The sequence below is a fragment of the Uloborus diversus genome, chromosome 3, assembly GCF_026930045.1.
Source record: "Uloborus diversus isolate 005 chromosome 3, Udiv.v.3.1, whole genome shotgun sequence".
NCBI lineage: Eukaryota > Metazoa > Arthropoda > Arachnida > Araneae > Uloboridae > Uloborus > Uloborus diversus.
In genome coordinates, this window is record NC_072733.1 from 96,278,024 (window position 1) to 96,422,202 (window position 144,179).

General features: G+C 32.5%; 1 protein-coding gene across 1 annotated transcript; it reads left to right on the forward strand.

Moving 5' to 3' along the window:
• The first annotated feature begins 49,768 nt into the window (after nt 1-49,768).
• On the forward strand, nt 49,769-105,033 carry LOC129218861 (paired box protein Pax-1-like). Its single transcript, XM_054853182.1, has 2 exons — nt 49,769-49,866; nt 104,177-105,033. Exons 1-2 carry the CDS (start codon nt 49,854-49,856, stop codon nt 105,031-105,033), a joined length of 870 nt encoding a protein of 289 aa, XP_054709157.1. The 5' UTR covers nt 49,769-49,853.
• Nucleotides 105,034-144,179: the final 39,146 nt, after the last annotated feature.

Here is a 144,179-nt window from a genome sequence, read left to right on the forward strand (position 1 = left end):
AAGGATGTACTGTAAATGGAAATAACTTGTAAACATGTAAGGTTAATATGTTTAAGATTTGGGTTTTTTTTTTTTTTTCAAAAAGTTAATAGAAAAAGTTTTGATATCAAGCACATTAGGTATATGTTTTTCTATTAAATGTTTTTCAGATGTAAACTATATACCAGAGGTGGTGAACGGGCGTCCTATATAAAAAAAAAAATAGCTCTTGTAATAATTCATATTTAACTATACCGGTTGCGATAATTTAAAATGTGTTGCATATAAAATTATCAAGGTAATATTCAAATATGACATTCTGTTCGTTTCGAGCTATTGTAAGTTGCCGGCTTAAAGTCAATATACTAAGTAGTAGTAATATTTAATTAATTTCACGTGAAAAAGTGGCGCGAGTTTCATTGTTGAAACACGCGGATTACTCGATCATTTGCTATTATTTATAGGAGGATTATTGCGACATGTTGTTGGCTTATCAACATATGCGGTCACCTTGATCACTGCCTAATTTAAATTTATATTTTTAAAATAAAAATTTTTAAATATTTTTTTATGGGAAAGGGGTGGGGGGGGGGGGCGCAGAAACGAGGTCTTGCCCCTGCTCAAAAATGACCTAGTTACGTCTCTGAGCCAGTGAGAAAACTAATTAAAGAGTTTCCGTTAAACCATATATCAAGACTTGTTTTGTAAATGAAACGACTTCAGAAACTTCTAAAACAAATAGCTACGTAATAAAAAACTAATCAGCATTTTTCGTTGCACATTTTTTTTTTTTTTTTTTTTTTTTGACGAAAAGATGCTCATGCAATCAAGAAATGCTTATTGTTTACTTTGTAATCGGAAGTGGCGTTACACTGTTTTTTCAAAATCCTTTGATAAACTTACGTATGTCTTTGTATACTACGCTATCTCGTCGAGAACGGCTGGGAGTAAGATGTTGAGTCAAGGGGCAAACATTTTGAGATTTTTGAAGGATTCTATTTAGCTCGATCTCATCTTCCTAGACTTTAACTAACTAAGATATTAATTAAAAAATACACTAAGAATTTTTTGGTAAATTCGTTAATGAAAGCATATTTTTATTTTAAAATTTTCATATGAATCGAAAGAGTGGATTTTTCTAAGTAAGATAAAAGCTGATCGTATCTTTTGAGTAAAAGAACTTGAGTAATAACTTTTTGTCGCGGAATCTGATGCCCTATAGCTAGAACAAATTTAGTTTCTTGACCCTCATCAACTGCCATTTCTTCATCACAGACGCGATTAATATTACTCAATTATTTTAATTTTGTTAGGTGGCATTCCGCATAGGCGTTAGTAAATAAATTTAACAATTGATTTAAATCCTATTCTGAGGGTTTTCCGGAAGCTCAGGATTGTATGATGTATACTTAACTGACTTCATATAGAATATGTTTTTCGTTTTCATCTTGTTTGCTTCAACATTTTTTTTTCTGAAATATTGCAAGATTTTTTACCAGTATGTTTTTATTTATTGTTACAAGTGGACAAATTTTTTACTGATGTATAGTTTATATATAATAGATTATTTATTTATTTATTTATTTATTATTATTATATTACTACTATGATATAACGTTTAAAGTGTTCCGATGCGTTAGAGTTCCTTTCGTACTATATTTTGTGTGAATAAAAAATATTAAAGACGGTGTCTTAAAAACAAGCAATAATCAAATATACTGCCGTGCTAAGCGCAAAAGTCATATCTGCAGCAGAGATCAAAAAGAAAAGCAGCCGTTTAAAGTTGTGTGTCTCCATTTATTTGATTCAGATGCAACTTTTTTAAAACTTTTAAAAAATACTTTCCATTAACAAATGACCACACAACGTTGCACTTAGGTGAAATATGGGACAAAGAATCACCTGGTGACCAACACTCAATTTTAGTAAAAAGTACAGATACGACTTTTGTGCTTTGCACAGCAGTATAGAGCATAGGCATTTGAAAGAAAAGATAAAACAGAAGGAAACTACGAAAAAAAAACAATGTTTCTAAATTTGACAACAGTTCTTCATAGCGAAAACTTAACTTGTCCCAAACAAATTATTGCTTACATTATTTTAATTTTTTTATGTTTTTATTTTTAAGAACAAAATCAGTTGCTCTTCATACCCCCCCCCCCCCCCTCTATTTCGAATCTGTTCTCTTTTTTTTCCCTTCACCCAGCGTTTGTATTATAGAGGGCCAATCAAACATTAAATGTTTTTTGTTGTTGAAATTTCCGCGAAATTTATTTCATTGTATAGTGAAACTATATTCATGGGCTTCAATTTGATGCATCATAAATTTAGCCTAGCTAAAATTTACATTTCACTTTCTGGTTGATTTTTCCCTAGAATAACTCTGCTACAAATAAGAGGGCAATGACCGCAAAGCTCAAAAGTTTCAAGTCTGTATTGAAAAACATTAGATTAAAAACGAGTAGGTGTACTAATTATAATAACAATGAGAAATTCTGACTTAGCGCTGCGGAAGGCGGCTGCAACATATGACTATCCTCCTCCCTGGATTAAGCACTGTTCGAACCAATCCGAAGGCAAACCGAGGAAGAAGTGAATTCGAAATTCGTTATTCGTATGCTATCGAACAATGCAAGGGAAATCAAATAATTTTTTTTAAATAATGATTTTCCCAAGATAATACATTAGACCTGTACAAAAATATTTCACGAGTATGCTTCAACTGAAATTTTAAATTTCTGTAATTTGGTTTAAAAAAAACTTTTTTTTACCTCAATGCGAAAAGGTGATCCAGTAAGGGAATTTTCGTGATCTCCTTCTCTTATTGCAAGGTGCTTTGTAATAGCACATGTTTACAGTATAACTTAAATTTATAATGAATCGACATTTTCAAACCTTTTTTGCATTCATTTATTGTAATTTATACCACTTTATTGTTACTTTTTAGTACATGTTTGCTTTGTTTAAGTATGCTGTATGATTGTATAAAAAATAATTTTGAGTAATTTAACTGTATTAATTGATATTTAATTCGATTCGTCGTTTCAACATCCTTATGATATTCATCAACCCTTAGTAAAAGCATAGCTTCGGTCGACCAGTCCCGCGACAGCTATTTTTATTATTATTGTTGTTGTTATGTGTTACTATTTTTTTATCAAATTTCTTCATTTTTTTATTTTTTTTACAGGAAAATTGTTTACAAATGATGCATTGGTATTTATTTATTGCAGGAACAGCTAAGTTTAAGATCAAGCTATTTGTTTATCCAAAGAATCCTCTGAAACTTTTATTGTATACTCTATACGTTTGCTATTGCAAACAACATCCTCCAAGTCTTTGATTACTCTCATCGTTTTCCTTCTCATATGAGGGTCGTACTATTTCAGGACTTTGGATACCTCGAGACTCTCAAAGTACATCATTCAGAGCAGAAGTAGAGCGATTTCATGCTCATATTTGCAAAACCTTGTCCAAGTTCCTTCAACCAGAGCCGATGCGGTATCCTTCTCAACAGGCAACGGCCCATATAAGCCTTTAGAATGACACATTGAGAAGTATCTCACAGAAGCGCGCTACAAGCAACGGGATTTCCGTATTCTTAGTCCACGTGTGTCGGTCCATGTCATCTTCGGCACCGATTCTCCCAAACAGACAATAAATTGTGGATGGTATCTGTGTGGTCCCTTGATGTGTCGCCTGCCTGCGTGACGGTCATGCTAGGCCGGGCGAAGCACCGACTTATGTGGGGGGTCTGTTCGCCACAAGCTCCTCTTTAACCTCTGCCGTGATGGAGCGGAAGGGTTAGTCGGAAGGATAGGTCACTGGAGAAAGATCGAATTGAATGTATGCGGCGGAACCACCGCTTTTTGAAAGAAAAACACGCTAAAAAAAGTTCTCAGCGAAGAAATTCTCCATTTTAAACTGAGACTGTTTATTTTTTTATGTAAAAAAAAGGCATTGAAAGAGAACTACGACTTTTTTTCCTTACACTCTTCCACAATACGCGAAGGCGTCAAGACGAATGTCATTATTAAATTTTAAAATCAAAACTTGATTTAAGTCACTAAATTATGTTCGGTGTTTTACAATAAAAAACATTGAACTATTTTTTCTTTCAATTTATTTCATTCATATTATTTTTAAAACAATACTACTTTCATTCTATTTATTTTTTCTACCATTATTTTCATTTCTTTATTCATTTGTGAGAAGAGAAATTCCTTCAATTTGAAATTAAAAATCATCATTTTCAAATACATACAGAGCAAGTTTTGCAAAACGACTCCACAATTGTTAGATTAATTTGTTTCCTTCAGTTTATCAGAAAATGCACTCCTTCCAAATAATGAACAATATTTAAAAACAAATTTAAAAATTTAAAAATAGACAAGAGGTGTTATCTTATAACCAACAGCTCTTTTTTTTTTTTTTTTTTGGTATGCTTCTTTAAAAAATATTTTTGCCAACAAGTGCCATTTCTTAATTGTGCAGGATGAGAAAATGATATCTCTGAAAACCACTTTTAGTTTAATTATCCTACTGGCTCCTTCATGAGGTCAGAAGTAAATTTATGCATAGCAAAATTCAATTTTTTTTTAAATTAGTGAAATATTTTTGTTAATATTCAACAATAAAATATAAACCATAAGCTTTATTATTTAAATTTCTTAATAGTAAGCAGCACTAGCGCAGCCGGAAATAACTTCTGGAGAGGTTTATTTGATCAAAAATACCTTCTGGAGGGAGTTTTTTGATCAGAAATACCTTCTAAAAGTTTTTTTTTTTTTTTTTTTTTTGTAATAAAAACAGACCTTTCATACACTAACACTGTTAAAACTATAGGTTGTATTTGGTACCTTTCAGGGGTGAAACGCTTGTTCACCAGCGGCATCCAAGATTCCTCCAAGTAATTAATGTTGACATCTACTACAGCATGATCCGTACCGAAAATGAAGATGGTAGGTATTTATGAATCATTTGCCGGAACAAACAGAAGTATTAAGTAACATTAGAATCATGGGAAAATAAAAGCGTTTCATAAAAGTTTAAAATTTTAATCGAGAGTAACGTATCAATACTTATTATAAGATTTGACATTTGAGTATCCTTATGCATACAAAATAATCTAAAAGCCCTTCTTTTCAATGTCAAGTTTTTCGTCAGATTAAAAATAAAAACAAGAGTAGATACTACATTCGCTTCATGAATTACGCCAAAAAAAGATATTTTGAGCAAAACACGATGTGAAAGTCATGAGTCAAACACTGAAAGAGATTTATTTTCAAACCGTCCCCCCCCCCCTCTCCGCTTTTGCTTCTCTGTTCGTTTTCTCTACGTAGTTACTTCATTGAGAAGAAATAGACATTTGGTATATCTGCTCACTTCGATGCGTTTTTGTTCCGGAATTATCTAATCAATTAGCAGCTGATTTAAACGTTTTTACGTTTTTATTTTTAATGTTGTTGTTCAAGATAGTACTGATAGATAGTTTTAGGTAACGGTTTTTCAGAATATAATTAGCAAGCCATTAAATAAGATAAATAAATACCTTTGCGCTGAACAGTAAAGTAAGACAAACAACGTTAAAAAAAGCACAAATTTGCCAATTACAGCAATATTGGCAAATTTGTGCTTTTTTTTAACGTTGTTTGTCTTACTTTAAAGCCATTAAATGTTTACTAAGATAAACGGAATAATAAGCAGTTGTTAACATACTTTAAAAACTTTTAAATATGTTCGAAAGCCCAATAGCTATAATATGATCAAATGCCTTTACTTACACGAGATTTCGAAGATTAATCCACGAAATTTTCAGTTTTCTACTTCATTCAATGTGAAAGTAATTTTCGTTGCAACGTCCTTCGTTTGCCATTGAAATTGAAGTTGTTATTGGACGATATGTAAGAGCGCATGCGCAAGCAAGTCTCCCTCCTATTGAATGGTCTTTTAGCACTTTTGTTAACGTCGTTCACCCACTGAGGAACCAAAAGCACCTAAACGACACTTCTTAGCCTCCGTTGCACCCTGAGGCACCTTTTTTTCACCCTAGGGTGAAATTCTCTACCTCTGAGGCACTCCTGGTTTTAACAGTGAATGTATAAACTACTGCATTAGAATTTACAATTATGTTAAAACCAATGCCTCTAGGAGGTGTTTCCACCCCCCCCCCTTCGCTGCGCCACTGGTAAGCAGTATATTTATTAATTCTTTTGCACATAACATGTAAAAACTGAACACTCTCTCAGAAATTCTTGTACGTTGCGTAGGGTTTTTTGACATTAATGGAAAGATAACAAAGTGATCAGGAATATTTGTAAAAATTAATTAATTTATGCAGAAGAATGATGTTGTGTGCTAATAAATAAAATAAATAAATAAATAAATAAATAAATAATAATTTAAAATCATGCATGATTTTTTGGCTGAAAACAAAAATAACTTTTTCTTTTTACTTTCGTAAAATGCGCTTCACACATTAGTTTGTTTTTTGCTTCGTGAAACACAAAGCTACAACCTAAAAAAAAAAAAAAATCCTAAACCTAAAGTAAAACTTCTCAGATTCCATTACACCTGGATATATGTCTTTTGGGACAACCAGTAACTCTAAAAGTTTCATTACATCAGCAAAAATATGCACCATCTATTTCCTGTGAACCTGTTTCTCCATTGGCGATCCCCCAAACGAAAATGCGATACAGCTAGGTGAGTAAAACTCTGTTGCTCAAACAAATCACTTTTTGTCATAGTGTCTCTCATAAGTCATAACGCCTACACATGCAGACGGTGCCTATCAGAATATAATGTTGCACTTGTTGAGGATGATCCTTTGGCACGTTGCTCAGTAACTGTCAACACACATCGCATTATCTTGCTTTTCGAGATTTATAATTAGACGTGATTCAAAACACCACAGCTTCTCGCCTTTCTTCAGATTTTCGAAAAAAAAAAAAAAAAAAAAAAAAACAAAAACGAATATTAAACAAAATTGACACATTGAGATACAAATTATCGTATTGGTCATGCCCTACAAAGCTACAGTTACAGAAGCTAATCTTTAAACCTTTGTCTTCGCTTTGCCTTCGCCTAGTTACAGTTTTGTTAAATTGAAATGCTAAATTTAAATAAACATGATAAATAGATAAATTTTTTAAAAATATTTTCCGAATCAACTAATAGCTGACTTAAAGCAAATTACTTAAATCATAAGTTCATCCCAAAGAGATTGAATTTTAAAAAGTATACGTTTTGTAAGCAACAATAATTTCTCAATTCATGAATAGTTAATGATATACTATTACTAATAACTTTTTTTTTTTCATTTTCAGCATTTTAATCATTTAACAATAACTTTCTACCCCGACTTTGTTTTTTTTTAATACTAGGTACGCACGAATGCAAGCAATATTACCTAACAGAACATCTGAAATTAACATGAGCAACATTATTCTATTATATATTCTATTTTTTTAGTTTAGCCTATTACAGTATGTACTGTTGTGAAAGATCGTTTTCAACAACGAAACATTTTTAAAACTTTAAAGAACAGTGCAAATGAAATGCGTTCAAATGTATGCTCTATCTCTCTATCTCTCTTTGTTTGTGAAACATACATAAAAATAAATTGGCGAAGACATCTTAAGTATTTTTTTTTAAACTGAAAAAAATATACATATATTGTAAAAAACAAGTACATAAATAATTTTTTGTTTTGATTTGGATGCGCATTTTACCTTTGTTTTTCCCCAATTGTGATCATATTTTTCAATCACTGAATTTTTTAAATAAATTTGTCAATGAAGTTCAATTCCACTGATACGTTAATTTTGAATGCTTATGTTGTCTTAATATCTCCTAAACAATCTTTATCCTTGAAATTTTAATGAATTCATACACACACATCCACAAAAAAAAAAAAAAAAAAAAAATCTTGAACAGTTTTAAGCAGAAGAAATAAGACAAATAGATCAAGGTTTTTTTTTTCTCTTCTTTTTTTTTCTTTTGGGTATTTCCATCCAATAGTAATTGTAAGAAATTATTACTTTCATGTCAGCGAGGATATGCACCCCCTAAAATAATTTCTTGTTACCCCCACTGCTTTCAGTTACCATTGAATAGTTTAAAAAAGGAAACGACCATCTTAAATAAATTATAAAGTATTCGGTTATTTGCTAAAAGAATAACGCATAGAATAATTACGATGGCCTTAAACATAACTAACAGGTTCAAGATACTATGTCACTTTCGGTCATATCAGTAACATTAAACGAGCCTTTCTTGTGTCACACAATCCACAACATGAGAGGTATTTTTCTCCTATATTTCAGACCTTCAAGAATAGCTTTCGGGATTATTGACACTTAAAGACCAGACTCGAGATTACACTGCCGTTGATAGTATAAAAAAAATCACGCGCTACTAACTAAGATTGCTTCAATAGTGAAAGATGAGTACAAAATCTTGTTAGATTCCGAAAAAACTTTTTTTTTTTTTTAATTCTAAAAGTACCACGAGGTGGTTAATTTTCACTGTATAAATCACCAAGAAGTTATTTTTGTGCAAATGTATTTAAGAGAATTTGATCTTGTTATGAATTTTTTATTGAAATTGTTAACAAAATTGTAGCACAAAGTATTAATCACCGTCATTTATTTTAAAGAACTTTGTTGGGGAAACGAAGATCGAATATTCAGAACTAATTTTCAACAATGCGCGCGTGTAATGGTATTTAAAACGTAATTTTCTTAAACCATTTGCTACTTACTTGAAAGAGAAATTGAGTTATTTCCAGATAACAAAGGCATAAAATATTCAAAATGAAATGAAGATGAATAATTGTAAAGGATACACTTAAGTGGATGTTGCGGTACAAGGTGAAAAAACAGATTTACGCTTTCGAAAAAAGTTATAAATCTTTGTTTTGACTAATGATAGAGCAAGGGAGCCTACTCAGTTCATTACAACATCAAAACGAAGTGAATGTCAAAACTTGCAAGTAATTTTTTAAAATAGTTATTTAAAAAATTAACTTATCCTTTCCAGAGAGATTCGAAAATGTAAAAGAAAGTCTGGTGTTATAGTTTCTATCAGAGCAAAATTACAGATGCTTGTATTACACCATCTGTTTGGAATTGAAATATCAGCTTTTGAAATACAGTTGCTAGACTCGGCACAGGAGATGTATGAAAAGCAAAACTCTTGCTTCTTACTGCTGAAATTGAGTACTTAGAAAGGAAAAATGGCATTTTGTTTTCATGATGCATTCCAACATCTATACAGCTTTCGAAAAAATCAAATTTATCTTCAGAAAATCTAATTAATGAGAACGTGGGTTCCTGTTAAATAAATTAGTTTTAAACAAAAGCAAGTCACGCACCTACTACACACGTTTCTTATGAAATAAAATGCATTGATCTCAGACATTAAAACACTTATTACTTCGATCAAACTCTATATTCAGTTAATCGTAATTACTTATCGCTGACTCAACCACGGATTTAAGGGAAAGACTGTATGGGCGATTTTCCTCCCCCCAATTGATGAGCAAAAATTTCGAGAAACGAAACCGTATAAAATAAGTCAAACATGATTTTGCTTTCAAAAAGTAAATATCGTTTTTAAGTTATATTTCAGAAAATTCAGCAGAAGGTTCGAGTTTTCCCTGTAAAGTTTAGAAAAAAGAGTAACTATGGAAACATTTTTTAAAAAGTTTTATGCCTAATTTTTATTGATAGGTTTGTGCCCTAAACAATGTAAAAACCAAAGGAGCCTAACGGGTGGAGTTTTCCACCCTAGGGTGGCAGAACGGTGCCTCAGAGTGCAATGGAGGCTACTTTACGATGCCTTTTGGCTCCTCACTGGGTGAACGACGCTAATAAAGGTGCCAATAGCTCACACAATAGCAAAACCTTTTTCTCGGTAAGGGTGACTCGATTGCGCATGCGCTCCGAGATGCGTTCAACCACTTCAATGGTGGATGAAGAAGAAGTTGCGACGAAGATGTTGGTATTATATTTTCACATTCAAAAAAGAACGAAATTGGATTAAAATTCAACATTTATTGGATAAATCTTCAAAAGTTCGCGTAACTACAGTCGTTTAGTTATGGTGCAGATTTTAAGGCTCTTGAAGTGTCTAAAAGTGTTTCAAAGTATGTTGCTACTGCTTACTGTTCAGTTTACCGTTATAAACTTCGTAGTGTCTAGCTATTTCTCTGATGCATAAACGTTACCTAAAAATATCTGTCAATATTTTCTTGAATACTGGATAAACACTATTTAATAATCAAAACGTTTAAATTAACTGATAGTTGAAAAACTAATTCAACTAGCAATAAGGAAGTTTTAGAAATTATTTTTTAAACTCTAAAATCCCATTTTTTAAGAAAATAATATGGTGTTGCTTGCTTGTATTGTCAGGGATTTAGTGGATTTCCCCCTCCCTCTTTTTGTTAACCAATTAAGGTGCACAAATTATTAGGAAAGTTGTAAAAAGAAGGTGTTTTCATGCAAAAATTTAGCAAATAAATTGAGAAAATCGATTTCCTTGAAATTAAAACCATAGTAGCATCAAAATTTACTTGTGAAAATTTACGATGAAAAAACTAAAACAACGCAAATGAGATAGACAAGTAATAACGACCTTCCTTCAACCATTCTCAAATAGAAGCAAGACAAAAAAAAAAAAAAAAAAAAAAAACATCATTTAATAACATAAAAAAGGTTACTAATTTATGATGCTTTGACTACATAAAAAAGGGAATCAGAAAGAAATGAAAACGCTTTTAAAACGTTGGAAAACAAAAGAAATTAAAAAAAAAAAAAAAAAAAGCCTAACAATTCTGCGAGAAAATGGAAGTTCACGTAGCACACGCAAACGAATCAAGGACCAAACAAAAAAAAAAAATCACTTGCATACAGTGGCGAAGCCAAAAAGAAAAAGATCGAAGAGAGATATTAAATTTCAAGGAAAGATATAAGGAGGGTCAAATAGTTTCAATTCTTTCCTGTGGTTGAAAAAAGGATGACAAATTTAGCACATATGCGTCTGGTGCAATTTCATTTAAAATGTAATATTTTTTGTCACAATTTATATTTGCCTTCACTTAAAGTTTCTTCGTACCACAAAAAAAAAAAGTTTTTAAAAATTGTATGGATTTCATGTAGAAACTCTACTTAGAATTTTTTTTTTTTTTGCAGTGTGGGGGGAGGGGAGGATTACACAATAAATTAGCGCCCCGGGGGACAACTGGGCTAGGTACGCCACTGTAAAAAGTAATATTATCATACACTGTTAGAAATTTCATCTTAAAATTACGGTGAAATAACCGGCAGCAGTGTGTCCGTCTGATTAACCGTAAAGTTTACGGTTAGGGTTGATACTTCACATTTACGGGTTCAAAACCATTTTCAACTAAAATGGTTAAAAAACCGTAAACATGTAATTTTACGGTTTCTAACCGTATACAGCTAGTACGGTGAAAAACCGTAAATACCACAATTTACGGTTTTGTAACCATATTCCAAAAATACGGAGAAAAACCGTAAATACAACATTTTACGGGTTTGTAACCATATTCCACTAGTACGTCAAAAAAACCGTAAAGATACCACAACGTAACATTTTACGCTTTTGTTACCATATAGGACTAATTAGTTGATGTACCGTAACTATGCCACTTTACGGTATTGTAACCATATACGATTAGTACGTGGAAAAACTCTTAATGAAACACTTTTTGTAACCATTTAAAATGTGCATAGGCACCTACTAGTATTCACAGTAATTTAACCCATTTGGTCAGGTTTTATAGTATGTTAATTAAATGAATGGATCTCTTTAGTCTATTAATTATAAATACAGGTGAGAAATTAAATCAAGAGAGAGAGTTTCCTTTTAGAATTTAGGCTTACCATTTCAACTGTAACAGTTACGGAATATTAAAAATAAAGGCATTAATTAAGAGAATATTTTAATTGACTTCAATTTTTTAAAAATCAATAAGTAAAAACCCAATAGATACACTACACAATACTTACATGTTGTTGCACAATGTACAAGATTGATTATCATTATTTTTTAATGTATAATTAGAGCTGTGGTTATCCACTATAATATTAAAATCTGTTCGCGTCTGTCTGTCTGAAGATCTATCTTCTCCAGAACCGCTGCGAATCAAGAGTCAAACGAGATACCGATCAATTTGAAATTTTCCAAAGAAAACAATAGGACAAATCTCGTAATTGTGCGACTTTAATTAGCGGAGATATTAATTAAAACGTTAATTAACATAACGTTATTCAGGAATTTTTATTTCTTTCCTGTTGCCATTTTGCATATGAGTGAGCAAGTAAAATTCTAATAATTCTTTTAAAAGAGATTTTTTGGCTGCTGTCCAAATCTTAAAACAACGTTTCCATCTAGAATTTTTATTTTAAATTAGTTTAAAATTGGTTGCACTATTCGGACATTGCCTTTATTTTATTGTCTGTTTTTTTTTTTTTTTTTTTTTTTTTTTTTTTTTTTTTTTTAATTTTTGCATTCAACGTTCTTAACTTTTTCAGGATAGGAAAGTTGTTACTTTAGCTGTGTTTATTGATTGTAGTGTAAGTTTATCATTCACCGGCCTCATATTTTGGTACATTTAGGAGGTGTGACTAATTATGTTTATTTTGTTGGACCTTTTCCCGTCACATGGGTGAGTTTTCGAATTGTAATAACTCTCTTTTTCCTTCCTGTTTCTATTTTTGAAATACGGTTTGTATCGTTAAAAGAACATGTTAAATTAAGATTGCTTGGATTTCTTTAAGTGAAACATAGTTGAACAGAAAAAACTGTTTTTAAGGATTTTAACTAAAGCTAATTTGGAATCTGATGACTTTAAATTAATGCTTATTGGTATTTATTTAGTCTTGGTGATTTAGTTTCACGTAATCAACCACAAAGTGTGTGTCATTTTTAGTAAAAAGCTGATTGTAATTGTACATAAATATTTCAGATATAGTCTAACAGATGTAATTCATTTTAACGTGAGCACAGATTATAGTTGATAATGCATATATTTTAATCTTTCGTGCTAATTGAAAATGCTCATAATTTGTATCATTGATAACTATGATTAACGTTAAAGAGATTTTTGCCAAAAATAAGCTCTACTGGTGTTTTGCAAACCTTGCATTACGCTTATATATTTACTCCTTAGCGCTTTAGAAACTAATGTCAGAGTAATACAAAAACATCAATTGGACATCTCTTTAATTTTTTAAGTAGCCCGTGCAACGCCGGGCACGCAGCTAGTATTCAATAAAAAGTGATTGAAATATGCACTAAAACTATGAAAATATGCAGCAAAAATGAAAAAACATGCAATATTTTAAAAAATGCTCAGAAAACTTGTTACTTCTGAACCAAAACGATTGGATCTTTCAGTTTTTATAAGGAGATGCATATTTAACCAATCATTCACACAAAAAATGATAAGCAATAGTTCTTCAAGGTCGGCTTCTATGAGACATGGCGAAACAAAAATTACTTCTTAAAATTTTTTTCAAAGATAAAAAAAGACCTAAAATCAAGTAAAAAACCCAGCAATAAACATTTATGCATTCAAGTGCACTAACATGGAAAAAAAAGCAAGAATCTGCAATTGCATATGCATTTGAATGTACTACTATGGGAACATATACCTGCAGAAATGATTTTTTGAGCTATGTGAAAAAATAAGTTTTGGATTCCATACCAGCATTAGGGAAATGCTGAAATTTTACATTTTACTCGAGCTTTATTTTTCGAGTTCCAAACAAATAAGCAAGCTTGTACAAAAAAAAAAAAAAAAAAAAAAAAAAAACTTAAGTACAGTAGATCACAATAATGCAAAATTTGCTGGTACCTCCAAATGACAATTTAATCCAAGCTCTCTATTATTGAAAATATTTTAAACACAGAAAAAATAAGAAACCTTACGTGGAGATCTTGTTTATTTTAGAATTTGAGCAATACAAAATAATTTGCAAATACATATATACAGCATAACAAATGTATTACAAATCGCAACATGTACAAATAATAAAAATCATCTTTTATGTCTTGGACCTAGGCATTGGATTTATTTCCACAAAGCACCTGAAACATAGATTAAAATTAGCCATGTAAAACACAAGCCTAATATTATGGTATTCTGAAACTGCAAAATCAGTTTCTGTTAACATTAAATTAATTGCAACAGCAAAATCACTTTTCATCTTTTCCAATATTTACCTCAATACACAATAGAACATACTGGTTCCTTAGGAAGAACGTAGCAAATTAAATATGCTTTCTTAAGGCATAACTTACAAGTTAAAATACATCTGCAGCATTATTAAAAAATTCAGTTGCATTTAAATATCGGACATATATCGTGATATATATCGGCGAACCCTCGTAGTAGCACATTAAAGCTAATCAAATAAAGTACATTCATTATATGTACAGTTTAACTCTCTTAATATGAAATCACGGCAAAAACGAACGTTTTGTTCGTTAAGTTTGGTTCGCTATCTAATTACAATGAAAATTTCACGCATAATGCGTAATTGCAAGTCTCGGCTAAGACGAACAAAAATTCCTGACCTCTTACTAAAAACGTTTGTGGTTGAATACTGTAGTATCCTTTTCAAGAAATTATTCATCACTTCGTTGGGTAGTAGAAGTCCCATCGTGTATCAAGAAGAAAATATAGATTATTTTGCATAGAAAAATACAGTCCGTACATTTGTTGACCCGCGGAAATTGCAATTTATACGGAGATAAAATTGTTCGTCTTCCATTGCAGATTACAACCTATTCCGTGATTTTCGATATCATCTTCCTTTTTCAATATTTTCCAAATATATTCAGAAATAAATATCTTGTTTCTTATAAATGAGTGTGCTAAATGTACAATTCGTGCAGCAATATTTTTTAAATGTAGAGCAGCATTTCTTCGTTTTTTTTTTCCCCCACAGAATCACTCATTCACAGTAGTTACGAATAACTGCTAATACAAACGAATTCATAGCTTTTTGATACTTCGTATTAACCGAGTTCAACTCTATATACAAAAAAAAAAGTTTGCTATGCAATTTTTTTCTGAGAAAAATAATAAAGCCTCAGACTTTATTTTTCGGCTTGCTTGCAAAAAATAATTTTAAAAATTGAATAATATACTAAATAGAATAAATAAAAATTAATAAAATTTCCTCTTAACTATTCATCAAAAAAAAAATCCTATACACAGATCTTTTATTCTGCTAAAAAAACAAAGCCCTCACTTTGTGAAATTTAAATACTAACCTTCCGACAACCTTTTTTGTCCTTTGTTTGAAGAGTATACAACTGTAACTGACACCATTAATTCCTCTTTTAAGTCCACAAGGATATTCTATAAAATGCCCAATGACTTCAAATGACAAAGCAAGAAAAATCTCGAAAAATTTATGAAGTAATTTCATTTCAGATCCTTAACTTTGTTACCAAGACTTTTTTAAGCCATTGAAAAACGCTCTCTCTCACTCCCCCCCCCCCAACCCCGACATTTTTGAAAACAACATTTAAACAATGATCCAACTTTTTCCCAATGGTTTTAAAACTTGGATTTTGAATTTTTAAAACTGATTTTACATATTCAAGTTTTTGGCATTATTTGCAACAATATATAAAAGTAACATTAATCACTATAGAAAAAAAAAATTGCTACTTGGAAAGAATATTATTAGATTTATGTTATTAGATTTATATAATATTCTAAAGAGTTAGCCTATTCAATTGAAGAATTATTTTTAGTTTTACCTTGAATGATTTTTTTTTTTCAAATGTAAAAAATAACTGTTAAACTTTTTAATGCAAAAAAAAAAAAAAATTGCAAACTCCTGGTTAGAGTTAAATTTGCTTTGTCACAGATATAATTCAAATTACGGATGCACCGAAGATTCAGTTTGGTCGATTGTACTTTAATATTCAGCAACGGAATATTGAAAAAATTTAATATTTGACAAATGGAGACCAAAAATATATTTTTTGAAACAATGAATGAAAATTATAATATGCAAATTCTTATTAATAGTAGTATTATCACACTGAAAGTAAATTTAATGCAAGAGAAAATACTTAGCTGAAGTTGTATTGCTTTTTCAATTTTTCTTAAATCTTATCACACACCTCATTCACCATACCAAGGACGTGCCCAGAAATTTTGGGGCCCGTTTCAAATATTTTTTACTGGCCCTCCTCCATATTTTTTACTCTTATGTCCCCTACACATATTTCATCTCTCATTTTAAAAATCTCAGGCACCCTTCATGCTCAGGCTAACAGGTGTTTTTCTCTCCCCTCCCCCCTGTGCATGCCCCTGAAACTTACTCCATTATTAAATCTATAAAATACACCGATAGCTCAGTCATTCCATTCGAGGACTGCAGTTGCGTGCTGATGAGCACTCTTCAGCCCGGAATAGGAAGTGACTGAGATGGAGGTGAAAAACCTCTTAAGGAAGCCAAGAGTATCAAACACTTCTTCTATATGAGCTACCAATTTGTTTGGCACTCTTGGCTCCCTTAAGTTGTTTTCCACCTTCAGCGCAGTCTCTTCCTAATCCGGGCTCATGAGTGCTAATAAGCACGAAACTACAGCCCTCGAATGGAATGACTGAGCTGGTGGTGTATTTTTAAGGATTTCTGCCTTAGCTCTGGCTCTAGGGCAGTAATTTACTGAAAATTACTAAATAATTTAAAAACAAAACAATAACCAGAAAAATAACTCATAATATTAAGTGTTCATAAAAATATTAAAATAACATTTTACTATATTCAGTTGATACTCAGTATACTGCCTATTCGGCAGATAAACCAGATATTTGATTCGGCTAATTATTTCAGTATTCTACCATCAAATAGCAAACAAATGTAAATATCTGACAATTGGTAAACAAACACATCTTTCTCTATGGAATGAAGGAAAGTTACAGCAGTTGAAAACCATAGCCTAACTACTATTATCAAATTCAAAGTAATTTTTCTGTAATAGAAAAGCCTCAGATGTTAAATTAAAATTTTGCTGCTTTTTAATTTCGCTTAAATTTTACGGCACATTACATCAACCCTACTATCAAACTCATTTAAATATGAAACAGTAACCAGAAAAAAAAAACTTCATAATATTAAGTGTTTAAAAATATATAATTTCAAAAATTAATCAAATAGGTGATTAATAATATACTACAACAAAACACTTGGATATTTTCAATATTTTAATTCAAAGATTAATAATAGTAAATTTTTAGGCATTCTACAAGATTGTCAAACAGATATCCAGAAAGAGACTAATTGGAAACAAAAAGTAAATCAAAAATGAAACTACTTAGTACCTCTTAAAGTTTGCAAATGCATCATTGATGAGTTTTTCGCAATGCCATCAATTGTCCACAAATTCTTAGGATCTTACAACGGATGTCTATTAGGTCAAAAGAAAAACATTAGTAAGTCACATAAGGATTAAAAACATATTTTAATTATTTATATCATAAGCATATTTTTCATAATTTTAAAATGTTTCATCTGTTTGTTATACAAATCCATAAGAAAAATTGGATATCAAAACCGATTTTTAATAATTCATTTATGTTTTAGTTACCTTTTTAGCTGTTCATACGTAGCTCTCATGGCATTGCTCGGAGTCAGAATGAGAGTTTGAAAATTATAGGACATTAATTATAAGTATTTAGTTTTTTACACTTACTTTCTCATAAATTACAGGGGAATGGGGGCCCATCAACCAAACTGACAAGGCGCCCCCCTTTAACTCTTGGCGGCCCTGCCTGCAGACAAGCCAAATATCCTGTTCGGCCAAATACTTAAAAACAACAGAGCCTCGTAATTTGAACATGCTTAAAAGCAATTACTGCTAAAATGAAATACATTTGACGTAATTGCTCTTCTGTTTGCTGTTGATTGTTATTTGGATCAGTGATGTTCCTACCAATTTTTCTGAGGATATACTCCCAGTAATCCATTACACACAAAATGAGTAAGCAATTACATAAATAATATGTCATAATATGAAAATTTTTGAAGCTTGAGATTGGGAAGTATTTATAAAATGGACGAAGTTATTTATAAAACGAACGAACTCTTTTATGCGAGTTTTTTAATGTGGTCCCTATCCACCACAAAAAGAGGTTAGGATGTATTTATCAATTTATACTCATTTTAAAAGGGTAAATATTTTTCAGTGTTATTAACTCATAACTGCGTTGGTTTTTGCAATGGGAACGACAAAAGAAATTAGAGTTAGTGGAAATGTTTTGACAAAATATAAATGCCCCCCCCCCCCCATTGTTGGCCAAAAATATATGAATTTATATTTTACGTCAATAATTGTACTTACCAGTGTTTCTGCTTGCAGTTGCATTAATTCTAAATTTTTTTTCATTTCAAATTAAATTTGGAATTTAATTTGCAATTGCAGGTGAAACGCATTGAGGCATTTAGAAAGAAATACCTTCCCTATAATTTGCCTTATGGAAAGATATTCATTAACTTTGGATGTTTTAGCATTTCGCTAAAGCTTTTTTTTCACATTTTAGCTTTTTTTCTAAAAAAGTTTTGAACTCTGCTTAAACCCTAGTTCTTACTTAATTTATTCGAAAATTTTCTCCGCAAAAATATTGGGAAAGCTAAACAATATTATTCGATTAAGCTGGGAACTTGAACACCTGCGTCTAAGTGGAAGTATTTGGTTCCGGGAGGATTTTTTAAATTCGTATAAGTGGAAGCTTTAGTTTATCCGTTACCTAATAAATTATTTCTTAAATCTTACGACACATTACATTAACCTTACTCTTACTTACTCATTTATACATAGAACAGAAAAAGTAAAAAAATAAGACATCATGATATTAAGTGGTCATAAATATGAAAAGTCAGCTTATTACTGATTTTTCATACTTCAAATATCTAAAAGTTGATTTACAATATAATAAATACTGCTAAAAAGCAATCTAATTTAATTAATCACAGTGATCAAAGTTTAATAATAGTCATGGTGCAGAAACATTTTGTTTCCTGCAAGATTTATTTACATAACATTACCATGATTGTACGCTGTAAAATCATACATTTGAAGCAGTAGATTTTCAAATAAATAAAGGAATTTAAATTTGTGCAGAATTGCAGATAAACTAACCAAATTCGACACATATCATACTACATGCAATATGGAAGACAATTTTCAACTGTATACGATTGTTATTCTCGGCCAAATACTCAGTATTTCGCAAAATATGGTACAATTCCTAAAAGATAATTGTTTTTTGCAACTTTAACAGTATTTTCCCTGGAAGGGATGATAAACTCAGGGAAATAGAGAGGGAAGAGTCAAAGTTTCAAATTTACTACTGTAAATGCATTCAACATTGAACATTGCTTACGTATATGTATTATCTAAAGTAAGAAAAGAATAGGTGCAGTGGCACTCATTTATATGTTATAAGTGCGTTTTAGCTCTTAAAATAAGTGTTAGTAGGGATAACATTAAGTACAAAACAAATAACTGACTAAAAATCTAATAAATGAAAAATGTATTTACCTTTCCAATACAGGCCGCCATGCTTGCTATCATCACCCTCGCTTTTCCATTTCCGGATCCGCATAAGATGGCGTTGCGCGCGCTGAATTCCTATTGGCTGTCAGTCGATCCGATTGGCTCAACTTTACGGTGAAATAACCACTTTCGCAAAATACGGTGAAAATACTGTTTTTCTTTAGATTAATGGTTTGAAAATCATCTTTTTTATGGTTATTTGACTGTTGAGGCTGAATACGGTAAAATGACAATAAAATAAACTGTTATAACCATTTTTTCAGTGAAATTTTTAACAGTGTATATTACTTTACATCAGGATATCAGGAAAGTATATTTCAATACTTTCCTGAAATGTTTAATGCTTCAATAAATTTTGATGCCATAGTAAATCTGCCTAGTTGCAAAATAATTTCCTCCAAATAACAAAAATGACTATTTTATTGGTGAATTGAAATACCAATAACTTCAGCAATTAGAAACATATGCAGCCAAATTTTGTTTATTTTTTCACAGAGAGTTCGAATCTCAGATAAAGTTATAAATCGGTGTTGCTCCACGTTATGGGTAAAAAACTCTAATAATAAATGAATAACTTCTTCCCCGCCTACAGTCTGTGCTCAGTTCATTAAAAACCAATATAGCATGTTCTCCCTTGCCTGGGAGTCATGATGTCTGCCCCTTCACCATTGGGTAAACAACCTGAAGCATATGACCCGATGTCCCTTTCCGTAATTTGTAGCAACTTTTCAGCTTTCTAAATATGGAGCTGATCCAGAGCAGCGAGAAGGGGGAAAAAGACTGAACCCGTTAGGTCAGAGCTTCTGGTCACCAAGAAACCTAAGTCAGAATATTTCGAAGAAAGTTAGGGTTTTTTTCCCCTTCTCTTTTCGCTAATTAATCGATTTGGTTTCCACCCCCACCAGCCATCATAAGCTTTAGCTTGAGATGACAAGAACAGGAAGTCGAACCCCTTCCTGCGAAAGGGAAAGAACCGCCAAAAAGATACCGTCTCGCCAGCCGACTGTCAATGTCGGAGACACCAAAGCAGGTTGGAAAGTTAAACGGACTTAAACGAGCGACAACAGAATATTAATGACTTGCTTAGGCGCACGGTAAAATGAAAAGTCGAAGTTCAAACTGTTTTTTCCATTTCCACTGAACCAGAAACGTTACTATCTGGCAGTGCTTCAGCGGAATGGGATCCCTTAAATCACGGTTGAATTTGCAAGGGATCTCGAGGGAGCTTAGCTTACATGGGAGCCGCACTTCTTTTCTTTTTCATCGGTATTTTAACATTTTAGACCGAAAAAGAGTACTGTGCACTATTGAGCTTCCACACGTCTGGTGTTACAAATTAAGCCCTGCCTTAAATATTTAATCTGCGATAACTTCACCATCAATTCGTATCAGAGACGAACATTCACTTTCACTAATTTATACATCGTAACTAGCAGCTAAGTCACCAAGCTACAACCGCAATATCAGACCACTATGAGACAAAGCCACTATGATGGCAAAGAACGGAAACTGCTTGAATGGTTTTCTAGCCCTTGCGTTATTTGGAAGCAAAATATGATAATTTTAAAATAGAGAAGAAGAACTTTTTTCTGGCGCATGCAAAGGATGGGACGCGCGCTCTTTTAACCCTATTAAAAAATTGAAAAGGAGTTTTTTTTAAAGAATTACGTTCACATGGCTCGACGCAGAATATGCTTCTACATACAATGCATTAATAAACAGAAAATCACAACTTTTGGACTTACGTCCTTCTGGCTCTGAAGTACAGAAATTTCATCGTTATTATTTCGATTTAGAAAGGAAGGGGGAATTGTATTAACCGTTGAAATTTCTCTAGAAGGCAAGATAGGAGAAAAATTGGTAATTTTGAACATTTCTATCAGGGAGGGATATTTAAAGGGATGTTCTCTCTCAAAATATTTACAAAAACATAAAAAAAATGTCCTGTTTATTATTATTTTTTTTTCACGATTCTGTCACTTAGTTTTTCGTATAAAACCAGAGTGTAGGCTTCATTCGTACGACCGCCGTAACCGAAAATATATTTAAGCTGTGAAAACAAAAATACCAGAGACTAAACATCTTGAAAGTGCCGCACTTCGCATACGAGTCGCATGGCAGGTCTTCAGTGAAAAAACTTACTGCATAAAGTATATTTGTTCAAGTTACATTCGCTATCAACTACAATCTTAATTATAAGATAAAAAAAATATAGTTTTTTTTTTTTTTTAATTTTACTTTTCTGCACAAGCGTATTTAGTTATTTCTTATTTAAGTCTTAAACTAGCATTACGTTCGCAATTTTCTCCATTCTTTATTGTTGATTTTTCGTGTCGCTTTGTTTTTCTTTGATTTGTGTATTTTCACATTACTTTCTCTTTCTCATATGTTATTGGTTTTATTGCTTTTAGTGTTAACATTGTTTTTGGTTAGTGTATATATTATTTCTGTTTTGATAAATGATTGTATTGTGTCGTAAGTCAGTAGACTATGCTAACTTCGTTTTAAAAAGTTTCGTTTTTTGAACTAATTGAAATTTCTACAAGAATTGGCAAAGTGATATTTCAGTCGAAAATAACTCTACTTAGAGCTTCGATTCAGAAAACTAGGAAACACCTCTCGTTTATTGAAAGTGAACTCTATGAGTGACATCTTTCTGTTCCAAATTCATTTTCTGATTTTGATTCTGTTGACAGAGCTATTTGTTCTAGAGCCCTTCGTCACTCGGAGAATCATCACGTTGTTTTGTAAAAGAAATTGCTTATCTTTGTCAAAATTCTCAAGTTGTTCTTTCTGAAAATTTACCTGTGATTAATAAAAATGTGACCGTTAATCTTCCCAGTGCTCCTTTAAACGGATATCAAACCAGCTCTCTAAAATACAATGACGATTTTGGTGTAGCTAGAAAAGCTTTTTTTATCTAAGCATATTGCTCTTACTGAGCAGACTTTTAAATGCAGTTCCTTATCACCCACTAGAAAAAATTTCGTTCAGCATTTTATTGCTTCTAATGTTGACTTCAATTCGAAAATTTTTGAACTTGTGTTTGCTAATACTGTTAGTCGTATTGTAAATAATTTAAATTCTAATTCAGATTTAGTTGTTACCAAAGCTGACAATTGAAGTCAAATTGTTGTTATTTACAAATCATCTCGTGTTGGTAAAACTAATGATTTGATTTCTTCTGATTCATATTTGAAAATTCCTGAAGATCCTAGTGATAAGGAGTTGAAACCGATTTTTTCTGCTGGTAAATTTGTTCACTCTATTCATTTATACATTAAACGCTCTGTTAATCCTTCTATTGCTAATTGTGGTAGATTTTACGCTTTACCCAAGATAGGGTCTGGTGGGGTAAAGTGGTCATAAAACGCATGTTTTTCAAATTGCGTACATAATAAATACAGGAATTTCTTTTAATACTTCAAACTTTTAGTCGTTATTTTATATTTCATTAATAATTAACACGCTTCACTGAATTTTCGGAAGAAAAAAATTATTTAAGTAGCTTAATGACATTTTCTTTTTCATGTGTGTTAATGACTTGAGGTGGGGTAAAGTGACCATAGTGATAAAACATGATCGTAAATCATCATAAATAATTGTACTTTTTTTAATGCTCAACACACCTAGTTCTTTTGAAGAAATTAACTTTATGTAAATAAATTTTGGATGGTCAACTATGGTCAAAAGTGGCTTCACCAAGAATTTTAATCATATTTCACTTCTGAAGTGCATCAATTTCATCAAGATAGGTGTAATAATTTGCAACGTTTTATTTGTTTAGGAATATATTAAAGATAGCATCTGAATAATATCTAAGCTAACAAAATTACATCATAAGAACGTTTTACTCTCAAATTGAGTTCCAAAGAAATATTACTTAATAAAAAAGCAAAGGGGAAAAAATGATCAAGCTTTATCTATTTATTCAAAGTATATGAAATACTTCTAGTTATAAATTTCTACTTTTTACTAATGTGTAAGAGATGATCGTTTTTTGGAACGGTGAAGGGGAGTGGCATAAATTACTCTTCTAGAATAAATTGAAGGCTGTGGTTGCAGAAAAAATTCTATGATTGTTTTTCAAATATTATGGGATTACAATCTTGCTTCAATTCAATCGGTATGCTATATCAAATATAAATTCAGTTGTATTTAATTCAGTTTACATTAAAAACAGGAAATGGTTAGTAAACTTAAATTTAACTGATATCTGCCTAATAGTTGAAGATTATATCATTTTAAATGAAGGATATATGTTAAGCTTAACCTATGACCACTTTACCCCATCTTATTTAAGTTGCTCTAAAATATTTCATAAAATGAACACAGCTTAGCTGTTTATGCAGACCTGTTATAAAGACATCCGGGAAGCTGCCTGCACAACCAATCTGCCGAAAATTTTAAGAAACAAAAATTTACTAAGAAGTTAAAATAGGTGTTCAGATTTTAAAATGTTTCATGTGCGCACAAAACAAACTTTTTTCACAAAATAAAATACTGCCAGTATCAAAATTGAGTTCAGAAAGTAGTTCCTAACTGTTAAAATCTAAAATAAAAAATGTAAACTCATTCCTTCATTTATTTCGAATGTATAGCTCTTTATTTGATCCCACTTTACCCCATTGACAACTTTTCCCCACCAGAGCCTGCATAAAGCTGGTATTCCTTTCAGGCCGATTGCTTCCAATCCTGGTACGGCTTCTTATAAACTTTCAAAATATTTTTTCTGTGTTTTCTTCTGTAAAGAGTCTCAATTTATTGGTTGTTAAAAATTCCGTTGATTTTGTTAGAAAAAATTATTATTTCATTCCAAATAATTATTTTTATGGCTTCTTTTGATGTTAACTCCTTACTTACGAAAGTTCCAGTCGAGGGGTCATTGTTACCTTCAAAGAAGACTTCATGAATTTTCATTCACCCCTAAGGAAGTTGAAAACTTAATTCTCCTTGCTCGCACCTATCTTAAGCAATATCTTTTGTTTTTAATGGGACATTTTTCACTATGTTAGACGGTCTGGCTATAAGAGTCCCACTAGTGATATTTACATGCAATATTTTGAGATTAAGTTGCTCAAAAATTGTAGTTTAATTTTACGTTCGGTACGTTGACGACTGTTACGTTCTAATGAACCATCATCTGTTTTAGAATGATGTGTTATTTATTTTAACTCCATCGCTCCTCATATGCAATTCTCTGGTGAGAAAGAATAGAATAATTGAACTCCCTTTCATATTGTTCTCGCTTCTTGTTCTGAATTGGGTGATGAAACTACTATTTATCGCAAACCCTTTGCTGGTTCTTTACCTCCTGTTAGCTATCGTTTCCTTCTCCTAGTCAGATATACTCTACTCTTAATGCTTTCGTTTATCGTACTATTAATATTTAGTTTTCCCCGGAACTTATTAAAACGGAATTTAACTATCTTAAAGTTATGAAAAGTGATAGAATCGATCCATTTACTTTGATTGATTCCATTTGTAAAAACTTTCTAATAAATCCCAAAACAATATTCTTAACAGAATTTTCATCACAAAGAATTTGATTGTTTTACCATACTTTCCATCTATGAGTTGTCCAAACGTTTCCAATGACAGGTGGTGCTCTCTGTTACTAATAAACGTTCGTTTTCTTCTCTTAAAGATTCCATTCATTCTCTTTATTGTAATAGCAGTCTTTCTTATGAAGGACAAACTCGGCGTGCTTTGAAATTTTGTTTCAAAGAGCATCAAAGTTATGTGAAAAAGCAACAGTTAAATTAGACTTATTGAACAACGTTGTTTGAGATTCGAACCACTCTTTCGATTTTAACTCTAATCAAATTACCCAAACGTGCTCCAAGATCTTAATTTTTCGGAATCTTTCCATATTTTGAGAAATATTTCTAACTTATTTAGCGATCTTAAAGTTATGCCGTATTTTTCTGCTGTTTGGCATCTATTTTTATAATTTTGTTTTTTTAAAAAAGTCTTTTTCCAATTCATTTTTTTCCCTATCTTTGATATTTTCTATTATTTTTTTTCATTCATTTTCAAGCCATCTTGCTTAGTTTATTTTCCCCTTAATTTCCTTTTATAATGAAATTGACTTTTTTTTTTCATTTCTTCTACTTGTTTTTATTTTTGTTTTCTGAAATTTTGTGTTTCGTTCATGTTCCGAAGTTTTTTTCTTTTCAATCCGACTATTTTATTTTCTTGCGGTTCACGATTTTTGAAATTTTCATTTTTGTTTAGCTTCAACTTCTGCGAAATCGATTTCTTTTCTTGCGTAAGCTTCGTTTGTGTGAGAAAGCTTTTGTTCATTGTTTGCATTCTTATTGGCTCTTTATTGGTTTACAATCTTCTCATTGTTGTTCGGTTAATCAATTATATTTATTTATTTATTTTTTAGCTGCTTGCTTTTCTGCCTCGTTGTTTTTCTCGGATATCTTTTCATCCATACGTTCACTTCTTTTGCATTGAAAAATGCGTTTCCTACAACGCCGAAACACGTGTATGCAGTAGTCTGCAAGTTTTTCGCAACGAAACGTTGTTATTTTTTGTTTTACTTTTCTGCACAAAGGTTTTTATTTTATTTTAATCTCACTTTTAATTGCGAAAATAAACTGAAAAACTATACTTTAATGAGAAAATTTCTTCACTGAAGATCTGCGAGTGTGTAAAGCGATGTGGGGAACTTTCAAGTTAAAAAACTTGCCTTAGACGCAAATGTGCAGGGCGTCGAACGGTCAAAAAAGCAAGGAGGTGTATCAAACTGACGGCCTTTTATTTATTTCAAACGTATCTGAAACACAGGGAAAGGTAATGGGGTTCAGTTTTTGGTATAAGAGGAAGTCACTACTGGGTCTAAGTATTGGCAATATGAGCTTAGATCCCGAGTACAGTATTAACTCCATGATGTGTGGTGGGAAAGAAGGGGGTCTATGGGTTTTCTTCAGAAAATTTTTCCAAATTGTAGTCTTAAAAATGCATTTTAGCTTTATATTTGAAAAAAAAAAAAAAAAAAAAACTTGTAATTTCACTTTATGTGACGCCCCCCAAACGGGTGATATCCGGGGTGGACCTCCCCCTTGCCCTCCCCCGTAGCGACGCCAAGATAGATAGATAGATAGATAGATAGAGACAGACAGACATGTAAACTTATTGCATTTTTTAATCCACGATGAGCAAAGTTTCAAAGGCAATACAAATGGTTTTACGGCAAAAAATATTTACAGAAGTTGGGGGAAAAAACAGTAAAAAAGATTAGTTTTAATGATTTTTTTTTTTTTTTTTTTGTAATTTTCGGCACACCCATACTCTCTTGGGACTTGCTATAAATGTTTTTATTGCCAAACTTTTCACATCTCTATCCCATTAGAAGAAATAAAATGTTTAAAATATTGCTTGCATCCCCATTCAAATCAAAATAATTGCCATAAAATTGTCGAAAGGTGAAAACAATGGCAGTGTCCCCAGAATACGGTGGTAGATGTTGAAAAAACAGGGCTCGTATTCGAATTCAGGAGTTCAATTTGCATAAGATGCAGCAGGAATAGTGCCAGAAGCAATTTTTATGCCACTGAGTGTAGTTCGTAATGATAATAATGTTATAATTTTCTCTGAAAAAGTTAAGCATCTTGTCTTGAGTGTTTTAAAAAGCTGAAAAAAAATGGCAAGTTTGAAAGCAACGTAAAATTAGTTAATTTAAAATAAATTGCGCTACATATCGTGTTAAAACTTACAAAAAGAAATGGAGATAGCTTTCCTAGCAATATGTATTAGTTAGACGTCATTTAGGGTAGACTAACAATACAAAAGCTGGAAATGTTGTCGTTTTCCGATAAGGGAAAGGGGACATATGTGAACACGGAGCACAAAAGGAAAGTTGGAATCCTGATTTGGAATGCCCGCAAAAAAATTTGCGCATTTTTAAGTACAAAACACATCTAAAATATTACCAAGTTTGAACATCTCTTTGAAGCCTCTTCAAAGCCTTGAAGTTCTCCAAAAATGGAAAAAAAAATGGTCAATTACCAAAAAACATTAAGAAAATGCATATGTTTGAAATTTTTGGATCTAATAAAAATCATATGCTTCCTTTTAACACTCTTTTCACACATCTTTAAAAAAATTTACATTCATTAGTTTTTAGTTCGCATATAAGCCGTAAAGTTTCGCAAAATTAACCAAAAACTGACACTCTATAGTTTTTTCTGCACATTAGTGTGTTTCTATTTTATAACCAAGTTATTATTTTTTCCAATTGCACAGTGCAGCTTTTAGGTGGAAATGCAATTATATTTTCTTACAATAACACTCCGAAACCCACCTGGGTGGCTACATTTCGTTCTCTATTCTGTTCTTCCATAAACCAAGTCACGTTATTTACATTTACAATTACTACATGATTTAAAACAGATTTCTACTTTTGCATCAAGGCTTGAAGTTATTAGACATAGGACTTAGTTTTGGCATTGATGAGTGCGAATATAAATTTTTATATAAATTCATATCTTGGCTCTTCCCTAAATACCAATTTACAGACTCACTAACCAGTTTAACAACACTTTCAACAGACAAACTGTGAATTAAGAACAATTTATAGGTAAAGTTTTAACTGTTTATGAAAAATCAACTGTAATTAACTTTGCCAGATCTCGATCACGGAAGATTTCGAAGTTTTAAAAAACTGACTTAAAAAACGAGTAAAAGTATTTGATGCATATTGTCAATGTAATACGGAAAGGAAAATGGGACCCTGGACTTGCTGTCGAAAATTCAAGACTTTTCAGTTAATAGCGTTCGTTAACGTGTGCTAATGGAGCTGGCAGAGCCCCGAGATTTTTCAAGCTGAACTACTAATGGTACGGAGATACTCGTAAGGTATATTTAAAAACAATATGGCTTCAGTATGGTTCGAGAAAATAAAAATTAAAACTCAAATAGAAAACACGGATAATTTGTCGTTTCAAGCAAGTTGTATACTTTGAATTTGAAATAGTTTAAATTTACTTGAAAAATATGAATGATTGTTGTCATTTGATTTTGTATGAGTTAATACCTTTGGTAAGGTAAACTTCATGTCGTCTCGACACACAGGAGTGTCATCTACCACGTATTTGTTTGGGACTGAGATAGAATGATTTGGTTAAATTAGTTTAAGCGTCATCTTGAAAAGTAACATTTGATATGGGTATAATGCTTTCACTGTAGCCTTTGTCTATCACTTGTACAACAGCTTCTTTCGCGTCTGTTTCAGAAAATTTCTAAATAAGCTTACCTAACTTCTTTTTTTCTGGGCACGCGGAAACTTCGAATTTGAGATAAATATTATTATATTCAGTACATTGAAATGAAACAATTAGAAAACAATATTTTAAACAAAGTAAGTACGAAAGAGAAACACTTCTGTGACAATACTAAACTACAATAGTCATAATTCCATTCAAGGATCCTTATTTTGTTAGTGCACGGCTTCAAAACTTATTTTATTATTATTTGCATCGACAGGCTAATTGTAATTAAATTTAGTTCGATACCTAATTTCTCCACTTTTAATATAAAAGTACCATGGGAGCAGTGAGACACGAATTAATGGTGAGTCACTTTCCCTCATTGGAATATACAAATTCGGTCGTTGCCATTTCAAATGATTAAAGAAAAAAAAAACAGCATTATTTTACTGCTAAAATGGACTCTAGCTAATAAGCTAATGTAAGAACTTCTAAACAACTTAGAAACAAGGCAACAAACATTGTAGAAATTTTAGTTCCATGAGGTCAAATTACGATGACACAGTTACTTTTCGGACATCAGATTTCAAAGCAACCTCTTTTCCGTAATACTGTTCACAGTATGTCTACTTGACTTTTAAAGAGTTTACCACGCTGGAAATATTCAAACATAAAATAAACTGCAGTTTTGTATCACTGTTCTCTCTGTCTCACAGACACCAATCCTCCCCCTACAACTCTATAACTCCATTAACACAAGATAACGAACGCTAATAACTGAAAGGTCTTGGATTTTTGACAACAAAAGTTCTGGGTACCATTTTATTTTCTGTATTACATTGACAATATGCATCAAATAATTTTTTTGATTTTTAAGTCAGTTTTTGAAACTTTGATATCTTCCGATCGAGCTCTGTCGAAGTTGATTTTTCAAAAACAGTTATAACTTTATAGATAAAAAACTAAATGTTCCTCTTTCCACTTCGGCAGTTAAATGGGTTCTAAAACTGGTTTATGAGTCAGTAGATTTGCAATTAGGGAAGAGGCAAGATATGGATTTATATGAAAAACATTATACTAGCCATCATGAATGCGAAACGTAAGTCCTAAGCCGAACTTCATACCTTGATTGAAAAGTAAAAACGTGTTTAAAATCATACAGTAGGAGCAAATACGTAAGTAACGTGGATGAGGGGATGAGAAGGACAAAATTGAACAAGAAATGCAGCGACCTCCTTGTGGTGCGTTCTGGGCTGTTACTGTACTTAAATAGAACTGCATTTCCAAACGCTGCGTCATGCCCATTTATTACAAAAATTATAATTGGACTATAAAAGAAAAAATTTTGCAATGTGCAAAAAAAAGTAAAAAAGGTCAGTTTTTAGTTAATTTCGCGAAACTTTACGGTTTATGTGCGAATTAAAAACTGTCAAGAATGTAAATAACGAATGAAAAATATGTGAAAAGAGTTTAAAAACAATCATTTGAATGGTATTAGAACAAAAATTTTAAACATTTGTATTTTCATAATTTTTTTCTGAAATTTTACAATTTTTTCCATTTTTTCGAGAAATTCAAGTCTCTGTAAAGGAATCAAGGAGTCGTTCAAACGTAATAATGTTTTATATGTGTTTTTTTCTAACAGATACGCAACTTTCGGCGGATATTAAAAACCAAGATTCTAACTTTATTTTTTTGGCCCAATGTAATGAACATAGTATGTTCAACTAATATAACTTCAAGCAAAATATATTGAAAGATTCTCAAGTAAGGGCAGTACCAATCCTGTTTCTTGGCCAAACTTTTAGAGCAATTAGCCGTTTTGTGTTTATGTGGTGACAACTTGTTTGATTTAGCAAGAGTTGTATATAATTCGTCTTTAAATTGTCTTCTTCAGCTGAAAAAATATTTTTAATTAACTGATGAGTTAATCTTAATTATTTCAAACCATCATATTAGCATTTAAGTACTAAATGTATCACAATGTATAAAGTGCATTTGCCAAATTTTTTTGCATTATTACGAATTTTTTTTAAATAAACAACAGCATAGAAGCTTTTAGATATATAGATGACATCATCATTTTTAACAGCAATGATTTTCACAATTAATGTAAAGAAATTTACCCAAATGAAACTAAACATTCAATTAAATAAAAAAGATCCCAGTGTAGCTCTGTATGATAAACGTAGTGATTTTGATTTTAAAGTCTATTCTTTAATTCATTTTCAGTTTTCTTAGTAAAATGTGTTCAAAAATATAATTATCTCACAAATTACTAGATAGAAAAAATCCTGCAATAACAAAACAAATCTAAAGAGAAGGGTTCAAAATTTAACTTCAACCTGAACTGAGAACCAATATCCGGAGCATCTTACGGAAAATTTCATATGCAAGCTTATGGAAGAGAAGCGGTAGGTCATTTTGTTTGTTCCATGGATTTGTTTGTTACATGTCATTTCTTTTGCTATTGAGTTAAGTTGTGATTTTTTTCTCTTGTAGTTCAAATTAGTTATAGTGTTCTAATTTAATTTCTGTAGGTTTGTAAATGTTCAAATTAATTACTTTCTGTTATGCTTATATTTTGGACTTTCGGTAACTTGCTTGATTTGTGGATTGTCGGGGTAATAGTGCTGCTTTTTTAGGCAATTTCGCCAGCAGCACTCACGAAACATCTCATGGTTTTTTTTCCCTACCTTGGGGAGTAACCCCCTCATGAGGCCGCAGGGTATTTTGAGATTTTTTTCAAACTTTCGTTTTTTCTTGTTCAATTTTATCTTGCTAATAATTTTATAGTCTACCAGTATCAAAAAGCTGCCTCTGGAGCCTATTGAACTGAGTTTTGATGTTCAATTTGATGGAATTGTTCAGGTTACAATTACAGTTTCTGCTAACGTTTATATATATATATATATATATACAATAGTTTCCCGGCGTTGCACGGTCTACCTCCAAAACAAAAGTTATGTCAAATGACTTGTGTTCAAAAACTAGTGATAAATAAAACAAAATAAATAACGGAATGTTGCCATAATTTGGAACAATGGTAACAGTTCCTAAAAATCCCAGTTAAAGTTTGAACCTTAGTCGCTAAAAATTCCCATATGATTAAGAAAACTTTATTTACAAAGTTTACACTACCCTAAAAATCAAAATACCAGAATGAATAAGGAAAAATATAGATAAAAGGATCATTAGAATAAAGGCAACAGTCCCACAGTAGCGTCAACAGACGCTTTAAATCCTCATTAGAATCAGGACAAAAGCCCCGCAAGATATTGTTAAATAATAACTGTTTATGATACGTCATAGAGTTGTCACATTTAGGACTAAATGTCTGTTTTTCAGTGAAATGTTTCTACAATGACGCAAAAGCAAAGGATATTATATAAATATAAAGACAGCTCTATATTTTGGCACTAAACACTATATAATTCGAACAATTTCAACAAATACTTTTCATAACTAATGAACCCACCAAGTTCTTCCACGTACAGTTTTTTAAAAGAAAAAAAAAACCCCAAGAAACACTCTTAATTCTTTGGCTATTACACAAGGTGTTCCGTTTTAACAAAGCAAGACCTTTATTTTCGCAACCGTTAGTCCTAGATGTTTACTTACAGTTACAAAAATGTTTAAAATCAGATGCAGAGTTAAGATGTTGAAAGTTTGAAGCAAAAAAAAAAAAGAGTCAAAAAACACAAAATTTAACTTTCTATACGGGCCCTAGGTCCCTAACTAATGTTTAGAGAAATAACCTTCATTGAAAACTATTACTGTCACAAAAATCTTGACATTTGTGCGACCAAAACTCAAGGAGATACAGTCGACTCCCGCTACAACGCGATTCGACTTACGCGAAAGGACTATAACGCGAATTAGTCGTCGACAACACGAATTTTTTTGGAAGAAAGTATCGGCTTCGTTTTATTGACTGCTAAATATTGACTTCGTGAATGTTATTACATCCTTCTAGCATCACTGACAGCAAAAGTTCTTACACCAACACCAAACTAATTTACGCATCGCGTTGTTAGTGCATCAAATAATCACTCAGCATCTTTCTTTTTTTTTTCAGTCCAATTATTAAAATAGATGAAATATTATGACACCTTAGTGCACTGTTTCATCCAAAGTTTGAGGATTGGAAGAAAAAAAAGTTTCTGCCAAAAAAAAAAGGTTAAGATTAATTATTGATTTGCTTGAACATCTACAAAACGTCGACGGTAGCAAGACTTTAAATATGAGTGAATCTTCCATACGTACAATTAAAAGTCAAAACAAAAAGTTATTCATAAAAATTCAGAACTTTGTTTCAATATTGAAGCTTGCAGAGTGTGTAAGCAAAGTAGATATGTATTATCAAAATGGAAACTGCTCTTGTACTGTGGATTAATAAGATCTGGAAGAGAGGCTGTTGTCATAAATGGAAACGTTATACTAAAAGAAAAGGGAAAGCAATCGTATGTAAAAATGTATTAAAAAAGAATAATAATCTGATGATGGAGCATAAATCGTTACCATCTTTTTTTTCAACTTATGAATATTATTACTATATCTATTGTAAAGTACTATTATAGTGCAGAATTTTATTATTACTACATACTGGTATGCATGCCTGTTGTTTTATTTTATGTCTTTCTCTCCCATTGATCATTCATTTTGTGCATCTTAAAGTATTTTATGTTCAATAAAATAGCTTTTTTTTATTTTTTAAAAACAGTAAAAGTTCAGTTCTTTATGTAAGAAACTCTAATGTATAGTTGAGGAAGGCTTTAAAGCAGTTTAAGGGCTGTTTAGCAGTGTCTAGAAGAATTTGACATGTTTAAAAAAAAATTGTATACGAACATTTTTTTACAACGCGAAATTTCGACTTACGCGAGGAGTCTCGGAACGCATCCCTCGCGTAAGTCGGGACTCGTGACAGGTCGTCAAAGTAAGAAAAAAAGGTATTTATATTTTGCATTGCTATTTAAGAATAAATACTAATGTTACGCCGTGATACACAAAAACACACTACAAAACCTCGACTAATTTGAAAAACCACACTCAATGCACACATAATTTTACACACTTGTTAACCGCTATAATTTCCCCCAGAAGGCGTTATTGACAGAGAGTGAAAAGTGGTCTAAGTCACAAAACGCTGGGTTTCATATCGCAGTGAAGATTGGTCGCACGAATTTCAAACTTTTTGAGTTGGAATTACTTTTCAATGGAAATTATTTTCCTAAATATAAGCTAGGGGACCTATGGCCCGTATGAAAAGTTAAATCTTGTTATTTTTTGACTTATTTTTATTTTTACTTCAAACTTACAATATCTTAACTCTGCATCTGATTTTGAACATTTTTGAAATTGGAAGTATACATCTAGTACTAACGGTTGCGAAAATAAAGGTCTTGCATGTTAAAACGGAACATCCAGTATATGTGAGGAAAAAAAGAAAGCCGTAATCTGACGTGGATTAAAGTCATCTTTAAAACTATGTAAATTAAACAATGATAAGAGACCATATACAAAGTATATATAACAGAAACTCTGAATTTTCAAATGGAAATCCTAATTTTTTGCTACATAAAGGAGTTACTAAGACTAGAAGCTGTTAGGGTACAAATTTTTATTGTGTTTCGACGAGTAGAAAAAAAAGGGATAAAAGCGGAAAACGATTCAGGGACCACCACTGCATTGAAAATGGCACTTTCAACGTCAAAGCTTACAGATCAATGCAAACGAGTGTACTAAATATTATTTATTTAGTTTTTCAAAGGAAATAGCTGAAGTTACTCGCTATAATACGTAAACTGTTAGTAATTAATTGACAGTTTTCGGGTTTTGGGGAAATTATTTATTATAACTCAATTTTTACAAAAAAAAAAAAAAAAAAAACTACAATGCTCTAGCAATTTGTTTAAACCCTTAGTTGTAAATATAATTTCCTTTACGCATTGGCGCAGCGTGAATATACCTTCAGGAGGGGGTTTGAAAAGTCCTTACATGTGTATAAACTGCTGAACTAGGATCAGCAATAGGGTGCGTCTTATAATGCACTTTTTGAAAAAATTTTGAATTTCTTATGAGGCACCCCTTTAATTGCTTCCTTTTGATGAAAAAACACCCACTTAAAAGTTTCATAGAATTTGATCAAAATTTAGAGGTTGCTACCAGCGATTAAAATTCAGTTCATTTTGAAAAAATAGAGCAAAAATATATTCCCAATTTTCTATTGCAATATTTGACATCAACATGAAATTGGGTTGGTTAGGGTAGAAAATAACTCAAATACTTATTTCCTATCCATACAAAAAAATAATAAGCATTTCATGGTTGCTATGCAGAGTGTAATAATGTCAAACAAAACTCATGCAAAAGTTTCACTACGCCATTCATATCATTGGTTTAAGATTTCAGTCTTTTACATTCACCAATATTGTAATTCCCCCCCCCCCTTGTTTATAGTAATGTGAAATATACAAGCCTTTTTCTGATTGCAACTCATCATCCAAACTATTTGATAACATCCCTTCAAAAAAACTTGATGAAAAGACCTTTATGGTGAAAAATCTGAATGTTAGTGATGAAATCCTCTAATTTTTTCCCTTTGGTATTAGTTCTACAACATTTGCTGTTCAGTGTTTCATTGGAGGAGTTGTTCTTTTAGGTTTCTTTAAGAAAGAGACTAATTTGGAGTTTGTGTGGGTCTCTTCAGAAATGATACGTAGATGTCAAATAAAATAACTTGAAGCAAGTTTCCTTCTTGTAAGTGAAAATGCTTTTCAACAACAAAAGACCAAATCTAGATAAACTTTATTGCAAAATCTTGTTCTTCAGATTCAGAATCAGTCAAAGTACATTCAGTTACAACAGAGGCTAAAAAAAAAAAAAAAAAAAAAATATTTTCACTACAGTTGATTCAGATTCTTCGTGATTTTCTTTCAAAATTTCTTCTTTTCATGCACGTTCTGTTGCCATTTTAAAAGAGATTAATTTGTTACCAATTTCGCCTTGTCCTCCTAGTTTTCTTTCAGTTAGAAATAATTTCTCGCCTGGAAGTGAAATCTTGCGTAAAGTATCATCAGCAAGAGCAAGGTCAAGAAAGTAATCTAATGATGGATTCCAATAATTTTGTTTTTGATTATTGAAATAGAACTCTTTTAATTTTCTTTTTGAGTTCTTAACTGACAACTTGTCTTTCTTTGAGTTGCTAACCAACAGTTAGGTAAGAGGTTGAGAGTTGATTGTAGCTACAGTTAATTGACATGATTTAATAAAATATGAAATAATTTGAAAGTCAGTAACAATCTAATTTATTACTAATTAAAATCAATGACAAAAAGATAACATAAATAAATAATATAATAATTGATGCAAAAAAAAAGATTAAAAAAATTCAATTTTTGCAGCAATGGTAGCAACCTCTAAATTTTATTCAATTTTTATTTTTAAGATATGTGAATTTTTTTTTTCATCCAAAGGAACAAAATGAGAGGGTGCCTCATGAAAAAATAACATCTTCAAAAATAAGACGCACCCTAATCAGCAACAATGCCAAAACCAAGGCCTTTGAAGTTTTTACCCCCCAAATTCTCTTTTATAATGCCAACACATTTTATAAAGTCGGAAAGATTACTTGACTCTTGAATTGTATGTAAATTGTTGAATGAATTGTTGTTGTAAGTATCCCATTTTCTCCCCGACCAAGAATGTGTGACATCAAATAACTCTTATGTAATAGTGAAATCTTCTAAGTTATTACATTCTTCTGTTGACCAACTTTCCTCTGTCTTCACGTAGAAATCAGCATCCACTGTTTCAGTTTGAAAACACCATACGAACCCTCAAAGGGAAGAAAAATTGATTTTTTAGCATAATTTTAAAACTGCTGAATATTTCGAGCTCAAATTTTAGAAACCTGTATAAAATTTCGTCTAGATTGTTTTTAAAATTAAAATACAATATGAATCCAGATCAATTTTTTTTCAAATATGTATTAACTTCATAATCTATAAAGAATTCAAAACTTTATTTTCGATATAGTAAATGACGTTTTTATTGTTGGGTTGATCCGTCGATTCATACTTTGAAATAAAAAAAAACAATATTAACCCAAGGTGGTTTAGATAGCACAGTAAACTCTCGATTATCCGCGGATTAGGGTGGCACGGTAACCACGGATAAGCGAAACCGCGATAATCCAAATTATAGTTAAAAAACGATACTGGTGTATACAATAGCTAAAAACTAGGAATAAAACTCACACATGCATTTAAGTTATAGCTAAAAAGAATAACATTGATTGTAAAATATATATGTAAAAGCTAAAATTAATCAGTAATATACCATAAGTCACCACCGTTGAAGAGAAAATATTGTGAAAAGACCCGCGAATAATCCAAGCCGCGGATAATCCGACCGCCGATAATCGAGAGTTTACTGTATATGAAAAAATATCAAAAGACTTTTTAACGTTACAAAATGGTTTATTCTCAATCAAATTATGAAGCAACGGCAAGAGCAAATTGAACAGAATTTTGTATACAAAGTTAAATGATGATGATGATCAGAAATATGTGATAAAAAAAGGGTGATTCTCATAGGAGTTTTTAAAGTTGATGTTTATTTTAATATGAATTAGACCCCTTAACATTAATTAAGTAACGGAATTAAAAAGAGTACATTATATCAGAAAAAACTACACCTTACACGTATCTCTAATATTGATAGTCCTTGAATACAAATGAGTGTTTCGGTTTTTTTTTTCTTTTTGTGACTGCACATCAATTTTCACTCTGTATCATCAAGGCGAGTCTGCATTATAGAGTTCTATGAACGACTGGTCATGTTAAAAATCATTAGGAAAAACTGAGTACGTAGATCCACTTCTTTCCATTGTGCAAAGACAGAGACTTTTTTAAAAACTCATCATGATAGAGATCATCGAGAAGCTTTCTCCTTACTTTTCTAAATTTTCATATGAGGCAGTGAGAGGCAAAGGGATGTGAGGGGGTTTTTTAAGCTTCGAGCAAAACGCACATAAAGTTCGGATCCTACGTAGGCTTTCATTGAATTTTTTCAAGTCTTGCTGTATAGTATTACCTATCATCTCTACTAGCACCAACTCTTTCCCTAAAACAAAAGAACGGTTCTCTTACCATTTGTACTAGTAATCTCCAAATTTTAAATTTTGGCACTTATATCCCCTCGCTCCTCACTGCATCATATATTTACATTCACCAGAAAAAATATTGAATAGTAATAATAATAATAGTATTAATTTTTAATAACAAATAATAATAGTAATAGAAAACGCACTTTAACAAGGGCACTGAAAGTTCCGAAGAAAAATACAAATCCATCCCACTTATACCATACAATTAAAAAAAAAATGAAATAAACTAAAACGTTTCGGATAACTAGAGATGAAAACAGTCGGAAAAAAAACCGCAAAATTTCCAAAAAAAACGGAAAGAAACCGTTTTTTTTTTCGAAGGAATAAATTTCCACTTCGGAAAAATTGAAAAAAAAAAAAAAAAAAAATTCAACTTTTCAGGGTTTTAATTGAAATTTTTAGAAAAAAGTGATTAGAAATTTCTCAAGCTTAAATTCTGATGCAATTACCTCCCCTCTCCCGTTTTATGTTAAAATACTGTCTAACTTTAATGCAAGTTGTTGTATGACAGTATAATTTGCATATAGATCAAAAAATGTTTAATAATACTTTTTACAAAAGAGCTTAAACCAATAACCTTAGTGAAGAATTTATTTTCCTTCTTCATAAAACAAATAAGCATATCTTTAACCACAAAACTATGTTTCTGCTGACTGCGAACCAAATGTTGTACAGGGTGCGGCAAAAAAACCCAGGCAAGCAATTTTCCAAGAAACTTTATTAAAAATAAATAAACTAACAAAACATAAAAAATAATATGAGAAGACCTTTAGCAATCATTAAATTTAATTGGTTTCAAACTAGCAGCCTTTTGCAGTAATAGAGATGCAACTGCTTATTGAAATTTTCATTCAAGGGCAGCAAGTCCTTTTATCAATCCTATTCCCTATAAAGCAATTGGCTTAGAGAGTTCTATTTTATGTGTAGTTTAGGGTAGACTTTTGACTCTAAAATAGGTCATACAGTGTAATAAATGGGATTGAGGTCGAGCAAGTAGAGCGTCCACTCAAAAGATATCTTGTCAAAAACAATGCGCTTTGCACCACTCTTGTCTTTTTGGCCATATGAATCGGTGTGGATTTAAAGGAAAATGTCCCGTATACAATGCTGAAGTGCTTTTAGGCCCACAGAAGTATAATAACTTCTAAAATGTCCTTCTGGTTCACTTTTTAATTCATTTAATGGCTCTCATCCACCAAAAAAAAAAAAAAAAAACAGAGATTTTTTTGTAGCTTGTGCTAATTCCATCACAGACAAAGCCTGACTTCGGATTTTGGCGATATCTAACATTTTCTAAGGTGCTTCGAGTGTCTACCAAGGGCGCCCATATGCAAAATTTTAAGGGGGGGAGCCTCGGATATTTTCCCCATGGAAACCGACTTTAGTACAGATTAGATCTGATAAAACTTAACATTTTTGATAACTAATTCATTAATGGCTGGAGAAAAAATGTTTTTACATTTTTACAAAGAAAAAATTATTAAAAGGAAGAGGAAGTTCTCATTTCCAAAGGGGAGGTTTGAGCCCCCACTTTCCCCCCTATATGGGAGCCGATGGTGTCTACACAAATCCTACGGTTCTGGGATCTCTTCCAGCGTGGACTCGCGGGCCCGTCTCAAACGTTTCTGGCATCTTTAGAGTCATACGAATGCCTGAATTTTTGAAACTTGCTATACTTCTGTTTGAGTTGTTTTTTCCCTTAGTCGCACTTATCGGTCACAAATTCCCACAAACGACTGCTATCGTGAAACCCAAGGATCTCACTTAACTCAACTTGGATGACCTGATGATAAACTGAAATGTTCACTGTTCGTTTTTGTACACTTTCCGGACATAGACTATCATTTCCAAACGGTATGCCGTTTCAAATACTGTTTGTCGAGGCACAACAAGACAAACGAACTGTCGTTCTACTTGGTTTAACAACTTAAAATAGCAGGTATTTCGCTTAAAATTGTAAGAAAACCGAAAAACAATACATAAACTAGGTAGTATATTGTAAATTATTTCCTAATAAAGTGAGAAACAAAAATAAATTAGGTACTCATCAAAATGAAATTACCTTTCTTCCATTCGATGATACAATTTTTGTCCGATATTTTTTTTTACCGCACCCTGTATACCAGAGCATTTTTTAAGGAATTTTCACTAGGCGACATAAGTTGAAAATAATTAAATATCTAACTGTTGCTATATATATATCTTTTTATATCCGTCGTGAGATCAAAAACGTAGGGGACGTATGGAACTGGCGGCCGTTTAATTAATTCAAGCGTATCTTAAATACATAGAAAGATAATAGGTTCAGCTTCTGGTTTATGAGTAAACCTTTAATAGATCTAAATATTGGCAAAAAGAACCTGATTGTAAGTAATCGAGTTCGCTTATTAGATTACCGGGGAAAGATAATATCTTGCTTTATAATATTAACTGCGAAATAAGGGGATCCGGGGGTTTCTCCCCCGGAAAATTTTCAAATTTGTAGTCTTAAAAACGCATTTTAGACGATCTTTGGTAATGTTAGGGGAGAAATGGCTTGATGGCGCTCTCCTGTCTATGGAGAGATTTCAAGGCCCTTCCCAGGAAATGTTTCTCATTTGTAATCTTAGAAATGCACTCTAACTGTCTTTCGTAATATTAAGGGGTCTCTCACTCATTTTTCAAAATTGAAACCTTTTAAAAACGAAAATATTATCTCCAATTATGTAAAGAGGGAGGTTCGGGGGTTCTCCGGCGGAATTTTTTTGCAATTGTAGTGCTAAAAACGCAGGTTAATACCATATTTTCAAGATGTTACGTGAAGGAAAGACTCGAAGCCTCACACCAGGAAATTTTTCTAACTTGCTGCCTTAAAAATGCATTCTAATTATTTTTGGTAATGGTAGGGGAGAAGAGGTTTGGAGAGCTCCTTCAGAAATTGGTTTAAATTGTAACTCTGAAAATGCTGTTTTAAACGATCTATGGGGATTTAAGAGGAGGAGAGATTAAAAGGCCTCCCATACGAGAAAATTTCCCATCTCAGGAAAATTTTCTAATTTGTAAACTTAAAATCGCGTTCTAGACTATCTTTGGTAAGGTTACGGATATAGATAATTAAAAAGAACACAAAACACACTGCATATTTTGAACAAAAGCAGTTTTGTTTGCTAAAGAAGCAATGCTGGAGTCAGATTAATAGAGTGGCAGAATACATTTAACTCACTGGTTTCAAACTCAAAGGAACATATTATCGCGATTCGTTCACTAATTTTTCCTTGATGGAATCAATAATAATATTTTTTTTTTTTTTTTTTAAATGTATAGTTAAAATGAAAGAAATCATATGGCAATTTCTTGGAAAAACCACGATTATTAACGGAAACGGCACATCTTAACAAAGTCTAATCATATGTGTCGTGAGTTTTACCTAGTAAACAAGTTCTAAAATTCAATTCAAAAAAACAAAAGAAATGCATAATAACTCTATTAAAATTTGTAGCTTACTTAAAAGCGATGTTATCTTTCTAACAATATTATTTTTAAATATTTTTTTTCTTTTCATTTATAATTTTGACAGGCAGTGAAAATATGATACGTAGTAACACTCATGACGATGAATATTGTGCATTTTTATTTAAAAATTATTATTTTTTATGCGATTCAAGGGATAAATTTATTCATAAAATGTATGATTTTTCGTAAAAATAAACATTTAAATACTTCGTTAAAATACTGTCATGTTGTCCAGTAACACTCATGACATTGAAGGTGAAAAATTTACTTTTAAAGTAAAATATCTCTAGTTGTATGAAATGCTAAGCTCAAATGAAGCAGTGAGAAGCAAAGGGATGCAAGTGGACATTTTCAAGTTTCGAGTAAAGCGCGTATAAAGATTACGTCCTAGGCAGGCTTTCGTTAATTGAATTTTTTTTCTAAATCATGCTATACAGCAGCACCTACCAGGGCTACTAGAACCATCTCTTTCCCCAAGACAGAGAAGGGGTTCGCCTATCATTTGCACTGGTTATCTCCAAATTTTTAATTTTGCCACTTGCATCCTTTTGCTTCTCACTGCCTCGAATATGATTGTACCCTTAAAAATAAATTATTACAAGAAATTTTTTCCGAAATAAATAAAACAATTGATGATATTTATGCTTGAAATTTTTCAAATGTTGTTTAGGCAAAAGTTTGGAAAATGACCCTGGTGATCTATTTCTGCATAACCAAGAACAGACGCATCAAATATGCACATTTGAAACGAAACAGATGTGCTTGTTACAAATAAGAACATAGAACAATTAGTATTTTTTAAATATGTCGAGGCGTGATACAAACGAACATTTGACTAGCATTTACCACTTTCTAAAAGACAAATACATGCATGGTCGCATCCAGCTTTTAGTTTCGGAGGGATCATATCCTCATATATATAATAGCAAATGATCGAGTAACCCACGTGTTTTAACAATGAAACTTGCGCCAAGGCATGATGATTTGATAATATGTTTTGGTAATGTATAACATGCTGGGAAAGACCTTACTGTGACAAGGCTGAACTCGATCCGGCAACTTAACAGTTTTACTGGTAAGACTGTGTCATTTCAGGGGAATAAAGAAAAGAAAAAATGGGCAAAAATGAACGCTAACTACTGGAGTTTTGGGTTAATCCACTGGAGTTAGGGTTACAATTTTAAGTATCAAAATATCACCAAACAGGCAATGGCTTCGTTCAAATGTAGAAGCAATTTTCACCCGTCATACCTCGACGGGCGATTTTCAGTTAGTAAATAATATTCAGGAACTTATAGAAGTAGATTCATATTGACAGAAGGAATATTAAAAAAATAAACAAATAAATAAATAAAACATTTTAAAATAAATTCATGAAAACTTTGTTATGAAACACCGAATGTATGTGTGTGGGGGTGGGGGCATTCAATTTACCGGACCCCCTTCAAAAGATTTTTCTGTATCCGCCCCTGCCCCATGCTACTGAGCGTTTATTCTAAAAATAGTTATGGATGAATGTGGCAGGTTGAGGGAAGGAGGGGGGGGGAGTGCGAACTAAACCATATGAACTAAAGTATTGTTGTCCCGTCTCATCTCCAAAAACTTGCAATGTGGCCCATGAGTAAAAAAGGTTGAAAAACCCCTCTCTAAACCATATCCCGACATTCTTTTTATTTTTCAGACATATCTATACATATAATAAAATAAGATGTTTGTGTGTGTGTGTTTGTGGCGCGCATCCCGGGAAAACGGTAAGGCCTAGAAAGATGAAATTTGGTATACAGGTGTAGTTTTTGCTGAAATTGTGCACCTCGGGCTTCGATTTTTGATATTTTAACTAGAAAAAAAGTTATTTAATGTTTTATGTGATTTTTAGCACTTTTTAGTATTTTTAACCTCACAGACCCCGAACCAATCGCGCCAGACAAATATTTTTTGCACTATAGTGTCCGAAATTTAATTTTAAATATGATGAACGAAAAAATTTTGAAGATAGAGCAATTTTTGTATTTTTTATGAATTTTTGAAAAAACCTTTATTTTGCTTTTTTTTCTGGGTTTAATTTTTTTCTAAACGCATCCCGTGAAAAATATAATAACCGCTTTTCTACAATTTTACTATGTAGTAGCCAGAACATTTCGCCCTCTACAGAAAAAAAAAGTTTTCAAAAATATTCAAAAGTTTTTTTTTTACAATTTTTTAAAGGCAGGACGAAGATATGAGTATCGCTTCACCGAAGATCTGCTGTCCGCTGACTGCTGCGAATATGACGTAACGCAACCACGTGATCTAACTGAAGTGCGTAACTTGCTTTTTTCTTTTCTTCCTTTCGAAGGATTCATTCGCTTTTTTTTTTCTTTCCAGGTATTTCATTTGTTTCTCCCCCCCACCCGGATGTTTTGCTAAACATTCGATTTCGGTTAATCAGACGGACCACATCGGATCGTTTTGGTCCCAGTCACTTTTTTTTTTTTGAATTTCAATAAAAACAATGATTTTTATACTTTGGCAAACTCCGGGTACCACAAAGACATAAATTTTTTGTGCATTTTAATAAATAAGTAAGCGCGCTTTTTTTGCATGATTTTCTTTTTGTTAGGGAATAAGATTGGAGGTTAGATCAAAATAAATAGAGATAGATGAGAAAATTTAGAGATGGATCGAATAGGCAGATAGATACACATTGAGTGTACAAAAAATGTTTTTTTTTTTTTTTTTTTTTAATTTTGTTCTCGAATTAATACTTTTTTTCTTTGAAAAAAGATTGTTAATTACTATTAGAGGTAAATTTCCATGGATCTAGAGAAAGATAAATCTACAGGTCGATGTACAGTGAGAGATAGACAGACCCCGTTATTTAAAGAACAACAACGGGGGTTGGGGGGGGGGGCGCTGCGATTTGAAAACATTGTTAATTACTGTCGAAGATCGATACGCATAGATCGTATAGATAGATAGATAGACGAATGCAGAGGTCGATATAGTAGATGGAGAGCAAGAAAGAGACATGCCCGTTATTTAAGGAACTTCAACGGGGTGTCAATGCCCCCCCCCCCCACACACCATGATTTTGAAAAAACAATGCTTTCAAGTAAAAGTGGAAGTGTTTTTTGTTATTTTTCGACAAAATTTGCATGAAGTGCAAGTAGTTTGTGTCTCCCCTCCCCCTCCTTTAAAAATATTTCAAACGACGGAACTGGAGATAGATCTAGAAAATATTTTATTTAAATTAATAATGATATAGATATAGATCGATTGATACCGCCACGAAACTTATTTAAGCAGCCGCCGAAGGCGGCAACATTGGCGTAAAAAGGCAGATGATAATATTGATATATAGAGAAAAACATTGATTGATACCGTCGCTAAATTGTCTATGCAGCCGCAGAAGGCGGCAACCCTGGCGTAAAAAGGCGAACCAGCTGGTCGCCGAAGGCGGCTAGTATTAAAATAAAAAGCGTATGTATTTGAATTAAATAACAAATTAAAATCAAAGCATAATCATTTATTTCTCTTACCTTTTTGATGAAGGAAAGAACAACGTTTCATGCTGAGTGGTGGAGGGGGGAGAGAAAAAAAAATCTGTCAACGAAAGCACCTTTCGTTCGTAAATTCTTATACTCTAAACTGCCCTCAAGTTCCCGCTAAAAATCAACACACCCCGAGTGAATCACTGATTAGTCTGGAATTTACACCACTGAGTCCACCCGATGTACGGTACAATGATGACTGGATGGCGACAACGATTAGCACCCCTTAACCCGCAGGGGATGACATGTTTTCGTAACCAGTCGGGCGGTTTTAAACGAGTAGGAAAAACAGAGAAAACTGCTTTTGGTTGACCTCTGGAAAATGCCCGATGTAATTCCGGTACTCAAGAGGAAAGAAAAGAAAGGTTTGAAATCCTTTTACAAAAACGAGGAGTGGAACCATTGTTGAATTTTCCAATGTCGCCCAGTAGTTTGATTTTGCATCTTATAGGCGACAGAAATTTTTCACTACGCGACATTGGTGTCGCGTAGTACCTATGTTAAAAAATGCTCTGCTGTATACTGCCGTGCTAAGCAAAAAAGGGGACTTTGCAGTTGGGCTCAAGCTGAGATATTGTATTTTAAAGTGTGGCTCTTCCATATATTTGATTCAGATGTCTTTTTTTTTTTTTTAAGAATTTTTCAAAACAATAGTTCTTGATCAAATGACCCTAAAACATTTTATTTATTAAGTAAAATACGAAACAGAGAACAACTTGGTTATGATAACTCAAATTTGTTCAAAAGGGCTGATATGACTACTTTTATTACTGTGCTTAGCACGGCCGTATGAATAAACATAAACTCCAGTTTAATTTTGGTTCAGCTTAAGAAAAACCAATTTAGTTTTGATTTGGACTTTAAACAAAAAAAAATCAATCATGTTTGAAAGTCCAAAATTTCAGAAGTTCCAAAGACAATCTCAAATAGAAAATGTAATTGGTATGATTAGACACAAATTACCCAATATTATTGGTTGAGTGACGACTTGACTTATTTCTAGGTTTGACCATGAAAGCCCTCTACTCAGTTATAAAACAAAAAGGTTTTTTCTTTAATTAATCTTACCTTTATGTGTATTTCTGTCAAGCAGAAAAAGAAGATGTGTGGATAGCATATATGTTTTAATGCTTAACCCTTTATATGTTACAAGAAACACAGAGCTATTAAGAAACCCAAATTTTATTCATAAAGAAATCAAATTTTCCATTTTTTTCCAATTTTCCCCGAAAAAAAACTGGTAAAAAAACGGTTTTTTTTTCCACCACTTCAAAATTTCAGGAAATTTTACATCTCTACGGATAACTAAAGATTTTCTCCTCCATTTATCATAGAAACAACTTGAGTAAAGCGACAACAGAAGGAATATGATTGCAGTTGTATTACCTAAGTGTAACCTTAGTTACAAGACTTGGTACATACATTGAAACAATATCTTTTACCAAAAAATGTCCAAAAATGTACATGAAGCGGAAACTCGTTTAATATCTTACTTAGTACTTAATTTTATAAACAAAAATACATACAACATTTCAAAGAGTATATCAAGAAGTATTTATCTTTCTTTTTTACAGCATAAAAATAATGAATTGCAAAACTTTTCCTTTCTGCAATTTGAATTTATATATATATATATATATATATATATATATTATATATATATATATATACATATTTACGCACACACACACACAAATATATATATAAATATATATTAGTGTTCACACGTTGACAGGCATTCAACTTTTCAAAGTCTTAAAACCTAATATTTTCAAATGAAATACGGTGGCTCAAGGTAGAAGATGGTCCAAGCTATTCACATTTTTTCTTTATTCAATTTACAATAAATAATACTTAATTTAATTGCTTGAGTTTTTTCCTACTTTCCCGCAAAAGCCTAAAAAAGAAGACGACTTAACATTTCGTTAACATGTTGTTAAGAAAGAAAATAAAGTAATTAATTTGAAAAATATTAAAAAATAAAAATATTAAAATGCTTGATTTTAAAGCGTTTTTTAAAGTCAGAAACATTGATGGGTAGAAATTACTGAGACATAATGCATTCTATTTTAAATGATTTAAATCTTAAAATGGCGAGAAATTGCGAAGAAGTCGGTAGAGTGGAAAGTTCCATGTTGGCACTTAGAAAAGGAGAATTGTTTAGTTTTGGATGAACTTCTTGTCTTAACCAATATAGCTCTCGAGCTTTTTTTTTTTTTTAAATCTATTTTACTTTACTTTATTTGCGTCCTCAAACGTGTGCGCTTCCGGTTTTTTGAGCAATCACTAATTCCTTATTGTTCTTACTTGACCTTTGAATGACGTTCCTATGATTTTATTACCCCCCCCCCCTCCCGCCTTCCTTTCAGCACCACTGTCGACAGCTCCCTCCCGATGCTGCTCCTCTCGCGAAAACCGTCTCCAGTTTGTGCCCGTATCCTACACACACACGCATACATACACAGTCATGCCTGCACAGACACAAACACACACGCCTACACACACACACAAACACACTCGTGATGGCGAAAAATATAATTTGAATTCAAAATGCAAAAATTCAAATTAATTTTATTTTATTTTATTTTTTTCTTTTTCGAAATTGTACGTCTTAATGCCGTCGTGGTTTTTTTTTATGCATATTTTGCGCCGTCAGTTATTTTTATTTATTTATTTTATTTTATTTTTTTAAAGTCGATTTTTCTTTTCATTTATTTTATTTATTGGTTTATTTATTTATTTGCGCCTTTGGGTTTTTTTCATTTTTTATTTAGTTTTCTTTTTTTTTTTTCTTTTCTTTTTCTTTAAACTTTTTTTTTTTGCGTCTTCCGTTTTCTTTTACTGCGCCCTTTGGAAATCCAAGTTTGGCGCCCTCTTGAGGGACCCAGTTCGCCCCTGCAGGCACGCATGTAAAATCATGCCTATATTCTAGTCTGGATCTTAAGGCACGCACGTTTTACTCTGACTATTTCGCTAACAAAGGCCTCTTAAGTACTATGAATTAAAATCTGAGCTCCGAGAACGAAAATGATTAATATTAATGACATAGGGCTATGATGGCAGTCACCCTTTAAATGGAAACAAAAACCAAAATTAATATCCAAAAATATCAAAAAGTCACTTTTCAGGTTTTTAGAAACTAACGGATTACAGAAGTGAAATAAAATAAAATAATTTCCATAGAAAACCATTGCCTTTCAAACATGAATAGCACACATTTATTTATTTATTGCTTTGTATACACAAAGAAAAATCTGTAAAATGTGCAATTTATTGTCTCCTATGTTAAAACCAAAGCACAAAACTCATAGGAGAGTATTTCAATGCTCACTCAACCATAAAACTATGGGTTGCATTTGGCAGCGTTTAGGGTAAAACGTTTAAGCACTAGCGGCATCTCCTTAAGGGTGCCATAGGGAGCGAAAAAGGCACTCTTAAAAAGGTGCTGATGGTGCTATAACGTTTCTTCCTAAAAGGTGCCAAATGCGACCCGCAGTTTTAATAGTGTATAATATCCTATTTTAAAAAATATTTCACTATGTGTAGGATAGTTACTTTTACAATAAAATACAAGTAAGTTAACTGTGATGAGGCATACGTTTCAAAAATAAATAAAAAGGTGTCAGTATGCAAGTTTGTTTCTTCTTTCTTGTCACCACTTAGTTGCATAAAAGTAAACTTAAAGCATTTAGTATATGTGTAATATTTAGGAATGTGAATTAGTTTTGTCGCAAATCGAAATAATTGTAGCGAAATATTTTCAAATCTGCTAGCTGTGTTAAACAAAAAGTGATTGTTTGATTGATGGTGTATTTTATCTGCACAATTTTTACTAGAAATCTCTCAAGATTGCTTCTATATTTTGCAATTTTTAAGCGAAAGTTTTTTGTGCTCACAAGTACTATTGTTAAGACTTAATGATTCAAGCAGAGGCTATACAGGATTTGATTAAAATATATACTTAAATTTAAGAAGACCATAAAACAGTTTTTATTGCACAAAATAAAATACTAAATCAGTGGTGCACAACCTACGGCCCGCGGGCCACATGTGGCCGCGAAAGTTATGGTGGTCGCTGTGTTTAATGCTACCGAGCGAAAAATATATATTCTGAAACCTACCAAAACTAACTGATCCTCTTCATTCGATAATTGTGGCAAATTTGAAGTCAATTAATCATAAATTGGTTTCTAAAAAACATGCTAAGTTCTCATCAATAAAATGAGTAATGATAACAGAAATTTTTGGTTTGTAATTTTTTTTCACTTTCCCATTCTATCTAGAAAAATAAATGACATAAATAAATTTTGTATATGTTCTGACCCACGAGCTGGATCTTGATATGAGCTATCGCCCCTGGTTTAAATAAGGTTGATCACTACTGTTCTAAAGAGATAACAAACGAAATTTTCAGAAAATGGAAAAAAAAATGGAGTAAGTTGGCGTAAAGTTAGAAAAATGTTGATTTATTGTTATCTGAAAACAATTAAACTCATTTGCAACTACTCGGAAAGCATTGTCATTCCCAGTGCCGACAAATGTCAAAACAAGTCGGATTCAGCAGTAGCTTCTTCACCCTCGGATTTCGAAACTCAAGACATTTCTCTGGATCCCCCCCCCCCCCCGGTTCAGGATGTGATTGACGGATGAACGGGCCAATAAGCGAGCGCGAAGCGAAGACAAATATCCGCATCCATGTGCAGCGAGGGGAGCGTAGCTGAAGAGTACTTCAGTAATAACGAAGCGTAGCGAGAGTGGAGTCGGCCCAGTGGATTCACTCCGCCTACTACATTCGATAGTCAAAAGAGTAAACAGAACATTGGGAGTAGAGCACGTGGACTAGACTTCTGGATGCTTATAATGGGTGAGTTCGGATTCTTTTAAATTTCTGCTCATTAATTTTTTTGACTACATTGATTGCAAGGAATGGAAAGAAGTAATGATTTAAAAGGTTTGTAAAAAAAAAACCCACTCATTAAAAACACTTTTAATCTTTTTATTCCATCTACAAAAACTTCCAAAAAGGGATCGTTTTCTGTTTTAATCAAAAGCGATTTTTAAACAGTACGTTTTATTTCTTGAATCGTTTACAAAAATGAAAAATAACTAAGGACTGCTATAATTTGAGATAAAGAAGCAGTAATAAGTAAAGAAATACTCATCAAGTGTAACAAACATAATTTATTTTTCTTAATATTTTCCATACTTTTGATGTGGGTGTATATGTTTTTTAAATCACTGAAACCGAAAAAAATTTAAAAACTGGTGTTTTTAGTTTTCTTGACGCTTGTTTACCATTTAAAAAAAAAAGAATGCAGTGAGAAGCAGAAGGATGAGACTGGAAGTTCTGAGTAAAACGTATGCTAAGTTCAAACTCTTTAAACTTTCATTGAAATGTTTTTATAAATTGTGCTGCTTGGCAGCTGCACCTACCGAGGGTTTGTTAGGAGCATATTTTGTCCCAAAACGGAGGAGTTTCTTCTATCATTTTTGTTAGTTATGTCAAGTTTTTTTTCTCTTTTAGTATTTACTCCCCTTTTCGTCAAGGGTATTCCCCTTTCTTCTTACCCCCTTACTTCAATTGATCAATTTTTACTCCTTTGCTTGTTTAGTACTTTGTGTGAGAGGGAGAGAGTACCTTATATCACATTCATTCTTCCTCTTAGAGCAGGCAGCTTTTTTATTAATGATAGCGAAAAATTTCAACATTCATAAGCAATTCCCACATGTGCTCAGTGAGACGTCTCACAAACGTCAAAACTTTTAAGTGGTTCTTATCTGAAAAATACTATTTGTTCACCATGCCAAATGAGGAAGATCCTTTCACAGAGAACATACTTGTATACAACACAGAGTGCAAAGCATGTGTGTAGACTATTTTTTCCTTTTTGTGTGTGTGGGGGGGGGAGGAAATTCCAGAACGACTTTAGATCAAAGAATTTAAATTTGAATCAATATATATGCATCTTTAAATGTTTTTGGTATTGAATAAATTCAGACGTTTAATGCTCTTATCAAATGATTCCGTTTTCCAATAAAATTGTTCACTTGCTGCTTTCTTCTCAATCGTTATACATTATTTTTGTATCGAAAATTATTCGTGGACAATATTTTGATGTTATCCAAACAAATTTCGTTAAGAAGTTAATGCATGGAGGGAATGTTATCATTAAATGTCCGTGTCCAGCCATGCAATCGAGTAAAACGTATGGGAAGGGGGGGGATGTATACATATTTTTTTTCCGGAGGGGATATAAATCAGTAAAATAAGTAATTTGAAGATGCGAGCAGCTAGAGAAAACTGTTTCATAGTAGAAAATTGCCTGTATTCAAAAATACTTTGTTCATTTTCCTGTGATTGAGTGAATTATAAAATTTAAAAAATGAATATTTTAGTTGCAAAAACTCAATTTCTACTAATAATTAAACTGTGTTGAAAGCTTTTCAGACGCCTGAGAAAGTTGTAAATTTTGTAAAATCGTGAGCTACAAGCTACTATATATTTCGTGCACTTAAAGATAACTTTAAAAGTCTTCACATTTCTTTGCTATTTCACGCAGAAATTGTGTGATATTCCCGCGTCAAAGCTTTATCCCGCTTGTTTGCTTCTTCAATCTCAAGTTTGAAGATCAAGGCTTTTTTTTTAATTTATCGTTCACTTCTTATGTTCTTTTGTACATTTGTTGTTATTTGGATGCAGAAATTTTACATACTTTGATAGTGTATTTTGCTAATTAAATTTGTTATTAAGAATGGCAAGTTCCCACCCTTTTCATTGAGCATTAAATAATCTCTAAAAGAAAACCTTAAGATGAATATTTAACTGACTTCTGTTTCAATGCTACAAATAAATGTACTCGTGTCACAAAAAAGTTTTCTTAAATTTTATTATTTCTTTCTTTACAGTGTCTTTTTATGTGACCAAGAATTTTCAGCACATAAGGAAAAGTTGGGAAATGACGGGAAGGCGAATACCCTAATTTTTGAAAAAAAAGTCAATTTTGAGATTTTGATAAATTTAGAGAGCCCAAATGTTCTTTCGAAATCTGCAATTGTTTTTTAAAATTATGAATTATTGAGAAAACTAGAAGAAATTTTCTAAACTCAACTGCATTGCTCATAATTGAAATTTATTTTCTCTTTCTTGATTTTCTCATAACCACGTTTTCAAAGTTTTATTTACGCCAACAGCTCTAGCGAAAAAGCTATAAACTTTATACATTTGAAACTTAGCAAAAATGGTAATTGAACATGTTATTGTGATATAAATCTTTAAAAGCTCAATGTACACGCAATATGTGGTTTTCAAATAATGATCAATTAAAGTTAGGGGGCAAAAAGCACGTTTTTCGGGGGAATTACTCAAACATTTACCCATAAAATCTGATTTAATTAATTATTTCCAAATTGGATGGTCATATCTCTTTTTAGTACCTAACGAAGAGATAGAAACAAAAAGTTCTAAAAATTATGAAAAAGTGAATGCACTAGAAGTGTTGAGGAATTTATAGTTTTTTTGCTAGAAATTTGTTTTCAACAAATAATCAAAATGTGTTACTTAGGTCATATTTAATAATCGCTCAAAGATTTAGAAAGGGGCAATGAATATTGAAGAAAAAAATATTTTGTGTGTTCACCTAGGAAAATATAAATAGCTAGTCAGATTTACACAAAATAATCAATAATTGTTTTGTAAATGAAGTATAACTCCAAAGCATAGGAAACAGTTTGCAATCTGTTAATTTTCAAAAACGTTTTAAGATTTTTTTTTATATATTTTTTTTTTATTCTACTTTATTTCGATCTCATATCCACTGATGCAGCGGCATGCAACATGAAGCAATGCCGCACATGGTAGGGTAATTACGCTCGAAATTTGGAGAGAGCATTTAGGTTGCTCAATTCATTTGCGCCGGTGTGACATTTTTACGTATATATTTGCACTTTATTCTCGGAACTTAGAACTTTGGTTCTCAATTTTCATCTATTTGAATAAGTACCATAACCATAATATAATAATTATAACACGAAGCATCAATTTTTTTTTTTGGAGTTAAAAAAATAAAGATTTGTGTACATTGCGGGGTAATTATACTGTCACACCTGCATCACGTACACATCATTGTTCTATAACTTCAAGATTTTTTTTAGAAAGTTTAAATTGCCTTAAAAGGGTAAAAAATATATTATACATCGTGTGTTGGATTTTTTAACCCGCATTGCTAATTTGTTCAATCGTACATTTGTATGTTTATAAGGAAGAGCAAATGGATTTAAAGTATAAATTTCATTTTTTATCATTGGTGTAAAAATATTCTGGTAACAGATAGTTAAACGTTTTAGATTAAACCAAAATCTTGCTACTTAGAAACATTTTACCGTCTCTCTAAATATAAATATGTTTTATCTAGTGCAGGGATTGCTGTGGTAAAAACCTCAGTACTAACCGTCACATTTTTCGTCCAGTACATTTCATTGCACAAAACATAGTTTCTGTAACAGAGAATAACAAAAGTTGCAAAACTCTAACTTGTGAAGTTTAAACTTTAATAAGAATAAAAACTAAGATACTACATTTCAACGATAAAGTTGAGGAAATGCAATTTCTAAAAATTAAAGTCTCGCTAAGCAAAGGATTTTATTTTTTTTTTTTCCCTTTTCTTTCTTTCTTTTTTTTATATATATTTTCATTTCTTTAAGAAAATTAAAGGATATAGAATATGTTTTTTCCCTAAGTTTTTTTTTCCTCCAAAAGAAATTTCAAAACTTTAATTGGAATTGAGTCTTCTCTCAAATCAGTGAACGTGTAAATCTAAAGTATACAGAAAATGCAGCCAACTTTACTGCAAATAAACTAATTCACCTTTAAAATAGCAGTTCTATACTTTCGTTTAAGCAAGGAGGATGAATCTCAAAACATTTTTTAACATTTATTTTTCATTTGAGAGCGCTTTTAACTAATTCTTTTAAAGTACAATATAGCTATAAAAATATTGAAATGACTTCAATTAGGTAAAATAATGAAAATATCACTTTTTAAGATAAAAAAAATGTTGAAGAAACATTTAGAAAAGATGCTCCTTGTAGACGAAAACCAACTTTTTGAGGCAACCATTTCCTACATAGAAGATTAATATAGGAAACAAAGAATTACACAAATGAAAAATATCGTTTTTTCTTAAAAATTTATAATTTTAATTAAAAAATCTACAAATATAAAATGAACTTGCACTTCGAAGTCCAAGAACTGCTTGTATTATTTAAATATCGAAACTGTAAAAATAGGTAACTAAAAGTGTTATGAAATAATCTTTTTTTTACTACTTTTGTCAAGTAAACAAATGAAATATTAGAGGAAGAAGCTCCAAAAATAGTTAGCATTTAAAATAATGACAGAAAGGGGATTATTTAAATGTTACATTTATGATTTTCACAAAATATTTGCTTGATGCTGCATTTAGTTTAGTGTTTTTGACATTTTTAAGCAAACTTCATTTCTTAAATTAAAACTAAGACTTCGTTTTGCATTATATTAGTCATGGCCCCTTCTGTTAACATCCAAACTTATCGTTTCTCAAATCTCAGATATAATTGCGTTGATGCAATCATACTATTGGGTTGTTCGGAAAGTAATTTCGTTTTTTCCCGTCAGAGGACTTAATTACGTTTTTTCGAAACCAACTTCACACTTAAGCCGCATAACCATTATATGTCTTGAGAGCTGATATTGCAAGGCTTGTGTGTGAAAAAGTTCTATTAATTCTACGCAGTAGTTTTGGTTGGTGCCCTTTTAAATATGGAGAGCAATAAGCAGCATTTTCGTCATATTTTACTTTTTTACTTCAGAAAAGGTAAAAATGCTGTCCAAGCGAGAAAAAAATTGACGGATGTGTATGGAGAAGGCGTGTTAACAGTACGCCAGTGCCAGAACTGGTTTGCAAAATTTCGATCCGGCAATTTTGATGTCGAAGATGCACCACGGTCTGGAAGGCCGGTCGAAGCTGACCAAGATGCGATAAAGGCATTAGTTGATGCAAATCGGCGAATAACCACACGAGAGATCGGTGAGAGATTAAATTTGTCGAATTCGACTGTTTATGGCCATTTGAAAGGCATGGGCTTAACCTCGAAGCTCGATGTGTGGGTGCCCCATATCCTTACGGAGCCTCACACAAGTTTGGTCACTCGCCAAAAACTTTTACAGCTTGAATGGGACGTACTGCAACATCCACCATATTCTCCAGATCTGGCGCCTTCCGACTACTATTTGTTCCGGTCCCTGCAAAATTTTTTGGATGGCAAAACCTTTACCTCAAATGAAGATGTCAAAAACCACCTGAACCAGTTTCTTGCCAGCAAGGACCAAAACTTTTATGAGAGGGGAATTATGTTACTGCCAGAAAGATGGCAAAAGGTGTTGGACCAGAATGGCCAATATATAATTTAATAAAATATTTATTCATTATACGAAAACTGTCTTTCATGTTCCCCAAAAAAAAACGAAATGACTTTCCGAACAACCCAATATATGCGTAAAAGTGCCTATTCATTTTAAATTATTGTCTGAGACATCAACATAATTAAGAAACTGCACGAAAAAATATGATATTATCTATGTATTTCAAGATGGCATTGCAATGAATAGCTACAACAGTTTTTTTGTCTGATTAACAGTAGATAAAAATTAATTTGAATGGAGGTTATACAAAAAAGAAAAAGTGTAGTTTCGTGAGTCAGGGGAGCGAGGGAGAAATGCTAAATTAGGGAAAGATTACATGAGATTTTTTTTAAATGTTTTAATAAAATTGGTAGTGCTGCACTGCTCAAATGCTATATGCGGCTTCTTTTTCAGGAAGTTTTGAACATAACTGATAAATGTTAGAATTTTAATTATTAGTGTTACAACTAGATATTTTTATTAGTTTACCCATGTTATTAGAGATAAAACAAAGAGTGAAAAGTCATTCAGGGTGACTTTCAGCCTCAGTTTCTCTATTTAGCTGCTCACTCCTATTTTAATAGTTTTATCGCATTTGTTGTAGTTTTATCACACAGATTTAAATATTAAAAAGTCTTACATGAACTAGCTTCGTTAGTGGCCCACAAAAGATCAAGCTGAATTTCAATTTCAGGCCTACTGTTTTGTAGCATTTCAGAATTTTTCCTCCAATGACTTGAATGATTCATTTTTTTAGCTCATCAATGTTGTTAACAAAAAGCGTGCAATCATTCAGAGTAACTATGAGTCACAATATCTCTATTTAGAACTGCCCACTCCTATTTTAATAACTTTATTGCACTTGTTGTAGTTTTATGCAACACAGTATTCAATATTATAGAGTTTCACATTGGCTCCGTTAGTGGGGCACACAAAATATCAAGTCGAAATTCAATTTCACGCCAAGAGCTTTGCGATGCTCGGAATTATTCCTCCAAAGACTTGAATGATTAATTGTTTTAGCTCATCAATATCCAGAACTGGAGTTGCCACACTCTGTTAAAACAGATTTGCCATTCATAGAACCATAAAACACACTTTGCTTTTTCCTGTACCGTAGCGATTTAGACTATATCACTCAGTAAATTTTCCTAGAAATGCTATTGTGTCATGTACCTGCCTGTGTGAAAAAGTGTAAAATTCAGTTGTATAAGACTAATTATGTTATCTTTAAAGCAAAACAAAAAAGAAACTTGTATGTACCTTAATTTGTTCTTTATTTCGAATCCAGCAAGAAATGTGCTAAATGATTCTGCCACACTCTGCATTGTATTATCCAAACTGAGAAATATTAATTATTTAAAATGATTTTTTAGCCAGGTTCATAGTGATCCTGTCTTTTAAGGTATAACTTAGGGTCATGTCAGAAGTAGGATGCAACATAAAGTATTTTCCTAAAAGTAGTGTACTTTAAAAAGAGAAAAAGAAAACTTTTAAATGCTTAAAAACTCCACCTTTGTTCCTTACAGCATCATATAATTTATATCATTTGCGATATTGCATAAAATATTGCATTGCAGCGAAAACAATTTCAACAATTTCAAAAAAAATCTTCCAAGTATTAACTTTAGAGTTATTGAATGAAGCTATTGACTTTGTAGAATACTGGCAACATTTTATAAATAAAATATACAATAGAAAACTTATTTCGTAATCTTGTTTGGAGAGTGCATTTTTTTTTCAAGTCTTTTTATCTTTTATAAGTCAACGATCATATTGAAGAGTTTGAAGTTGTGTTGCTAAGTTAACTGTCATGGATGTATTAATGATACATTACTCATAATTCATAGTTATTAACAAGATTTTTTATGATTATTTTTTAGAAATGCCTTTCTGTGTCTTATTCGTTATCAACACTTCTGCTAATTTAAGTTTTCTTTGAATTCTTTCTCTTATTCACACATATTTTAAGTTTTTATATTGATCATGATGTCATTTATCATATCATCTGTTCAAAGAATCAAAATTTTAATCCGTGTCAATTTAAATTAAAAACAGAATCGATGTTAATACGGCGAAAATGCAAGCATTATTTTTTTTTTAATTTCACGTTGCATTCTTACGTAATAAATAATTATATTCATCATAGCCTTGACGAATGACAATAGTTACTCGCTCAGAATTCGGATTCTTTTATCGAGCGGAAACATGGTTTAAGAATGTGTCGTCGTTTCCTTATAGAAATTTCGTCTAACTCAATCTTACAAATTAAAATAAATTAATTTCTCAACATACTTGTGGGCCAGTAATAGCAGCTCCAGTACGATTTAGTGAAAAAATTTAATAGGAAATGAGAAATCAATGATGATCCAAAACTTTTCTTTTCATGAGCACTCCCATTAAAGTACGGGTATATTATATTACAAGAGCTAATTTTGTATGGACTGAAATGGTAAATTTGAATGATGCATTGGTTATTTATTAGTTATTGTTTGTCAATATTATGGAAAAAAAGTCAATGATTTTAACAATTGAAACAAAACAAAAGATATTAAAAATGAATTTTGATAAAAATCATAACATACTAAATACGAGAGCGAGATGTAAGGTGGACAAATGATCAAGGCATTGATTTGAAAAATAAAATATATTACAATAGTTGAGACCAAACATGTCATTTCGTATTTGCAGCAATGGTTTGTTTTACTGATAACAAAAGAAATGATATTTTAAACAAAAACGACGATTTAAAACCTTCCTGAAGTTTGCTTTTTTGATAGATTATTCATGATTTATTCAAATTTCGGATTCATCCGAGACTTCAGCTGTGATTATCTTGTTAGTAGCAATCTTAAATAATTTATTCAAAATAAGTGATTACTTCATACAGTTTCAACAATGAAACCCTAAACCACTACATCCACTCATATACAAATAATATATCATTTCTTTCTTGGAGTGCTAATACTACAAATGACCATGATTGAATAGATCTTTTACCTTCTTTCCAAGACGGAATAAGAAATAAAAATTCGGTGAGCATAACATTTGAATACATGAAAAAAAAAAAAAAAAAACATTAAAAAACAGCAACATTAAGTTACTCTACGTATTAAAGTACAAAGACAGATAAAATGTAAATACTTTCCTGAAATTTGTAGTTTGTCCGGATTTTGTGTAACCTTCCCATGCGTTTAAATGCCTTAAAAATGCTTATTTTTGGTGCAACCTTCTATTCAGATTTGGAATTAGTGAAAACACCAAATTGTGGTGAACTCGAGCACAATTTTATCTAGCCAGCAAATAAATACCAATTTTTGGGTTAAACATTGAACGAAATTGTTTAAGTGTACACATTTTTTAGTTACTGCGAGCTTCAATTTTCCTCTTTGAATTGAATTTTTAAAATGCGTTTTCATAGCTCATCCTTTAAAACATTAAGTGATCCTACAGAATCAATTCGATTAATGTTTTGCATAAATATAAATAAGTAAATAATTAATAAGGGAAAACGAGATAAATACAGTAGCTAAAAAATAATAATAAGTAAAATATTATTTAAAAATAAATAAATAAATAAATGGAGAAGTAAATAATTAATTAAATTCCCAACAAATCAATTGCAAAGCATATTAAAACCGAAATAAATATCTAAAGCTAAACCAAGCGAAACGATTCTAAAGTAATATAAATCAATGCATTAAATGATTTTTAAATAATAATGTAAAGAATATCGTCTGCAAGTTAAAAGTAATTTTACCCCCCCCCCAAAAAAAAAGAAAAGATTGTCTAATGGCGGATGAAAAAGGTAAAACAAACGAATACCGTAACTTATAAACTTGCTTTGACGCTTAGTGAATGGCAATAATTTTTTATCGTGTTTGTGGGAACCTTTCTTTTTTATTCTTCTGAAATTACATTACACTATAAACTGTCTGAAGCCTGTAATTTATCCCAAAGAAAACACGTGGAATGGAATGTTTTACCTTTTTCTTTAGTATTGTTTATCACCGCAAGGAAGCGTATTCGAGCTCTGGAGTTGCGAATTAGATAGAATTGTCATATGAATATATTTTATACTTTTCGTCCGGCAAACTTTGATGCATTATTTCGTAAATGTATTGGAAATAAATACTTTCGTCTTTTGCTTACAGACCTCGGATGCAAAGGAAATAAAGATTCGATGTCTGTTTTGGTAAAACCTTTGTTATAATATTTTTTCGAATCAAATCAATTACACCAACGATGTATTTCTCGACCATGATTACCAAATGTCCTTTATTGAAGAATGTAAACATGACATTATGTGAAAATTTCTAATTTAGCTAAATTTAATTCAAAGGTTCATCTAAAAAATCGGAGACATATTTTAATGACAATCATATTATTTATTTTTAAAAATGAAATTTTGAACTTAAGTGTTTCTTAATGAAATTTCTTTCAAGGAAAACAGAATATGATAAAAAGTATTTCAGCTTATATAATATACTGATTCAAGTATTCAGAGCAAAGATGTTCCTATATTTAGGGATGAAATTCAAATTCTGAACTTGTAACGACGAATTTTTTCAATACTAGTGGGGGGGGGGGGGGAAACACTTGTCACTTTCATTATACATATAACTATAAACATTATTCTTAATTGATGTTTTAAATTTTCATATTATGCACCATATTTCTGACAAATTAATTATTTCAATTAGTATTATTACTCGATTAAAATCTGACTTTTTGAATTTCATAAATGAGGCGTGAGAAGCAAAGGGATGTAAGTGGAAAAATTAAAAATTTGGAGATAACCAGTACAAATAGTACGGGAACCTCTCCTCTGTCTTGGGGAAAGAGGTAGTACCAGTAGCCCTCGTTGGTTTTGCTGTACAGCCTGATTTAGAAGAAAAAAATCAATGAAAGGCTACATAAGACGTTATCTTCAAGCGCGTTTTACTCAAAACTTGAAAATGTTCACTTACATTCCTTTGCTTCTCACTGCCTCAAATGGTTTTCATGCATTTTCATATCTGTTACTCAAAAAAATCTTAATTTTACTTCGTGAAAAATGAAGAATTGTGTTAAAAATTCTTAATAAATCCTCTTCTATTATATACTTCTTGAAAAAAAAACTTTATGATACCCTGGATTAATATTTTTAAGTTTCTAATTGACTTCTTGCTTCGTAACGAAAAGTTTTCGTTTACTATTTCCAAATATTTGTTCAAAAGTGTTTATTTTAATGAAGTTGAATTTAACAACTAAATGGCGTTCTTAAAAACACATTTTTGTATAAATTATGTATTCCTTTGAACGGTAAATTATTTTATAAGAAATCGTATAGTAGCAATGTAAAAAAAAAATCGTATAGTAGCAATGTAAAGAAAAAAAATCGTATATTGAGAGAGAGAAAAAGTTCAACCTCCGTTCATCACAGATCACGGAATTTTCCTTTTAAAATATCATGTTGAGATAGGTTTTGAAGCCAATCTACTCTGACTTTCCCCAGAATGGGAATAAAATATGCACGGAAATATGAAAGAAAAGAAAAAAAAAGAAAAAACTAAATGTTGTTGTTTTTTCTTTCTCTCTTTTTCTTAATAAATCCTTGGAAAAACCCAAAGCATTTCTTCAGAATTCTTTCTGTGCTTAAATCATTTTTCAAAAAGTACGCCTTTTTAAATGTTCAAAACCAAAAGTAATCCTTTTCTTCAGATGTATTGTTTCATTTTCTGCAGATGTTGTTAATGAACTTTAATTCTTATTCCAAATTTGATAATTCTTGAAGTGTCAAGCTCAATATAGTGTCACTGAAGTTCAAAATTTCTTTTAAAACTTAGATTGGACATGAGTCAAGATCCATAAGAAGTACGAAATAAACCGAGAAAATATTTCTTGAACTAAGTAAAACGTTTATTGCTTCTTATTAGTAATCAAATTAAATATTGGCCTACATTTTTACCAGGTTAGGCGACAAATTATACTTATGTGTCAAAGTCAAAATCTAAAAAATAATAAGGACATATTATAAATGAATAATTGGAGGGAAGATGAGTTTTCAAAGTAAACTACTTTTCTACTAAAATACATTTATTCTAATTGATTTCATTTATTTTCTTTTTTAAACTAACGGCAAGTTTTTATCAATGTGTAAAAATATAGGAAAATCATTAGAATTTTAAATTGTATATTTTAAACCACATTTTACTAAGCAACTTAACGCATTTGCACGAGTCTGGTACAATTGAATTTTACCGGCAAATTTGCAAACTTGTGTCTCACTCGGACATCTTGTATCGAGCGTTATTTTATTGTTAGTGCCCGTTTGTGATCTATTCTAGTAAACATAGTTACGTTAGATTAAATTTAAATTTATTACCATAGAGCGGCGATTCTCAACCGGTGGTACGCTGGACCCGCCCCGGTCCGCAGTAAAACTGCGCCGGTTCTCAGAGAGTTTTACTCCTTCTATATTTAAAAAAAAAAATCTTATTCAAAAAGAAAAAAAGAAAAAAAAAAACGATTCGACGTATTTTGGGTGAATTTTGTGATTAATGTTCAAATGTGTCCATGATTTTTCTGAAATGCTTACTTACTTACGAATAGTTATTACAAAAATTCGCTATCTCTAACCGTTACATACAAATGTTTTATGACACATTTTTAATATCAAGTAAAGTTTTATTTATTTACATACTTATTTGTTATTATTCATTTCTATTTATTTAAAAAAAAAAAGAAAACAATCTCAGCGGCCAGATAACCTTTTCCGCAACGGTCCGAGAGTCAAAAGTTTTTTTTTTTTTTGCGAAAGAAACATTGAAAAAAAATAATAATAAAATAAACAGCCCCGGGGGATAGGGGGTGGAAATTCTCCGGTCTCATATCGTTTCTTTTTCTTAAATTTTTGGCGCTCTGAGAATCGATTTTTTTTACAAAAAATTTAAGAAAAGAAGAAAAAACATTACCGGTCCGAGAATTTTTTTCAAAAGGTGCTGAATTTTCATGACTAGCTATAAGTTCGTTTGGAATTCTCTGCTATAAAGCAGTTTTTCGGTGCAGAAAAGGTGGTGTGTCAGTTTTTATCGCGCTAAGCTTGCATGACAATTTGATTTTAGTATTTTAAAATTTTAAAATAAATATGTAAAAAAAAGTTCGTTCTTTGGCTGTATAATATTTTTTAAATTACTTTTACCACACCCCACGCTCCCTATTTGCCCCTCCCCCCAATCGAAATAGCGAAAAGTAATTTACAATTTTTCTGTATATTCACTTTTCTCTCTCTCTCTCTCAAAAAAAAAAAAAAAAAGCTTAGTGATGTTTTGGTAGTTTCTTAGAAAAAAAAACGCGTGCTGTAATTGGTTAAGGTTTTACAGAAAAAAGGACAGGCGACCACGTTTTGGAAGAAAGTTGAATTTAACTACTGTATAGATGATTCCGTTTTGCCCCGGCCCAGGGGGAGGGAGGGGAGAGGACATTTCGACTTTCCTACATATATTTTCTTTTCTCTCCCTCTGTCTGTACGTTATATTTCTTTATGAACAAATATTACAACTTATAAAATAAGGATGATTCAGTGTATTTGTATCTTTAATTTTAGCATATTCTGTTTCAAACTTATTTTTTTACAGCTTATTAAACATAAAGTACTCTATGCTCTTCCGCCATCCAGCGCGTTCTATTGTAAAATCCTTTTTTCAAATGTGAGTAATGTTACGATAAAAAACTTAAGTGTGGCTGAAATGGAACGAGATACAAGCGATGGAGTCCGATTCGACTCTCTCGATGTTAGTAGTCCGGTACTTCAACCATGGGCGAAATGAGACTCAATGGGAAGAGCTCGAAAGACAGATTATTTTATGATTTAAGCCGTAAGCTTAAAAGTGAACCATTTCGTGCTGCAATCGCTTACGTTTTCTTATATACTATGCAGTAAAACATTCTCCGCGCTATAAGCGATCTATTTTGCAATAATATTTACATAAATATGTTCCTGAATTTTTTCGTGTAGAAAACTTTGTCCCTATGTTAGATTCACAATTAAAAAGGGCTATAGATCCTATTAGAACAACATAGCCCATATTTTATTCTTCACGAGAACCTACCCTAAGTTGACACTAATCGAAAAAACGCACAAGAACTTGTTTTTTAGTGTGAATATTTCTTGTAAACTTCAGAGACATGCTATTACAATAACAACCATTCTTATGCTTTCAATTCAGTAATTAGATTTGAATCATACGGGAAGGCTACCGTCAATGAACCGATTCCATGACTTGACCGCGAAGATATTTCCCGTATCAGAGTTCGTGCAGACGCGTAATCAGTTTTAGTACCTTCCTTTGTGGGGGTCATGGCACACTAACGAGGTACGGGGAGATATACCGTATCTCACGGTGAGCAAGACCCACACATTAAGGGGTAAACTCCCAGCTGGGCTGGCGCCCAGCACGGGGACCTTCCCCGGCGCAATAAGTACCAAGCGCGTCCGTAGCATGATACGACTATCGACCGCCGCACTCAGCCGTGCGGGGGGCCCGCTACGCGGACCCCCCGGGCGGTGGAACCTAAGGCCTACGGCTAAGAGGTGGGGTGCGTGCGGAGAAAAGTACCTTCCTTTGTCTGAAAACAGTATACTGCAAATTCGTCAAGTAGCTAAAATTATTTAATCATATTGTTAATCGGTCAGAAAATATTTCTACTATTATCTTAAGTTTTTCATTTAATTATAACATGCTTTGAATATCACTGATCATCTAAACGCAAACACTGACTTAAAAGTGTACCTATTCAAGTAAAATTCCCCATACTTCATGTTTCATCATGATTCGTCACAGCAGTAACACCTCTAAGAATATTCAAAATGACGCAGTTGCTACCATTGGACCACTAGGTGTTTCCATGAATGGACCACCTGACAGAGTGTTTCACTCATGTTAAAATCTCAAATATTGCTGTAATTTCAGCTCAATTACATTTGAAAATTACTCAATTGTTTGAAAATAAATATGAGAATTAAAAAAAAAATCTCAGTAATTCATGAAAACTCTTATATTTCATTATAATTTCAAGGCAATTTTTTTATAAAATTGATTAAAAGTTTAAAACATAATAATACAGTTTCAAAAACTTTTACTATTCCAAAAAAATACAAAAATTAGTATTATGGCCAGTGGACAAGTGAGAGCTTGTAACGTGCTACAGTAGCTTACAGAAATGGTGGTATGGACCTTAACGAAGTCTGCCGACGATATAGAGTCCTGAAAGCAACTTTAAACAGTCGTATGGAAGATAAAAACCGGTTTGTTGTTACCTTAGTCGTTTATTAAGAATTTAGGAGATAAGCCCTCCGAAATAGGAATATGATTAGTGATTTTTTTTTTTTTTTTTTTTTTTGAACTAGAGAAGATTTTGAAATTACTTCGGAAAAATTGGGGGAATTGTCCTTTCAAATGGCTGAGAAAAGTTGAATGTCCCATAGATTTAATTAAGACAAAAAGTCTATTAGTACTATAGTCTGTGGTGAGACTTGAGCTCCTGGTTTCAGTAATAAAACGGTCAAAAATGCTCTCTGAGATTTTAGAGAGCAAGTACAATCTTGCGTCAAACGAAAATTTTAAAAATCGATTTAACAAAATTCTCAACAGTTCAAAAGAGTTTGAAAAGATATTAGCTAAGAACAGTGTGGCACAGGTTGGGAAAATATCAAGTGATGAACGAGGTATGATGACAACAGCTGTGTGTTGTGTGAGTGCTGGATTTCTTTTTTTTTTTTTTTTTGTGTGTGTGTTCCTCTTATCCAAAAATATCACATTTAAGAAAAATAAACGTTTCTATACCTTAAAAAATTTCTCTTCTTTTCTATAACTTATTGTTATTTATAGTGTTTGTTAATCACCTGTTATAAATATTTGTAAGTTACGCATTGATTTTTTAATTTGAGAATGTGGTCCATCGGTGGAAAATCGGTGGTCCATCCATAGCAACCGGTAGCCATGAATGGACCGCTTGCTAAAATATTCATTTTTAATTTTCATTCTTTATTGTGTATGTTTATCATGAAAGTGAATATTATTATTAAAAGAGAAATATACTGACAAATTGTTCCTATAATTAACGTGAAATTTGAGTTGGATTTCCTTCCAAAAAAATCGAAAACTGTTATGCGATGCATTGACGGCAACCTTCCCCTACATATCTTATTGGTTCTTTGAATTACATATAATAGATTTGAAGAATTTGAAATTATACGGCACGGAAATGTTTTTGATGCAAACGCATGAAAAAAATTAAAGAAAGTATCAATAATAATACTGAAAAGACAGCGCAATGAAATTTAATTTCCGATCCATGCGCAGTAGGGTGGGTCGAAAAAACTTTTTTTGGAAATCTGTTTTTGGATAGTGCGGAAAAGTTGCTATATGGGCCCGTTATTACCCATAAAAAATTTCGCTAAATTTGTTTAATATTTAGCCGGCGCTATTTGACCTTGAAAAACAAAAAAAAAGGGGCAAAAATGCACGTTTTTGTCCAAAAAAGGGGGGGGGGCAAAAATAAAAGTTTGAAGCTAGTTTCAGCAAACATTAGAAGTATCTGTCAGTGAATTAGTTGAAATCCTCAAAGAATTTTATACACTTCGTAGAACATTTAGCTACGCTCCTTTAAGACTGAAACTTGAGAAAAATGAAAAAAAAAAAAAATCAAGTAGTTTCGAAAAAAGTAAATACTGAAATGTTACGCAATACGTGAAAATTCAATCAATTTTATGCGACATTTGTACGCCAATTTTGAAAAATGCACACATTTAAATAAAAAATAGTTACATAAGATGCTAATTTTTCAATCTTCGGTTCCAATTGTTAATAAACGGCGCTCAACTGCTTCTATTATTCCTAAGATTATTTTATAACGATTTTATATATGTTTCTGAGCATTCGATTGTTCACTGCAGAACGTGTTAAAGAGAAATTTCGAATTTTTGTCATTGCATTATTATCTCTGTTTTGGTATACAACGCGACTGTTATGGAGAAACGTGCGAAAAAGAAAGTAACGCGAGCAAGCACAAGTAGTCTTCTATTTGGACCTGGAAAAGATGTGTCTTCTCCCGATGCTTTATTTCTTCCAACATATGAGGACATTATCAGATTTATCAAATCACTAGAATGCAAATAAAGGGAGAAGGAAGTAAGCAACCATCTTCTGCAAGTTTGGCCGCTGCAGTAGCAAAAAAAGTTATTGATATTTGGGAGCATGCTTCCCTTCCCGTTTTTTCGATAAGGAGAGTGATTACCATGATTTTATATTATTATTCTAAATATAATAGCACAACAAAAAATGCTAAGAATATAAAGACGCAACTTTTACAGTCAAAGCTAGGCAAATTTAAAGCAGAGGCTATGAGTTTGTTTGACATTTGTGCCTGCAAATGCGCAGATTTATATTCGTGTAATTGCAGAAAAAAAGCAAAAGTCCCTGAAAGAGAAAAACAATTTCTAATTGATCAAAGGACAGTAAGAAAAATTGCTAAACCCAGAAACTACGGAAAAGAGAAAAAAAATGCCAGAAAATTGAAACAAGTGTTTCTTTGGATAAGAAAGACGTATCAGTGCTCAGCACAAGTGGATTGAGGGTTAAGGAAAGTCATATTACATTGAATGAACCTGAAACAGAGCTTGAATCAGGAGAAAGCACAGAAAATACAGATTACGATTTTAAATTGAATTATCCATTTTCAAGAAAACGTAAGCGAACTGATGCACCATCAACTACTACAAGTTAAATGAAACTTTCTATGCCTCATACAGCTTTAGCAGCAGATCTAACTGGTGCTTCTAATAGAGCAGTGGCTAAAATGGCTACAGCAGTTCTTGCTGATTTCGACTTAGTTTCTCCTAAACAACAAAAATATATAGTCGATAAACAAAGTAAGGAGGGAAGTCGATAAAAAAAGTAACAAGCTAAGAGAAAGGGATTTAAGAGCAGTTAAAGGGGTAGCTATAAAGAGTTTGTATTTTGACGGCCGCAAAATGACACCTTTCAAAAGACATCTGGCCATTAAAAATTAGCATCTGAAGCACATGTAGCACTGATAGAAGAACCAGGTAGCAAGTACATCGGTCATTTATCACTTACAGTTGGTGAAAGTGCAAAAGAAATTTCGCAAGGTACTTATTATCGGCTTTGCAAAAACGTATAATATAAGATTGCTTAACTTATCGGTTATTGGACGCGACGGAACAAATGTAAATACGGGATGGAAAGGTGGAGTAATTCTTTTACTTGAGACATATCTCAAAATACCTTTACAGTGGAACAATGTCTGCTACATACTAATGAGTTGCCACTGAGGCATCTTATTCTGGAATTGGACGGTTGCACAAAGGGGCCACAATCATATTCTGGAGCTATCGGACAACTTCTTGGAGATTGTAAAAAAATCCGGTGGTCAAATTTGATAAAATTGACTGCAATCTTCTGGTTTTGGACATGGAAAATATAAAAAATTTAAGTACTGAACAACAATATTTGTATAGAATCTGTCGTGCCGTAAAAGTTGGTAGTTGTCCTTCTAGCGTGGCTGACAAGTAGCCCAGGCAAACTCAGTCATGCGCGATGGCTGACAACTGCAAACCGTTTGTTACGCTTGTATATAGGCCACCAACTCCATCAGAAAATCTTACAATAGCTACTGTCGACAATGTTGTTTGACTCAAGAAAATACATTCGGGAATTAACTGCTAGGGGCATTCTAAACTCTAGAAATAAGAAGACGGAGAACTCGGATGGTGTACGATTTTTTAAGCGTCCTAAACTCAATTTTGAAGCCGTTGATTTAGTTGATTGGGAAAACGGGGTTGTAACAGAGCCACCTTTTACATTGCATCTAAAAGACCAACAATTGAAAGAAATATGCAAAGAACAGCCTACAGAGTTCACTTTCGAGAAATTTCCCTGTCACACGCAGGCAGTGGAATGTTGTGTGAAACTAATAACCGAAACTGCAATAAAAGTTCGTGGTGAAACTGCACGAGATGGATACATTCGTGCCTAACTTCAAGCTAGGAAAGAACTTAAAACATTTGATAACAAGGGACAATATTATTCCAAAAAATAATATTCATTATGCATGAGGTATTATAAATCAAATTTGAAGATTTCTTTTTCACAATTTTATATCTCTATTTGTAATTCTAGAAAATGTATGATACTATTGCGTGATAATAATTACTATGATTAATAGTGCTATTTAATTAATTAGTCGATGATTTAATTTTGAAAAATAATTTTCACATTGGTTTTTAAAGAAATTCAATAATTTTTCATTTTTCTCCAATTTGTGATATCGGAAAGGAGCTGTTAAATGTTCATTAAAATCAATAAGACATTTTATGGGCTCGAACTCGTTCATTATATAACATTTTCGGTGCATTCCAGCAAAATATTTGGAATTTAGATTTTGAAAAAAAAAATCGACAAAAATTCATTTTTCTCCCTTTTTACAGTTTTTCAGTGTCAAATAGCGCCGGCTAGATATTTTTTAATGTCCAAGAAATTTTTTCTGAGTGCTAACTAGCTCACTACGCAACTTTTGCGCACTATCCAAAAATTGATTTCGAAAAAATTTTTTTTTCGGCTTATTTCGGCCCACCCTAATGCGCAGTCATTTGAAAGATGCGTGAAGCTGACAGCAGAAATTTCTTACAGTGAAACCTGTGTAATACTGTCTACAACGATAACCTGTCTATAACAATATTTTTTTGGCCCAAGCAAAATGTCAGCATGAATAATCAAATTGTCTATAACGGTAACCTGTCTATTACGATATTTTTTTAGGTCCCAACAGTATCCTTGTAGACAGGTTTTACTGTATTATGTTACATGTTTTAACATTAGGGACGGATTAATTAGCACAAAATTACAATTCAGAGACCCAATAATTTAATTTGAATCTAACAGGGATGACAGTCAATAATTACGCAACTCAAGTTATTAATGGACCAATTCATAGTAACAAGAATCTTATATCTTTATTCTGAAAACAAATCACGCATGTTATTTACGGTACACTTATAGAGTCAGAAAAACTAGAGGAATGAAAAATTTAAAACTGGTATAGAAAGTCTGGCGAACAGATGGACATCTGCTTTTAAAATCTTAAGTGCATTATTTGTTTTGTGAAATCCTTTCTCAGGAGTACTGAACAAAAAAACATCGCTCTTTTGCAAAGTTTGATTATCATCATTAATAATATTTGTTACATTATTAAAAATGCTAATGATTTTTTCACAAGTCTTTCCCCAATGAAAACGAAGACAACTTTCTTTGCGATAGTTTTATTTCATCAAATAAAGTGTTTTTTGCCTTTTCAAGACACCGGTAGGGTGCAGAAGAAAACGTTGAATATCGAAACTAAAAGTAGGAGCAAAATTGGGAAATATTGAAGCAACTTTTGTTCACTATTAGTAATTCAATTTCTAAGAGGAAAAACTCAGAAAATAAGTGTGTTTTTTTCTATTCTTGCAGCAGTTTTTGAAACCCGGTAGAAATTTGAAAAAATAAAGTTCTAAAAAAGGAAAATCCGATCCAATATGAGAATATGGAGACGTAAAAATAACTGTTCCGCATTATTAATGAATTTTATTGAAAACTTGTTTTTCCAGTGCCACCCAAATATATTTACTCCTTCTGGTATTTGCGTTTTACAATTTGTGGTGCATTTTGCACTTCACAATAAAGAAACAGTTATTGAATAATAAATTATTCCCTAGTGCGCCTCTTCTTTTGAGATCTAAAACCAAAGCTTTTCACCTAAACGAACCCTTCAGGCGATCAACCCATGAGATGAACCACCAAATACCTCTCGCACTATTCGTCTAGATTATCCTTATAGACTTTTCGACAAAATTTAGTAAATTGGAGCGAAAGAGTTATTTACTAATGCTTGTTGCTAAAAGCTAACTAAAAGTCATTCACTGATGCTTGCTGCTAAACGCTTACTAAAAGTCATTCACTGATGCTTGTTACCAAACGCTTACTAAAAGTCACCTTCATACGGTTTGCAGAGTTTCATTTTGCTAAACCAATCACGTTAATTTATGCATGAAAACAGCCGAATACCATGCTCCTACCTTTTCATCAGGGTTATCATTAGAACAGAGTAACTGAGGCGTAATAAATTTACTTTCTACATCAATTCCCAAAGATTTACACTAATCTGCAGATCGCAATCAAAAGTAACGCAGACATAAGTAACGCAGACAGACCAAGTAGTCATTGATAGTTCATCAACCAGTCAGCAAAAGAATCAGGATAACGTTCAAAGCGTGGGTGTCATCAAAGCAGCTGCTAAGCAAACAATTCAATCTCATCTTTCAAACAAATGATAGCGCCGTTCAAAATTGTGAATGTATGACATGATGATTGATGTCGAACAGTTGATTGAAGAAGGGGTAAAGGGTTAATTTCAATGCATTAAAAGAATATTTACTGCCACATCAAGAGATAAAAGATAGTTAACGAAATATGTGATCCAATCGTGTCATGTTAATCATAATGACAAATCATCTTTACAGAAGGGGAAACTTTTTTCAGATTTTCAAAATGTTAAAACATATTATTTAAAAAATGTACTTTGCATAAGCATGAGTGTTTACAGAAGCAATATATAAGTTATCTCGTGAGAAAAATTACCCAATATCACTATATTGGGAACTTAGTATCAAATGATCTTCTTTCACATATGCTGTTGAATTTTACTATGGATGTGGTTTAATACGTTTTTATATTGACAATAACGACCTTTTTTCAATTTTTTTCAATTTGATAGTATGTTTTGGTGTTTTTTTCAGATTTGGTCTTATTTTTCAGATTTTGGTCTTATTAAACTGCTGATAAACATAATTTTAATTTAATTTTTTACACGGATTGATTTTTTTCTTATTTGTTATGACATGTATAAAATTTGGAGCCAATTGAATAATAAATGAGCGAGATTTTAGACCCTGAATATTAGAGTAGGTGTTATTTGGTGTACTTACCTTAAAAAATATTTTTTTTTTCACTTTTACAGTACAATTGAATTTGCAAAGCAATACTACTTATGTTATGATATTGATGATTTAGTGATAGTCACAGATAGAGTGGTTATTGATAGGCACGATATTCTAATGCATCATTAAAATACTATTTTTTTTTCGGGCTTTATTTTCTGCGGAAACCAAATAAGCAAAGCTTGTATAAGAAAGCTTAAGTAAAATCGAAGACAATAATGCAAAGAAATGTATGACAAAAAATCCGCAGAGAATGTGTTTTACCTTTCCAAGGCAGGATTTTCTTCTTAACTAAAAATTACTTCAAATTATGGGTAGAATAAATACCTTTTTCTTCAAATATGCTACGTCAGTACACGTAACTTCTGCGTTTTCTTTGCATTTGTGAGAGAAATTGATAGCATAACTTACGAAAAATCGAGGAGGAAAAAAAAAGAATCGAAAGGTCTTTAATAATTTCGAGATTTAATTAGTATCAATAATGTAAACAAACATGGTACTAAATACTATTTTTTATTTATTTTCACAAGTGAAACTACAGAGGGTGGCCAAATTATTATACTTAAACTTTTCTGCATTGTTATTGTTTGTTGTTACATAGTTTTATTATTTGAACACATTTTTAAGTTTATTTAAAACATGAATTAAACATATAAAACGTTAAATACCTGCTTATTGATACTATAAATAGGTAAAAAAATAATTATTTAATATTTAGTAACTCCGCCTTTTGCTGTTATCACGGCATGGATGAGGCAGGGCATGCTTTCAACGCATGATATGGCTACATGATTTACCTAGTGTTATATATAAAATAGCTTTCCAAAAAACACACTTACAAGAAGCTGGTAACTTGAAATTTCAACGGACATCAACAGTGACGTCTATCACATTTAAATTTTTTTTAAAAAAGGAAAGTGTTGCCAGAATAAACTGTAAAGGAAAAAGGAAAGTGTTGCCAGAATAAACTGTAAACTTTAAAATGAGTAGTAAAAAGTGTGAGTAGTAACAAGTGTAAAATGTGTTCAAATAATAAAAGTATGTAACAACAATAAAATAACAATAAAAATACAGAAGAGTTTGTTTGAGCATAATAGTTTGCCTACCCTCTGTACATCAGAACGGAGAGAATACCAGTCTTTTTCTCATCCAGAAGAAAACAGCTCTCGGTTTTACTCCTTAGTCTCTTCTATTGCCTTGTTATATAAGCGGCAACATCATACGATTTTAGGGAGAGGAGGCCAAGGGTACGGTCGACAAGAAATATGGAAGGATGTCGTTAATGTCACAAGTGTCTATTACCTACGATCCTTCGAACTGTTTCAGTATCATTTTCATTCTTCCGCAATAAATTAAATTACTGCTGAAATTCGTGTGACGCCCCTTTTTTAGGGGGAAGGAGTCTTTGACTATGATGAACGCTTGTGGGGTTGTCGACTATGATGAAGCCTCGCAGGGCTGCTGACTATGACGAGCGTTTGTGTACATTAAAGAAATTGCCCTTCATTTTAATTGGCTAGATACATTCTTAGAAGTCTTGAAATACACGACTTTAAAAAAAAAAAGCTCAGACTTCAACAAATAGAGGAATATGAAGGAAAGAAATTTTCAAGTTGAAATAAATAAGCACTCGTAGTGCTCTAAAATCTTACAAATAATTTAGAGTTTTTTTATTATATTAAGAGCTGCATCAGAAAAAATAAACTCTTTCTGTAACCGTAATTTTTGGGAGGGGTGGTAAAAGAGTTTTGTTTCATAGGAATAGTTGTTCATCGAATTTTTAATTCCAATTCGTATTTTGCGCCAGCATTTTTTAGGAACAAAAACGTTTAACATTCAATTTCGTAGACGTTATAATTTCTTATTTATATATTTATTGCATGAAATGTGTTACAAATACGAAACAGATTTTATAAATATTTTTATTTATGTAAAAGTAATGTTGACATTTAAATAGATTTTGAAACAGACCTCTATCAATGCAGTTTTCATACACAAACAGATGGGTTGGCAAAATTTTAATGTGGACGTAAAATTACCGCAGCGTCCGATTTTCAAATGAACGTCAAACAGAAAAAAAAGAGCATTGTAGATCAAATAGTTGTGGATTTAGAAACAAAGAAAAAATGGCTAAATATCATTATTTTAAAATAATATTTCCTGGTATTTCTACTAGAGTTTTGAAGAAACGGAAGCTTTTGCGCATTTCTTTCAGACCACATCCCTAAAAAAACATGCCTGAATTTAAAAAGTTGTTGCCCTCATTCTTCAGTCCCCCAAAAAACTATTTATATAAAAAAAAACGCGTTTTTTTTTTTTTTTTTTTGAAATTGCGAAAAAAAAAGTGTTTAATAATACATTCCAATTTAAAAGAATCAATCATACGCAAAGATAAATGTTGACTGTATTATTCCAATATTATTGCTTTTATAATATCAAAAAATATCATCAGTTTCATGTTTCTTTCTTTAGCATCGCAAATCCCTTGGCAGACAGGAATTAAAAATAATACCTGTTATACGCTGTATTATAAAACTAAGTGTATGCCATCAATTTGAATTTGTAGGCCTTTTAAGTTGCCTAACTGTTACAGAAATATAAGCACATGGCGAGAGAGTTTTATAACGAAGTACAGGGCAGGCCGATCGCAGGTAACCATGTAATGTTCAAAGGCTTTTTACTAGAAACTTGTCTGCATTTTTATTTATTGAAACGGTGATTTAAGGAACACGTAGTAATTGCGGCATTTCTTAAGTAAAATGCATTCGTCATTTGATTTCGTTATTTTCAATTTGCATTGTTAGTTTTGACTTTGAGTAAGTGGATGTAGAATCAAGAGTAGACTTGAATTGACAAAACTGTGTGATTTAACAAATTTCAGCAATGATATAGATCCGATGATCATCATATCAATAATATTGATACTATAAATCTCAAGTGTTAAGCGGTCATAACAAGTTAACTATAGCTTTTGAAGTTTTAATTACTTTTAAAGGTACCAATGCCAAAATATAATGCACAGAAAAATTAAGAAAATGAAAAGAAAATAAACGCACAGATTTAACAAAACAGTAAAATGTGAAGAACTATAGCTCATAAAGACAGAATCAAATAAAACAGTTTCCAACAGTAGAACTTCTTAAACTAAAATTTCATGTACCCATCCTTGTAGAATATTTTTTTTTCTTTCTTTCTTTTTCAAGTACTGAATAAATAGAACAAGACAGACAGAACAAGGTAAATTATTATTGCCCGTTTCGTGTCTTCTAAATTTATAAAATATGTAAAATAAGCTAAGGTTCAAAGCCTTGAAGCTTTGACTTTATAATGCAAACTATACAGCGACTATTAAATATTTCACTGCGTAAATTCGGTGCGAAGACGAAAAGTAATGCAGTGGACATCAAAAAAAAAAAAAAAAAGTCACAGCTTGTTTATTTTTATAACCAGATCTGCGAAACATTCAAGTTCGAGAAAAATGCTTTCATCTCCTCTCGTTCTTTTCCTCATTGATTGCAGATACTAGTGTAAGCTTATCTCTGAACGCAGTGATACCGAGACCAACGGCACAAAATAAAATAAATACTAGAAGTTTTCTTTTCGAGTTTTTTCTTCTGTTAAGTTGGATTCTCATACATAATCGTATTTTTATGAGAGATATTCTTTTTATCGTTCCTTAATTGTTGCTAGCAATCCTTTAAACTTAGCAATAAGCATTTTGTATCGTGACTTCCTAATCCCTCGTTATATCGCGCTTCTCAGGAGACAACAAGAAAGCGTGATAATATCCGAAAACGCGAAGTAACCGAGGTCATAAAAAGCACCGATTCAACTAATGTACAAATCAATGACATTCGCATCTACGTAAAGATTACTTCTTATCATACTAGCGGTACCAGCACGGCTTTGCCCGTAGTAGAAAATTAAAAGGTCATTTGGAACCCCTCAGTGGCGTACATAGCACCACTGCAACCCCCGAGGCTCGGGGGGGTACAAGGGCGCACGTTCTGAAAAAATAACACTGTGTTAAAAATTAAAAAAAAAATCTTATCGTCTGGGAGGATGGCACCGAAGTCTAATTACGCTACTTATTCACCTGTATAGTTACAGTTAACGTCTACAGTGACCGCTGCACAGTGGTTCAAGGACGGAAAAAATAGCCATTTTTAAGTTTTAAGATAAAAAATATTTCATGCCGTAATTACTTAGCCCTTGAGTTGTAGTAACTTGCTCCATAAGAGTTGTTTGAAAAAAAAAATTCCATTTTACAAAAATAAGCCGAGATTGTTGAACAATTATGTTTTTCCTTTTTTTGGACGTACGCCTTATACTTCAGTTTTTATTTATTCGTTCAATAAGGAAGACTAAAATTTAATAAAAGTCATTTCTGATCGGTTTTTTACACTTATAGGATGCATATTACATCGTAGTTAAAAATTAAAAATTAATGAAAATTGAAAACTGAATGAAATAAAAAAACAATATTTTCTAAAGAAATATAATGAAAAATATTGTGGAATATACTTTGATCGGCGGCTTCCGGTGGGCTAAAATTTACATATATCAATAGTTTAATCCTCCCTGTAAATAAACAACACCATTTTAGCTGCGACCACCTGCGACTGCAGTCGTGGCAGATGTTTTTGTTTGATTTTCGCTATTTACAAACACCAATATAGTAAACTAGAAAATAACCCGTAACGGTATGAAGGAATTAAATTGATTTTTTATCAAAGAAATTGGTCATCAAACTTGACATGCTCCAGACTAACGTATGTCACAGTTTTATACTTTGCAGGAGAGCCTAAAAACGTTTGTTTACTGTTTCCGTAAGTTGGGGCTCTTGAAACATTCCTCAATAAATATAGAGGATTTTTTAAAACAGATTTACGTTGTTATGGCTTAATGCGGAGCATTATTCTACATGCAATGCAGTAGTAACCTGAAAACAACCATTTTCGGACCCGTTTAGTATGGTTTTAAAGAAGATACATATGAGGAATAAATTTTTAAAACTCATACAGAATTCTATATAAAAAGTTAAAAAACTTTTCATAAAAAAATGAAATTAGAAAATCATCAAACGTTTGAAATTCCTGATTTTCTTTTCGAAATCATTCTAGTATAAAGCTGTTCTCAGTTTGTCATTAATGTCAGAAAATATTTTTCGAGGGTATCAGTTGCAATAAATAAACTTTTCGTGTAGCATACAACTGATTTAATTTATATTTTTCGCTAAACCCAGAAATGAATATGAACTACAGAGAAACCCCGATTTCACGTTTCTCAGTGGCCTAAATCAAACATAAAATACGTAAAATATGGGAAGACGTCAATTCAAATTTAAAAAAAAAATAAAATATGGGAAAACGTAAAATATGGGAATTGTATAGAAAGCAAAAATTAGACGAGGAAACGAAAATAATAATAAAGGTTGCTACGATGACGCTTATAAAAGGTAAAAAACGCGATATTTTACGACAAGAGCATTATTGTACATACCGATTTATATCATTCTTACACATGAAGTTACGAATCCGAGCGTTTAAGTTGAAAATAGTCAGTAATAATGAGTCATTGAATCCAAAGTAAATAAAGCATCTTCCAGGATTGAAATACTTTGCAAAGTTTTTTCCTGGTCTTTATGATAAAGAAAATAGTCTTTCACTATTAGTAAGCTCTTAAATGCAGTTTTGAAAGAAGAGACGAGTTGTGCTTCCTCTTCTTGTTCATCTTCATTGGCGGCCGAAGGGTCTACAAGGTCGGCTACGGATGGAGCAGTAGCATTTCTGTTTTCATGGATTAACTTTCAACGGAGTGAATTATGTTTAAAAATGCACAGAAAAGAAACACGTTACTTAATTTTAAAACATTTTTTCTCTTTTTTTTTTATCTACCAAGGGAAAACGTAAAATGCGGGAAATTGATAAATAACAAACTTTCTGTCCGGGTTAAATTAATATTATTAGTACACTAAAAAATTGGGACCTGCTGATAAAAATCGTAAAACGCGGGGAAAACGTTGATTCGGGGGACGTAAAATTGGGGTTTCGCAGTGAATACGGTCCGCCAGCAGGAAGATAAATATTACTATACAACAATTTTAATAATTTTCCAGAGTATTTTTTTAAACTATTCAAATTTATTGAATTTTTTCCGCTTTTTTGTCGTTTTGAACCACTGTGCGCCGCTTATATGAATCATGTTTGTTTTAAACAGTTTTGAATCCATAAAGTGGCTGATTTAACAAAGCGGCTAGTGCAATAAAGCTGGATTTTGTTCTGTTTTTGACGATTATTCATTAAAGCGGTAGATTTAATTCACCACTGATTCAATTAATTGGCGTCCACTGTACTATATGTTAAGTATTATTTTTTCAAGATGTCTTCATATTTTTGCCAGATTTGAAAACTTAGCAAGTAGCTTAACAGAAACCAACCTTAGAAATATTTTAAGAGGGGAAAGAAGTTTCCCTTTCTTGCTTGAAACGCAAAATAAGACATTTTTCCAAAACTAAACGTTACAGAAAGAACGTTGTAATAGCAATATTTTATAATTTACTGAACATAATTTCATAAAAACTAAGAAAATAAAAACAGACGACTTTTTCTTAACAGTTAAAATATTTAAATTCAAATCCTTTTTAATAAAAGAAAAGGATTTTGATTGCAAAAAAAGGTACGTTTCTAGAAATGTTTAAAACAAAAACAATCAAAGGGAGTAAAAGACGTAACCATGGTAACATACAAAAATACAAAATTTAATTTCCGTTTCGAAAATGAATTCCATTTACTTTTAGTTTTTGATTTCTTTCTCGAGCTGAATCATTTAGAATCGTTTGGCTTGCTTGAGGTAAGCCTTATACTTTGGTTTTCTTTAAACGATTCCTACAGCTATCCTAATGCTCGTAGAACCTTCGAACAAATTTCCTCTTATGCAGAAAATACCAAGCTCTTGAAGGACTTCAGGTCTCTGCAGCAATCACATTACATGATGCCACACAGAATGCACAAAAGTCTCACGTTAAAGCACTAGGTTGATCCATTACAGATTGAACAATATCAAAGTGCAAAAATTATAGTAAATTGAATTGGAGTTATTTTTAACTTATGATTTTTCATAAAATAAAAACTCCAATTTTTATTCAATATTGAAAAGCAATCACAAAAATAATGAAACTTCAATAATGATACTATAAATAACTCGTTAAAGTAAACTGTTCTTAAAATGTTTTAGAAATTTCTTACTTAATTCAACTAGTAAAAGTTTCAATAATCAGGCTGGTGAGTTCAATCCTGGATCACACATACTACTAGTCCTCCGTTGCCAATTTATTTCAAACATATCAGAGTACTATAAACCACTACATCATCATTTAAGGCCGTAGGAAAAAAGTTCTATCAATAATTTATGTACCTATTACTTATTTTAAATGATTCTTGAAACATTTTGACAAGACAAACTTTTTATGACGTGCCGTATAATTGCACCATGGCACGTCTCCCGCTATGATAGAAGATGCCTACCAGTAGCGCATCACACGAATCTTTCATAGCGATCATTCGTACATGTATATCACCAAAGAGATTTATACGTACAGAAAACATGTGTGGGTATATGTGCATTAGATATATGGAGCTGCTGATTGTAATGTAAGCAAAACCCAACGCTTCTACCATAAACATTTCCACCACTTTTCTGATGCAAGAATTTTTCAATGATAACACCCCCAACGAGACTTAAAAGTTGCTCCTTTGAGGGAATCCGTTACGGGTAAAGGTTCCTTTGGGAGTTTCTTATACGGAGTATCAGCCGTGAAATGAGTGTGATGACAGAATAATGAGTAGAGTTTAGCAACTCTCGGGAGACTGAGGGGGGAAAAAATGCATTAGCGAATTGTTATTTCAAAACAAGTTTCTTTCATTGATTTATTCCAATCTAAACTCTGAAGAATAATTTGTCTGGTGCCTAAATTTTTTCCTGGCTCCTAAGATTTAACAATTTTTGTCGGTCTCTATTAAGGGGGAAAAACTCTGGGGAGGCTATAAAAAAAAAGGAAGTGGCGAATCATTATTTCAGAATAAGTTTCTTTCAGAAGTCATGTTACTTTGATTTATTCTAATATAAGCTCTGAAGAAAAATGTGTCTGGTGCCTAAAATTTTTTCCTGGCTCCTAAGATTTAAAAATTTTTGTCGGTCTCTATTAAGGGGAAAAATTCACAGGAGGATAAAAAAAAAAAAAAAAGGAAATTGGCGAATGCGAATAATTAAGGAAGATGACATCGTCTAAATGTCGCAAATATTAGTGATTCACAAAGGGGAAAGAAACATAGCCTACCGCTAACGTTCTATAAGTAGGGGAATGTGAGTAAAGTAAAATAGTTTAGAAAACTTACTTTTTTCAAAATGAACAAATTGGATGGAAATTTGTTTTGAAAATCACGTTACATGAAGAAAAAATAACGTGTTTTATACTAAAACTTTCACTGGAACATCTTTATTTCTTTTTGGCTGTAAGTTTTTTATTTTTGGCAGTCAAAAAAAGTGTAAATCTCTTTTTTTTTTCTTTTTCATTGGCAAAGTAAAAAACAAAATATTTATCTCATAAAATGGCTCCTATTTGATAATTAAAAATACTTTTTATAAAATGGATGAGTAAATAAAGGAAGGAATGAAGAAATGAGTTGATAATGAATCAATAAACGAATAAGTAAGTAAAATATTTATTCAATATATGAGGATAAATAACGGAATAAAATAGTGAAATAATTATAAAAATGAGAATAGGAATGAATAAATAAGTGAATTATTAAATAAAGGAGTCAATAAATTAATAAATAAAGGAGTCAATAAATTAAAAAATAAAGGAGTACGTAAGCAATTTAATAAATTGCTAATTAAACGAATAATTAAACGAATATAAACTATTTCACTAAGCCGTAACCACTTTATCCCACATGCATTTGACTAGTTGTACATTTTATTTAACAAAAAAAATAAAAAAAAAAAATAGCGTAATATTTACAAAATAAATAATGCCCCATATAAGTAGGTCTCAAATAATGTTTAAGATGTTAATTACAAGAACTTTATCATTTTATAATAACAAAAATAACTTTTGACATACCGCCAATATGAGTATCAATTTTCGAAAATTGCTAGTATTGCCATATGCTTTGATCTTCAAAGATAATTATTTCCTGACTGAAATCGACAACATGTGGTTCTGTGTGGTAAAAACGTTACCAGATAGGTGGCGGTAAAAACAGAGAAAATATTTCACCGTTTCACTTTGCTCCACATCCCTCTTAATGAAAAACTTCAAAATTTTGCAAAATATAGAAGGACAAGCTAAGCAATCACAGGAAAAATCCATTCTTAAGGAAAGAATTTTAAGCGGTTATGTAATGCTACTTTGGCATTTAAGAATTTCTTGACAGTCTGATAAAACATTTTCTCCCATAATTTAAAATATTTAAAAAAATCTGCATTCAATAAGGGCATGGAAACATTATTTTGTATTTTGTAAAAAAAAAAAGAATTAAGTGCGCATTTTATTGCCGGTTAGAAGGAGACATGCGTTGCAGGAAGTTCATATTCTTAAATTCAATAGAGCTTTCTTCTCTTATAACTCCCCCCCCCCCCCCCACGCACACACACTATAACTCCCGTGTAAATTAAGGCATCGTAAAGTGGCATTCATTTTTGTAATTAACATATTTCACAGAAAATTAACACCAGTTAATACGCTTTCATTGTTAGGAGTCAATAAATTAATAATTAAATAAATAATTAAGAATTTGAAATAATTAAGAATTTGAGATTTTGAAGTTAAGGTATAGTTGCGTTCATTGTGATTCTTTCTTTATACTCCTTTTAAAACATTTCCCTTAATAGTTCTTTATTTTTTACCTTTGTTATTCATTTATTTCATTTTAAACATGTATACATTTTTCATGGTACTTTTTGTATTTCATAGTTATCGTATTGATTCTTTTTTTCACCTTTATGCACTGATTCATTGACTTTTTTTCCTATCTCCAAAATAACTTGCATAATTCTTATAATTGTGGGAAAAAAACTGGGACAACATTGCGGTTTTAATAGCTCTTTTTTCTCCCCCTTTTTTTTTTCGTACTATTCGTTCTATAGTTAGCTGGACCCGCACATTTTCATGCATAAATACGTTCCGATTGCGAGATGGTTACTTTAGCACTAGTATAAAAAACACAGTAGCCTTTGTTCATAATCTGAAATTAACTTACTGGCCGTTAGCAATTGCTTTTCTTTTTTATTAATTTTGACGTTTTTTGCATAAAGAAGTCTATCATGGAAAAAAAAACTGAACACCCAATTAAAAAATAAACACTGATTTTAATTACTATACGATGAATTATTTTAATACCTAATTATATACGATCTCTTAATTTTTAATAACCATTTGAAGTCGGGGTCTCCTATTAACTACTACCTAACGTAACTGAGTAGGTTTAGTTTTAATGACTTTCGCGTTTTGTTAAATTAGTGTTTAACTCAGGATTTGATGGGTCGTCAGTTACGTTAGGTAGAAGTTTATAGGAGGCTTCGACTTCAAATGGTTATTAAAAATTAAGAGTTCGTATATAATTAGCTAGGTATTAAAATAATTTATCGTATAGTAATTAAAATCAGTGTTAATTTTATAATTGGGTGTTTAGTTGATTTTGTACAGGAATTGTAAAATAAATTTGATTTATACGTTTGAGTAGGAGATCGTATGTTAGTATGACCAATTATTTTTTACTTTTTAGTTCCTCTTTTTTTTAAAGTCGGTTCTTTTTTTATTTGAAAATAGTTTATTTTTTTGCTTTTTAGTGGTATAAATATAAAATAAATACGTAAGGTAGAGTATATATATTCCTTACGTACATCTCGAGTGGGAAAGCGCCGAGCGCAGAAGTCTAAAAACAGCTAAGATGAGCAAAATTGAGAAATAAATAGAGCACAGCGTCTCGGAGACTTCCGAAGACTGTGAAGAAAGGCTTTTTCAAATGCGCAATTATTAACAAAAAAAAATTGTCTTCATCATCAGTTTGACTTTATCAAAGTATGCTTTCCGAAAAAAAATAACGAGTCACTAAAAAACAACAGAAATCGCTTTAACTTTGCCCATAGAATTTGAAGAGTTTTCTTAATTTTTCCAAGGATCCCATCTTCAGATACTGACCTGATGACCATGGGATCACTTGGGAAGTATATACCTTTTCAAACGAGAAAAAAAAATAATTTTCCAAATTGGTCTATGCGTGTTTGAGTTTACGGGGGACATACATAAAAAGATTGACGAATTGAGAACGTCTTTTTTGAAGTCGGTTAAAAAAAGAAAAATTCTTAATGCGCATAACATTTTATACGATTGGCACTAAAAAATGATCTTTGTTTTTCTCCAGGATTTATTTGTGCGCTAATTTAGTTAGAACCATTTAAATGTCAATGGTTTTCCTAACTATTTTATATTCCACAATAATACGTATCACGTAACTCGTGAAAAAAAGTCTCATTTCTCTTTACTTGGGGACTTGGCATCGTTATACATAAACACGACACTAGAAACAGAGTATCTACTGTGATGTTGTATATGTTACGGCCAAAGCCCGAAATCGGCCAGTTCGCGAATTGGGCTGCCAATTCGCGAACTGGCCAACATTGCTGAAAACTTACCGGCCAAAGCCCGAAATTTTCTTCATTTCGGGCTTTGGCCGGCCAATTCGCGAAGTGGCTATGGACGATTGGCCAAAGTACGAAGAGGAAAATCAAGAGCAGATTGTGTTGCACTGTTAAAATGCAGCATTTTAAAATGAGTACTTCTGTGCACTGTTTTTTTCATGAAGTACACTTGTTTCAGAAACGAGTTCAAATATAAGAGATACCTCTGTGTTAAAAATAAGCCCATTATCTATAAAAATATGATCTCGTGTTATTCTGTTTTTATATTAAAGCTATAATAGATATTATTCAGTGACAATACATGATGTAACAACGTGATAGCGTATAGAATATTCCTTCGCGCTCTTCAAATGAGCGAATTATATCTTAAATAAATGCGTTGTGTAAAGTGTGCGAATACAAAGGTAAATTGAATTAAAGAAATAAAGACGGTCGACAGTATATTTTTCTGCTCCATAGACTTAATTTTAAAGATCCCAGATCACATTGTACCAAGAAATATCGCTTCAAAATTTTTAAAATTATTTTGCAAAGCCTCAATAATAAGGGCTCATCAAGACAAATATAAAGAAAAAATAGTTGTGTTGTTAATATTATATAAAGACATATTTCTTTAATGCTGCTTTTTGTCGAAATTCCCCAACAACATGTCCTTGTTAATGATTTATACTTAAATGTCATTATATTTATTTTAATTTACTTTTAGTATTGTTTTTTTCTATTGTAAAACAGTTCCAATTTTTATGAATCAATATTTCTTAAGAGAAAGCAATCTAGAAAATTAAGCAATGCTTCTTACTTTTTTTTAACATTTAGAAAAGCTTGTTCTTATTGTCATAATATCTATTTTAATTATTATTCTTCTTTTTTTTTTCAAACGCTTTCACGCACGTTTTACTGCATTTATTTTGGGTTAAATTTATTGTAAGTATTTTTTTTTATTTTCTTTTCGTCTTGCTGTATTTGCAATGTATTCAAAACTTTTTCTTCTTAAGGATGCGGAACGATCTTTTTTTTTTTTTAAATTGCTTTGCGTATTTCAGCTAAATTCTTTTTTTCTACGGGGGATGGAGGAGCGAGATTCTCCTTTGGTTCTAGGTATAACGTGTTTTTAATAACCTTCTCTGCGAGGAAGGCGAGAGAGCGGTTTACCGTTTAAACGCTTTCGTAGAAAAGGTTGTATGGCTAATCGATCGGAGTTCGTTTTGCTCGCTAATCGAATGGGTTATGGTAGCGTGGTTACTTGGCGAGTTTGGAGAAAAAACTACAGAGTTTTTTCATCATTTTACATTTTAAAGCAACTGTTTATGTAATTTAATGTATTTTTCATTTAGCGAAATATTTTAAATTGCAGTTTTTTTCCCTAGATGTTCTTGAAGAGTGCACGCCTTTTAGCATAAGAAAATGCTTATTTTGTTGCAGAGGAGGGGGGGGGGGAGAATTTTAATTTATTCAAGTATCTTCCTTTAAGTTCTTAGCACGGTCATCGTCATGCGGGTATAGCTCGTAATTAATAAAAGTACTCTCATAATTTTCTAAATGACTTATCGCACCAACGCAACTGTATGAATAGCCTGTGGGTACAGACTAATCGCTTAACATGCTAAATTTCTCCTCTTCGCTACCTTGTTTTTAAATTGTCGATTCTACACAGCTGCAAACAGAAAAAAAAAAAAGAAAAATAACATTTGTAGCTTCTCAAATCTCAAACTTTCTGCTTCCAAAAAAGTAAATTTCAAGAAAAAAATTCGGAAATGACAAATTAATTTCTAAATGGAAACAAGTCTATATTATTCGTGCAATAAGTCACTTCCAAAACTTGTGTTATCAACGATTAAGTTGCTATATTTGGATTTTTATCACTACTTTATAGCTAATTTTTTAGTCAAGATTTATTTTGGCTTGAAGATTTTCTCTGAGATGTGGTTTTGTTAATATTCGGGTGGTAGAGGAATTTTAAATAGAATTATGGGGAGGGGAGCACACACTAAATTCCTTACTTGTCATTAGGTTTGGTTTCGGAATGAAATTAAAATTTAAAATTTATGTCACAAACACTGAAAGATGGAGAAACACTGCCTTAGGCTTAACCTCAGCTGAGACCGGTCAAGTATTATTCAAGCAGAAAGGGGAGACCAAGGGTTGCTAATTTTCTCTGACAAGAGGAGAGGGGTCACAAAACTTCAGTGCAGCAACAAAAAACTTGGGGAAAGAGCATCCTGTGACGTACAAAATGTCATAAAATGTTATGTACGCAAGAGGGAAAAGGAGTAAAGCGTATGCTTATTTTTTCTCACAAAATGGAGGGTGACCCCCGTGGATTAACAAAATAACCAAAGTCTTAGTCGAAGAACTAACGGCAAGAAAAACGAGATCGAAGTTTTGAATAAAATGGCGGGACCTTCACATTGACGTGGTAGCACCATTTAAGCCCGACGAGATGCCATCATGTCAGCCTAGTCGGAAACTAGGGTCCCGACCATGGAGACGGGTCTTATATCTCCATGGTCCCGACTCGAAATCAAAGTAGAATAAAGTTGACTGATTTCATTGGGGGAGGCGGGATGAGAGACGAAAATGACAAGGGGCTCGTTTTGGCTCTCGGTGGCCCTGGGGCACCCTCTTTTCTAGTTTCTACCACTTGTAAGCCGCGCCGCCCCATTGGATGTGACAGATGTGTCGTCTACCTGTCAATCTTAAATCTATCATAATCATTTTGGACTTTAGCCAAGGATACCCGGCCACTTCGCGAAATGGTCAGTCAAAGTAGAAAATACAATATTAATTGCAAGTTTTTCGGGCTTTGGCCGATTCGCGAACTGGCCGAACTTCGGGCTTTTCCCGTAACATATATATGAAGATCAAAATACTACTGGAGCAATGATACTAAATGAATCCTTTTTGCTTCAGAGGAGTCTTTATTCAAAATTTACGATATGACTACTAATGATTAATACGAATGAAATATTTAGGGGGGTACTCCCCCAAAGCAAGAGCCCCCTAAAAAGGGAAACACCCCCCCCCCCGCCCTTAAGAAGGCACCCCTGATTAATATTAGTGCTTTACAGTAATTCTTTAACACTGAGTAAAGAAAGTACCTTTGTTTTATGTCACTTTCTTTAACAATGGATTTTATGTTTAATCGTTTAATACTGAAATTAAATGAAGTTTATTGTGTTTTGTCCGTTACTTTTTTCTTAAGAACAAACATGGTGAAGCAAAGGTTTGGGACCTAAGTTACATCACTCCTGTCCATTAAAAAAAAAAAAAAAAAAAAAAAAAAAAAAAAAAAAAAAAAAAAACATAAAAATTATTTCACTAAGTGAGACGCTATGAATTTACAAACAACAAAACGCGAGTGTGAAATTTGAAGAGTTCCCTCGATTTCTCCAGGATCCCTCATACCCGGATTTAAAGACCATCAGACGACTGGGTGAAGTATACCATTTTAAACAGAAAAAGAATTTTCCTAATCGGTCTGGCGTCTTCTAGTAATCGGGGAGCATAGTACATAAAAATATTCCAACGAAGTCCGTTAATTAATATTGCCATAACTGTAAATTAAACTAACGGCGTCATAAAATATTAAATCTAGAATACTTGTCAAACTTCAGAAATCGGGCACCAGTTACGATATATTTATTAAGGGACAGAAATTTAATAGTTGGAGGGAGCGGGGGGTAGGGGAGGTATTTTCGTCTTCAGTTCCCCTTGAATTGAACATTTTTTTTTTTTTTGAAAACTGAAATAGTAAAAAAAAAAAGCTTTAATGACTAAATGAAGTTATTTATTAGCAAAAAAGTTTTTATATGAAATAAATTAATTCAACTATTTTCGTAGCAAAATACATTTAATTTACTGATTTGCTACATGAGTAATAAATACATTAGCAAGACTATTGTTAAAATTAACAGGCGGCGCAGTGAAAATCAAACATTCCGATGCGTGAGAATTAAATATTGTTCAAGACAAGATTCTTCCATTGAAAAAATGCATCGTTCACGCCAAAACCACATGACCTGTGACGTTTCGCGCAGCTGACGAAAGCTGGTCTACGTAGCCACAACGTATGAAACTTAAAGTTTTGTTAGATTTCTCCGAGACCCCTCATCGGATCCAGACAAAATTTGCATGGGCCCATCTGAGAAGTATACCTTTCCAAACAAAAAAGAATTTTTCAAGTCGGTCCAGTATCCTTGGAGTAATGCGAAAACATACATAAAAAGCCGTAAGACGAATTCATAACCTCCTTTTTTGCAGTCAGTTAATTAGTAACATTTATTCTTAACTAAAAGGCCTCATTCCTAGTCAATTTGACGCTTTTTACTGACGCCCAATCCATTTCAGAAATTTTTCGTGCCCAAAACGGTAACTTCGTTCATTGGGGAGAGGGGGGGGGGGGGATCATTCTTCAGCATAACCCTCCACTAAAATGGTAGTCTGTATCCGATCCTGGTTGTTGTTACTATAAAAAAAATTTTTGAACATTTTCTATGTGTTCTGAGAATTCCAATCTAACTTTTCAAGCCCGCAGGGTGGATATTACTGAATATGTATGAGCAATTACACATTTTGATTTTAAACTGTGTAAAGAAAATTTAACACTTTCCAGCAGAAACAAAATTAAACTTTTCAGCAGAAACATCTAGAATAGCTGCTGATGCCATATATTATCTTCATCTATTTGAATAACAAAGCTAACTCCTCCCATTTCCATACATGCCAAAACTCCTCTTTGAAAAACTCGCTTTTTCTTTATTGCTCAATCCATTTGAACAAATGAGGCATTTTTACGCATATATTTTCTCCTTATTCCCAGAATTTTAAACTTCACCTTTTAGTTTTACTATTTTTAACAAAAAGAACCATTATGAAATTATGATGTTACGGGCGTGACCGTACAATCATGCCCGTAACGTGTACAAGAAAACTGCTTACAAAGTTGATACTTCATATTATGAAACATAATGATTCCTTTTATTCGAAGATATTAAAATTAAAAGCCAGAGTTTCAAATTCCTCGAATATAGTGAAAATATGCGTAAAAATGTCTCATTTGCTCAAACGAATTGAACTTATTTTCAGAGACCATCTGTTTAGTATTCGAAAGATAGATGTCTTCTTCCTTTTTTTTTTTTTTTTTTTCATTTTCATTATTTTAAACTGCTTAAATGGTTCAGAAGCTGAAATTTCAAAACTGCTAGAAACGCACCTATTTAATACGTCACGGGTTCCTTAAACTTTTTATCTGTAGAGAAATTTCTCATCGCACCAAGTAAAATTTACGAAATAGAAAGTTAAGGACCCTAAAAATAAATCACAAAGTTTCATTTTAAATTTTATTATAAGAAAATGCAGTAAAAAGTAGTAATTTCTTTCTTTCTGTTTTTCTTTTTTCCCGAAGAGAAAAATCTCATTCGTAAAGAAATTCTTAGTTTTATATTTATGAAATTTTCGTTGTAGATCATTTTTAAAACGTGTTTCGCACACATTTCTATAACATGATTTGCACACTTTTCTGAGTTGAAATATGTAGTAAAAAATGTGCTTTTGTGTAAAATTCTCCTATAAAAAAAAGGCATTTTTTTTCAATTTATTTGAGGAAATATAATGTTTATGAACAGTCAGAGAATGACTTTGATGTAATTTTATGTTTGTTCATTACGGTTTTCCCCATAAAAGACACACATATTTTTTCTTTATGCTTATTAACTTTATGTATGTAAAACTTATTTTACATACATAAAGATAGCATTGAGTGGTGTTCACTCACTGGTCGGTCAACCCTAAATTACTAATATTTTCCGAGCATCGAAATATCACAAATTGATAAAATTAATATTTTTAAAGCGCGATATTGAAAAATTATTGCATACGCCAGTGACTTCTTTGGTGACTGCTACAGTGAAAAGGAGACTTTTTCCGGCCCTGAAACTCTTGCATGTTATCTTCATTTTGTGCTTTAATAACGCTGATTTTATTTTTATTTTTTCGCACGAAGTTAAGCATTTTATTTATTATCAGAACATCTTCAATATGCAGTTATACATCATGTGTACACCTTTGACGTTTGTCCGCAGTGCTGTTAACAAAGTCTACTTTTGCTAAAAAGTTACATTTTCTTTTACCAAGCTTCTAAATATATGAAAATATTCAATTAGTTATAAGCTTGTTTCCTTCTTCCGGGTTTACGTATCCTTCTGCTAACCACATGCAGACTAGTTTTAAGCACCCGCGAATCTTTCGTAAATGTGGTTTATTTTTAAACTTTGCTTAGAAAGCTTTTCTCGTTGTATTATGTAACAACTGGAGCAAAAAATTCATCATAAACCAATGCAAATTTTTGGGGGGAAATGTTCATGTCTAGGAAGTCTTTGTTTAGCTTAAATTAAAAGTGAAACTATTTATGTATTTTTTTTTTTTTTTCAAATGGATGGGGTTTACATCGAAAACACTTTTTGGGAACGGTGTAAAGTTATCTCCATTATTTAAATTTTGGCTGTTACACCTGTTTGCTTCCAGATCTTTCAATTCATCTTCCATAGTCGCTTTGATAACAGTAATTATTGTAAGATGGCGGGTGCAAGGAGTTCAACAAGAAGGCGGATAAATACAAACCTTTGACATCTTCACAATTAGCTTATATTGATGGGTTCAAGAATTTTAGTCATATGATTATTCATGTTGTAACGATTTCCTAATTTTGTACTAGATAATTTCTCCAAAGAAATATAACTCGTTTGATAACTAAAGTTTATTTTTTTACTTTACTTTATTTATTTATTTATTTGAATACCAGATATTTTTGAATTATAGATTTCTATGATAGTGATTTCGTTCTTTACTTTGGGCACTCCATTTGTCCTCGACAATTAACTTTATTTAAGACATGATCTTTTGATCTTTCTCAATCGCTTGTGATCCGGTTAAATGTATTGCCTGTGATATGGTTAAACAATTCTTCTTCGATTAGAAGTATCTCAACTTTAAATCTCTACTCTCAATCTCTTTACTGGCTGTAATTAAAATTTTTAAATATTGTGCTTTCTCAAATAAAGAAGCCACCTTTGTTTCATCAAATCTCATCTTTTTTGTTATTGAGTAGTTTTAATTACAGTTAGTTTACCATTTCCACCGCTTTTCGTTTAATTTATTTATTATTTGATGAATGCAGACCCTAGTCTCGTTATCTCTTATGTAACACATTTTAACCTAAGCAGTAAACATGTCATTTTACAAAGCATTTTAAGGTAAGAATATATATTTTCTTATATTTTCCTTTTTTATTTATATTTTTTTCTCTTTATTATTATTATTTTTTTACTTTTTTTTGTATTTTCATTCAGTTTTGAAATTTATTTAACTATCAATGAGAATACAAGCACATTTAGCCATTTGTGGTATTTATTTGCGAGAGTTATCGAGAGTTAATCGATGTTGTTACTTCGATACTAACCTATCGAAGTAGTGCACTCATGTTACACACGCGAAAGATCATATAGTGAAAGGCAGAACACAGTAAGTAAAAGTTTCGGTTTCAATTGCTAAAAAGTTTTTTTTTTTTTTTTTTTTTTTTTTTTTTTTTTTTTTAAGCCAAAGCCTAATAAGCAAGGTAAATCGAATTTAGTATAAGTAAAGCAGATGGCTTCAATGGTATTTCTTGATTTTTTAATTCTCCATATTTAGAGACAAATGTCTAACAGGTAGCTAATGACTGGTAAATTACGAATATTGTTCAGGTATCCAAAAGTTTTTTCAGAGTGAGGCATAAATTACAAAAAATGTTTTTGATAAAGTTTTTCAGTCAAGGATTACATTTCACTTCATTTCACCTCACAGTTCAACGTACCTATTACTTGAATGGTACTGGTTAGATGCCAATTTAAGGGTGGTCCAAACCTATATTGTGTTATTTATTTATTCATTCATTTTGAAAAGTTCTTTTCTCTCTTTTCGAATTTTTATGCTTCGTATTTGATTGCTCCATGTTCATTAAAGTTCTGGTTTCGTAAAAAAAAGAAAAAAAAAAAAGGCGATATTTTCAAAATTTATATTTGCACTAATTATCATACGAAACGAACAATAATAAATTCGAACACTCAAAATATCCCATAACACATGAGCAAAAAATATATCATCTATGCCGCAATAAATGTACGCAATTGTAATATTGAACAAAATATACTTTTAAAATTAAAAGTATTGAAAAAAAATTTAAAACAAAGTATAAAATGAAAAACATATTATAAATGAGTTCAATAAAACATCTTTGGTGGTTAAAAAAAAATATTTAGTTAGGTACCATTTAAAAGAATAATCACATCATAATTATAGTATATCAGTGTTTAAAGTTAAATAAACTTCCAAAAGTTCAGTAACCTCAGAAAAATATTTCAAACTATTTATTGTGAATAAGATTTTTAATATTTTCAAACTTAAATTTTGAAAGTTCTCAAATGTTTGGCTTTTGTCCCTCCTCAAATAGAGTCCTATATACGCTCCTGCTTTGTTAGTTATCCCTATTTAATGTGACAAATATCGCGGCATTGCATGGGAAAGGAATCGAGAATGCTTTAAACTGACATTTGATTTACAATGAATTGTCACCGAGAGTGTTCTGATCTATGATGGAAGTGAGTGCAAAGGAATTGAGGAACCACGATTCAAGATTGGTATAGAAATTCTCGTTTTCTTGCAAGGACATTTTTAGTAAACATGAGACCCTCTAACGCTGCATTAGCCATGTCTCTTGTACTGAAATAGGCTAAAATTTTACTCGCCTTAAAAACTGAAGCAATATGTCGACACCCAAAACAATACTGATTCTGTTTTTTGGCATTGAATCTATCATATTCCGAAGACGATGACTGTGTGAGATACATTGAAATCAAGCAAGCACATTAAAAAATTCAAATTTTTTTAATTTTTGTGAGAAAAAAATAAAATATTTTTTAAATGCTTACGTTAGGTATTTTTTACGTAACTCAATGAACAATTCAAGCAATAGGGCATTTTTCTACTCTTGCTTAAGTTGTGTGATAAGTTTACAGTATTTTGTGGTTTGTAGTTTTGCAAGTTGTATTGTTTTCATTTCTTTTTCTCCTCTCCGTTAACTGGACTGTTATATATTTTTAAAAATCAAAATTGAAATTTCAGCTCATTGGACCAAATGAAGTTTAATGTTTCTTCGACTGAAATATTTACAAAATTGCTATGCAGACACTTGCAGTTGTTGGGAAGTCAAAGATCTGATGAGGACAAGTGAATATGAGCCTTAACTGATTATTTTTAGGTGGAGGATGATTTTTCATTCACTCCAAACTTCCTTCGTGCCTCTTCTCTTTTCTTATGTTTTGACGGTACATAACAGTCTATAGATTTATGTCTAAGAACTATTGCGATAATTAAAACACACACACACTATATATATATATATATATATATATATATATATATATATATATATATATATATATATATATATATATATATATATATATATATATATATATATTATATATATATTAGTAGACACTCTAAAAATTGGAACATTCCGTGGTGTGTCGTGCGTCTGATATTTCTTACCGCCTGCAACGATTGTCTGAGCTAAGTGAATGTTATCTGTGTTTCGTTAAATGCATCTAGGGATAGTTACTCAACGCTAAACAAACTGCTTCGCTGTGTCATTCAAAATAAGAAAAGCTACCTCACCCCAACAAACAACTTCTTCCCTTTTCCTATCAACCGCAGTGAAGGTAAACTTCAACTACTTTGGCTGACTACCAAAACCCGAAAAAAAGGAAAGGGGGGAGCGAAAGGAGACAAACGGAAAAAGAAAACTTTTCCGTCCACCCTTAAACTTCCTGGATCGGGATTCGAGCCGAGCTCGTCTAGCGATTCATAAATCCGATAAATGGGAGAGTTTTTATTCGCAGGGGTAGAGTGTTGGCATTGAGCGTGGCCTATAAGGAGGGCGTTCGGCGGTGCCTTTTGAAATGGCTGCGAACAGGGCGGAGCTTTGAGGGGATCCAGCTTGCGTGACGAAACAGGAACAGGGAACACTTTATGCGGTCGCTGATGAACTAGGAGCTGTGCAAACGACCGAGGTGTTTGCGGCTTACCGGGTGTAAAGATATGATACTTCGTGTTAAGTGATTTGGGTGCTCTTTGTTCGGGCTCGAAAAGTAGCGCGGTAAACTATTTATTTATTACGATACTTGTGAAGCCTCTGCTTGCAAGAAGACGGGCGACAAAAGGATTGCCAGTAGTATAGGGTTGCGCAATCTTCTGGGTGTCTTTTCACCCGCATTCAAACGTTTCTACCCCCCAAAAATGCAGCATTGAAGTCGAACATAGTCATTTGGAGTGCCTTTGAGCATTTAATTTTGCGTCACTTCAAATGTTTTGATATATTTGACTTAGGAAAAAAACTAGATGACCAGTGCCACACTCTCCTGGTGAGGTTATAAAATAAGTTTTCCGCTATTCATTTTAGAAAACCAAGTTGGGGAAAAATTGTACGTAACTCATTGCATTATTCAATAATTCTGAAGTAGATGCTTTTGAAACTGCTTTTGAAGACGTTTACTACTTTTATTAAAAGTACTTTTATTAAAAAACTTCATTTTGTCCCATTTCTGGCGTAGCTCAAATCCACCCTAAAATGCCAGGATAGCATTAAAACAGGATAATAATCCATTTTAAATTGATTTAGTGATAACTATTTTTTAATTTTGAATGCCTATACCATATTTTAGGCGTTTTTCTTTTGTTTTATACCGCCAAGTACAATAAAACTATTACAATATGAGGCAGCTTAAAATAGAGATATTGAGGATTAGAGGTAACATTAGTGACTGAAATTAAATTTTGGTAATTTCCTCCATTTTACTCTTAACTACTTTGAGGTTAATTAAGACATTACAATACTTAAATTTTGTTAATATTCTCGATTCCACGCAAACCCTTTAAAAATAGTACCTGTATCAAGACTGAAATTACTTATTTGGATTTTTATGTTAAAAAATAACCGTTAAGACAGCGATTTCATATTTTATTAAATCATAAAGATCGGTCACGCCCCTTAAGAAACTGTTATAGCAGGCTGACTTTCATTGCTTTGAAACAGGATTGCCAGTCGAAAGCATTCGCAATTGGAATATTTGGATCACAAGAAAAAATATTTCATATAAAATTAAGATAATACATCATCCGAAATAGCAAATAAAATTCAGCATTCATCCCATTTAGATGCTTATTTAATAGGAAGGGAAAAAACAATCTTTCCGGGAGGTAAATAATTTACTGTACTCAAATTACTACTTTCTAGTAAAATAAGAAATAACAACGTTGAAGATTTTGTTGGATCTCTTTTCATTCATATGCTCATTTCTATTGCATTGAAAAGGGCGTCTTTTGTAACGCCAAAACACGTGCCTGCAGTAATCTGCAATTTGTGCTATTCGACGTTGTTATTTTTTATTTTATTTTTCACGCACAGAGGTATTTATTTAACTTCACAACTCTCTACGTTTCCACGGATCCCCCCCCCGCCCCCCCCCCAAAAAAAAATTTAAAAAATTAAAAAAAAAATAAATAGATAAATAAATAAAAAATAAAATAAACCCTGAGAAAATCTCAAGTTGTTTGGAACATTTCTTAAGGTTCTTGTTTTTTGAGAAAGTCTGGAGGAAAAAATGCTTTTTTTTTTCTTTTCACATTACACTGGAAAAACCTACGCTTGTTTAAAAGCTGTTTTAAATAGCTAGAGATTTTTTAAGATTGCACTTTTGCAGATTTTTTTGAGAAAATACGTTTTTAAGGGAATCTAGGGTTTTCTTAGAATGTAGGCTTGCCTTTCAACTATCTTCAGATTTTCTTGAGTATATTTTATAGAAGATCTAGATTTTATTTTCTGGATCGTCAGAACATATGCCTGCATGGTACACATTCCAAGCAATTTAAATATTCTCCAAGTTGCACATTTGAAGCATAAATTTCAAAATCAATATCCCTATGATGGGTCATTCTTCAAAAAATAACTTTTCTGTCACACGTCCTTTACAGTAAAAACGTTAAGGAACAATTCACTTAACAATGATTTTTAATTTCATCAAAAATATCTGTTTTAACCTATCAACAATTTTTTAACAATAATTTTCATTATAGTATATTTTTGGTTCACAACATGTGAATTCTCGACTTCGTGGCATGTCACACACGTGTGACTGTTTATGTTGCTTAATAACTTGCTTAGTTAAAAGTATATACTTATTTATTTATTATTTCTTTTACAAGTGTCTCAAATACTAATTGTTTAAGTATATTTGATTTTTTTAATTTTGTGTTTTGGTTCGTTTTAGTAGGACAAGGAGTCATGTCACACAATAAATTCTCACCTCTGTTACCGAAACACAAAATGCCATTCCTCATTAACACGTGGCAGTAATGACATCAAATTTTATTTTCCATAATACAAAGGAGCCCCCTTGTTTATTTTGAGATACAGTTAAAGTTGTGAGATTTTTATAGAAAAACAAGAAGATAGATTTTTCTTTAAAAACGTAGTGTGGTTATTCTAACTTCTCACCTCCGTGAACTTGAATTTCAGGGATGTATATTAATGTAAAAAAAAGTGTATGCTTAACATGTACAGATTTTAGCAACGAAGAAAAAGTTTTCAACTGAAAAATGTATATAGTAGGCCTATATTAACGGAAAATTCCTCACCTCCGTGACAGACCTTATCAGTGTCATTATTTCTGAGGTGAAAATAAATGATGGAGGGGAAACACATCAATAAAAGGCATTCTACCAAAGTTTTAAAGTACTAGTATATCCTGAAATTTACTAAATAACATTTTTAACATACATTTAAAACTACTAATTAAGCCGCACTTTAATTAATAGAGCTTAATATTATGTTCCCTTTAATCATTAAAATAGCTGATTGTTTGCACAATTAACAAAATTTCTATTTTCATATTAAATTGGTCTCGATTTTTAAGTATTAAAATCTTTTTTCTTCTTTTAATTTTCGTGAACAAGGCATTTTTTTTAATTTTTTTTATTCATAAGTGAAATAATTGGACCTTAGCTGAGCCACTGTTTATGGTTAATTCTAGTAGGTAACACTTTCATGTAAGAATAAAAATAAAAAAAAGAAAACAAAGGTTTCGAAATTGAAAAATATTTGCGTTCAAAAGTTACGTTTTCTGGAGAATGACCCTTATACTCCAACAACATTTATATTGTTGAAAATCTTGTCAAGTGTATTTCTTAAGTTAATTCAGGTAAGTAACGATTGATACATATTTATTACAATAGCTACAATACAGCAAAATTTTTGTTGCTGAGTAATCAAAATCCTTTTCTATTCGGTGAACGTGAAAAAAATTATATTTTAACCACAATCCTGTAAATTGATGACAAGGGTCCTATTCTTCTTTGCAAGTGGTAATTTTTTCCTTACATTTGAAAAAGCTTATCATCAAAAGCAATCAGCGTTAACTACGATGTTTCAGTCATAAATTGTTGGAAGTCTTGTTTCATTTTCTAATATTTATACACAATTTGCAATTTTTTACATGCATAAATGAACTTTTTTTCGTACGCTTACCAATTAGATACAAGTGGAAATTTATTTAAAAACTAAGAGTATTGATTTCATTTGTATTGTTTTGCTTTGCTCTTCTACATTATGTTATGAAATGATCAGCATTTGAATTTATATTTGAATAACATACATATTAATCAGAAATCAAAGAAAGTGACTGAAAAATAAATATCGGGGTGAGTAGTGGGATCATCGGGGTATGAAATGAAGCGGATTTTTAGCATTTTTTAACAGTCCGTTGGGATGTTGACGCCCACGCTCTTAGCTCAATATTTCTGTGGTTGCTGGTTTTTTTTTTCCAAAATGACATTTTTTCCTTTTTTTTCAAAACGAATACTTCATGTTCTGATTACGTTCTTCAAAATTTTATATTGATTTTAATCTTTTAATCACAAGCTTTTTTTTTTTTTTTTTTTTGTCATTTTTTAACACTCTTACATTGTTTTCAATTTTTCACCTGAAAAAAATAAATTTATATCGTCAAGTAAAATTTAGTTTCAAAATTTTGAAATTCTCATTAGAAATAAGTTTTAATAAACTAAAAGTTCTGACCCAATTAGTTACTTTCTGCTTTGTTCATCTGCATCAAGGTATTACAATAAAAAACATTCTTCATTTTCTACTTAAGTAATTAATTGTTACAAAAAGGAAAAAAAAAAGAAACCAAATGCCTTTCAGAAAACTTTGGAACAGAGGAAGAAAATAAATATATTTGGTATTAAGAGTCAAAATAAAAATAATAAACTCGAGCACACACACACAGAGAAATAATAAATGTCAAAAATTGCTCTTTTACAGAATTTATTTCAAACAGAAATATAAATCATGTCCTCGAGTAATATATATATATATATATATATATATATATATATATATATATATATATATATATATATATATATATATATATATATATATATATATATATATATATATATATATATATATATATATATATATATTAGGGTGGTCCTTATTTTTGAAGTTGCAAATATTTTCCGCGACGCCCCCTCAATTTGTTCCATCATACAAATAAATGATCCTTGAAAAACTTTAAGTAATCCATGAATATTTACACGCGCACCTAGGACCCCCTTCTTTGTGTTTCGAAGAAAAAATTGCGGATTTTCTCATTTTTATTTAAAAATATTCTAACGTTTCATATCTAAAGTAATTTTGAACCTCAATAGGTGCTGCTACTTCCAGCCTGACCATTCTCTCACTTTCATTCTGAAAAATTTTACATGTTACAGAGAGTACATGTGCACCAATGGTCTTGGGTCAAGCGTACCGCTTTTCTGCGCTTGTTCCAACAAAGCGGTAGGGGAACGTTTCCTCCCACCAAGATGGACACAAGGGATTCTATAGGCCACTAATGAAAGATCTTTGACAACAACAAATTGCCTCCTCCAGGCTTTGGGGGTGTTGATTTACAAAATTCCCTGTGTATGTAATAGGTGTGGCAAATAGAGTCGCAATGTTTCAATGCTATAAATAGAAATAATTACAATTATATTTTAATTCGCTGTTCTTTAGTTATAAACATACCTAAATGCTTATGCAATTTTTAATTTTTAAAATATAATTTCGAAAAAACATCGATTACTCCTAACATAAAAATATACTGTATTTTACATAGCTAAAATATAAATTTAAAAAAAAAAATCCAGATCAGAACAATGTAGAAATCTATAAATTAATTTTCTTCTATTTTAGAACATAATCCTTTATTATCATCAAATTCTTGCGATTCACAAGATTTAGAAACCGAAATGGGTATCTATGTATCCTAACCTGTTGAACTTCTGTTTTCTACAGCTGGTCTACCACAATGCAAAAAAGCTTGCCAACTATTGATATCATCTCGCCTTTCATCAGTTACACAAATGCCATATTAGGGATAAAGATGTTGTTCATTTATTTACAGCCTATGTAGATGCAGTAAATTTAAATCCAAATGACCTAGTGATCAAACGTACATTCCTTAAGAGAGCAAGAGAAAATCTTCGAGAGGTAAAATTAAATTTCATGAATTTAAATTTAGATTTTGTAGTTATTGACTGGGATACAAAGCTACATCCAGATGTAACTGGAAAAAGAACGCCGACAGGATAACCGTGATAGCTTCAGTCCTAATATTGAACAGCTACTCGGAATTCCTTAGATATTTCTTCAGTTGTATATGATATCTTAGATGATAGTTCTTTATTGCTAACTGCTCTAGCTGTAGTGTTTGATACAACGACTTGCAATACCAACCGTCTAAATTGTGCATGCAATTTTTTAGAGTTGCCATCCTCATGCACTTGAAATCGTCCTGCAGAGTGTGTCCTTAAAAAAGTTCTTGCCTTTCTTAGTTCCAGATCAGATATTCAATTATTTAAGCGCTTCAAAACTTCGTGGAAAGATCTCCATCATTCAGAACTTATAACATTTCAATCAAGTACACATACCACTTAAATTCTAAAAGACGAAGTTTATGACATATTATTGTTCGTAAAAAGCGGAATTGAGAAAGATTACAGAGAATTCTCGTAACTTGTAATAATATTTCCTGGTGAATTTCCTCGTACAGGGATATGTTTTCGGCAACCTGGAGCTTATCCCTGAGTCACATGGGTGGCAAAAGGAATTTTTGTTTGAAAATTTTTATATTTAGGAGACAATTCAAATTGACCTTACATAAAAAGAAGCCCTTCAATGCTGTTTTACAAAACTCTTTTACAATTAAATGCTATATGAAGATATGGTTTTTCGCAGCAACCCAATCGAGGCTCCTTTGAATAATAACATATGTCTGAAAAACTAGTAGCGTACAAAATGACGAGAAACATGCAGCGGAAGCAGTGATTGGAAAATTCATAAATCACTTATGGTATTTAGGGGATAAACTAGTAGCTTTGTCCGTATTGGATGAAGGGATTAACTTTGAGGATAGGAAAAGACTAGTCCAAGAAATGCTTGTGATAAGGAATACGTGTTTGATGACTGTTTAACAAATTTCAGATTACAGTAGATGATTTGAAGTACTTTCATAGTAAAGATCTTCCTCTTTATAGAATCAATTACGTGTCAATAAAACTGTTTGATGAGTTACAAATACTAAAAGATTTTTTCCTATTTGATACTGATTCACTCAAAATGAAGGAAGCTATTTAAAGGGAAGAGAGATCGTTAAAATACTGAAAACTGTGAATGAGTCAATTGAAAGAGGAGCACAATTAATCGAAGAATTTCACAACTAATTTACCAAATATGAGTTACAAAAACAATTGATTTTACAGACCGTCCAAGACTATCGGGAAAAAAATACACACTATCGAGATACATTGAGAAAAGCGTACACTGTTAAAAATTTTCCGGAAAATTTACGGTAATTGTTACTGGCATCCATGTTGCCAGTAACTATTACCGTAAAAATAAAATGTTACTGTAAAATTTTACGGTTTCCTCGGTAGGCCACAACAACCAGTTGGCGCTGGGATCGCTTATTTCTCCGGTATAAATTACCGTAAATATCAGCGATGCGTTAGCGATGCAATTTTACAGTAACAATAACCAGAAAATCTTCCTGAATTTTTAACAGTGTACGATTAAGGAATGTTTCGAAAGCATTATTTTATTCTTATTCAACGTAAAATCTTTAGATGATAAAAAGTAATTAAAAAGATTAATACCTCACTGTAAAAATATTTTGCAAACCTAGGAGAAACGATGTACTGGGTCTGAAATAAAAACTCGAAGATTTGTGGGAAAATTATCAAAAGTGTTAAAGTTCAACGGTCTAGGGGCACGTGTTATTATTGACTGATCCAGTTCAAATTTTGCACACGTAACTTTTTATTATAGTGTCACAAAACTAGGGCGCGTCACTTGTTAAATTCCGGAAAAAAAAAAAAAATCCCATATAAATAAGGACCACCCTAATATATATATATATATATATATATATATATATATATATATATATATATATATATATATATATATATATATATATATATATATATATATATATATGTTTTATAATAGTTTAATAGTTGTAAAATAACATCAATTAATGTTTTTAGGGAGATAAAATGAAATTGAACAACTCAGTGAAATATTATATTTTAGTTTATTTTTCACGTGATTACTATCTCTAGTCGAAATGTCACACATTGCGTGAATTAGCTCCGTATTATTCTGAGATTGTATTCTCCTCTTTACTAAAAATGTATCGAAAACATAAAGTTCAATAAAATATTATAAATTTTACAATAAAAACTTTTAACACATGTATCTGAACACACATACCAATCTTTCTTCCTATTTTCAGACTTAGAGATCATCTATTTATTAATATACAACTATCATAAGCTATTAACTATTTCATTTATTGAGAACTTTTGAAGAGCTTCATAGAAAAAAGTACTTCTTATTTTATAAAATTTCGGAATGCAAATCGATTTTCATTAAGTGAATACAAAACTGACTATAACTAATTAATTAGATTCAAACGCAAGGAACATTATAATTTCTATTCTCTAAGGCAAGCACATTGATTACGCAACTGGAATGTACAGAAAAATCACATGAAAATGAATTTTGGAAATTGGTTCAAAAAAAAAAAATAAGATCGCAAAAAAAAAATATATTGAGTTATTTTGCTCATTTGTCAGTCTCAATCATTTGTCTTATCCCACGGAATGATTGTCTGGATTGGTAAAAATCTTGTTTATTTTTTGATGCAAGATAAATTGTTGCACATAAGCACGTTTTCATTTGTTTCCAGTTCTGGCTCAAAAGATTTAATAATTTAATTATTTTCTCAGTTCAACGTAAAAAGTGGCATTGAACATTTATAAACGTTTAATTAAGTGAGGAAATCTTTTCTGAGAAAATAATTATAGTTTTAAACCGCAGCCATGCTCAAGCTGAAAATTTTACATCAATTCCTATTTTAAAAATGTATTGCAATAGTATTAAGAACAATATAAATCTCTTGTCAAAACTTATTTTATTCGTCGGACTAATGATAAATCGTTCATAGTTTAATGTTTCCTATAAATTAAAAGATAATTAGTTTCAGATATCAAGCTGAAAGGAGCAACAGGTACTAGGAAAATAACATCCCTAACCATACCCCCGATTATATGATGATCGTACTTGACAGGCGAATTACTTAGTAACTTGCCGCAGGTGGACTGGATTTTGTTGAAACACTATAAGTCCAGTTGGAGTTAGTATCTTTAAAGTTACGAGAGTCAGGTTTTACTAATGTAAAAAAAAATCAGAAATCTGCAAAATTAATTTAATATCCGTTTCCCAGTCCTTCTAAATCCAGTTTAGCTTCTCTGTTACATGGGATTGATGATAAGTCGTTCATAGTGCATTCTATTAAACTGAAGATGAGACACACGAATTTTAAATTTCAAGTAGAAAGGAGTAGGAGCATCAGACTCCGGGCAAAAAATCCCCCCTACACTCTCATGATGCAGGAAGTGGACCAACTATCTCTCATACACTTATGTGATGAGCATATTTGACTGGCGATTTATTACGTTATCAGGTAAGTCAACAGACTTATTTCTGAAGGTTTTCTGAAGTAAAAGAAACGTCAGAAATCAGCTAAATTAATGTAATATTCAAGTTCCCCTAAGTCCAGTTTTACTTCGGTGTTACAAATAAATTTACAGAAAGAACTTCAGTAAACATAACACGGAAGTTGGGCGTGTAGATTTCCCTAATCCTGTTCCCAAGGCGGCGAATTGCAGTCACTGGAACCATAATCGTCTCTTTGAAAGTTCCTCAGGCCTTCTGTCAAGTCGACATATGTCAGAAGAGACTTTAGTTACCGGCTCTCCAGTCGAATTGTAACTGTTAATGTCGAGCCGCCGAATTTCCGCGAAATGCCGTTGTCTTCGGCTAACGGCGAAGCTCCTTTGCGGCTTATAATTAGAAACTCCGGAAAGGCAACTAGTTTCAAGAAAAGGGTTGAAGATCGAGAACAGTAAATTATGTTAATTGGAAAATGAAGCACCATCAGCGACTTACGAAGAGGAAGGAGCTGCATTCGGCGCACTTTCAACAACTGTTAATAGATTTTTTTATAACAGAATATCGGAAACTCGATAGGAGAACGAAGAAAAAAAGGTTATTTTTATTGTTAAAGGAGTGAAACGTGTAAGTTAAAAAATATGTCGGTGCTTATAATTATGTTATTTTATGAGTTGGGAGCATTCATCTTCTGGATAAAAAGCGGACTTCGTAGAAAGTCGACTTTCTCTATTTTTCGATTGTTTAAAAAGAGGTGTTTCGGGATTGTGAAATACCTAGGAGCAAAGAGGTGTAAGTAGTGCAAAAACTGAAAATTTGGAGGTAACTAACACAAATAGTAGAACAAATTCATCTGTTTTGGGGTAAGAGATGGTACTAGTCGCTCTGGTAGGCGCTGCTATGCAGCAGGATTTCGAAAAACTTTTCTGTGAAAGCCTACCCTGTGGTTTAACTCTCTCTTTTTATACGTTTTACACCAAACTTTCAAAAGTTCACTTTCTTTTTTTTTTCCTCACTGTCAAAAATTGTCATTAGCTTATGCATCATCTTTATAAAATAAACAGTTCTTATCACAACTAATTTCGCTTCTGCGCATTTTTGTTAGTGTTTCTCCATTTTTTTCAACAGCAAGATAAACACACTAGTAGCTGCCAATGCTTCAGTAGTGGGCATTTCAAAGTTTATATTTGAAAAAGTAGCATTCTAGTTTTCTCAATGGATTCAAAAGTGCAACAAACGTGCAGAGGGTATTACCAAGGTCTCCTGCACGTTTGAATTCATTGGGAAAATTGGAATCCTATTTTTTTCAAATATGAACCTTGAAGTTGCTACTATTGAAGCACTCGGAAGTACTGGCCACTACTGGTGTGTTTTTCTAATACATTAATTTATTTTATCTATGGATTAAATATCTTCAAGGTCTCAAGAACGCTATATTTCATAAATTTGACTATGTGTGATTTCATGAAATACAAGCAAAATAAGGTAATTAATTTCACGGAAAACGATTCTGTAGGGGCACATTCAAACTGTGTGCTTTAAATATTCAAGCTGAAGTGAGTCAGATTTTGACATGGTTATATTAAACCTAAACTAAAGAAACTAATGTACTTGATTTTTGAAAATAGGATGCTCTAAGGCAAACTCACCAGACTGCATAAATTTTCAAAACGCTCAAGTTCCTGCTATACAGTTTGAATAAGACAAATCATTTCTCTAAAATGTGACTAAATATTATCGCTGAGTTTTAATGGTAGTGAAAAGTTTCATTTCCATTTTTTAAAGCTGTACTCTTGTTTGTGAACACTTAAGTTATGTATGTTTATTTACTTTTGCAGAGGGCGGATGCTACGGAGAAGTAAATCAACTTGGAGGTGTCTTTGTTAACGGAAGGCCGCTCCCAAATGCTATTCGTCTCCGGATCGTAGAGCTGGCTCAGTTAGGAGTACGTCCATGTGATATTTCAAGACAATTAAGAGTGTCACACGGCTGTGTGTCAAAAATCCTTGCCCGTTATCACGAAACTGGATCCATTTTACCCGGTGCTATTGGTGGCTCTAAACCACGTGTCACGACACCGAAAGTAGTGTCTTACATTCGAGAGCTAAAGCAAAAAGATCCAGGCATTTTCGCCTGGGAAATTCGAAATAAACTGATTGACGATGGAGTTTGTGACAGTTGCAACGTACCATCTGTAAGTAGCATCAGCAGAATTTTACGACACAAAATCGGAGTAAGCACAACCTATGGAGGTTTGGACAAAGAAACTGCTCGCCACCTTTATGGAGCAATATATCCCTATCCTTGCAATGGAAGTCAAGCTCAGCAACCTTCTCCAGCGCATTCTTCGAACATTCCGCTCTCAATAGCAACAAAAGTGAACGTCTCTTCTCCAAGCCCTTTGACTCCAAGAGCTTGGCCTTCCGCTCATTCAGTTTCCAACTTATTAGGGCATTCTATGGGATTCCAACCTTCACCACCCATGGGAGTTCCTGCAGGAGGTCAGTTTGCTCAATTTCCAACAGCAGATGCTGCTGCCGCCGTAGTTGCACAAGCTGCTCAAAATTACAACTACTATATGTACCATTTACATGGACACCACCATCATCAAAATACAGCTGTTCCAGGATTTGTTCCCTCAGTTCCTCAACCAGCCCAAAATTTATCTCTTGCTACAACAACAGGCCCGCTTTGATACTTCATCGAATACGAAAGCCCAAAAGTAACTTTGTTTAATGTTTCAGTAAAATTATTTAATGAACTGCAATATGGAAGGGATAAATAATCATATGTTTTATGTAGTTGAGTGATTAACTGAAAATGAAAATATCTAGCACATTGTTTTATCACACTTTTGAACCTAAGTAACTATTAATTAAAATCGGTAATTTTCCCTATGATGTAATTCTAACTAATTGTTGCAATAGGAAAATTGTGTTACAAACAGCTATTAATTTATATTTATGAGCGAATCCGTACGAAACATAAAAAAAAGCATACAATGCAACATTATAAGATTGTTTTAAGTTCACTTCAGAAATTGATTGATAGAAGTAACTTCTAAATTGAGCATACAGTTTATTTACTTTTCTTCTTCATTACATATTCGGTCTCTTTTCCTCGAAAATCATGCAATACATCTAAAAATATAGTAGTTGAAAAGTGGATCACATCATTTTTTTATGGAAAAAAATGAATAAAAAAGAAAGTGAGAGAAAGAGATGCAAATTCTATTGTAGGGAAAAAAAACGACAATTTCAATATTGCTAACTTAACGGTTCGATATTTAAGATCGATATTTTTTTATATTAATAATAATTTGTGTTGAGGGTAAGTAGGTAAGTATGCTGAAATAAATTTTCAGTCTTTAGCTCACTAGTGTTTCTCACAGAATATCACTTCCGTCGTTTGCAACGACGCCTTGAAGGAAAAATTAAACTATTAACTACTAAAATATACGGAATCTATGATACTATTCAACCCCAGCTCGCTATTAATAAGTGTCGTCACATAGGTACTTTTGGTGTTGTTTCTGGCAAAAAAAATTATTTATCAATGCAATTATTTCCTTGAATTTGAGTCACTTTTCACGAGATTCGTGAAAAACATGATCTGTAACATTCAACTTGCATCATTACCATTAAATTTAAAAGTTGCAGCTTTTAGCAATAAAAGACAAAATACTTCGTTTTTCTTGTTGTCGTCAGCCTGAAAACGTCTCACATTACTTTGTAGAGAGATAGTGAAACGAAAACATTGTTTCCTCACTTAAAATTAAGGTGTTCTATTTTGAAACTTGTCGCATTTTGGGAAATTAGAGCTTGCTCAACGAGTATATATTTGCATTTTACTCTCGGAATTTCGAATTTTGGTTTGTAATTTTATTATATTTGAATATAAGGAGCCATTATTTATCATTATGTAAAGTATCAAATTTCTAACCCCCCTTTTTTTTAAAGTAGTGATTATTACGTGCTGCGAGTGTGGCATGCAGTCACACCTGCAACACGTACATCTTTTTAAGTGCACATTTTATTTTTCGAAAGTTGATACAGTGGACGCCGGTTAATTGAATCAGTGGTTAATTGAATCAAATTGTCAGAAACAGCAGAATACATCTTCATTGAATTCGTCGCTTAATTGAATAGAAACTTTTTAGAAGAAACATGATTCATATAAGCGGCGGTCACTTATAGTCAAATATATGAAAATTAAAAATCAAAGTTTAACATTCCAAAAATAAAGTGCAAATAGATACGCAAAATAGTCGCACTCGAACAAACGGGTTAAGTAAGATATATCTATTATTTAGTAAGTTGTAACTTTCAGTTTTAGATATTTTCTTCGCGTGTCAACCAATCAAATTTCTTTAACTGTTATTTACATCATTAAACAATGACAATGTTTTAAAAAAGATAATACATACACAAAACGTCCCTCATTAAAATCTAAGTATGACTTAACACGTTTTATATCTATAATCGTTATTTAAATATATATATATATATATATATATATATATATATATATATATATATATATATATATATATATAATCGCAGTATCGAAATAGAATTCCAATTAAAGGTGAAGCTTAAAAATTTCTATAAAAGTTTATGACCAGTATTAACAACTGATTAAACCCACCATACTTCGAAAGCATCGTTCAAAACTTTTCCATCAAATTTCAATTAAAATAAAACAAAAAATAGTTAAGTTTCCTCCATTTTAGAAAACGGTAGTTCAATCCTTTTAAAAGATGATGAATTACTCTGTAGATCTTCCATCTAAATTTCCTTTCAACGTAATGCGAACGCTATAATTGGTCTCTGATTACTATCATATGCTAATGGCGCCAGAAAAAGATGAATGGAAGATAGAGACTTTAAGACAGAAACCACCTGTTTTTTTTTAAATCGAAGTTACGCAGTTTTAAGCTTCTTTGTGCCAGAAACGATTTCCACTAACGAAGGATATTAAAGAGAATTAAAAATATCTTCATATATTCTCTGAGTATTTTACACAAAGTGCCTTTTTTTTATTTGGAAGGAAAAACGTGAATGCATGAGTGCGCAATTTAACCATGAGCTAATTAAGCTGTTCTGAGTGAGCGATAAAAACATAAAAATGTTCCAGTTAGTATTAAATGTAGCAAGTGTTTATGTGTAAGGAAGGAAATCTTCAAAAAAAGTCAAAAACTTTCTTCAATGATTTTCTTCATTTTGCCTTATACATAAGGTATCATTTAAAACCTTGCTCACGTTGTAGACAGCTTTGTACAGTGATACTCAATATCCAGCAAGCAGGCCGCATGTACCTCGAATTGGTTTAGTGAGCCCAGTAAAAGCTCAGCAAAGAGGTTTTGTGGACCAAGTAAAAACAAGCAAAAAACTTAACAAACCCATTTTTGTGCAGGCGCTCTTTAAAAAAAACTTTTTCTGTTCTTGAAATATTTCAATTTGATTTGACCAAGAAAAATAGTTGTTATATGAAGTTATTATCAAAAGCACGAAAGTCAATTTTTATACTGTCGCATGTGTGAAATCTTTTTACTATGTATGATGTGCACGAAAGACAGAAACTTTGAATATTGATGGAAGAGTATAAAGGGTTTCCGAAGTTTCTCTTGTTTTTCATTTGGTCAGAAATACGTCACCAGAGGGGTTTTTTTTTTTTTTTTTCGGTTTTAAGCTGAAAAAAACTGCTATCGCTGAAAGAGTAGTTATTCAGAGTAACAAAAAGCATTCTTAAAGACCAATTAAATATCCACTTTTGAAGTTGTTAAAAACTAAGCATATTGGTAGATATAGGGTCGCTCTGACACAGATATTTGTTTTAGGAGGTGCATATCGTTGTTTTTATGAAAGTAGCAATTATTTTGGAATAACGATACAGAGAAACTCCAAAAGAAAAAGTTTTTTCTCTCGTTTCTTCTACTTAAAATAGTTCAAGGGTTGATTTTGTTTTCCTTTTCTTTTTTCGAAAAAGGTAAAAATTTCAAGAATAAGGATCGTTCATGAGATATAAAGACATTATGATAACTAAAACTTCACTTACCAGTCTACAAGTGAACTTCGCTGAAAAAATTATTAAAAAGTATATATATATAGTGATTAAAAAATATGCTCGCAAATTAAAAAAAAAGTCAAAATGCATATGAATCAAAATAAAATGTTATTTAGGCATTAGTACAGGGTGTTGTGCAGGGTGTTTCCATTTAACCCGCAAGACCTCTATTTTCGCAATAAATGCATACCTCCAATTGCAAAAATGTTCAAAATGAGATGCAATTTAAGGTATTGAAAGTTTGAACCGAAAGAAGAAATGAGTTACAAAATTGAAAATTTAACTTTTTATACGGGCCGTAGTTCCCCTAACTTATGTTTAAAGAAATAATCTCTATTGAAAAATAGTTGGCACCAGCACCAGCGTTCACGTACCCCTAAAATGCATGAGAGATTGCTGTACACCCCTGAATTATTCCTCTTACATTTTCAGGATTGTAAAAAATATTTCGTTTTAAGTTGATCTTCTGTTATCACTCATTCATATTGTGGAAAAAATGCACCTCAAATACGATATTTGACAGTTCATATCAATTATTTCTCATTAAATAAATACGCTAGGCACATTTACATGAGTATTACCCTTGAGAAGGAATAGATGGGGAGAGTGCAACCCTACTATCCCGATACAGCAACAGTACCATGTGACCTGGAGAGCAATTTCGAGTTGACCGTAACCGCTGAAGAAGTTTTCATTAGCTGAAGCCTAGCATGATAACAACCTTTAACTGTAGAAGGGAAAAATTAGATTTATAGTAATAGTGCAGTATTCAAGCATTGTAAACTGTGAGGAAAAAGCCACACCAGGAGGTCCAGTAACTTTTCCCTAGCATGTACGAATGTTTTCTACTTCTAAATAAATAAAAAATAAGATTTATATGCATTCAACGAGTACATATTCCACAGTTGCCTATAATATTTAAATTTTTGTACTTATTTTACCTATAAAAGTTATAAAACATTGTATATCTTGAGTGCAAATAACATTTTAGTTCCATAAAAACACTTTTTACTTAACTAGTAATTATTTTAACGGCTCTTAAGCATTTTGTGTACATTTGCTTTGTTGGCGAGTATCTTCTCGCCAAACTCCTGTGAACAGCAGATGAGCAAGAATAAAGATTTGATATTTTTATGCTTCATTTAAATACTAGTATGCCTGCGAATGAAATCATTTCAAAACATTGATTACAATACATATGAATCCATAAATTTTCAGTCAATAACAGAACACTTTAAACTATTTGTACATGCCCGTCATTTCAAGGAATAAACATCAAAATACATGAAAAATGCAATTACATTATATTTTAAAATCCGGAAAGAAGTGGGGAGAGGGAGTTTGAAAAATAGGCCTGTATTTGTATCCGTTATTTATTTATTTATTTATTATTATGTAGTAAAGGAGTTGTAGCCATAGAGTTGCTCTGATTTGTAGCCCCGACTTCATAATAAGCGCCGTCGCGTCGTCTGAAAAATATCTAATGCCAAAAGAGCGATTGCGTGCCAAAACCCCACAACTTCCCAGCCAAACAAGTCACCTGAACTGGGAAACATTGGGTCCCAAGCAGAGATGGGCAGATTCGTATTCGTAAATCCGAATCCGAATTTGATTCACAGTACCTTAACGTGTCAATCCGAATACGAATACATTCGTATTAACAAGTGTGAATCCGAATACGAAATTCGGATTCATACCTATGAATCCGAATCCGAATCTATTCAGATTCAGACCTATGAATCCAAATCATTTCTGATTTACATCTGTGAATACGAATCCATTTGGATTCACACTTGGATTCACTGAAAAGTTCAATTCAAAAGCCCAATATAAATAAATAAATGTCTGTCTGTACCTCGCTACTGGTCGAATTTTCGGTGTTAGTGAATTTCTGAAGAAAAGTGATGATATTGTTATGGGTCCAAAAATTTTATAAGTGGAATTCTACCAAAGTCATGTAAATTGAAACTTGATTTGTTTAAATAATTTTACCGCAGATAATTTATCTCAATTTCAAAACTTTAAAATATAATGAATATACAGTGATTGATGTTATAAAGGACCAAATTTGATTGTAAAAATTTGTTGATGTTACAGATACTTGTACCGTTGAAAATGCAGATTCTCTCTGAAACGTTTCGTTTAAAAAAAAGAACAAATATATTATGATGGAAGAAAACGGTTTTTTATTCAATAATACAAAAGACATTTCAACACTCCATCTCCGGAAGGAAGCATCTATCACAAAGATATTTACTAATAGTTCTACTAACCAAATTTCTCTCGAAAAAACAGAAAATGCGTAAAAGAAAGCTAGGTTGTATTTTGTATTTCGCATTTATTTTCAACTATCGCAACTGTTGACTTCTGCGAAAACGTTCTTGTTTGTACCAAAAGAGTTCTATAAAGAGGAACGACTCGTATACTGCTTCCATTGGCCGCTATGACCAAGCACGGAGACCGGTTTGAGAGAAGAGTGGCAAGAACGGTAGTTTCGTTATGAAACGTAATGAAAATTCAAGCGGCGATAAATGTTTTTCACTGCGTCAAATTACTGATATTTTTCCTCAAATACAATTTCAAATGGAAATAACGATGGAATCTTCTGGGAATTTTTCTCAAATAATTTTAGGTTAAACTGTATATAAAGTTTTAATGAATGATGTATAAAAACATAATGCACTGACAGAATACAGTAATTTTCAACAGATAAATCGGGAAATTTTTAATCAGTACTCAAGAACAACAAAAAACTCTGCATATTTTATTAAACAGATTATAAAATAGTGTTTAAATTGTTGGATAAACAATAGGGGTTTATAACAGGGTTGAAAAAAATCAGGATTTTAAAAAATATGTATATAAAAACTCGGTTTTTTAAATTTAAATCGGATTTTTTTTATTTAAATAGAATTTTTGAAATTTAAATTTATTTAAATATAGTATTTGATATTAACAAGTTAAGATGCCCAAGTTAGATAATAAATTAGATAATTCTTTTCCTATATATGGTTAAAAATTCATAAAATCTATGTTTGAGTTATTCAGAAATCAGTAAAAAATAATCACACATCTGAGCAAGTGGCGTGCAGATCAATATTTTTTAGGGGACTAGTTGGTTACGGTAAATTACGATACACAAAAATAAAAAGATTTATAGATATATTATCTTCCCTATTATTATCAACTTCAGTGTTATGCTTCAAAGTTGATGAGCAACATTGCTCACTAAAATGAAAATCTATTCGAGTTTTACCAAAAGTTTTCAACTGAGTAATGACTTGGTAGTGTCCTTGGGTTTTCTCGTGACGAATCGTTGCCTTGTGGAAATTGCTCATATCTGAAAATCCATTGGCATTCCAGACACCTTTTTCCTTTTCAAAAAGGACGCAGGGCCAGCAAAATATTTTTTTTTTTTTTTTTTTGACTTACAAGTAGTCAGCCATTTAACAGTCTCAAAGTAATCTTTCTTAAAATGCCGATTGTAATTTTTTAGCTTCGCAGATATTGCTAGGTCAGGAGTAGACCTGCTCTGTGAAATTATTTGAGCTTTCTCTTGGTCAAGTCAAAGCTTCGACCGAACGGTTTGCGAGAACGTCCAGCAGGCAGCAATTCTCTTCCGAGCTCCGGGGCAGTCTGTGCTATTGCGCATGCTCCTCAACTACGTCCAGTTGGAGACCTGTTTTTTCGACCGAGTCCCCTTCCATTACAAAAGAAAAACACAATGGACGCAGCAAAATAACTTTGACTAGTGAATTTGTTGTTTCCTGAAGCTCACATAGAAACCTGCACATTAGGTACGGAAACAAAAATTTATCCGTTGGTTTAAAAAATGCATGAAATAATCAAATAAGCTTTCGAGCGAACGCCAAGGATCTAACAAAGCTATATGAGATCTGGGGAACAGTTTCTTAAGGCTCTTCTATACCGTCCATCTTGGTTTTCGACGCTAATGCTTTCTCTACGGGAAAATCTGCTACCTATTCAAAGCATAACACGAGAAATTACTGGAATATTTTCATGCGGTTTGTTTTAAACGATGGCTATGACACAGAACTAGAGATGTGCTTCTTTATTTTTTCTGTGGTTATTTTGAAATTGTTTTAATAACATTTTAAAATTTTAAACAACTATTTTCACACGTTTGAAAAATGATATGAAAAAACGGGAAAAGGAGCGCAAGAGATTGAACATTTCTCTTTAAAAACATATAAGTTTATTTCTGAGACAATTTGTTCTATTGATATTCTCCACGTAGTAAAGCCTTGTTTTCGAAAAATTGTGAAAAACTGCGAAAAACACGCCTTTCACCAGACCACACCCATTTCCTCCCACTTTGAGGGGCCACTTTCTCTTCTCCCCCAGGGACTTTAGGGTCTTGTCTGCTGCTTCTCCGCTCCTCCACTTTGCCTCCAATGGTTGGCAATAAAACTACTGAATCCCTACTAATGACCATTCATTCTTTGTCGTTTTGTGTGTTGGTCTTGTGTTTCTGTGACATCGACGAAACTCATTCTAAAAAGAACAGTTTTTTTCTTTTTTCGAGTTCTATTCGATAAGTTTTTGAAATTACTTAGGTGATATATTTTTCAATGCTGTTTTAATATAAGTACTCCGTTAAATCTAGAAGTTATTTTGTTTGAAAAATCAGTGAAAATTACCGCATTTTAAAATGGGAAAAAAATTCGAAATGCCATTTTTATTTATGTATTTCTTTATTAAATTATTAATTCAAAAAATATATAGCCAAGTACAGTGATTGCGATTTATATCTCGATGTGAAATTTGCAAAATTATAAACCAATTCACTTAAAATACACTAGCCACATTAGGGGAAGTGGCAAGTAAATCATGAAATTTCCCGCTCCTGAGTGTATATGCAGTAGAATGAGATTAATCTGGCGATTATACAAAATACATATTTTGCAGAGATTATTCAAAATTGGGTTGTTTCCTTCAGTCAAAAGTACTATTTTTAGTCATTGAAATTGATAGAATAAGCAAAAAATAAAAATAACATGAAGCGAGAAAAAACTTTCATTTTCCAGACGCTTATTTTTTAACGAATTTTTTAACATGTCCGATTTTGAAAATAAGACGTTGTCTTTATGACGTCACAAATGATGTACTTAGGCGCATCTGTGTACTGCGTTTTCACGTTATTGTAATCAAGAAGCGAATTAAATATTACGCTCTACAAATGGCAACAGTGAATGACATTTCATCATTTGTGATGTCATCGGCAGAAGCGTACATAATAAAAGCGCACCGATTAAAATAAATTTTTAAAATTATTAAACTTAGCCAAATTATTTAAAAAACGGTCAGATCCTATTCGCATCTCCAGAGCTCGAATACGCTACCTTGCGGTGATTAACAATACTAAAGAAAGAGGTAAAACATTCCATTCCACGTGTTTTCTTTGGGGTAAATTACAAGCTTCAGCCAGTTTGTTGTGTAATGTAATTTCAGAAGAATAGAAAAGAAAGCTTTCCACAAACACGATCAAAAATTACTGTCATTCACTAAGCGTCAAAGCAGGTTATAAGTTACGGCATCTGTTTGTTTTACCTTTTTCATTCGCCATTAGACAGTGATTGCAGCGTCCCCTATAGTTTATTGGAGTTGCGAATGTTTTTAAGCATGCTCTTTCAGAAAAAAAAAAAAAAAAAAAAAAACTTTTAATTTTGGAAACATCCCCATTGCCACTAAAGTTGGGAAATAGTCTTTACTAATAATAAAGCTGAAAGTCTCTCTGTCTGGATGTCTGGAGGATGTCTGGTTGTCTGGATCTCTGTGACGCGCATAGCGCCTAGACCGTTCGGCCGATTTTCAGGAAATTTGGCACAAAGTTAGTTTGTAAGCGTGGGGTGCGCGCCTCGAAGCAATTTTTCAAAAATTCGTTTTTGTTCTTTTTCTACTCCAATTTTAAGAACATTTTCCCGGGCAAAATTATCATACGATGGACGAGTAAATTACCAAGTTATCATAACGTGGAACCGTAACATGTTGTTAGCCAATTGACGAAAAATTCACCATACATTTTTTTAATTATACAGGCGAACCATAAGACTTTTTAATTTTCTACTACGGGCAAAGCCGTGTGGGTACCACTAGTATTTAATATTTATCGAATATATTCCTTGACTTGTAGCACTGTAAAAAATATCTGTTCAACCTTTAACCATAATATGGTTCAAACTGAAAGTCCACTGTTGATGTAACCATAGTTTGGTTCAACTGTGTTCACATCAACCACCGCGTGTCACATTTAGGTTCGAATCAAAACATAAAGCACCAAAATTAGGTGCTTTCATCGTCAGCCAATCAGAGCTTCTGTTCAACCAACGAAGTGAAATGAAGTTACTCACTGTCGGCCATGTTTATTTACCTTCCGGGGCGCAGCGGTAAGTACGAAGTTACAATCCTTAGTTTTGTATTATTTTGATGCAGTTAATGCTGCTCATGATTACTTTTAGTTTTCACATTTAAAATATAAGAAACGCAAATAATTTAGACTATAAAATTTTTGCATACCCATGGTAATATCGACTTAAATAATGCATTTTGAAGTTCGCGTAGGCTTAGCTGTATATTTAGAGATATATTTAGAGCTTATAGTAAATGTTCCAATTTGTGAACTAATGATTTTAAAAGAGGTTTTTGATGATCAACTTAAGTACATGAAATACAACTTGTTCAATATTCCATGTTTACTTTTAATGAAGATTTAGGGTTTTTGGTTTGAAAATAAGTTTTAAGCTGAGCTTGGGTGGGGAGCGAAGGGGGACTCTTCTAGCGAAAAGATGACGGTAGTTTTGCTAGCATTAATCTGTATTCTCCATCTATTGAACCATTTGTTGATTTTGAACGTCTGTTTTTAGAGTCCTAATTGGGCGGCAAACGATTGGCCATAATTTTTTGAGATGAAACATGTATCATCGGCATACTGAGCTATTAGAATCGGTGGCGTATATATGTTTTTATTTTAGAGGGGGCCCAAAACCAAGATCAGCTCCTCCTCCCCCTTTCCCCTTTTTGCAATTTCCATTTTTCTTGGGGGGGGGGGGGGAGCAACAATGCCATGATCTTTTCATTCTTTTCGAGGTGGGGCAAGGACTTCACACTGTCACCCAGTGGCGCAACCAAAAAAAAAAAAAAAGGAGTGCACTATTAAAAAACTCTTGCTTGGGGGCGGGGGGGGGGGGGGGAATTAGTCCAAAATATTGTAGTGCAAAGAACGCAGGTTTAGACAGATTCTGGTAATGCTACGGTGAGGGAAAATTCGGGGGCTTTCTGCGAAAATTTTTAGAAATTAAAATTTTAAAAATGCTATTATGAACTATTTGTTGACACTAGGGTAATGAAAGGAACGAGACTTCTTTTAATTGCTTGCCCAATTCAATTCTTAAAAAAAAAAAAAAAAAAAGAGAGAAAGAGAAATCCATCACCCCTCTGTTCAATTTTTCGAAATTGAAGTTTAATAAACGCAGTTTCGGACTAACTTTGATGATGTTATGGATAGTGCGGTTTTGGTTTTCGGCCCAAAAACAAATTTGAAATTTAAGTCTTAAAAAACGAAGTCGAAGTTTTTAAGAGATATTCAGTGATACTAGGTGGTGGGATTTAAACCCTCTCCACTTTTCAAAATTGTAGGTTTTTCATTTTCAGATTTCATACGAGAGCAGTCGGAGCGTCGTCCAAATTTTTTTCATAATTGAAGTTGTGAAAAACGTGATTGCGGACCATATTTGGAAACGTTAGCGGTTTTGATAACGTTAGCATGATTACCTAATGAATAGTCAGCAACTTTTGAAATTTTTTATTTTAATGTTCTTTTCAAAAGCAATTCTGATTTTTCCACAACATTAGGTAATTTTTGGAAAGGAAGAGAGAATCCTCTCCTGAAAGATAAAACTCAATTTCAGGTTATCTTTGGAGATTTTTCGAAGTAATTAGAGGTTAGGGATTTTCCTCCACAGTTTTTCAAAATTAAAATCCTATAAACTACTACCTATTGTAACTCACTAGGTTTGGTTTCAAAGATTAATTTCGTGTTAGTCAAATTAGTATTTAGCTCAGGGTTAACCCACCGGATCCTGAGCTAAACCCTAATTTGACTAACACGAAAGGTGGGTTGTCAGTTAGGTTAGCTAGTAGTTTATAGGAGGCACAGACTTCAAATGGTGAATAAAAATTAAGAGATTGTATATAATTAGTTAGGCATTAAAATACTTTGTCGCATAATATTTAAAATCAGTGTTTATTTTACAATTGGTTGTTTAGTTTGGGGTAATTCTTGTATTGGAATTGTAAAATAAATTTGATTTATTGGTTTGGGCAGGAAATCGTATGTAAATATGACCAATTACTTTTGCTTTTTTTAAATTATTTAAAAATAAAGGGTCGTTACCTTAGTGAAAGGATGTTGATCCAGGGACCTTCCTCCAGAAATGTTTGGAAATTGATGGTTGAAAAGCGCCTGAATAAATGCATTTTTAGGACATCAATTTCCATTATTACTCCAATCGAACTACTAAAACTTGTTTTCAATTTCTTGCAGGGGACGAGAGTTAAGGAGAGAAAAATTTTGAAGACCGTTCTTTTCAGACTGACTAGGGAAAAAGAAAGGGGGGGGGGTGGAAAGAAAGAGAGGGGAACTTAAGTTGCAAAGCAATAAACTGCAACTGTGAAATATTTTTAATTTAAAGATTTCTTTTTGAAGGAATCGAATTTTCCCCCGAACATTATTTGCTTTTCTTTTTGTTAAAATAACTTCACTTTCCCAAGACGCGTTCTTTTCTTGAGTAAGCGTCTCGGAACCCCTGACTCCTTCTGAACACCACGCCATCGCCTGGTGCCTTCTAACGCAGGATTCCCAAACTTTAACGATTTGCAGCACCTTTTGAAGAATTAGAATTTTCTCACGGCATCCTACTCTAGTTTTATGTACATATTATTATTACCATGGACACTTTGCCACGCCTCTCACCTCCTCCTGCGGCACCCAGTGATCTGGGCAGTCATTCCAAGCTCGTCAGCTTGCGAGATCGAGATTCTCGCTCACGTGATCGGTTGTGACGTAGGCATGTCGCAAAGTAGCATTCTAATCTACTCGAACCTAGCCGCAAGATAAGTTCAGATTAAAACTTATTTTCAAACCAAAAACCCTCAATCTTCATTAAAAGTAAACATGGAATATCGAACAAGTTGTATTTCATGTACTTAAGTTGATCATCAAAAACCTCTTTTAAAACCATTAGTTCACAAATTGGAACATTTACTATAAGCTCTAAATATAATACAGCTAAGCCTACGCGAACCTCAAAATGCATTATTTAAGTCGATATTACCATGGGTATGCAAAAATTTTATAGTCTACATTATTTGCATTTGTTATAAAGGGTGTCCCAAAATTAACGCAAGATTTGAATTTGCCGCCATTTTTGCAATAAATTGTGAGCAATCTTGAAAAAAGAACAATTTGGCAGCTGAGGGTCTAGGGTTATTACAAATCGAGCGTTTTCGATTCTGTAATGCGTTTTCATTATCGAACAATCGTTTGAAAAATAATGAAAGTTTGGGCGGGTCAAGCAGTTTACTGTTATTGGCGCTCGATATCGCAATTAGGTAATGTGCAGGTGGTTGTGGGATTGCTGACATAGACGTTTGACTTCAAATAACCCCATAGGGAGAAATCTAATGATGTAAAATCACACGATCTAGGGTATAATTCATATCACCGAAACGAGAGAGTACACGAACAAGAAATTCCTCATGCAGTGATTGAATGGTTTCGCTGGCTGTATAATAGCATAACACTCCATTTTTACTAACCCTAAACTCCCAGCTGTCAAATTGTTCTTTTTCCATGGCTGCCAACAATTCACAGCAAAAATTGTGGCAAATTCAAATCTTGCGTTAATTTTGGGACACCCTTTATTTTAAATGTGAAAACCAAAAGTAATCATGAGCAGCATTAACTGCATCAAAATAATACAAAACTAAGAATTGTATCTTCGTACTTAGCGCTGCGCCCCGGTAAGTAAATAAACATGGCCGACATTTTGTATCAGCATTTCATATACACTTTGTCCAGGGTTGTGTCCAAGGGGAGGGTTTTGGGGGTTAAACCCCTCCCTTTGGGGAAAATATAATAAAAAAACCAAAGAAAAGTACATATTTGACTTAAAATTAACTTTAAGGTTAAAGTTTGTGTACAGCATTTAAAAAAAAACATTCTCTTTGAAGTTTCGAAGCATTTTTTTTTCTTTTTTCTAGTTTGTCTGAAAATAAGTCGTCAAAATGCTACTACTCCAAATGCCCCCCCCCCCCTTCGCTGTGCCAATAAAATTACGGAGCATCTCTAATTTTGTGTTCAGATCTTCAGTTTTGCTAAATTTCCAGAAAATGCCCCAAATACCTAACATCATTTAAATTGCATCCAAAAATCGCTTAAACGTGGTTTTGGATTTGTTTCAGTTTTTAAAGGTCCTAAGGTTACCAAATATCGTCACCTCAGAATAGTGATGTAAAATACCTGGGTATTTATTTTTAGGGGGTAAATACCCAGGGTATATACCCGGGTAAATACCTAAAGTGGGTATTTACCTGGGTATTTATTTTAAAAATTTATATTCAACTAAAATACTTTTCTCTGTGTATTCCACTATGAATATATACAGGGTCTATTTCAAAAGTAACGCAATTTTTTTTAAAAGTAATTTATTGAACAGATTTGTACAAACATTTAAAATTCTTCAAAGTAATGTCCTTCGGCTTCTGCCATGACTGGTAAGTGCCCTGAAAGGCATTTTTGGGGAATTCCCCATAAGGTCTTCTTCATAGCTGATTGGATCTCTTCTAGGGATGAAAAATGGGTTCATTTCAGGCCTACCTTAATCCCAGGAAAGAAGTCTGTCAGACTGTAGGGGGCTGGGACAGCATTTTCACTTGGGGTTTGGACAAATACTTTTGGACTCGCAGCTCATTATGGCATGGTGCTTCGGCACAAACTTGCCTCACACTTTTCTCATCACTAAATGTTGAGTAATGCGAAACACAGCAGTAGACGACATTTTCAGTTCATTTGCAACCATCTTGATAGTCAATCGAGGGTCAAAGTCTAACAATTGAGGAACACAAGCCACATTGTTGTCGGTTTTGCTGGTTGACAGTCGCCTAGAGCGTTGTTCATCTTGAACCCTCAACCCTCTTTAGAGGTCTTTAACCACCTCGAAACTTATGAATAGGTCAGAGAAGAGTTCCCGTAAGCCTCACCATGGGCGCCCATATAGGGTGCCGTTTAATAGGTAAATTTTATCGACTGGTAAAATTAGTAAAATTTTGTTTTTTCAATTAATGTTTGAAAAGTTTTTTGTATATTGAACTCAATTTCAATAAATTTCGTATCAGCATTTCATATAGACTTTGTCATAACTGTGTTACATTTTATTGATTTGAATTTGTATTGGTTGAAATGTTCCACCCTTAGAATTCGTTGCAGTTGGATAAAATTGACATGACATGCATGTTAAATGAAAAAAAAAATTGCAAGATAGATATTTTTTACTAGGATTATTTTACCATTAACCAGTGAAATGAAATTCCAATAACTTTTTGCTGATTAATAGTTAAATTTTTTTTTACTGGTTAAATTAGTAAAATTTTGTTTTTCCAATTTATGTTTGAGGAGTTTCGTGTGTATCAAACTCAATTTCAACTCATTTTTTCAGCATTTTATATACACTTTGTCGTAACTCGGTTACATTTTATTGGTTTGAATTTGTATTGTACTAACATGCATGCTATGAAAATTTTTTGATGAATGAAAAATTTAATGAAAGACAACTTTAATTGTGTTATTGTATTAGGATGTTCAATTGAAACCTGGTCAGTGCGTCCAACTTTGCATTAGACGTTTATGGCTCCATGTAGCTGTGTGTGTGGTGACCCCATGTATAGGTAGAGAGACTGATGCAAGCACAAAGTTTGACTTTACATAGTGACTATGTCTACATGAGGAAGGGAATGTTGTCATTTAACTTATCGTTCACAACAGAACAGGCAAGTTCACAGGAAAATTCAACTCAAACACGGTCAGTGTGTCTAACTTTGCATTAGACATAAGACTTTGCAGTAGACGTTGCCCCTTACATCTAATGCCCAAGTTAGACGCAATTGACCGGGTTTCAGTTGAATGTCCCTGCGAACTCGCCTGTTCTGTTGTGGACGAAAAGTTGAGTGTCAACCTTCTCTTAGTCGTACAGCCACACTGTCGCTATGTAAAGTCAAACTTTGTGCTTGCATCAGTCTCTCTACCAATACACGGAATCACCACACATGCAGCTACATGGATCCCCTTACGTGTTTTGCAAAGTTAGACACACTGATTGGGTTTCATTTGACGGCCCCTAATACAATAATTCAGGAAAAAGAATAAGTAGAGTTTGAAATTAGATATTTTTCTTGATGTACCTCATAAACATTACTGAAATTTTTTTATTAATTAAAAAATAATTCTTAATTAAAAACTAAAACAAACAATACTAATAGGAAAAAAAGTATGGATCATCCAACTACTGGTAATTTTCTGGATGAAAAAGAAAAGTACAGTTGGCTCTCTGTTTAACGACACTCTATTTAACGACTTTCTCTATTCAACAACCGCTTTTCACCTTCCCAAATGGTCCACTGTAGTGTTAAAAGCATTCTATTTAAGGACAATTTTTTGTGGTCCCTTGAAAGTCGTTAAACAGAGAACCAACTGATACCAAAGACAGAAGCTGGAAAATTCACTATTGGAATTTAGACATTATTTAAACATGCTTTATGTAAATTAAAAAGATTCATCAAATTTGATGAAAAATGCAATTTATTGGTAGAACTATGCTAATCTTGCTATTTTTTAAAGCTAAATACAGTAAAGAGTAAATTAAGAACTTTTTTCCTTTGGAGCAAGTCTTGCAATTTTTCTTTTGTTAGGGGATAAGACAACTAATAAATTGTTTTTCAAAAAAGCAGAATATTTTATTATGTAAATTACTTTTAATGCAACACTATTAATATAAATAATTGAAAGAGACAGCTGTTGTAAATTATATTTCGAAACATATAGAAGGTTTTTATGACGTCAGATAAGTTATAATTTACTGCTGTGTGATGGCGTAAAGTGAAAAATAAATGTACGCCCCCCATAAAAACATCTAGTGCTGGATATCCTGTAAAAATCAATATCCTGCATTTCCTAAAGGAAAATAAGTAGCAGAGTTCTGTAATTATCAATATTTTATGTTCTTGCCACTGTATGCATAGTATCTCAACTAATAACTGACTGGAAATTTTAACATAATAAAAATTAGGTATCTTCTAAAAACAGCATATCAGTTAAAAAATTTTGGCTCCTTAAGTCAGAAATTATAAAACCTTTGAGAACAATAAATCGTAACCTATTTTAAGAACTGTAGTACCTTATTGGTATTAATTTCTTTTTTACTTTGTTAATGCATTTTGATTGTCAAAATGGTTCGAAATGTAGTTAACTTTTTTTCAGATTACAATTAGATTGATGTTAAGGAAAAAAATATAAAGATAAAAAATGAATGTCAATTAGGAATACAGTAAAACCTGTGAAGTTGACCACTTGTCTAAGTTGACCGCTTTTGTCAGGAACGGAATTAGTCCTATCTTATATAATGAAGGAAAACCTCTCTATCTTGACCACTAATATACACCAGCTTTGGTTTGGAGAAATGTAAAAAACTAGGGATGCACCGGATATCCGGTATCCGGCTGATTTTTTAACTATCCGGAACTATGAGGTATCTGATCCGTCAAACCACACCGGATCCGGATATCCGACAGTTTTTTGCAGGATATCGGGCAGTTATCCGGTAAAAATGTGAGAGATATGTCGGGTATCCGAATCCGGCAGGTAAGGGGGCATCTGATATCCGGTATCCGGCAAAATCACTATCTGGTGCATCCCTAAAAAAAAAACCTTTGTAAGTTGACCAACAGGCAAAAGCATTAAATTGTACTAGAGGTTTCATCAGTTATGCCTCAAATAAATAACCAGACATTTTAGAAAATCCTATGAATATTTATGTTTTCATCGAAAAACATTGGCCTGATGTTATGTCCCAGAAAATGCGCCAAACTTCAATAAGGAGTTATTTTGTTGAAAAGTAGATTATTACCATGGTTACAAATGTTCAAGAAAAAATCAAATGAAGAATTTGAGTAACTTTCGACTTATGAATTTTTAGGAATTGTTAATATCAAGTAAGTTGTTTTTCATCAGTAACGACATTTTTTTTTTTTTTTTGATTGATTCACAGAAATTTTAAATTTGTATGATACTTGACGAGTCATTCTGGTAAATAATCTCTAAAAATATTTAAACAACATTTTTTCTTATTGTTTTAAAGTAATGTTAAACAATGAAAGTGAGTTTAAAGTATTCCAATTAGTTAAAATGAATGCATGAGACAAGAAATGACAAAAAAAAAAAAAAAAAAAAAAATTCCTTACTACCCTCTATAAGTTGACAACCTGTCTAGTTGATCATCAAAGTGCAAGTGGTCAACTTACACAGGTTTTACTGTAATTGCAATAGCAATATTTTCTCTTTTTTCCCTCCCAGCTATGCAACTCTTAAAATATCAAGAAATGTATAAAAAGGATAATTTCTTATTTTAAATAATGTATATTTTTTTAAATTAAGTTTTTAATTAGGAATTGTCACATACGTACGTTAAAAATCTTTTTAATCTATCTTTATTTATTCCAATTGCTCATTTTTTTAATGCAGTTAATGGTTTTAGCAAAAATCACAAAAAATAAATAAATAGTTGTTTAATATCTGCCTGCATAGCAAATTCTACCTTTTGCGTTAATGTTATAACACTAAAGAGTATGATAAACCTGTGGTCATTTTGACGATGAAAGATGCTAATTTTAAGTACTCTATTCTTGAGAACAATATAAAATTTTGACTGAAAATATTATAAAGGGTTCTCGAGTACATCTAATATTAACTTTTCTAAAGAAAATCGAAAAAAAGGGAAGTTTTTAAAATCCTCACAAAATTACTTATTTTCCACGAAAACAAAATATAAATCAAGTAAAGCAAATGGCTAAATTTAACACCTAAATGAGGAAATCAGAATATTGTTAGCGGTTCAACCACGTACCAACAAATGAAAGTCGGAAAACGCTAGTTATGGTTCAACTTCATCCCAGCAATGCAAGAAACGAAAACCCGAGTTATGGTTCAATTTCACTCCAAGAATGCGACGAACGAAAACGTGAGTTATGGTTCTATTCCGCTCCAGTTATAGGGGAAAAGGAGAACACGATACATGGTTCAGATTAACTCCTATGGTTGGAGAAAGATGGAATGACGAATATGGTTCAACTACGCACGAAACTTGGGAGTGATATAAAACACCCTGTTATGGTTCAATCGTGCACTGAATATAGGTTGCAGCAAATTTGCTCCTTTCTTTGGTGCAACGGTGGACGTAATTTTTAACAGTGTAGTGGTGAATATAATAAAAGTCCATAGCTTTACTAAAAATCAGGTCAATTTGTATAGAAAAAATATTTTGCTTGACAATGTTCCAGAATTAGCAATATTAATTAAAAATAATCGTCTCTTTCTGGAAGGATCAGATATATCACACACAACGATGCCTTTGAAAATGAAGTTTAGTAAAAAAGTTGGTAATAATTCTGAAAGTCACAGCAGAATGAGTCTGAATAGGTTATCTTACAAGAAAATGTTTTTCTTTAGAATATTGGCTTAGTTTGCTTTTTGGTGCATTTACTTTCAGATCTTTAATTTTCAAGACTTTGACATTATCTAGAATTCTAAATATGTAATTAAAATTGAAGTTCCGTTTTGTTTAGGTAAAAATTAAATAGTTAATAATATAAACTTTTTTTTATAGAATTAATACTATTATCTAATATGTGTTTTCCAAGGTAAGAAATGAAAGTAATGTACGAAAAAAAGGCACATTTCAGTTTTTTAATTGATATATTATTAGAAAGTTTAATTGCAACCGAGACATTTTTCTTTTTTTAGACGATTGAGTTTTCTTGTGTTGCTTGAAAACGTTCAATTTTTGCAATTAAGATCTCATTACTCCACAAATAATCCTAATTTATTGCATTATCCACGAAGAATAGGAAATTATGTGAATAAACTAGTAAATTTGATAAACATTACATAATGTATCATATTTACCAAGTATATTGAAAATTATGAATAATCGTCGCTAGTTATATATAATCAACAGTTTGTTTTCGTTACACACACACACACATAAATAAATATAATATATATATATATATATATATATATATATATATATATATATAAAGAATATGTGTGTATATGTATGTTCCCTATACAAATCCACACTTTTCGCCGGATTTGGACCAAATTTGGCAGGGAGGTACTTGGGCACCCGAGTAGGAACGTAGGGAGTTTTTCGAACGCCAAAAAAAGAACCGAACCGTTCGAATTTTAATTTTAGGACCTGAAAATGGCATTAAATGGCTCTTTCTACCCGAAATAATAAACCGATTTCTTTAATTCAAGTCCCATTCGAAAGTCCGCGAAAAACACCCAAAGAGTTCCTTCATTTCCTTCGAATTTCGAAAAAAAAAAAGGCTTTAAAATCACCGGGAAAACATTAAAAAGCACCGCTAAGCTATATGGTACAGAAATTTTAAATCGGAAAATTATCGTTTGCGCGATCTCATTTTAAATTAGCGTTCAGAAGGTTACCCCTTTTGTTTCTCGGTTGTGACTAAATAAAATTCTGTTTTCTGTTTCTGTTTTGAGGTAAAAATTTCTCCTTTTGATTATTATTAGGCGATTAGTCTTCTTTCTTTCTATTTTTTTTAGGATTTTAGTTGTATTTCTGGAGGGTTGCGTTTAATTTTTTCGAGAACTGTTGATTTCTCGTTTTCTTTTTTCTATCTTTGAGAATGATTGTTTTGATGGGAAATTTTGTAGTTTTTTTTTTTTTTTTTCTAATTGAAGCCTGATTGTTGAACATGCGTCATTTGACAAAACTTTTATTTTCGAGGTAGACCGTGCAAAGCCTGGCAATGCAGCTAGTCTATATAAATAAAATAGAGAATATATGTGTGTGTGTGTATGTTACCTATACAAATTCACAGTTTACGTCGGATCTCGACCAAATTTGGCAGGGAGGTACTTGGGCACCCGAGAAGGAACGTAGGAGGGTTTTCGAATGCAAAAAGTACGGAATCTTTCGAATTTTAATTTTAAAGCCTGAAAATGGCATTAAATGGTTCTCTCTAACCGAAATAATTAGTCGATCAGTTCGATTTTGGCGCCATTCAAAAGCCCGCGAAAAACACCGGTAGAGCTCATTCATTTCCTTCGAGTTTCACTAAAAGAAACGAGCTGATGTGTGCATCACATGACTTCCTTTTACACCAATTTAAATTTATTTCCCTTTTATTGCCAATTTTAATTTGATTCAATAGTCAACTCTCTAAATATCACAAACAATGGCCAGATTGAAACCAGATTTAAAAAAACAAAACAAAACAAAACAAAAATCAAAATTAATTTGAATTTTGAAATTTTGAATTTAAATTATGTTTCACGCAATCACGAGTTGCGATATTACGCTACTCATTGGTTACTACTCCACTCACTTGTTTCTAGAAACTGTTCTTGTCCCTCCAAGCCTGCCCCTTCTCTTGGGTGGTTACGTGTATGTATAGGTTTGTATGTGTGTGTAGACCTGTGTGTATGCACGTTGGTGTGTGTGTGCGGACGGTGGAAAGCGAGGACCTCAACATGCTAACACACCTTCAAACCGAGGACGCACCTGCAACCGAGGACGTCCTCGGTTTGAACTAACGCTGTTTTCGCTATCAGGGGATCTGTCTTATGGTAGAAAATTGTTTTTTACTGAAATTTAAAATTGTCCTCGGTGGGCGGTGTTTACGCACTGGTGTGTGAAGTGTCGAAAAGTTCGTGTGTGAACTCACGTCCCCGTTTTCACGTTATTAATCAACACGAGTGTAAGTCCTCGGTAATGCGAAGTTAATGTATGTCGATACACACCTTTTTCGGAATTGATTTTTCTTCTCATTCTGGTTCTTTCATTGATGTTCATTAATGGATAAGTTGAAAGTTTTTGCGTTTCAAAGCACGAATTTCCTTTTGAAATGTCCCGTTAAAAAGAAAATCGATATAAGGAAGGGGTTTTTTCTTTCTTTTTTCAAACAGTTTTGATTTTTTTTTATTCTACTCCTTTTTGACTCAAAATTTGATAAACTAAAACAACATGGACAAAGCATAATAATTAGTTATGTAAAAGCTCGTTATAACGAATTCATATACGACGTAATTTCCACGACGGCGAAACACATTTAAAGTTTTCTTTCCACATATTCGAGCATACTTCGACCATCGGTCATTTCTCTTTGCAAAAATTGATGTTTACAACATATTGAACATTTTTTATGTTTTCAGTTGCAACAAAGCAAAATCTAAAAATAAAATTAAACAAAAAAAAAAAAATAGAAATAAAAAAAAAATGTTCTCAAAATATTTTCTTGTGTTATAAATACAGTCATAGTGCTTCAAAAAGTTTATTTACATCGTTTTCTTTTTTTATTTGTTAAGTAAATATGATTTGGCATTTCGTTTAGCGGAAAATGTTTTACTGAAATATGCTAAGTTTGATTTTGTATTGTACATAAAAAAGGAAAACACGTTTGTGCAACTTCTACTGAAAATTTAAATGAAATTTTATTCAATTTGCACATTTGTTTTATATTAAATTTATAGTTTTGCAATGTCCCGTTAAAAGTAAAAGTGATATAACGATGTTTTTTTTTTCTTTTTTGAGACGATTTTGATATTTTTTTGTACAGTTTCTTTTTGACTTTTAACTAGATAACCTCAAACTTCGCGCACAAAACAAAAACTTATCATTGTTAAATCTCTTTATAGTGAACTCTGATAGAACGATAATTAAGATTTAAATTGCAAAGAAGCACATTCTAAAGTCTTCTTTCCACATATTCGTTTATCAATCATCTCTTATAGCAAAAATTGATGTTTAAAGCGTATTGATCAATTTTTACACTTTTAGTTTCGACATTAAGTAAAATCTAAAAGTAAATTTGAAAAAAAAAAGAAAGAAAGAAAAAAAAAAAAAAAACTCACGCTTTTGTATTACAGATACTGTCATAGTGCCTCAAAAAAGTTTATTTTTCTCTTCTTTCCCTTAAAATAAAAATCTGTAAAGTTTATGTAATTTTTTATTTTGTTCAGAGTGAAATGTTTTTCTGAAATAAACCTATTTTAACATTAAATTTGATTTTTGTCTTACACTAAAAATGGGAAACTCCCAATACATTTGTGCAACTTCTGCTGCAAATTTGAAGCAAATAACGTTTGTTTCATATTCAATTTAAATTTTATTAGTTTTTGTTAACTTGATTCTAATTTCAATAGATTCTGAGTTCAATCTGTCACTGAGATCATAAATTTCATACACTGATTGAAATTTAAACATCTTAGTGGGGAAAACACTATCGCGCTTAACATAAAGAGATCGGACATGAAAAGTATTGAAAAATTGATTTCAATCTGCTAAATTTTATGAAAATGATTAATGATCTTTAAAAACTGATAATATACTACTTTATACGTGCAATGTATGACGTATCGCTAGAGTTGTACACCTCTACATAACGTATTCATTCTCCCCGTCGCCTAAAATTTGCGGAGACCCACCACAACCGATGACCCTAATGCGTAAAAACTCTCATACAAACTCTAAAAATTTCATATGTGCAGTGTCCGCCATGACCCCCTCCCCGCCACTTCTTTTAGTTTTATTGAAGGTTATGCATATAATCGCATTTGCTAAGCGGCTACATAGTCAGATACACTCCGGCATTCGAGGACCTGGAGCATACACTCCGGCCTCCGAGGACCTGGAGCATACACTCCGACCTCCGAGGACCTGCAGCATACACTCCGGCATTCGAGGACCTGGAGCATACACTCCGGCCTCCGAGGACCTGGAGCATACACTCCGACCTCCGAGGACCTGGATCATACACTCCGGCCTCCGAGGACCTGGAGCATACACTCCGACCTCCGAGGACCTGGAGCATACACTCCGGCCTCCGAGGACCTGGAGCATACACTCCGGCCTCCGAGGACCTGGAGCATACACTCCGGCCTCCGAGGACCTGGAGCATACACTCCGGCCTCCGAGGACCTGGAGCATACACTCCGGCATCCGAGGACCTGGAGCATACACACCGGCATTCGAGGACCTTGTACTCACACACCGGCAATCGAGAACCTGGTACTTAGCCGCCGGTAAATTCACATCAACAATTCAGTACCCTTGGCCTGGTACTTACCTTGGCGCCATAAAGAGTGAAATATGAATAGTTTTATAGTTAATATTTTTAACAACAAAATTATTTTTAATCCTTATAAATTATGAAAAATTTTTTTTAAAAATTATAATTGTAATACGGATGAAAATTATTGGAAGTTGCCAGTTTCTACATTTCTTCTTTTTATATATTTTTTAAACAATTGTAATACGTATGAAAGTTATTAAAAGTTGCCAGTTTCTTCTTTTTATTACTTGCTACTCTCGCAGAATATTCAGTGAAATTTTTTAAGTGCTTTTTTTATCAGTATTCTGCGGAACTGAATACCGAATAGTCAGTAGCCTATTTTAGAGGAGGGGGCAGGGACCCTGGGCTCTCCCAAAGGATAAATTAATTTAGCTATTTCATTTATTATTTGCATTGACTTCTCTATTATATTAAGATTTTTTTTTTTTTTTTTTACAGTTATTTAAAATGAACACAAAGCATACTTGAGTAAAAGCATTTTTGTCTGTTAAAGAAATAATACTGGAGTCAGAGGCCAGAGCGACAGAATAAATTAACTCACTGGTTTCAAATTCAAGGGAACGTAATATCGCGATTCCTCCAGTATTTATTCTTCAATAGAATCTATAATTACCATTTTAAAAATAATGTGTAGGCTTACTTAGAAAAGTCATTTAGATCCAGAAATGTTCGAGATCATAGATTTTTTCCTTCAGCTTATAAAAAATGAAAAATGAAAGAAATCACATGGTAGTTTCTTAGCATAACCATAATATCAATAGAAACGGCATGCAGTATCAAAATGTTATATCAACTGCATCGCGGTTTTAAGAAAAAATCAGCAACTGCTTTGAAATTCGCAAAGAAATAATTTCTGAATTCTTGAATGAAACTTATATGTCATGAAGCTATGATTTTCTTAAATGTATGATAGTTATAGTTAAAATATAAATTAGTTTATAAAAACTGTAATATAAAGGGTTTTATATATTCAATTGCTTGAAATTTTAAAGATATTTTACGTCCGCATTCAAAGTGTATTAGTTCATAATACTTATGTACAAGAGTAGATTAATTGCCTTGCGAGATCCTAAAAAATACATTAAAAAAAAATATCCTGAAAACTTTTTTAAGGAGCATTGAATCGGTGGGGGGGGGGGGGGAGGAGGTTCAACTTCCGTCGCCCCTCCAAAAATTATTTCTGTATCTGCCCCTCCGAACATGTTGTCGGAGTTTAATAAAACCGTAGGAAACTCAGTGGGTGTCCATTATGGGTGTAGTGGGGTTTATGATTTTCCAGGAAGACACCATTGGTCTCACAAAGGAGATTAGTCTTTGTGTCCATAGCTTTGAGGCAAACCACAAAATTGACTCCAGATGGGCTATTTTCTTTTAACCTCTATATGAGGGCTACTTCATTCCTTTGAAAAAAGCTGGGAGGAAAAACTAGTTCGTGACGTCAGAGTTGTTACAAACTTAGGGGTTTGAGATCTGTCTTAAGTTTCCAACGTTTATTTCTCGAGTTGTTATTTTTTATGTTTGATTGTTATTTTTTAAGTTTGTTTGTTTGTTTCTGTTTCAAGTAATTGTGTTATTTCATATGCAAATTTGTTATATTTAAATTTATCTGTTGAGGAGATAATAATGTCAATTGTGCTGTTGCAACATGCAACAATTACTATCGAAAAACCAATGGTTGTAGAAGAATTTGAAGAAGTTTTCAAAAATATTCACACAAAAAATAATATTTACAAAGGCAAAGGTGTCGCTAAGGATTTGTTTACTAGAAAACAAGTATCTAAATTTATGTAAAGATGCATTGAAAAAAAAATCGAATTCGAACGATTCGAATACGACATTTAAACCGATCTTTCAAAAAAAAAAAATGAAGATAAAAAACAAAAGAAATGGCTCCAGTCTAGCTTAAACACTTCTGCTAAATAAATGCATTTTATTAACATATTTAAATCAATAATAAGAAACTTCAGTTCCAATTAAAAAATAGTAATTTTCAAAATATCAACTTTTACAATTTTTAAACATGCCAGCCGTTACAGCTACCAGTCCTAAGCCTGGATAATGTGTGAAGGAAAGTTGTGGTTTTATTCATCAAAATTTAAGGCCACGGCCACTCAAACTTGTATATGCAACGACATCATGCTAAAATTCAGTAAAGAAAGTGGCATTAAAAATTCAATCTTAGGTGTTAATGCTTGAGCGTTTGAAGAGAACAGAATGCATGAGCTTAGAAAGAAAATTAAATAATATATATTGAAACAAATTTTCTGCTTAAAGAAACTTGAAAAATACTTCTGAAAAAAGATTTAATGCACACAATTGTCAATTAGAATAAACGAATGCAATAGTAGACAAGACTATTTCTCTTATTGAAAAATAGCAATAAATACTGGGAAAAAATTGTTTTGATACGTATTTAGATGCATTCTTTTTTGAAACAGTGATTTTCCCCGTAGAAACCGATTTCAGTACAGATTAGACATATTAAAATCTTACATTTTTAATAACTTCTTCATTAATGGCTGGAAAAGAAATTTTTCTGCATTTTTGCAAAGAAAAAAGCATTAAAAGCAAGAAAGTTTTTTTCAAAGGGGGGGGGGGCTGGAACCCCCTCTTCCCCCTATAAGTGTGCCCTTGAGATTAGCTATAATATAATGGCGCTTTTAAACATTGCAGTGTCCTCGTGCCACGGGCCGACCCAAGAGGGGGGGGGGGAGGCAATCACATCACACGCCGAAGTCTGAGAGGGCGCCCTAAACTAAACTTTTTCTGCATAACAATTATTATATTTTTTATTTTATTCTTTAAAAAAGTGTATTTTTGAATGCAAACATATTGGATAAATTCCTGATTTAATTGTGCACGGATTGCATTTTTAATTATGTAATAATTAATATAATACTGTTGGGCATTTTTTTATCATTCAGTGTGAAAAAGCACTGGGGGGGGGGCACTAGAAAATATTCGTCCCGGGCGCCGTCTTTCGGGGCTATCCGAAGAGGGGCAATCGCCCTGGTGGGTGCCAAAATATGTGAGTAAGAGGGCGCAATAAACTAAGCTTTCGCTGCATTACATTTTTTTTTTTTACATTTTATTCTTACAAAAAAAAAAAAAAAAGAAAAAGTAAAGGCTTCTAAAAAGCAAATATATTTCAGTTTTCATTTCCTTTATGGCACACATGGACTTCAGAAAACATTTCCAATTACCTACTAATTAATATGAAAATATTCGGTGCTTTTTTCACCTCTCTGTGTGAGGGAAGGGACGGGGGCGCCAGAAAATGGTCACCCCCAGAAGTCGTCATTTTTTTAACGGCCCTGAGCAGGGCCAGTCGGGGAGGGGGGGATCGCTCCGGGTGCCGAGATGAGAGGGTGCCATAAACTAAGCTTTTGTTACATTACAATCTTTTTTTTTTTCTTTTTGTTATTTTACAAAAATGGTTTTTAGAAAGCAAATTGATTAGATTTAATTCCTGTCCTTTTGGTACACACAGATTTCGGATTGCATGTTCATATTGTATTGTATGTATGAATTTCTTGCCAATTGGCTCGATTCCACGTTTTGCTAGGGATTTCAAATTGTTAGCCAACAAATTAGTCAAATTTTAATTGTATTAGCCAAAGATCTAAATTTAGTTAATTTTAACTGTGAATTAAAATTTTTTTTAGAAAATTTCAATTGGAAAACAAAGGAGTAAGTTTATAAAATAGACAATGCAAGTGTTAATATTTTAAATATGCATTATACACTAATATTTTACTAAGCACTTAATAACTCTGCATACCACATGGAAATCCCAATTTGTTTTTTTTTCTTGCAGATTTTCTAATTATAATTTTGAGGGTCGAGGGAAAAATCTTTTTTCTATTTTTTATGAAAATTTCCGAAAATTTTCCGTTTGCCAAGAATTATAGCAAATCAGCTTCTTTTGTTGAATTTACAATTTTATCACTTTTGGCGCAGTGGAGAATCTTTAGCGCGGGCCCTGACATTTGTAAGTAAGTTTTCATTTATTCTATAATTCTGCATACATTATTTTCTTAAAAATTACCGCAATGATGTACAACAACTTTGTTATATTCAGTTGGACTAAGCAATGTAGAAATTTCTACATTGTGATGCATCACCAACCTTACATGGCAATGTCACAATACATCACAATGTAAGTTTTTTTTTTTTTTTTGAAGATACAGTGAAATCTTGTCACAACAAATACCAATACAACTAAATATCGGTTTCAACAAAGGAAATTTTCTGTATATTTCATTTCCATTACTTTGCTCTAATTCAATTGCAGCGAAAATTCCGTTACAGTGAGCAAAATTTACGGTCCCTTAAAGTTCTTTGTAACGAGATTTCACTGTAAACTGCTTGTTTAAATTTTACAAAATATGTTCCAGATGAAAAAATATAAATTATCCCAGATACTACAAACAGTTTCTAACGCTAGCAGGAAGTTGCCAAAAAAAAAAAAAAAAAACTGTTTAAAGGGACAAGATAGCAATAAATATTACAGGTGTTTTGGTATTACAATGAATCTATTTTCCTAATGCAAAAAGATGTGAGCAGTCTTTTAGCATTTAAAAAGGGGTTCATCAAAACACCAAAATATGTACATGAAATCTTATACACTTTAAGCGTCTTTTTTTTTCTTTTGTTGTTGTTGAATGATTATAAGATATGTATAAACTTTGTTCATCAATATTTTTTCTGTCAAGAGCTTAAAAAACTGCATTTCCTGCAAGTTTTGGGAAAAGTGAAGATCTTCGTTCGCTTATGATACTTCCATGAGAGATAACAAAACTTAAATTTTTGGTTGGGAAATTTTTTTAATTTGCTGAATTGTACTGCATAAGCTATGAGTATGAATTCATCTTATGAGAAGAGACATTAAAAAGCATTATTTTTTTAAAAGGTAAGTTCAAAAAGTAATCGTTAAATTTTATGAATCATCTGAAAAAAATTGTGGAATAAGGGCATTTTTGTAAGTCACAGTAACCTCCCATCTGGGTGCCCCTGCTTCTACAGAATTTTGAAACAATTAAGATATTGAAACGGTAACGATTGTGGAATGGTGTCTGAATATTGGTGGTAGAATTTGTAGCCAGTGCTATATTGATGAATTGGTTTAGAGAAAAATTCTAATCTGATTTAAAGATGTAGGATGTACAACAGTTTTTTGCGATGCATTGCCCAACCCTAATATCCAGTAATATTCTATTGATATTAATTGAGATGCACTAAGTAAAAAAATATTCAGTTGAATACCTGGTTAATTTTTTTAATCTGAAAAATTTAATTTTTATTTTATGCCAGTTTGAAATACTTTGCAGTAAGATACCGCCTCTAAGCCAAGGCTAAGGCCCCCAGAACAAAATGTAATATACCAAACAGCCTGATGATCACATCCTGAGACTGCAGTTTGGATCTTTTTAGAACTCCTCGGTCAGAATTGGTGAATAACTGAGCAGATGGCAGATATCATCTCAATTGAAGCTGAGAGTGCCTACAAACTGGTAGATAAAGTGAATTCACCAGCGAGTGTTCGCAGCATGGTATGGTTCGACTCGTGAGTTGAAGACAAAGTATGGGTATTTAGCAGTAAGTTACCACCTTTAAGCCAGGGCTAAGTCGGAACTGAATTGAGATGACATCCGAAACCAGCTCTGTTATTCACTATTCCTGACTGAGGAGTTCTAGTAAGAACGAAACTACAGTCTCAGTATGTGATGACCGGGCTGTCGGGGTATATTGCATTCAATTTGAAGTAGTTTATCTAATTTGTGTCTTATGTGAAATTTAAATGCACTTCCATCAAAAATCCTAAATTTATTTTCCTTAAAAGCATAGTTATTAATTTAAAATAAATTATTCCAAAAATAACTTAATGTAGTACAACTAATCTTGGCTATGTTTATCAGTAGAGACGTACCAAGTATTCGGTAACTACTGGGTACTCGGCTTGCTCGGACAATTTGCCGAGTACTCAGTACTCGGGCAAATTTTGATCAGGTACTTGGCCAATACCGAGTAGTTGTAAAAAATTGAATAATGTTCAAAGCAGATGTTACAATTAATAAAAAAAATGCAAGCATATAAATAATATACTGCAATCATTTACAATTCAAATTCAAATTCTGAGAATAATGAAGTTTGTTATGCCTCAATGGAGTAAATCTTATATTTTAATGCCCCAAAGTTAATGAAACTTAAATATTAAAAATGGGGCAAAAAGGCAAGTACAGAAAATATGAAATTTTTATATTATTAAATGGATTTTTGCCACTAACAAAATTATAAGAAACATAAAAATACCCTTTCTTAAAAAATAAAACAATGTTAAAAGCACAAATGTGCAGGAACACTGTATACACGTGTTTTGGCATTACAAGGAATGCTTTTTATAATGCACAAAATGTGAGCTCATGGATTTAAAGACATTTGACAAAAGTCAGATTTTTTTACGTTCATTTGCTCACATTTTATGCACTAAAAAAGATGTTCCTTGTAATGCAGAAGAATAAGTCTGCAGTGCTCCTGCACATTTGTACTTTTAACATTGTTTCATTTGCTTTAAAAAATTATTTACATTTGTATGACTAGAAGTATAGATTGATATAATTTGTTTTAATTCAAACTTGATAATCCTACCTTTTATGTATTTGTTTATTTTTACTTTAAAAAATAACTTATTTGTGAAATTATTGACACAAATAAAATCTTTTATAAATAATACATAATTAAATTTCATCTGGAAGTTTGTTTTAAAAACTATTTTTTTTATATGGAGGTCTATACTACTATTCCAATGAGTTCACAATTTGTCAGGTGTGTGTCCGTGGTTCTTCTTAAAACATAATTGGAACTCGGTACTCGGCTGAGTAGCGAAAGGCCGAGTACTCGGCTACTCGGCCAAAGTGCTACTCGGTACGTCTCTATTGATCAGAAATTCTGCATAAACTGATTAGTTTCTTTTCTGGGGATATAGGGTTTCATAACTGACAATCATAACTGGTTATGATGTAAGGTATAATAACTATGTTTATGTTTTACAGCCAGTACATTGTAAATTTTCATCTTTTCACGAGGTTACTTTGGGACTGAGAAATTTTCAAAGTTAAAGGGCTGTAAGTTTACAGCCTTATTTTGGCTTTGGTTGACAAAAACTAAACTTTAAAAGTGTTTAAATAGTATTAGTTACACTATCTTTTTTTTATTTAATTTCATAGCAGTTTAAAATAATATCGTAATCTTTTACTTGTTAGTTAGAATGCATTGTTCTTAATTATCTATTTAATATATAATATTCTAGGATTGATCAGAGCTAAATAATGTAGACGCACGCGCGCACGTCGTGCGCGGATACTTCAACTGACGTGCGGATACATCGCCGCGGAGTTGCACGTCGTCCGATAATAGTAAAAGTTCATACTCTTTTCTTCTAATTCGTTTTAAATTTCTTTGATATTAAATTCGTTGATATTATTTATTTAGATTGTAAAAGATATTTCCAGATCATATATACACCCAAGCGTGTGGTGGATGTATTCGCTGCGGGCACGCGCATCTCGCGATAATCGTTCAAATTCTTATTTCTAATTTGTTTTAAAGTGATATTTATTTAATTTGTAAAAGTTATAAACGAATAGCATAAACGTAATAATAGCATAATGTATTCATAAATAACTCTTGCTACTAAATTTGTTGCACTTGTTTTTGTCCATTCCCTCAACAGAGCATTTCCAAGAAGCAGCGAATTGCTAGTTTTTCCTTTGTTCTCAGAAATTTGGATATCATATTAATTTCTTGACTTGACAGACTAAGAAGAGAAAGGTCCCACCAATGTATGATCTGCAGTGGAGATATAATACCCAAAATTATGTGAGCTTACGAATGCAAAGATATCGCTAAAAGAAGCTTAGTTTTAAATTTTTGAAATTTAACTTAGGTCTTTGCATAAATAGGCTCATATATAATTGGCATGAAAATTAGTTCCTTGTAACCTCAAAGCATATACCTGCAATTATTTGCAATTTTGTGCTTTATAACGTTGTTTTAGATAACGAATTTTTACAAAATGAAGAAATTTCTTGTGATTAAATTTTTTTTTTTTGTAATCCGACCCCCCCCCCCCCCCACATTTTTTTTTAAAAACGTGTTAGACAATTATTAGCTTGCACATACTTTTGAGTTGCGTGCGCAGATACTTTATATTTTTATCTGACTCTGGGATTGATATAAACTCATTTCCTTTGTTGTTCCTAGTGTAGATCAGGCACCTATGGTACAATGGTTCGCAGTCATGTTTCCTACTGTTTTGAATTGGGATAAAGCACTGTTCCAATGTTACCCCAATCAATGGGGTAAGATTAGGACAAATTTAGATTTTTTTAAATAAAATGTCACTATAACTAGAGTTATTCTTTTGCCATATCTTGTAAGAGGAATACTCAATTGACATATTAGTGATTATTTAGCTTTTTCTTTGAAAATAAAAATTGGAACAGTTAAACTTTGAAAAATGTTCCAAAGTTCCATCCTACAGTACTTTTAATAAAAGGTAGCTTATAATGCTTAACTTTATTTACAAATTCTGGAATACAAAAATCAAGTTGAACAGACAGAAAACAATTGTTACAACAAAACGATTAGAATTAAAAATTGAAATGTAAAGTTGTTTTAACTGATGCAATTTTAATATTTTGGGTTTAATGGTTGATATCTTGAGTAGAATGTTAGGATCAGCATTTAGACAGCTTCAGTATATAGTTTTGGTTACTGCATAAGTTAAATTCAGATTTTCATATGTAATGACAGTTGGAAGAGCATGCTTTGTGTTTTCAACAGCTGGGGTTTTTTGGTGTCCAGCCAAAACCAAAAATGGGTAAGCACAGACTGACAAAAATTGTAAAATCTTTGGAGGCAAGGAAAATTGGTGGGTTCCTGACAAATTGTTTTTAGAATTTGTGAGGAAATTCATAATAACATGGTTTGTAGAATAATATTGTTCTGAAATAACTAATTGCCAAGGTATTTCTTTTTTAGTCAGACCTTCAAGTGAAGTATCTGTAAGGTAGATTTAAAGGTGCAGTTTGAAGTTATGTCTATCAAGCATTCATATTCACATAACAACAGACTACAGGGTTTTCTCAAAGCAAATAACGGTTCAACCACCTACGCATGATCTCGCCACACTGTCAGTGAGTTGCCAAGGGCGAATTCAGGGGAGGGTCAAAGGGTGACCCCCCCCCCCCCCTGTGGTGAAAAATATTTTTTCATTAGTTACGAAGTCTTTAGCAATACGTAAGAGAAGGTATAGTGGGAAAATGTTTCTATAAAATAAATTTAAAATCTTTTTTCCTTACTTAGTGTTATTATTGTTGAACTTCACTTTTATAGAAACTGTAAGCTTAAGTGATGATTAACTTTTCAGGCCTAACTGAAGAAAATATAAAGAAATTCTATTGAAATATTGCTAGGAAAAACTTAAGTTAAAATTTGACTGGAAAATTTTATTGGGGTACAAGCACGCATAAAAAAAGGGGGGAAACTTGCTGTTTACAATCCTGCTCTCCTTAAGTTCACATCTTGATTGCATTGTAAAAGGGTTTTATTTACAATGTGTGTCTACATGAAGTTGTTGTACAACATTTTAATGCCACATTGTTGTGCCTTTCTTGTTTCTTGTTTTCATGGAACAAAAATTTTTTCGACACATTGACTATAAAAAATGTATAGAAATATGTTGTTTGGAAAATTAACTTTAACCATGAAGAGTGTAGCAATTAATGAATTTAAATTAACATTTTTTACGATAATGATATTTTTTTAGAATACATATGTTGGTAATTTAATAGAATGACATAAAAATATTAATTGAAATGGCAATGCAGTGGAACTGCAATTTTCTGATTCAATTGAAACTGAACCCCATTCGGATGATTGGATTTTAATTAGTCAATATTTGTGTTGAAAAGGAGAGAAAAGAACATTTTTAGAGAAAAAGTCTTTGATTAATTGAAAGGAAAGTCAACACATTTACTTGTGTGTGTGCTGAGTATATTTACTTGTGCTGTACATTAGAAGCTTCTACACTATGACACTGACTCTTCATCCCAATAATGTTTGTGCTGCACCTACACTAGGTTTGTAGTCTAATCTTTTTAAAAATTTATCTTACTTTTATCATCCCATTAACGTTTATGCTGCGCCTACATTAGATTGGTAGTCTCTTTTAAAATGTATCTTATACAGTGAAACCTGTGTAAGTTGACCACTTGCGGTGCACTACTTTTATTGATCAACTTAAACAGATGGTCAACTTATAGAGGTTGATTTATACTATAAAGGCTAATTAAGTTCCTGAAAAAAGGCGGTCAACTTACAAGGGTGATCAACTTTACAGGTTTTACTGTATTTTTGTTTCAGAAATTCGGAAAGTAGGAGTTTGGATAATTGAAGTTCTATTGTAAGAGATATTCTAAAATCTGAAAAATTGATATGGGTTTCAAAAAACACAGTAGAACTCAGAGTTTACATATTGTATCAGATAAGGGTCTGCAGGGCTTAAAAATCTAAGCATATTGTTTAAAAATTCGATTCTTTACCACTCGTCGCTCTAGGGTAAAGAATCGAATCCGTACCTGCCACTATTTGTGGTTTAACCAGTTGGATGTGACCCTGAAGATAGCTCTGATTTTCTGATTTAGACCAGAAAATGAGCAATCCCTGGTCCAGCACCCCCAGAGGTATCGTTTCACTTGGAGGAGTGTGTGTAACATCCCCCCCCCCTCAACTCTTTACCAATGGGCTAGTGGAAGAAATCTGTAACCCTTGCTTGTTTTTTGTTTTTATGTACAATTTTATTTACAGCACATTCTGTACTAGCAACTTTTTACAAATTTGCTCCTTGGCTTGTATTTGCAATAAAAAATTTTATGCATTGACTAGCATTCAGAACCATTGGTGGTCTGTTGTACCGAGACGAGTAAAAATTGTTTCAGACCACCATTAAGTGGAATTCAGTATAACGTGGTGCCAGTGGTTGATCACAGTCAATTAAGAAATTTCCTGTTACAGTCAAACCACATTAATGAGTTGAGCGAGTGGCGCAGACTTCATATTTTTAAGGTTTGTTTTTAAGAAATTTTAATTTTTATAATTTTTTTTTTGGGGGGGGGGGTGCTTTCACCCTCATAACATGTGGGTAGGAATTCCTATTTAAAGGGGAACATCCCCTTCCGCTATAACTCTGCAGTAGGGAAAAACCATCGGCCTTCTGGATTTAAAAAAAATCAAGCTATTTATTCGAATAAGACCAAAAGTAGTAGGGCCTATTGGGGGGGGGGAGGATGGAGCGGGTCATGGCGCAGACTTCAAATTTTTAAGGTTTATTTTTTAGATTTCAGTTTTTGTGGTGATTTTCTTTCTCTTTTCGGGAGGGGATTGACCCCCTCGTTTTACTTAAGGGGGTTAACTTTTACTTTCAGGGAAACACCCCCTTCCCGAAAGTAAACGCAATATGGAACAGGCATCAGCCTTTTGGATAAAAAAAATTCAAGCAATTTATTGCAATAAGATCAAAAGCAGTGGGTCCTACGGGGGGGGGGGGAGTGCAGCGGGTCATGGCACAAGCTTCAAAATTTTAGAGTTTTTCCTTTAAAAATTTTAGTTTTTTGATGGTTTTAATTTTTTTTTTCTAAGTACGGGGGGGGGGGGGGGAAGAGGTATGCCCTAGACCCCCTAATACCTGAGGGGGTGAAATCCTATTTTAGGGGGAACATCTTCTACAAGTGACTGATAAAGGGAAAAACCATCGGCCTTCTGGATTTAAAAAAAATCAAGCTATTTATTCGAATAAGACCAAAAGTAGTAGGGCCTATTGGGGGGGGGGGGTGATGTAGCGGGTCATGGCGCAGACTTCAAATTTTTAAGGTTTATTTCTTAAAGAATTCAGTTTTTATGGTGATTTTCTTTTTTTTGGGGGGAGGGGGTTGACCTCCCCACCCCCCGTTTTACCTAAGGGTGTTAACTTTTACTTTCAGAGAAGCACCCCCTTTCCGAAAGTAAACGCAATATGGAACAGGCATCGGCCTTTTGGATAAAAGAAATTCAAGCAATTTATTGCAATAAGATCAAAAGCAGTGAGTCCTACGAGGGGGGGGGGGGGGTGGAGCGGGTCATGGCGCAAGCTTCAAAATTTTTAAGTTTTTCCTTTAAAAACTTTAGTTTGTAGCTTTTTTTGATAGCTTTGGTTTTTTTTTTTTTGAAGGAGGGGGGGGATGCCCCAGACCCCCCCTAATACCTAAGAGGGTGAAATCCTATTTTAGGTGAACATCTCCTTTTACAAGTGACTCTGCAATAGGGAACAGCCATCGGCTCTCTGGATAAAAGAACGTTCAAGCTATTTTTGTTCCATTAAGACCGAAAGCAGTGTTGCCTACGGGGGAGGGGGGAGGGAATAGTTGAACGGGTGGCGCAAACTTCAGATTTTTACGGTTGGTTTTTGAAAATTTTTAATTTTCATATTTTTTTGGGGGGGCGGAGGAGCCCCCACCCCCATGACCTGAGTAGGGTGAATTTCTATTTAGGGGGGCATCCCCTTACGCCAGTAACTCTGCAATAGGGAACTGGCATCGACCATCTGGATAAAAAATTTAAGCATTTTATTCGAATAAGGACAAAAGCAGTGTGGCCTGCGATGGGCGGGGGGGGGGGGGGGTAGTTGAGCGGGTGGCGCAGACTTAATATTTAAGGTTGGTTTTTGAAATATTTTTAGTTTATTTTTATTTTTTTGTTTTTTTTTGGTGGGGGGGATTTGGCCCCCACCCCCCATGACCTGAGGGGGAGGAGAATTACTATGTAGGAAGAACATCTCCTTCCGCAAGTAACTGCAATAGGGAACAGCCATCGGCCATCAGGATAGTAAAAAGTCTATTCCAATAAGATTAAAAACAGCGGGGTGTACCAAATGGGGGGGGGGGAGTCGGTCATGGCGCAGACTGCTTCAGTCAAAAAAGGGGATGTTTTTAAAAACTTTCGATTTTTTAAGATCTTGTATTGGAGAACAGCCCCCCTGAACCCCCCACCCCCCAAAAAAACCCTCCCCCTCCCCGTACCACATGAGGGGCTACCTATTTTCCATTGGGGAGGGGTAGCGCCCTTTCCGCAAGAACTGAATATTAAAACCTGCAATAGGGAAAAGTGAGGGTGCCATTTCTCACTCCTAGTATGCCATCTTTTCACCTACTGTGCACGCTGTGGTTAAGGGTGCCAGTTTTTCACCCATTTTAAGGGTGACATTTCGGCACCGTATAGGGTGTCGCTAGTGAACAAGCTGTTCACCCTTGAAAGGTGCCAATCGCAACCTGTAGTTTTAACAGTGTACTCACTCTTTTCCTAATATTACTATAAAAGATAGAATAAATCGTGTCTTTGAAACGATTTCAATTTCCAAATTTAGCCGAAAAAGGTACCTAAATTCTTCTTTATACCTACGCTTAAAGTCTTCAAACGCAGTCAAAAATTGCGCTTCTAAAACTTCATTTTTGATTAATTTCCAGAGGGTCCCCCGAGCACCTCCCCCCTAGTATCAGTACAGATAGCTTTCAATTTCGTTTCAGAAAATTTCTGAGTCCCCGAACCTCTCTTTTTCACATACAACCTAAAATTGACTTCTTGAAAGAGATTTCGGGAGGGAAGTAGGTCGATAGTCAAGAGGAGGCAGGGGGTCCTTTTTTTGCCCTATCTTTCCCAAACCTAAACCTTTAGTCACATCTTTAGGACCTCAATTTTGAAAGTTTCCGGAATAAAGACCTGGAATCACTTTTGCGAAGAAGGCGTACAGTTGAGTTTTTTTTCGAATTTTAGGGTCAAAAAACTTCCTGAGACAGCCTGTGAACTTTTTCCGTTTCCCAAACGCAAGGGCACCAAGAACAGCCTTTTGAAAACTTAGTTGTTAAAATATTTTCAAAGAGAGCCTCCAAAATTTCTCATATCCTAAACTTAACCAAACATCGACTAAAATTGCGTATTTCAGACTTCACTGACGACACTTTTCCAGAGAGGGCCTCCGAACCCTCTTCTTTTCCAAGTCAAAAACTTCCGGAGGAGGGCCGCCTAGTAACGTAAATTCACCAGAAATTGCGTAAAATTCCTTCTTAAAGACTAATTTGGAAAATTTTTCAAAATAAATCACCAAAGAATTTCTCTCCTAACGTCTCCAAAGATAGACTCTAATCGTGTTTTCCCAAGTGCTACAACGAAAAACTTTCAGAGAGCCCCTAGACCTTTCCCATCACCTCAACAATATCATAGATAACATAAAAATGCGTTTTTAAACTTTTATTTGTGAAAATTTCTGTAAAGAGCATTGGATCTCTTAATATCGCCAGTGAAAGCTTGAAATTGACTATAGTAAGGAAAAATACTTGGGGAAAGAACCTCAACCCCATCTCACCTAACTTTACCACCAAAACGTTTCGAAACTTGCGTTTTTCACATCAATTTTTCAAATTTCTACGAGAGGGGCCTGACCCCCTTCACGCATCCGCTTCTCTGTTCTACCTTTCTCCTGCAATAGCTGGGGTATAATGTTTATACCCTAACTATTTTTATCTTCACTTTTTCGATAGGGAGTCATATACCACTTTTGCACACCTCTTTCTGTTATGCGGAAGAATTTTTATCTACCAAAGTAATAATCCAATCAACTTTATGTGAAGTTTTTTGCCTGAGCGTGGTTTTAACAGCTCCAGACTCATGAACATAAAGCTAGAGCACAGCTGCAAACTCTGGATGCAGTAACTGACCTTTCCGGTGTTTGCTTGCAATTCCGTTTTAGCTTTGGCCATGGGGCGGTAATTTGTAGCTTATGTCCAACTCAGGTGCATATAGCGTTTTCAGACCTTTAAAACGTTTGCGAAATTATTTATACTCTTCAGTATACTAGTTTATTTCAAGTAAAAAGACGTATTTAATGCTCTAAATTTTTCGGGAGAGGCACCCCTTGTAGATAAAATTTCACATTATTTAAACAGGGGTGTCTGTCCCCCTAAGAGTGATGCCCCCGCCCCCTGATATTGAAAGTACGCGCAACAACGACGAAAAGACCCTGTAAAACAGTGACTCTTTACTTGGATCAAGGTTAGCCTCCCCCCCTCCCTCCCTTTTCTCGAGTTCTAGATCCGCCACTGCATTTACGTATGTTCCACCGTAGCGCCTAAATTATTCTTCCGATTTTGATGAATAAGGTGCCAATCGAATCATTATTATGACCCGTGTAACATAAGTTACATTTTAACCGACTTCAACAAAAGAACAGAAATAATT